We start from the raw sequence: 144179 nt of genomic DNA on the forward strand, positions 1-144179 counted from the left end.
CTAGATTGTAATGTCTCCTGGGTGGGCTTTATTTTGGTATCTGTTTGTGTGCAGCATCAAATACACTGTAAGCACTTAACAACCATCAACAACATTATTGGGCCACAACCATAAGTGAAAAATAAAGGAAACTATGAGAGATTGTTACAGCAGAATGAAAGACCCAAAAGACCAAAATGGTTTTGGCGCATGCAGTGTGCAAATTTAAATTCTGGTTCTAGCTACATTGGACTTATAGGGAAAGGTTTGTTCTTGTGTGTGAAGAAAATGGCTACTATCTAAGAGATTTCCACTGGAACTGGAAGTGGAATACACCAAAGAGGTGCATGGAATTACTTGAAATATTTTTATTTGAAGGTATGAGGGAGTGAGTTTATCTTGTGTGATGTTAGCAGTGACCTCAGTGTAAAGCAAAAGTCTTGCAGTTTTTGGGCCAGGTCCTCCGGGTTTACGCTATCCTTCTTGCAGCACACTCATGGCTACGTTGACACCCCAATGGGTCAGCACAGCAGCTGGGAGCAGTAGCCAGGTCTTTCTGCCAGTTCTACACAACCAGAGGGTTTCTCGACATTGGGGTGATCCTCCTGTGGCAAGCTACATGAACTTTAGGTCCAGAATCCACCAGCCGTGGAGTGCAAAGTGGCAAGCCAAAGCCCTGACCATAATGCCTGGGGACTTCAGTGAGCATTGACTTGGATAACAGAAGTCTTTCTATTGACTTCAGTGGACACTGAATGCATAGGATTAGGCCCATAATGTATACGAATATTATGGCATGGTTTCTAGCTATTTTTTCATCATGTGATCAAGCCACCAGATTCTTTCCCCTTCACTAATGTTGAAATCATAGAATCACAGCAAGTGTCATCTAGTCTAATCCCCTGCCAAGATGCTCAATAGTTGAACAAGAAGCTGAACAGAAAATAAAAAGCTTTTTAGATCACAAATAAAAAGGGACAAATCCAATCATAAACCAGCCTTTATACATCTGCAGCCAAACAAAGACACTGTACTTTATTATGGTTCTATCTTTATTTTATTACTTAAATTTGCAGTGTCAGCCCTTACGCAATGTGTTTAACTTTTTATTTTTACAATGGGGATTGTGTGTCTAGTGGGTAGTTGAAATGTATAAAATTATTGTGAAATCTTATTCAAGCATTGATTGAATTTAGTGACAAACAGATACATTCATTTAGTCTGTATTTTATCTACTATGTTTTACTTTAAAAATGAAAAAAAAAAAAGAAAAGAAAAAAGACAAACATACCTATAATAGAAATAATATCATTTCAGGTTTTCATAAAAGACAATGCAATCTATTCCCCAAATTATGTCAGATTTTTTTTTTATTTGTACTATACAGATCAGATCTTATATGATTTGGATTCAGTATAGCTGCTGTCAGTTTTGTTATTGTAAAGATCTCTAGTCATTCTTAGCCTGTGTATTGTGATCTTCTGACCATATACTCCGGGGTGGCCAAGCTGTGGCTCGGGAGCCACATGCGGCTCTTCAGAAGGGAATATGCGGCTCCTAGTGTAGGCACCAACTCCAGGGCTGGAGCTACAGGTGCCAACTTCCCAATGTGCCGGGGGCTGCTCACTGCTGAACCGCTAGGTCTGCCACAGGCCCTGCCCCCACTCCACCTCTTCCCACCCCCTCCCCTGAGCCTGCCGTGCCCTCATTCCTCCCCTGACCCGAGCCTCCTGCGCGCCATGAAACAGCTGATTGGGAAGTAGAGGGAGGGAGCGGGAGGCACTGATTGGTGGGGCTGCCATTAGGCGGAAGGGAGCGGGGTGGCGGGGAGCTGATGGGAGTGGGGTGTGGGGGGAGCTGATGTGGGGGCTGCTGACGTATTACTTTGGCTCTTTGGCAATGTACATTGGTCAATTCTGGCTCCTTCTCACACTCAGGTTGGCCATCCCGATATACTCTATGCTCATGCCCTCCCCCCAGTCCTTGGAGTCATCACTAGTATAGTTCAGGATGTGTATGTACAATGCTGTATCATAGGTAGGTTTGGAAGGAATAGTGGTAGATGTCAATTTCACTGTATACACAAACTGATGGAAAAATATTTCCATCGATGATTAAAAAAAATGTACATATAGGTAATGTAATGTAACAGGCTGCTTGAGATCTTACTAGAGTTTAAGGATATTTACTTTATATATGTTGACAATTTGTGTTTCAAAGGTTATAAAACTATAATGTCTCCTGTTATTAAACAGTTACTGTCTGACACCCCCCAACCTCATAATTTCCTGTGAAAATCCTGTGGAAGCTGTGAAAATGTAAATTGATATATAGAAAAAATGCCTAAAATGCATAATTTATCACAACTGAAATTTTAAATAGTTAAAAATTGAAAAAAAAGTGCTTAAAAATTAACGTTGATAATATCTGTTGAAATTACATAACAAAACTTGAATTCTCCCAAGCCCAATCATAGGTCATTAATTCCTTGGCTGAGTGAAGAGAAACACTTTAAGTTTGGGACCAACTGGCTCTGTAGTTCTGTCAAAGCACTCAACTGCTGTCAGCTCTTGTTTCTTTCACGTAGCTGTTATGTCTGCAGCCTTTTTGGATGCTACATCTGCTGTTTGTGGCATTGCAGTAAGTATAAGGAGGACAGCCAGAATTCAGAGTTGAGGAAAATAATAATGGCATCATCATCAAAAGAAATCTCCAAGTATGGTATCTCAAATGGGAGATCAGGCAGCGGCATGATAGGAGAGACCATGGGTTAAGTACTGCAAGAGGGAGGGGAGGAATGAAAGCATAGCTTCTGGGAAAGAGTTGGGTCGGGTAACAATTGAGGCAGTGGGAACAGACAGAGAAAATAGATGCAAGGGAGAAAACAGGCCTGCAGGCCATATCCTTGTGAACCTGATCCAACTCCCATAAGAATTAAGAAGGAGGCTTCCACTGACTTCAGTTTTAGTTGGACAGGGCCTTTCATGAGGAAAGTTGGGTGTGAGTCATAGAGCAGAGTAGGAGGCATTTTCCTTTGTAGGTGTAGGCTTGGAGTGAAGTAATCAGGGTGGTAGATTTTGAAGTATGTATTTTGTGGGAAGATAGGTGGTGGACTGAGAGTGGGATGGGGAGCAAATCTGAAGTCTTCTAGTAACCACTCTCCCTCCATGACAACTTTATCATCATAATAAATGCACTTAGTCATGATACGCAGGGTATCATAAATGTGAGGTCATGCTGGTATGAAGAAGGGTAAGAGCAACTCTAATATAATTTCCTTTGACTGAAAGACCCAAAGTATTTGCTCAAATAAGTATAAATTATTTTTTCATAGGTTTTTATTTCAGTTGTATTCATTGTTTCCAAGTAAATTAGGTTATTTAACTGTGAGATTGCAGACATTTAAGACATGGTTTTTAAAATTGTTTTCTGCATACATAATGAGTTTTACATCTTTATTTTAAGAGTGAGGCAACACACTGTAGGCCTGGTTCTCAGTGCAAAGTTTGGAAAACATTTAGCTCACCTGACGGTGGGAGGGAGGGAATCATAAGAAAGGAGCAGGGCTAAATAGTTATAGGTATAGATAACTGTGAAGAATGTGGGGCTGATTGCTCAGGGGTTTTCAAGGTTTATTGGATGTGTAATATGTCATCATTTAAATTGGATTATGATTTCATTCTGTTAAAGGGTCCACTCACTGTAGGTGTGCCTCCTTGTGGCTGGATCTGGGAATTAGCTCTCACCTAGTCTGATGCCCCCTTCCATTGGCTGCTCGCACTGTGCCTCCTCCCCGTGACTCAGAGAAGCTTCCTCTTTGTGACTCAGACCTTGGGCAAGGTCACAATATAGACCCCCCCGTCATGGGGTGTATGGACCCCATCTGGCATGGTGACTAATGAATTACTGCAGCAACCATCAGCCAGTGCTGATTGGCAGGCTCACAGCAGTTGGGAGAATAAAAGAGCTGAGAAGCAGAGGGACAGGGTGGCTGCCAGAGGAACAAGAAGGCTGGAGAAGGACAGTCCTGCCAGCTAGCTGATAAAAAGCCACCCAGAGACAACATGCTAGAGAAGGGATGACTGGACCTACACAACTAAGGGAGGTAGGAAGGAGCTTAGAGCACAGAAGGAGGAGGTGTTGAAGCTTGATTCTTCCTGTCTGGTTTAAGGGCCCCAAGCTGGAAACCAGTGGACTGCTTCGGCCTGGGGTCCCTTACCGACCCCTCAGATTCTTAAGAACCAAAGGGGTTTCTAGACCCGTGAGGATCAGGACTAAGATAACCTCACCAAGTATAAGGGGAAACCATATATCTCAATGAGACTGTGGCTAGCACCTTTCATAGCCCAGAATGGGACTATCATAGGGGCTCAGGCAGGAGGAGCTGACTGACTGCCCCGCCAGACCAAGTAGACTCTGTGCAATGCTGTGCCTAACCAGAAGGGAAATTGTCACGTTAGCACATCTGCTCACACCCCCCTTCCTGGGTAACAAAGTCCCACTGGACAAGATGTCCAGATGCTACATAAGAATGACCATACTGGGTCAGACCAAAGGTCCATCCAGCCCAGTATCCTGTCTACCGACAGTGGCCAATGTCAGGTACCCCAGAGGGAGTGAACCTAACAGGGAATGATCAAGTGATCTCCTGCCATCCATCTCCACTCTCTGACAAACAGAGGCTAGGGACACCATTCCTTACCCATCCTGGCTAATAGCCATTAATGGACTTAACCTCCATGAATTTATCCAGTTCTCTTTTAAACCCTGTTATATATAGTCTTAGCCTTCACAACCTCCTCAGGCAAGGAGTTCCACAGGGTGACTGTGCACTGTCTGAAGAAGAACTTCCTTTTATTTGTTTTAAACCTGCTGCTCATTAATTTCATTTGGTGGCACCTAGTTCTTATATTATGGGAACAAGTAAATAACTTTTCCTTATTCATTTTCTCCACACCACTCATGATTTTATATACCTCTATCATATCCCCCCTTCGTGTCCTTTTTTCCAATACGAAAAGTCCTAGCCTCTTTAATCTCTCCTCATATGGGACCCATTCCAAACCCCTAATCATTTTAGTTGCCCTTCTCTGAACCTTTTCTAATGCCAGTATATCTTTTTTGAGATGAGGAGACCACATCTGTATGCAGTAATCAAGATGTGATATAAACCATAGATTTATATAAGGGCAATAATATATTCTCCGTCTTATTCTCTATCCCTTTTTTAATGATTCCTAACATCCTGTTAGCTTTTTTGACTGCCATTGCGCACTGCGTGGATGTTTTCAGAGAATTATCCATGATAACTCCAAGATATCTTTCCCGATTAGTTGTAGATAAATTAGCCCCCATCATATTGTATGTATAGTTCGGTTTATTTTTTCCAATGTGCATTACTTTACATTTATCCACATTAAATTTCATTTGCCATTTTGTTGCCCAATCACTTAGTTTTGTGAGATCTTTTTTAGTTCTTCACAGTCTGCTTTGGTCTTGACTATCTTGAGCAGTTTAGTATCATCTGCAAACTTTGCCACCTCACTATTTACCCCTTTCTCCAGATCATTTATGAATAAATTGAATAGGATTGGGCCTAGGACTGACCCTTGGGGAATACCACTCAGTTACCCCTCTCCATTCTGAAAATTTACCATTTACCAACCCTTTGTTCACTGTCTTTTAACCAGTTCTCAATCCATGAAAGGATCTTCCCTCTTACCCCATTACAACTTAATTCACATAAGAGCCTTTGGTGAGGGACCCTGCCAAAGGCTTTCTGGAAATCTAAGTACACTATGTCCACTGGATCCCCCTTGTCCACATGTTTGTTGATCCCATCAAAGAACTCTAATAGATTAGTAAGACTCAGATGGTCTTCCATTCCAAGTATCTTGGTCTTGTCCCACTTTCCCAGTGGCTGGTGGGGGAACACAGGCCCTGCCTCTATACTGGGTTCCAGCCCAGGGGCCCTATAACCAGCAGCCAAGGTCTGCACAGTCCCATTCCTTGCTGCTGTTTCCCTGGTCATCTTCCTATCCAGCTATTCTCAGCCTTTCTTCCCTGTAACTTCCATAGGTTCACTCTTCTTTCAGGGCTAGGGCTAGCACTTATTCTGTTTCTTCAGTGTCCTCCTCATCACCTTTCTGTGAGTCCCTCCCTTCACTCTCTTCTGCTGTCAACTTCCTGGTTTTATACTAACCAGCCTGCTCCTGCCCCACTGGGACTCATGATCAACTAAGCCTGGCCCTCCCTTCAAGTGCAGTCCAAGTACCATAACTGGGCTCTCAGGCCCATATTAACCCCTTCAGGGCCTCTGTGGGGTACATACCCCATCACACATTAATATCAAATGCTATTTTATCAGAGAAGAACACAGCTGATTCTGCAAGATGACTGGATGGGACTGCACTAATGGCATTGTCTCAATACATCTTTTTAATATTTATTATATAATTGTCTGGAATATTTCACTGTACATCTAGAGCACTAAGAATACCATACAGTAGATGTACAGTAAGAGTAACATTGCACTAATGATCTGATCACCCTTATTGTTCTTATTACTGTACAATTAAAATATAGCTGTCAGTACCAAACCTTAGCAATTGTCTTTGGCAGTACTTTCCCTTTACTGGGAAGACTGCTCCACTTTTGCTGAGGGAATATACTGAACCCACCAGAAAGATATGAGTGATTTTTATTTTAAGTACATGTTAATGGTTTAATGAAATATATTTGCATTCATACAATTCTCTTGGACAGCCTCATACTTCAGTGCTACTTTTGTATCAAAGAGGGGTGGGATTCCTTAGCCCAGCCCTCACCACTGGCTGTGGGAGAAATGGAGCCCACATATTTGCATTGAGCTCAGTCCACTGTTGCCAATAGTTTGAAAAACTCAAGGGAACCTGGGTCGTTGAGGCTTAAACTCTATGTGCTGTGTGAAGTCTGGTGAATTGTTATATAACATTTCAATCAATGTTTGTAATCATCACATTTCTGCCTGGGGGTTAATTGAGTGTTACCCTCATTTTGCAGATGGGAAACTGAGGCAGAAAGGTAGTCCGAGGGAGAATCAGACCTCCTGCTACCTTTGACTGAGAATTATGCAAATAAGTAAAACAGTAAATGAATATTGATATACAATAATATTTTAAAAAATTCCTAGCTGAACTACAGTTGTTGAAATAAAACTATTGTAACTACATGTTTTAACAGTGTACTAATATAGTACACTCTGTATCTCTACCTGAGTGCCTATATTAGCTATCTTATTATCATGGATACAGTTAGATTCACCTGAATATTCATCTACCTAGTGCAATTTAATTTATTATTTCTACAGAGTGTCCTTCATACATTCCATCTCAACACATGGTAAGGGAGTTAAAAAATAGTGAGATGATATCTCTCAAATTGGAGAATCCCTGTCAGAAGAGGGAGAGAGATTGAATCAGTGCTTTTTCTCACCAGCCTGGCTCCATCCCTTTCTGAGACAGACCTCCTCACTTGGGCAGTTTGTTCCTCCAAAGGAGCAGGGATTGAAGGTGGTTTGCAACTCTGTGCCACCATTCCAGGATCACCTTCCATCACTGCAGCCTGCATATGAATTAAAGAGCAAACTTTCTTAGGAGGAGGAGGAGGAGCGGATTTAGCAAGATGTCAAAAAGTTGAAATTTAAAGCAATCAAGACATTAACATTTTGGCAGGGACATAGCAATGTCTTAAAATCTCCTTCTAGAAATAAAACATTATCATGAAGGTGGAGAGTTACAGTGAGTTTTTCCATTTCTTTGATCTGATGCACTGTGACCTGTTTATTTGTAGGCTTGTCTTATTTTAGCTAGAAAGATGTTCTATATTTCTAGGCTGCTATCCATAATAATGTCAGGAGTGAGCATTCTTTTACTGTCCAGTTTTCTCATGGTTCTTTTTCCAGTGACTCAGAAAGTGAAAGGTAATTTTTGGTTAAAATTTTTTTTACTTGTGCACTCTAATGAAATAGTGTTCAAAAATGTTGTTACAAGACAGAGCCAGAAAGCATGTGAATGTTTCCTTATCACAACTCCCTTTCCAGCAATTCAGAGAACTAGATATTTTTATCTCATATTGAATATTTGGAGTCTTAAAGAAATACAAGATGACTTTCCTCTGAAATTCCCTCCAAGAAGAATAATATTGTGTATTTTAATGAGAACATTTGGACAGCATTCCTTTATCTTCTTATACGTGTCTGACATTCTTGTACCCATTTATGAAGGAATATAAACAGAGTGACCTTATTTTATCTCTCAATAAATTGTGTGTATTTGTGTGTCTATTTCTCTCCCCCTTTTTTAAATGACTCTTTTGGACTCTTATTCCCTCTTTATTTTGAAGAAAAAAACCCTCCTTTTGTGTTTTCTCATGTAGGTCCCCAACTGATATAAGGTAAAAGGTGGCTATGCTGCAAATATAGCTAAAACATTTGATCACGTTAAGTTGAATTCTATTCCAGCTTTGTCAGATGATTTCAAAGAAAAACAATTGTTGAACACAATTTAATCCTCTTCCTAGAAAATTTCCTACCAGGCAAACACACAAATTTATATAAGAGCATTCTGAAATCACAACAGACAAATGGAAAAATGTAATTCTATAAGAATAACTTGACAGTATTATGTATTATCATCATATTCTGACATACAAAATACTAATTTTAAAAGCCTACATGCTGCATTACTTTCCCTTATGTCCTTCAGCTGTACTTCATCCTACACTTCTAAACAAAAAGTACCCCATGGTGCTTCTGCTTTCAGTGGTATTCACTGACTATGCTTGCTCTTAACCTATCTCATAGCTTTCAAACTAGGGTGTCTAAATCTGTGTTTAAGCACTTACATCTAGATGTAAATGTCTAGCTTTAGGCACTAATGTTGAAAGTTGTGTTTTTTTTTAAATATATGTTTAAAAAGCTAAATTGGGAGCTTTTACTATGTTTTGTTTTAGCTAAAAATGATCAATTAAAATGTCATCTGCTACCTTTAAATGTCTATTAAAATATGTACCTTATTATGCAGAGATCTGAAGACAGACATGCATAAAAATATTTTTGATTGACATGTTTATTATGCATGGATTTGACATTTCATGTATGTATAATAGTCACACCCTAACTTGATGGTTTAGTATCAGTAACTTTATATTTTTTTATTTAAAGAATAAATATTCAACAGCAGAGTATTGTGCTCCTGTCTGGTGTCACTTGTTTCACATGCCGGTCACTGTAGAACTTAACAAAGCTATGCGTATTGTTACTGGGACTTTATGTGCAACTCTGTTTCCAGAGCTGCCAATACATAGTAACATAGCATTGCCCCATATTTGCTGTGAGAAGGCCCCTGTCATACTGCTGGCCAAGACCCATGTGACCAGTGACTTGGCTTTGTACACAGACATCTTCAACCACCTGTCATCTCATCAGTCTTCTAGACACCCTTTGCGGTCATTTATGCTACCACGAGATGGTGGAAGCTGCTTAGCGCAGCAAGTGGTCAGTGACCACAGTTGTTAATCACTCTCTTGTCACTGATCCAGCCATTTGTCCACCAGGTTTTGATCTGTCAAAGCACCTGTGGTCTTCTCTGAACTGGTATCGAGCAGGACAGGGCAACTATACAACCAATCAGGTTTTTCTAATGATCCACTGACTTATCATTGAATCATAGAATATCAGGGTTGGAAGGACCCTCAGGAGATCATCTAGTCCACCCACCTGCTCAAAGCAGGACCAATCCCCAACTAAATCATCCCAGCCAGGGCTTTGTCAAGCCTGACCTTAAAAACCTCAAAGGAAGGAGATTCCACCACCTCCTTAGGTAATGCATTCCAGTGCTTCACCACCCTCCTAGTGAAAAAGTTTTTCCTAATATCCAACCTAAACCTCCCCCACTGCAACTTGAGACCATTACTCCTTGTTCTGTCATCTGTTACCACTGAGAACAATCTAGTGCCATCCTCTTTGGAACCTCTTTTCAGGTAGTTGAAAGCAGCGATCAAATCCCCCCTCCTTCTCTTCTGCAGATTAAACAATCCCAGTTCCCTCAGCCTCTCCTCATAAGTCATGTGCTCCAGTCCCCTAATCATTTTTGTTGCCCTCTGTTGGATGCTTTACAATTTTTCTACATCCTTCTTGTGGTGTGGGGCCCCAAATGGGACACAATACTTCAGATGAGGCCTCACCAATGTCGAATAGAGGGGAATGATCACATCCCTCAATCTGCTGGCAATACCCCTACTTATACATCCCAAAATGCCATTGGCCTTCTTGTCAACAAGGGCACACTGTTGACTCATATCCAGCTTCTTGTCCACTGTAACCCCTGCTGCTGAGCCATTCGGTCCCTAGTCTGTATCAGTGCATGGGATTCTTCCGTCCTAAGTGCAGGACTCTGCACTTGTCTTTGTTGAACCTCATCAGATTTCTATTGGCCCAATACTTTAATTTGTCTAGGTCCCTCTGTATCCTATTCCTACCCTCCAGCATATCTACCACTCCTCCTAGTTTAGTGTCATCTACAAACTTGCTGAGAGTGTAGTCCACGCCATCCTCCAGATCATTAATGAAGATATCGAACAAAACTGGCCCCAGGACCAACCCTTGGAGTACTCTGCTTGATACCGGCTGCCAACTAGACATGGAGCCATTGATCACTACCCATTGAGCCCGATGATCTAGCCAGCTTTCTATCCACCTTATAGTTCATTAATCCAGGCCATGCTTCTTTAACTTGCTGGCAAGAATACTGTGGGAGACCGTGTCAAAAGCTTTGCTAAAGTCAAGGAATAACACATCCACAGCTGTTCCCTCATCCACAGAGCCAGTTGTCTCGTCATAGAAGGCAATTAGATTAGTCAGGCATGACTTGCCCTTGGTGAATCCATGCTGACTGTTCCTGATCACTTTCCTCCTCTCTAAGTGCTTCAGAATTGATTCCTTGAGGATCTGCTCCATGATTTTTCCAGGGACTGAGGTGAGGCTGACTGGCCTGTAGTCCCAGGATCCTCCTCCTTCACTTTTTTAAAGATGGGCACTACATTAGTCTTTTTCCAGTCGTCAGGGTGATTGAAGACTCCCATGAGAACCTGGGCCTGCAATCTAGTAACTTCCGTTAGTTGCCGGAAGAAAGCTTCATCCACCTCATCCTCCTGGTCTGGTGATCTATAGCAGACTCCCACCACAACATCACCCTTGTTGCTCACACTTCTAAACTTAATCCAGAGACACTCAGATTTTTCTGCAGTTTCATACTTGAGCTTTGAGCAGTCATACTACTCCCCTACATACAATGCAACTCCCTCACCTTTTCTGCCCTGCCTGTCCTTCCTGAACAGTTTATATCCATCCATGACAGTACTCCAGTCATGTGAGTTATCCCACCAAGTCTCTGTTGTTCCAATCACAACATAATTCCTTGACTGTGCCAGGACTTTCAGTTCTCCCTGCTTGTTTCCCAGGCTTCTTGCATTTGTGTATAGGCACTTGAGGTAACTCGCTGATCATCCTTCTTTCTCAATATGAGGCAGGAGCCCTCCCCTCTCACACGCTCCTGCTTTCTTCCAGTATCCCACTTCCCCATTTACCTCAGGGAGTTAGCCTCCTTTCCCCTTGTTTAAAGCTGTCCTCACTAGGTTAGCCAGCCTGTTTGTGAAGATGCTCTTCCCTCTCTTAGTTAGGTGTATCCCGTCTCTGCCTAGCACTCGTTCTTCTTGGAACACCATCCCATGGTCAAAGAATCCAAAGCCTTCTCTCCAACACCACTTATGTAGCCATTCATTGAGTTCCACGATTAGATGGTCTCTACCCGGGCCTTTTTCTTCTACAGGGAGGATGGACGAGACCACTGCTTGCACCTCAAACTTCTTTATCTTTCTTTCCAGAGCCACGTAGTCTGCAGTGATCTGCTCAAGGTCATTCTTGGCAGTATCATTGGTGCCCACATAGAGAAGCAGGAAGGGGTAGCGATCCGAGGGCTTGATGAGTCTTGGCAGTCTCTCCATCACATCGTGAATCCTAGCTCCTGGCAAGCAGCAGACTTCTTGGTTTTCCTGGCTGGGGCGGCAGAGAGATGACTCAGTCCCCGTGAGGAGGGAGTCCCCAACCACCACCACCCGCCTCCTTCTCTTGGGAGCGGTGGTTGTGGAATCCCCATCCCTAGGACAGTATCTCATGCCTTCCAATCGTCGGAGTTTCCTTTTGCTCCCTTCCCTCAGATGTATCATCTAGTTCACTCTCTGCATTAGTACCTGTGGAGAGAACATGAAAACGGTTGCTTACCTGTATCTGCATTGCTAGTGTATGGACGCTCTCCTTTCTTCTTCTGGAGGTCACAAGCTGCCAAATTTCTTCACCGTCCTCCTGTCCCCGCTGCGCAGCCTGCTCTGAATCTTCAGATGTTGTGTCTGTAGAAGCATATCCTGACGTCTGTCCAGGAAATCTTCAGTTTCCTCTTATGCAACGCAGGGTAGATACTTGTCTCTCCAGACCTTGAACCTTCTCTTCCAATATGGAGACCAGTTTGCACTTTGTGCAGACAAAGTCGCTTCTGTCCTGTGGAAGAAAGACAAACATGGCACATCCTGTCCAGGTCACAACAGCTGAACGCTCACCATCCATATTACCTTAATTCTAAGAGTTTCCTTAGGTGTTGTAGTAACTACTCAGAGAAGCCTTCAAGATGAAAGCTGCAGTGGGCTCTCCCCAGGCGAGCTCCCAGGCAAACTCCCTCGGTTAGCCTCTCCGCTGTTTGCAGCTGACTGGCTTTTTATAACAGTCAGGCCAACTCAAGGCTCACCTGGAACAAAGCACTCCCAATTCACACTTTTCAAACAATCAAGCACGTGGTCAAACTGACAAACTGTCCCCACAACAGATACTCACCAACACAGCCCCCTTTATTTTGACTTATTTTGATTGCAGACTGTCGGCTCTCTATCTGGCTGACGATGACACCATCAAATGGTTGGGTACATTGCGCGTACGCTGAGAGAGATTTAAACAATACTGGCTATGAATGATTTTTTTCTGTTTTACATAATAGAATATAGATAGTTCAGTGCTACTGTTTTTCCACTTTCCCTTTCCCATTGTCAGAGTTATATGTATACAATTCTAAGTAAGCCACTGTCCCAGGGCGCTCCCTCAGCTACTCTGTACGATGTGCTGCTTTGCCTGATCTGTGCCTCATGGTCATAAACACACCCAGGCTGGTTTCCTTTAGTAACATGTACCTTTTATTCCATAGTTCTTTTACAAACAGAAGAGTATACAGACATATTGCAACAGGAGCTTTCCACATACCTTCTATCCTTCACACAGCCCACCCCCTGAGCTCCTCCCCCACACTTCCTGTTCCTCCCACTTATATCCCCCCAATCACTGCTAATTGCATGACTAGTCTAGTAAATACCACCAGGTGCTCATCATCCCCTGTGATGGGTTTTGGACTCACCACCGATTGCGCCTCCCACTGACAAGTCTGGGAATTAGCTCTGTCCAGTGCAGAGCGCCTTCTGCTGGTGGTGGCCCATCCATCTCTCGCCCTGCTGGTGTCTTGATCCGGGTTGCTCCTCGCTCGGCGTCTTCAGGACGCTGCCCTCTGGCTATGCCCACTGCTCCAGATTAGCCTCCTTCCGGGGGTTTCGTGTTATCAGCAGTCCATGATCTGCACCTGCTGTAGTGGCCAGCTGCAGCCACAGAGTCTAGCCCCCTTGTTGCAGGGACCAGCCACAGCCTGGATGAGGCCACGCTCCTCTTCAGCCAGGTGTAGTACAAGGGAGAAGGGGGGGACCCAGGCCCACTCACTACTCTGGGTCCTGACCCAGGGACCCTCTAGGATGGCCTCTATGCCCTCCTTCACTCCCCTCATCTGTCCATCCTTCCTGGGTCACTTCCCCCCTGACCCCTTGCACCCTCTAGACCCTTTCCTCAGGGCCCGCAGCGCTGCTCTGCTCTGCTCTGCTCTGCTGAGCCTGCCCTGCCCTGCCCTGCCCAGCACTGCCCTGCCCTGCCCTGCCCTGCCCTGCAGAGTCCAAGGTGCTGGTCTCCTTAGCTTAGGAGACCAACCTTCTCCCTTGAAGGTCTGGGAGAGACTGCCTGCTCCTTTCCTGACAGCCTTCATATAGGGCTGAGCCTGATCCTGATCGGCTGCCCTCTGCTCGGCACTAATTGGCTCTCCCACAGGCCTCTTGTGGCCCAATATTGCCTGGGGGTGGAGCACAGCCCCACCACAACCCCCAGTAGAAAAGTGGTTAACTTTCAGCAAAGCCTGCAGCCTTTTCTGTGCAGCAGCCACATCAGTAAACGGGGTGCTGTTGCTAGCACTCTATCACAGCCACACTTAGGACATTATTATTTGCATCACTAGATTCATTAGCACTTTCCAGATACTTTGTGCTACTCCAGTGATGTACAACAGCTACAAATCCAGCTTTACCCACCCTTGGTTGTCTGAAATGGAGAGACAAATGCTCAAGATTGTGCTTTTTGGCCCCTTGCAATCTGTCAAAAAGGCCTCCTATTATATCATACAAGAAGTATATAAAGCTTGAGACAATGAGTCAGATTCTGTTTCCCTTTATGCTGGTGTATATCTGGTGTACATCTGGATATCTGGTGTATATCTGACTTTAGTTGAATTACTCTGGCTTTACACCAAGTTCACTAAGAGGAGATCATGTGCCAGCCATGGATACACGTGTACTAAGTCTAGTTATTCTGCACCAACAGTTAATAACACCTCACAAACATCACGCCACTATTTCCTTAGGTTTTGTGATGGGATCACCTACAGTGTGCTATTACAGCTTTGTATGATAGCATTTGACAAAGAAGTAGGAAACTGCTAAACACAACTACTTCAAACTTTATGCTTCCAACCTTGCTTGGGCCTTTCATTGTGTCATACGTCCACCTTCCCTCCAAGACCTCTTTTTTGTAACAAAATGCATACTTCATAAAGTATATAATTACTTGATTACAAGACAGGAACCAAATTACTTTGCCTGAAGACTGCCACCATGGTTCTGGGCCTCACACTGCCACTCACTTTTATCTAATGATACAGTTAGCTCTTGTCAATCAGCTGCTAAAATGACAATGTCCTTGCTGCTGCAACTACAATTACTACCCCTAATTAGAATTGTAAGTAGGATTTAGAGGGGGAAATGACTAATGTGATATCCTTTATTATGTACCACTTCTTCTTCAATATTCTTTCCTGGATTCAGATTTTATTTAGCCCTCTGCTAACACTGCCATTTAGTTTAGATGTAAAGGAATGTGAACATTACCTGTATTTGAGTATTCATATTGCTTCTTCCATAGAACCCTGTGAATTACCACTTTGGAAACTTTCTTGCTTGGCTACTTTCTGCGTTTTATAGGACAGTAGAGGAAATTACTTTGAGTTGTAGCAAACACAAAAGCTACAAGTCCAGAGAAAACTGTATAAAAACCTATTCTTACTAAGAAACCTCTTGTCTCAAATGTACTGAGTACAATTCTGCTCCATCTGTATTAGCAGACTACCTTTGATAAGAAGCCAAATTTTGTTGGTACTTTGAAGATCACACACTATGTCTGCAGTTGGAGCTGGTGATGTGATTTCCCACTCATGTAGACATACCTGCGCTAGCTCTAATTGAGCTAGCATACTAAAAATAGCAGCGTAGTTGTGGTAGCATGGGCAGTGATAAGCTGGCCACTCCAAGCACATACCCATGGGTCTCCAGGCAGCTTTGTACTCAGGGCAGCTAGTCCATGCCCTGCTCACCGCTGCCTGTGCTCCGGTGGCTACACTAATATTTTTATCATGCTAGTTCTCATCAAGGTGTTGTGAGTATATCTACGCAAGCTGGGAATCACACCCCTAGCTCCAAGTGTAAACATAGCCTAAGTTGTCACTGTATTCAGTAAGAGAACCAAGGCAGCTCAAAAAGAAAGGAAATAAATACAATTACAGTGATTCATTTGGTTTCTCCATAAATCAGAATACCTTCATAACCTGATAAACTATTTAGCTTATTATTTCTGGACATATGGGTTTAGTTAAGCAGACAGCTGAGTTCTTATACTCACTAAGTATCACCTTTTACTATCAATTTTAATGAAGAAGGTAGAACCTGTGAAGGTCAAGATAGATTCACCCATGGAAGAAATATTAATATTCGTGTAGTGTGATGAGTGGCCCAAGGTGGCCCAATTACAGAAATAGCCCATTTCTGAACTCCCCGAGAATTCTGCCTTTCCTGTCCATGCATTTGAAGAGCAATTACATATGAAAGGTCTTAGTTAAAACCAAACAAGGGCTTGTGATTAGCCCTGCTTTTACAGTAATACAATAAAATAATGAAAGAAAACATTGGAAGAAAATGACAGACGCAAACAACATATGTTATATAAATGATACAGCAGTTCTATTTCCTATCTAATCTTGACAGCCACATGTACAAAGGTTGCAATTACAAGCATGGAATTATCTGTCCTCTGTGAGAGGAGATAGAACTGATCATTCTTTCATGGAAAAGGAATTTTCTTTCCTTTATTACGGGTCATCACCTGATTTTCCTTATATCATTGTAAAAATTGCATTCCATCAAATAAAGATAACAATCTCCTATAAGCCTTAGCAACTAGTGTTACACACTTTTTATTATTGGCATCCCCACATATTGTCCCCTCACAGTGGTTTTTGTAGGTGAAATTCTGAATTTGCGATACTTCATTGGTTTTAAAGGACTCATATATTATCTTCTTTTAAAAAATCATAATTCCAAAGACTTAGTTCAGACACTTTGTTGTCTCCCTCTCTATCTGTGCAGCAACATATATCAAGCTTCTTTTCTAATTGTTTCCTCTTTCCTGTCATCCTCTTTTTTGTGCTCAGTTCCATTATTTTCCCAATCCCATATTCTTCAAATCACTATCTAAGTGGCCTATATTAAATAGGGAACTACATTTCCCCCAGTTTCTAGTAAACATATTGCAGCTTAAGAAATGTAAAAGAAATGGTCTTTTAGGCTAGAGCCTCAGTTAGTATAATTTGGCTGCAGCTCCTTCAGAGTCAATGGAGAGCCTCACCTACTGAAGTCAATGGAGCTAAACCAATTTACACCAGCAGAGGATTTGTCTCTTTAACCCAGTATTTCATTTTATTTTTGTTACTCTGCAATGTAGATTCCAAGGTCAGAAGGGACCACTGTGATCATGTAGTCTGACCTTCTGTATAACTCAGGCCATAGAACTTCTCCATAATAATTCACAGAGCATAGCTTTTAGACAAACATCCAATCTTGATTTAAAAAATGACAGTTATGGAGACTCTACCACTCATCCTTGGTAAATTGATGCCGCCATGGTTAATTAACCTCATTGTTAAAAAATTATGCCTTATTTCCAATCTGAAATTGTCGAGCTTCAACTTTCAGCCACTGGATTGCATTATACCTTTCTCTGCTAGATTGAAGAGCCCTTATCAAATATTTGCTCTGCATGTAGAAACTTATTGACTGTGAGATCAAGTCACCTCTTAACCTTATCTTACTTAAGTGAAATAGAATGAGTTTCTACAGTCTGTTACTATAAAACATGTTTTCTAATCCATTAAATTCTACCTTCCAGCTGATTTGGATCATAATTGTTTTCAGCTTGTGAAATTGGCCTTTTAAATCATTACGTATTTATATTACTTGTCTATACTATATTCTGTTTGAACATTATAAATGTGATCAAGTAATGATCACTTGTACCTAAGTGGCCATGAATTTTTAGTTCTGTGATTAGTTCCTCTTTATCCGTCGAGACGAGGTCTAACATAGCATTCCCCTGTGTTTAGATGCAACGCTTTTTGAGATAGGAAATCATCATCTAGTATAATTAAAAATTCCAAGGATGTTTTAGTACTGTCAGCATCAGACCTCCACCATGTCACTCAAATTGAGATTCGCCATGATCACACAGCTTTCCCCCACAGATAACATAGATAGGAAGAAATCCCTACTTCTGTTCTCATAATTATATCAGTTCTGGCATTTGGAAGGCCCAGAAAGCTCCCTAATTTTAACATCAACTATCTTCTAGAATTCAGCACCACAGAGCATCAGCATATGCATTTAGCGGTAAAGGTCCAGATTTAGCCTGACTCGCATTGGGTAGTACATTTTGATGTAGTACATTATAGTTTTACTGATTTCTACAGATACATGAGTAACCATGTCAGAACCTGACCCAAAGGTTTTAATAGCAGGTTCAATTTGCCTACCTCCTGATCTGTAGAAAAAAACTCATAATACCTATAAAGGACTGTAGATGCCTGTGTTTTTTCATAGCCTAATTTGCTTATTCCATCCTTAATTGGGTAATGGTAGAATAATTCAGCTCTATTACCTCCTAAGTCTATTACCTAAGTATTGGTTGTATGTACCATTAGGTTCTAATCCTTGCATGTTAATGGATGCCTGTGAGAGTCTATGATAACAAGAGCACAGGGTAAAAAAAACATACTGTTTGGCCCTTTTGTAGAGCAAGTTGTGTTGCAAGAATAAAGATGGATATCAAAGAGCTGCCACATTTCAGTCACAGACTGGAGAGAGACTGCACAGAACTAGATGGACATTTGGATTTTGCTTTGCTTCCTCCTCCATTCCTGCCCATTTCTCTAGTTTTGACCTTGCCAATGACATGAGTGCTTACTGCTATTACTCTCTTCTCCCTCAGTCAATCTAATAAGAACTCCCTGTCTGTCTGGCACATAACCAGGTTGGAGAGATGAGCAGAGGAGTGGTTATGTGTTAAACTCAACCCTCCTCTGATCATCACAGTAATCCCTTGGCCCATCCAATCACTCTGTAAGAGGTAAAGATATGAAATTAATAACTTCCTTGAAGTATCTGATATGGAAACTCTCAGAAGGGGCTGACAGTCACTGTAGATTAGTACCGTTCAACTGATATTTGCCAAATAATTTAGATGATACATTTCATAATATTTTTTCTAATAAATTATTGAATCTATATATGTTTTCACTCTTCATCCAGCAGTATGATGAAACTTGTCAAATAAATTTTATGATGAACACTTTTTTCTTATTTGGTGGAGCAGGGATTGTCTTTCTACAGTTTGTACAGTACATATCAGCAGAATATTGCAGCGTACCTCCATGAAAGTTTCAACTAGATCTCTCAGAATGATTCAAGGGACATCCTTCTATATGAATAAACAAACTGCTCAGCATGCCCCCCCCCAACTCTAGGGGAATGAAAAGCACAGAGCAACTCTAACTTTCTTCCTTTTATCACAACCTCTTCTAGGACAAGCAAATTAATGAAAAGTCAAAAGCTGTGTCCTCCTATTTCCATCCCTGTAATGGAAAATGTATGACACAATTACCCATGATTCCTTCCCTTGCATCAGGCTTGCCCGTGATTGACTGCCAGGCCTGGCTAGATTGTGATGGAGTCAAAAACAGGTCGTGGCATGCTGCACGCCAGGATCCCCTGGTTGCCTGTCCTGCATACTCCTCCTCTTCCTCCTTGCTGTTCATGGCTGGGACCTGTAACTTGGGCTCCTCAGAGGTATCAATGGTGTTGTGTGGGGTGGTAGTGGGTCTCCACTGAGTATGACGTCATTGTAAAAGCGATAGGTCTGTGGCTTGACACCAGATCAATTGTTGGCTTCTCTGGCCTTCTGGTATTCCTGCTGCAGCTCTTTGGTTTTCATGTGGCACTGCTCCTGGTCCTTGTCATACCCCTTCTCCTGCATCCCCCATGCAATCTGTGCAAGATGTTGATGTTTCTGTGGTTGGTTGGGATCTGTGCCTGCACAGCCTCTTCTCCCTATTGGCCCAGGAGATCTAATATCTCTTGTCTACTCCAGGCAGGAGCACATCTGTAGCTGACATGGTCACCTGGGCAGTTGCACTCAACAATGGAGAGCCTGCTACAGGTGATTGCCAATCCGGGCAGTCAGGAAAGGGAATTTTAAATATTCATGGGGCTTTAAAGGGAAGGGGGTCTTCTGGTCTCTATGACTGCTGGGCAATGGAGTTCACAATGTGACCAGAGCAGAAAAATTGTGGGAGAGCTGCTGGAGGACTGGTAGGGTTGACATAGGCAATGCAGTGTCGATCTCCATACATCGACTTTGGCTCAATGCTGCTCAGGGAGGTGGTGTTACTATCTTGGTGTAAAGGTCAACTTACATCAATGGGAGACAAAATTAAGTGTAGACACCTGCACAACTAGGTCAATGCAAGGCAGCTTACATTGACATAACTTTGTAATGTAGACCAGGCCTAAGTCATTTCTTTTCCCTTACCCCTGTCCCATTCCCCTCACCCTCTTTTCCATTCCATCCCCCTTACTTCCCCACTGTCCTCTGCAGGCACTCACTTTTGTACAGGAGACAGGATGGTGGCCATGCAGGGTACCCAGCACATGCAGAAGGCAACAATGATGGGCACTAGGGGACCCAGGACCCACTAGAACCCAGCTGCCGAGGCAGTGAGCCAGCGCGGCCAACCTCACCCGGCAGCAGAAGCAGCTCCGTTCTGGCCCCACTGCTGCCTGACTAGGCCTGGCTGCTGCTGAGATGGGCTGAGTGAGCTAGAAACCAGCCGGGGGTGGGCTCCACTGGGAAAGACAGAGTCCCCCTCCCCTCCCAGTGAGTGGGGGGAGGAAAGGAGACCGAGGCAGTGGCATGTGACCCTGTGTGCCTCTGATGCCTTGCAATGACCCCCTACCCCTCCCAAACTACACCCATGACCATTGCTGCAGTTAAGCCACCTCCCAGAGAGGCAATAGGTAGGCTGATGGAAGAATTCTTCTGATGACTTAGTGCTGTCTATGCTGGGGATTAGTTTGACATAGCTAGGAGACTTAGGGGTGTGGGTTTTTCACACTCCTGAGAGACATAACTATTGCAATATAAGTTTTCGTTATAGACGAGCCTTTCGTTAGATTGGTGCAACTTTGCTAATGTACAGAAGCCCTTAGAATTGGGAGGTTTTACAAAGTCTTTGGGGGAAACAGCAGCTGCTGGTACACAGTCTGACTGAAGAACTTGAACCCAAAGCGTTGCTTGGTTTCTGAAAGGGATGCTACCTACATCTGTCAGTTACAAGCTGAACTTTGTTCTGCCAGAGAATACCTATATTGTAAATAGATTACACTAGGAGCTCAAGATCCTGTGTCTATGGACTTGCTGATATGAAAAGTTGTAGTTTAAGTAAGATGTGATTCGAAATAGGTGCAAAAGGCTGAGTAGATACCCTTACATTGATAAAATACACTTAATCCCAACTACAAGTGTCTACACAGGAGTTTGATTGGTTTAACTAAAACATTTTTAAAAAGATTAAGCTAAATTGGCACAATTTCTGTGTATATACAAGGCTTGTGTTATCACATTATTTTTCCTAAGCAAAGGAATAACCCACAATTGGAGTTCAATATTTTCTGAGAGCTCAGACGCCATGGCAACAGCAAAATGTTGACTCTTTTTGATTGACACAACTGAGTGTTTCTGTTTAAAAGATCCGTTCACAGTGTGAGTCATTATGTTTTTGCTGTGTTTTTATTATCATGTTACAAGTATTTACTTGACAGCATTCAGCTCTAGTGCCAAATTAATGCAATTTATTTCAGTGCACCAATTTCACAGTTCATGAATTTGTGGTTATTATTACTAACTTTTCAGCGTAAGTGTGCTTTGAAAATTAACAGGCAGTATAATATCCAACAAAAATTATGTAGCAATAGAAAACCTAATAATCTGGATACAGGGGTGCCTGTTCTTAGAAGAAATCACACCGGTTTTGCGCACCACAGCAAGCTGCAAGTTCACAAGGTGATAAATGCTTCTCAGGTTGTAGATCATGAAATACATTTGCAAATAAAGGACAAGATTTGTTGTGCTGCAGTCCCTTGGCATGGCTTAAATGGTGTAAAGGAGGTTGGATTAGTGCTATGAGAGACCAGCAAAGATTTTCCAGTTTTTATAAAGACAGTGAATCAGGCTCCTGCATCAGCCATGCCTCACTCCAGCAGAGGCTAAATGGGGAGTAGGGTCTGTCAGGATTGGTACAGGAAGGTGACAGTGTTATGCTGTGCTGATCCGCCGTTAGCATTAGAAGCTGCTGTAACTCATGCTGGGCCAGCACGGAATTGGACAGCCATAATTAACTCGCCGATGCCCACACTAAACAATCTTGAATGCAGTGGAGAATTGAGTCCAAAGGGACTTTTTAACATTAGAATTGGCATTTCTGAATTTATGCAGTGTTGCTGGAGCCACGTCTGTCCCAGGATATGAGAGAGGCAAGGTGGGTGAGGTAATATCTTTTACTGGACCAATTTCTGTTGGTGAGAGAGACAAGCTTTTGCGCTTACACAGAGCTCTTCTTCCCAGACCTGAAGAAGAGATCGGTGTAAGCTCGAAAGCACGTCTTTCTCTCACCAACTGAAGTTGGTCCAATAAAGGATATTGCCTGACCCATCTTGTCATTTCTGAATCTGAATCATTTCAGCCATTTTGCTGCAAAGTGAGTATTTTTGATGCCAGTGGCATGAAATTTAATGTCAGCTTTTCAAAGCACTTGGCATCCTGCAACATTGTTTCTTCAACTTCAGAAGAGCTTTTACCCAAAATTTTCAAACTTAGGTGCTTAGAGTTAGGCATGTATGCCACAATGAAATATACCCATATTCAAAAGGTGGATTTGGGGGTTAGGTTACTGTTGTCTGTTTCAATGTCACAATATGCCATTTTACTCTTGATTGCATTTGTTGATACTTAAGGGCCAAGTCATCCAACACACAGAAACAAAATTACCCACGCAATAATAGAATTCTTAAAAAAGGAAAAAAAAAAAGGATAGAGATTGTACTATGGCTTCCAATAACACAAGCTGTGTAAGTGTAAGTGCTAGAGAAAGCCACAGATAGGGCATTTTGAAGTAATTTATTATTTATTTTATTTATTAATCCTGTTTACAGAAGTGACTAAGAACCAACCAAGATCAAGGCCCCATTGTTTGACCTACTGTTAAATTCAAATACCTATTTAAGTCCACCACTTTCATTAGTAAAAGTATTGAGAAGAGAATTAATTTTCACTGTTTTTGTAGGACATGCACAATAACAATGTGTGTGCTCTTGATCTTTTCCTGACAAGAGCAGCTAACAAATGAACCCTATTTCAGAGCTTTATTGATATAAATCAGGGTTTCCTTCAGCTCCCATTGGCTGGGAACCACGAATGGCGGCCGCTGGGAGCTGCAAGTGGCCGTACCTGCGGATGCTCAGGTAAACAAAGCGTCACACGGCCCGCCAGGGGCTTACCGTGAACAAGCCGTGAACCAAGTTTGGGAATCCCTGATATAAATAATTATTGAAAAAACAGAGGTCAGAAGAAGAGAAAATGTTGTATGTAATAAAACTGAAAAGGACAAATTAGATAAAGGAAAATATTCCTTTTCTATTCATCTACCAAAGAAAATTTGAGGAGAAGCAAATGTTATTGTTGTGTTCATTATATTTTATTTTTAAAATGATCTAAATGTACATGCAAATTAAGGGCAGTCCTCGGTCTTCTAGCAAGTTGCTAATGCAGCTCTCAATGCTGAAAAGTTTTGGGCACTCCAGAATTAAAACAACATTCTTGACAGTGTTAAGTTAAAATGCAGTGTCAAAAAGTATGTAACAAGAAAGTTGAGCCCGCAGGCATTTTGTGCCCTGGCAGTCACATGAAAGACAGTGACAATGACAGCAAAACCAGGACACTTCTGCTTCTCATTTCTGCAAACTCAGGCAAAAAGGAGTGAATATGACACAGCTCATTACACAATGTTGGCGGGCAACGATGCTTAACCCAACTTATCAACAACATGGTCTCTCGTGAATATGTTACCTAGTCTATATTATTACAAACAACATGACATGACTCAGGGTGAGATTTTCCTGAGTACTCCATAGTGATCTAACTCTGCTTCCCATTGAAGTCTATGGGAAAATGCCATTGACTTCAATGAGAGCAGACTTAGACCAACTGTGTGTGTTTTGGAAACTCCAACCTTGATGTGTGTCTTGTGCCAGAGATACTACGGTATGGCCTACACTCAGCTTTTGTATAAGTGTACCTATTTCAGATATGTTGTGACTTTTTACATTTCTACTTGTACAATGCACTGATACTTGTATAAAATGCATTTTACTGGTATAGCTTATTTCCTTTCTCTGGTAGCAGTAGTTTTAAACCTGTGGTCTGTGTACCCCTGGGGGGTGCACAGAACGTGTCTAAAATTAAAGGGGTCCACACCTCCATCTGAAGTATTTTAGGGGTCTGCAAATGAAAAATGGTTGAAAAACTGCTTTACACCTTGGGCTAAAAGTGAGATCAATATATGCAGCATCCTACAAGCATTTTATGAAGTCTAAACACTAAACACATTCTTATCAATGTAACATCTAATATCAATTTTGATAATACTAACATACAGATAAGCAAGTTTGGTTTTCAGCATTTGTAAGTGTTCAGTGTGGCCTGTGGCCTTGGCATGAGCTGGCACCTGGTCTGCCAGTGTCACAAGTTTATTATCCTCATTTTACAGATAAAGGACTGAGTTACAGAAAGAATAAATGGCTTCTACAAGGTCACACAGGAAGTCTGTGTCAGAACCAGAAATATAACCCAGATCTTCCAAGTCCCAGTCCAGTGCCTTGACCATAAGACCATCTTTTCTCTACCAACAACAGACTTGAATGTCTGGTTAACACTATAACCTCATTCCCAGAAGTACCATCTGCTAGAGGCAGAGCCGTCCCTCGGGTAGGGCTAATCGGGGTGACTGCTCCAGGCCCTGCGTTTTGGGGGGCCCCGCGCTTCGACATCACCGTGTTAGATGGGGTGAGGACAGCTGCTGTCTGCCTTGAGCAGAGCAGGCAGAGGCAGCCAATGAGCAGGAGGCAGTGTGGTGTGTCTGGCCCCGCCTCCTCCCAGCGGCTCATACCATTTGGCGTAGCTGCGGGGGTGAGTGGGCTCGGCAGGCCTGGGTCAGGGGTTTCTGGCTGCTGTGCGTGCAGCCGGGGTCCCCAATGGCACCTGTGAACAAACTACACATCCTCCTTGAGCTCTTGGGCCCCTGCCAGGCCTGAGGCAGCACTATCAGAGGGGTGCTGCAAATGCAGCTCCCCCGCCCCGTGCGCCCACCCCGGCCCCACCATTATTTGAAGGCAGAGGCTGGGGAGTGTGGGGGACCCAGCCCAGGCTGGGCAGGAGCCAGCACCGGCACTCAGCAGACAGGCACCTGCAACCACCAATGGGTGCGCCTTGCTCCAGGTAAGCCTCCTCGTCCGACGCCCTGCGAAACAGCTGGGGCCCCATCCCCCCCACCAGCACCCCCGGCGGAGACCCAGCGCGCCCCCTGCCTCATGAAGGGTCCATACAGGCTAATTTGTCCTGGGCCCCGCATCCCCTAGGGACAGCCCTGGCTAGAAGCAATACTTTCTGTAATTGTTGATACATAATAATATTAGGCTCCCTATTACAAAGGCAAACCAACATGGGAGTAGAGTATTTAAGGACTATCCACAGACATAAAATTGAATCAATATTTTAATTGCCAGTCCACCTCTATTTAATAGTTCTACAGAACAAATTTATGAACTTGATGAACGAGACCCTTTTGTTTGTAATATTTTTAGTATAGCCCAATCCCTAAAATTTCAAGTGTTAGCTGATGTTTCTGCTAACTTTACATGTTTAGTGCATCTTCATCATGTATGTGAATTTGTTCAGATGTAAATTTCCAGATGTTGCAGGAGGAAGAGTAAGTGTGATCTAGGGATTAAAGTACAAAAATGAAAATAAAAAACCCTACATTTTATTCCTGCCCCAGTTTCCCAATCTGTAAAGTGGGAATAATACTTTCCCACCATGAGGGAATGTTGCGAGGACAAATATATTAATTTTTGTAAAGGATTTTGAGATCCTGGAATAAAGGTCCATAAATAAGTGAAAATATTGTTAGAAATTTTCTTCATTTGACTCAGAAAATTGCAAAGCTGCGGAACTAAACCACCTTTAGAAGCACCTGCAGCTGCTTATCATCCCCAATCTGAACAAATGACTAAGTGACATGAAATGCAGACAACTGTAGTTTTGAGTAATTCCCCACCTAAAAATGAGTAATTCAGTATCCCTGAATGTTTTTTGGGAAAATAATCTTGATAATATACCAGAAAGTTGTTTGAGCCATTGGTTGACCTATAGGCTTGAGTTAAAACAGCTCCTTGAATAGACGAAAAAGGGACTTAAACTTTAAATCTCATTCCTAATCATTGTAACTAACACTGAGCTCTGCTGGTATTACAGTCCTTTCTAGCTCTATCATTCACTGTCTTAAAGGACGAGGCCATGTATCACAGCACTAAAATGGGTAGGCTCTTTAACCTTAATATTAACTTGGTGACAGTAGCTTTGCAGCCTTTACATTTATCAAATGGGCTAGTGCTGCAACATGTTAAGAATGTATATCAGAGTGTTAGATTTGATTTCTTTTTCAATTAAAAAAAACCTTTGTATGTTTTTATTTGTGTCACTTCAGTGATACATTAGAAAAATAGCACCATTCCGACAGTTCACTTTGCCAAATATACCACTTTTTATGCCCAAACATCCTGCTAGTAGTCTTTTTTAGATCCTTATTTCAAATCCTAACCATTTCAAATTCATTTCTGAGTACCTCTAGCTTTAATTTGTAACAGACAGCTTCATCTTCATTATAGGAACAGCAGAGACACCTAGTTTATGGAGAGTTTTCTTTTTAACAGTGAGTGCATTTTACACTTTATATTTTACTTGCCTTTCATACTGGTACAATGTGACAGTTATAGGCCCTACCTGGTATTAACAAGTTTCTATAGTCTCAGCCAGAGATTCTCTTATCACAGTCTATACAGTGTATTCACTATTCAAAGCATGATGAATATAGAACCTACCAATCAGCAACACAGAATATTCTAAACTATACACAGAGGTGAGATGGGGGAAAAAAATTCAGTCCTCTTGGCTGTAATATCACCTGTCAAAAAACACTATGCTGCGGCTAGCATATATCTACCTTTTCAACATTAATGATGCTTGTAGAGATGAGCACAGCATGAGCTGCATTGGCAGAAGATGCTGCATTTTCATGTGGTTTTAGTGGACATAGACACTACTGCTGACATATGATAAGTGACTGTTTAAATTTCGAATCTGAAGAGGCATTTAATTAAGATTTATAAAGACAGATGCTATAAGTCAGATATCAAATGATGGCTAGAAGCACTATAAAATGGAGCCATATTAGTCCTAGTCCCCTATAATTAACCTTTCCCCTAACTTAAAACACAAAGACTTTTGCAGCTGTGGTCCTGCAAGATGAACTGGAAAAACTCTAGCTCAGCTCATTCCAAAACCAATTGAAGTCAATAGTTTAGGGGGGAAGGATAGCTCAGTGGTTTGAGCATTGGCCTGCTAAACCCAGGGCTGTGAGTTCAATCCTTGAGGGGGCCATTTAGGGATGTGAGGAAAAAATTGGGAATTGGTCCTGCTTTGAGCAGGGGGTTGGACTAGATGACCTCCAGAGGTCCCTTCCAACCCTGATATTCTATGATACAGTAGGACCCTTTCCACTGATTACAAATGGGCTTTGGATTAGGTTCTAAGAAATTATCAAAAGCCTACAGATATCAATGGAATGACTGTATTGACTTCAGTGGGCTCCAGATCAAGCCTTCAGTGTACATCCTACCAGTTCCTGACAATCACAAGCTATAATTTTCAGAACCAACAATGCCCAGCAAAGCTTTTGGCGGTATCCTAACAATAAGAATAATAATAGCTCTTGTATACAACTTTTCATCAGTAGATCTCTTAGCACTTACCAAGTAGGGCAGTACTCTTACCACATAACGCAGAACTTGCTGCATTATACACACACCATTCTCCCCCCACAACCGTTGATCAGAGTAAAAAATTATTTAGTTTTCTATAATGTTCACATTCTCTGAATGCTTATAAGTAACTGAGACCCACGACACAAGTAAGGTCCTATCTAAACTAGGAAAATGGGTCATGCTTAAAAATGTACTAGCTAGAACATTTTAAAATATGCTTTTTCACCTAGTCTAGATATGGTTTAACACTTGTGACACAGAGGCCCTTTAGCAAAGGATGCCCTGTTTTTTGCAAACAACTCTCGTCCCAGATCTGACAAACTCACTACGCCAAATTCATTGCTTACAGGGTATTGGTCCATAAAAGGTAACATGTAAGCTCGCAAATGATCGATTTTCATAATCATGGTGTGATGTGTGTATGGGTAATGTGTAAGGAATAATATAACTATATTGAAGTTTATGCCTTTATAGTCTTAAGGTTAAAATGCATCAACAGGGAGAAATATTACTTGGTGACAACCTGTTCATGCAGGAGGGAGTTACCTCCCTTCCCTGGTCAACCAGAGAGGTATTGCAAGGTTTCTATTGCCAAAGTAATACTGAGTATTTGCATTGTAAATGTATGTAATTGTATAACTCACCAGACAGAAGGTATTAAGGTAAAGGGCTAGTCCTGCATACAAGATGGTCCATTGAAAGCAAATGGGGTGTTGTGTAGCATCAAAGGAGAATGGCCCTGTTGACTGCATTTCTAACTCCTGCCATGAAGGAGAGACCTACACGTTAACTCATTCCATCAGTTTGGACTCTGGAGTGGAGGGGATAAAAATCCATGACCAGGAGAAGCTGAATCTCTCTTTGCTGTTTGGACCCCTCGAGCTAAGAAACAAAAAAGCAGAGAGTCCCCAGGGTCAACCTGGTTTAACCTTAAAAGACATGCAGTGGACAGATTATTACATCTCTGTCACCTTTTGCAACCATAGACTGTGACTCATTTGTGCTTGTGTGTTGCCTGCTTTAACCTGTAAATAACTCTCTCATTTCATTTTCCTAGTTAATAAATCTTTAGTTTACTATAGGATTGTACCTACCAGTGTTGTCTTTGGTGTGAGATCTAAGGTACAATCGACCTTGGGTAAGTGACTGGTCTCTTGGGACTGGGATCAACCTGAATATTTTGTGATTTTTAGTGTAAGTGACCATTTGTCACTAAGGCCAGCTTGCCTGGGTGGCAAGATAGACTGGAGTGCCCCAGGGGACTGTCTTTGACTCCATGGTAAGACTGCTACAGTGACCCCGGAGTTCACATTTGTTACAGGGTTGGTGAAATATAATTATAGAACATATCACCAGTTTAGGGTCTGTCCTGAGGTTGGTAATCATGGTCGTGAACCACTCCAGACATTCAATACTCCACTCCAGATGTGCAATACTCCACTCCAAGCGTGCAATACTCCCTTAGAGGGGTGCTGTGATAAATTCATTAATGCTTCTAAAGTACTGATCTTGGTGATATTCCACAATTGTGGAATGGGGATGGGACAAGGAAAGGATACACTTCTGGGTTATCACTTAAATTCCTCCAGGTCTATTCCTCTGAAGACTGTTTGGTGGTGGTTGTAAAATTTTATTTGTTTGTCAATCCTGTACCTAAAGAGAAAGCTGTTCACAACACAGACACACACAGACTCTCTCTCTGTCTCTCATATCACAATTGGCACTAATTCATACCCTGGCTGGAAGTTTCAGCTGAGAGACCAATGATCTGAATGGACTTGGAAAATGTCTCACTCTCATCCCAAGAAATGATCGTCCAGTTTTGAGTCACATTCGTGGAGCAATGTATGTGAGTGGAATCTTGCACTGGTGCTGTACGGTGCTGAACATGTTCTGTAGGTAGGAAAATTACTTTAGTCTCTAAGGTAGTTAGTCCAGAGCTCTTCATAGTTGCTAAATGTAGCTTTCATGGATGTTAAAAGAAAGGAATTGTATAATGCCATAAAGCAGATATTGCAGTTTCAGTCTTTTCAACTGAATTCTCAGTCAGTATCTTAAGCATCAAATTTTGTTTTCCTTGTGTAAGAGTTTAAGGATCTAATACTTTGAATCTAATGCTCCATCAGGCTAACTTATGTAATAAATCATAAGCAATTTGTGAAATTATCTGAAGTCTTAAGAGCGGCAGCCCTCTGAGTATAGGGAAGGCAATTTTGGAAAACTGAAACTCTAGTGAGTGATGTTTTTAGTGGTTTAGGGAAAGTGCTCACATTTATGTAGTGTACTGCTGGCAGAAAGCTATTACTTTGTCAGTAGCTTTTACAGTTTTCTGCATGAGGACTTGCTTTAGAGACCTGTGTATGAGGCATGGGAATATATTGCAAATGGCCTGCTATGATCTAGAGAAGACAAGAGTGGGTCAGTAGTTACAAGGTATTTGAGTCTTTCAAGTGCTTTTTGGTAGTTGCCGCTCTTATACAAAAGTACTTAAATGTTGTAAAAAAGATCATGAAAGGTTGAGAAGTAGGAGATAAATCTTCTATTGCAGCTTAAGAATCATGGGAGTGGGTGATCATAATTTAAGACTCTAACATGGAGAATTCAGTATTAGCTGTCAGTGTAAGGCAAGACTTTGACTTATATTTCTCAGAAAAGATAACCACCATTTTACAGAAATTAGTTATCTCAGTTGTTATGTAAACATTTGTCAACGTCTGCAACATAGCTTCGGCTCTGTTAAATGCTGTCTAAATATAGGTGAAGCTAAAAAGATATTGAAGTACACTGTATATTGACAGTAAATTGAATACCAATAATTATGAAGTACTGAAAGATAGCAGGAGTGTTAACAGTACCTAACTGCAATATATACAATTGAATAAACTTACCATCTGAACTAAATACAGTTTGTTTGTTTTTTACATTGATTACTCTTACAATACCTGTCCTTGTACAAAAGTTCAAGTGGTGATGCATTTAGTTTGGAATAAGATATCTTGAGACATATTAATTCAGCCCAAAACATAACTGTCAGGGTTCCTTCCCCACTCTGAACTCTAGGGTACAGATTTGGGGACCTGCATGAAAGACCCCCTAAGCTTATTCTTACCAGCTTAGGTTAAAAACTTCCCCAAGGTACAAACTTTGCTTTGTCCTTGAGCAGTATGCTGCCACCACCAAGCGTTTTAAACAAAGAACAGGGAAAGAGACCACTTGGAGACGTCTTCCCCCAAAATATCCCCCCAAACCTTACACCCCCTTTCCTGGGGAAGTCTTGATAATAGTCCTCACCAATTTGTACAGGTGAACACAGACCCAAACCCTTGGATCTTAAGAACAATGAAAAATCAATCAGGTTCTTAAAAGAAGAATTTTAATTAAAGGAAAGATAAAAGAATCACCTCTGTAAAATCAGGATGGAAAATACTGTACAGGGTATTCAGATTCAAACACAGAGGATCCCCCTCTGGGCAAAACCTTAAAGTTACAGAAAACATGAATAAACCTCCCTCTTAACACAGGGAAGATTCACATAAAACAAAAGATAAACTAATCCGCCTTGCCTGGCTTACCTATACTGGTTGCAATATTGGAGACTTGGATCAGGATGGGTTGGAGAAGATGGATTTCTGTCTGGCCTCTCTCAGTCCCAAGAGAGAACAAACTTGTAAACAAAGCACACAAACAGAAGCCCCCACCCCAAGATTTGAAAGTATCTTGTCTCCTTATTGATCCTTTGGGTCAGGTCACAGCCAGGTTAGCTGAGCTTCTTAACCCTTTGCAGGTAACAGGATGTTGCCTCTGGCCAGGAGGGATTTTATAGCACTGTATACAGAAAGGTGGTTACCCTTCCCTTTATATTTATGACAATAACCATCTTAAAGTAATACCAGTTATTTTTCTGCTGAACATATAGTGCATGTAACTGTTTCAGTCTTGAAGAAAAAGTAGACAAGATCTATAGTATGATACCTTTTATTGTGCCAACACAATAATATATAGTGCACACATTTGGTGGGAAAATAAGTCCCTTAAATATACCATTTCATCTAAAGAAATGAACAATATGCCATTTTAGGTGTCCAGTTCTACTATTTTTCTTGTTTAGCTTATGTTTCTGATGCAAATTGTATCTCATTTTTGGGCCTTGGGAATGTGAGAGATATACCTTCACTTTCAGAGTAACAACACTCCATTGGTTAATAGGGTTACCTATTGATATTAGTTCAGGCATGTAGTAGAAAAGAACTGAACTCTGTGTTGAAAAATGTATCTGAAAAGCTGGCTTAAGTATAACTGCTATATCTACAAAGTGATTAAGGCCTCTAACTTCCAGTTCAGGTACCTCACTCAAAAATGTTGATCCTCAAAACACCCGTTCAGCTGCCACCTAACCCCATAGGCGCCTAAGTTTTGACTGATTAAAATGCTCTAGACACCTACACATCTGCCAGTGGGCATGTGCACAGCCTAATACCCAGCACTCAGTTCATGCTGAAGCTCCTCTGGGATCCTCAAACTAAGAATTCCCTGCCTATCTTGCCAATGGGACACAATCTGGTAGACATGCTGCCAGGCTCTCTTAGGACATGTGTACCAGATCAGTTCCCTCCTTCTTTTACTCAATAGCCTAGTGCTTAGAGCACTTTTGGGAGACCTGGATTCAAATCCTCACTGAGGCTGAGAGAAGCAGAAATTTGAACCAAGATGTTCTCTAGGATAGTTAGGGGCAGATTTCTGTCAATCTTGAAATTGTTCCACTTTGCATAACATACTTAAAAATTCATAGGAGGAGGGACTGGAACCTGACACTTCAGGGGAGTGTCCTAACCAGTGAACTGTAGAGTCAATCTCACTTGCTCTCTGGTCCAATGAATATTTAATATGCAAAGAGGCCTTCAACAGAAGGGGCTTGTGAGAGCTTTGCCTCAGGATAGCCCAGTGGTTAAGGCACTAATCTAGGAGAAAGGAGAGCTAGCTTCAAGTCCCTGCTCCAACTCAAACTCTGATCACCCACATTCTGGATGAGTGCTTTGGGTAAAAATGCACCATCACTCACATGTCTTCCTTTTTAGTTTTTGCAAGAAGGGCAGACCTGCCTTAGGTGTCTAACTCTAGGAGTGAATTCATTGCTGAGAATTGCTGAGAATCCCAAACTGGGATAGGTGCCACCCTCTGACCTGGAGCTAGGTGCCTGAATCCCTTTGAAGGGTGGGGCTTAGGCTACACACGCCTTTCCTTGGCATTTCCTATTGGCTAGTTGTAGTGGCTCCTGTTCAGCATGTTGGGTTTTGTTAACCTCATTCTTAGGGGCCTAACTGTGCCCATGGATTGTATATGGTGCCTAAGTCCTAATTTAGAGTTGTAGGTTCTATTTTGTGGCAGGCCACCTAAAATTAGGCATTGCAATGCTTAGCCTAAATCCTCTTTGTGGATCTAGCCACAGGTGTAACTATTCAGATGCTATCTGTTATCCTAAAATATATGGAAACCTCAGAGTTTATCTTGTGATGAATCTTTCAAACATAAACCTTCAAAGACTCTCATTTTGTAGAGCATTTGAGTCCATGCTTAAGTGCTTTCCCAAATAGGGATGCATTCCTGAATTGAGGCCAAAGTGCTTTATAGATATTAACCAGTTAAACCTCCCAATATTTGGATGAGGTAGGTAAGTAAGTAATGTTAGCACCATTTTATAGGTATGAAAACTGACACCGAAAGGATAGGGACCAGATTTTAAAAGAGCTCAGCTCCCCACAATTGGGGCCAGATTTACAAAATTACTCCTCTGTTACTCCAGCCCGTAAATGAAATGGGCAGATTTTCAAAACTGCTAACATTTATGCAGGTTGTGAAAACTCTGGGTACTAAGCTGTTGTAAAACTCTAGCAACGTAGTTGCTTTAAGTTAGACCCATAAATCAATGTATTTAAACACTTAAATATAAATAGCTTGATTTTCAAAACTATTAAGTGGGACAGTTATGGAAGTTTCCTGAAACATCCTGGACAACCTTATTGAATTAAATTAAGTCTTACAGAATAAGGGCTTGTCTTCACTACAGTCAATGTAAGTCACGCTGCTGTAACCTACACCGACTTACTGCGGTGTCTACACTGCACTATGGGACCATCCATATGCCATACCTCCATCAACATAGCTTCCACCTCTCATTGAGGTGAATTACAGAAGTGGATGGGAGAGCGCTCTCCCGTCAATTTAGCATGTCTTAACCAGAGTTGCTAAATTGACGCTCCTGCTAAATTGATTGCTGCATCAATTTAGCCTGTAGTAAAAACAAGCCCTAATTTTATGTATTTTAGGAGTTCATGGTATTAAAAATGAAAATGTTTATGTATTATTGAGGGGTTCTATTTAATTTCCTGGGGGTAGGGAGGCCAGAACCATCCAGGAACTAAGAACAGTGGTTATGTAAATTCACTTACATTGTAACACCCCCAGACAGCTATCACCCCCTGAAAAGAGGTTCATATATACTAGTTCAAACTAGATTCTCCAGGGACAAACAGACAAAGAAAGGATTTGTGGTTAAATAGCCAGAGTTAAAATTCGCTCAGGGCCTTCTTACTGATCCAACAAATGGACACGACCTCCAGTGGAAGGGGTCCCCAATTCTTAGGGAATGGTTGACAGGGCTTTGGTCTACTGAGGTACCACAAGACTGAGAGCTGGCTCTGAACTGAAGCTGTGATAAACTTGTGACCACAGGAAAATCCCTGTGTGGGGTTTGATGAACTAATCACTAACCAGAGCCCATGTTGGAGTTGAGGTGATCTCTGGTCAGCTTATTAACATGTGTGTAGGTTCTTTTATTGTTTTTAATATGTTTTCTCTGTAGTGCTTTCACCTTAAGAATAAATGTGCTTCTGTTGAGCCTTTGGTAGTGAAAATGTAGTTAATACATAGTAATTAGTAGTTGGCTGTACAAATGCTGTAGGTACAGAAATATTGCAGTGCCCAGTAGCATACTTAATTTTGCTTTCTGAGTACTGAATATCTTATTTCTGTATCATTTAAAGTTTATGAGAGAAATACACCTGTAGTTTCTTTGTTACTGCTGTTATTATCTATCGCCTTAATTTCAACAACAACTCTATATTCAAATATATCTGTAGGGAATATCGAATTCACTTAGGAATGGATTTAGTAGGATAGCTTGCTTGACAAGCTGGAAACTTTTTTGGAAAACATCATCCCTTTTGTATATTAAATGTTTGTAGGGCTGCTAACTTGGTGGCAAAGTGCTCCCATAAACCTGAGAATTAGGGTAGTTTAAATTATCATCTGGTACAGGTGCTTTCACAATAGCTTTCAGTAAATCAGGTTTCAGTGTGATTCACCCTGAAGTGATAGTATGGCCCTACAAGAAGTATGTGATGGATTGTACACTGAATCAGATGTTTTTTTTCAGAGACCATGATGTTTTATATCTGCAGCGGCTTTCTTAAAATTACATTGTATTCTTCCTGTGTCACTCCACATAGAAAAAAGATATTCCTAATAATAGTATACTCCTAAACTTGCCTTTAAAATTTCCCTGCACAAATGGGAATAATTTGTCAAGTTCGTAATGAAATTTGAAAACCCTCAAATTTCTAGATGTTTTGCATTTTTATAACAATGCCTCTAATCTGCACCTAAACTGTGTCATTTTGATATTTTAAATTAAAATTCGGAAAAAGAGTTGCTTTCCCATGGGATTTCCAACATTTCTTATTCTCTTGCTCAAAAATACTGTGGTGAACAACTTCTATTTTTGTATGTAAAGAGGAACAATGAGGTTGTGGTTAAGGCAGTGGACTGGAGCTCAGGAGACCTGTGTTCAATTCTAAGCTCTGTGTGTCCTTCTAGAATGTCACTTAGGACATGTCTACACTACAAATATTGGTTGACACAATCAGCATGCAGCCACCAAAGTTAGTATATTGTTTGTGCAGGTGCATATTTGGCTGCTTGCATTGACACTACATATACTCACCAAGTGTGCTTGTGTAAATGCAAAGTGCAGTGCAACATAGATAGGTGTGCCATGCACCACGCTGGCACAATGCCAGTTGGGAAATTTTTGCAATGTGTTATGGGATAGAAATAAGTCACCCAGGGGTGATTAGGTCACTAGGGGTCAAGTTCCCAACATGCAATTTTCTCCATCCCATAATGCCATCCATATCCCATAATTTTTGCACCTTTTTTTTAATCCCACAAATCCGCATGGCATTTTTCGATATCCGCTATTTCTGAGTGAAGCATGGAGCCTACAGAACTCTGCAGGGTTCTTTTGAAAGTTGCAGATGCAATGTTGCAAATACAGGAGGCATGATCATTCTGTATTTGCAGACCTGAAGGACATACTGCAACACTGGGGGACATGACAGTTCTTTTGAGGACAGTTTGCTAGAGGATGATGTGAAAAACAATTCAAAGTATTGGTGGTATTGATGGAGCTGTTGCAGATGGTGGAGCTCTGGGCCCGAGAAATGAGCCCTGACTGGTGGGAGGGCATAATAATGCAGTATTGGGACAATGAACAGTGTCTTCAGAATTTGTGGATGTGAAAGGCCACATTCCTGGATCTGTGTGCAAAGCTTGTCCCACCCATCTAGAGCAGAGACACCAAAATGAGATCTGCATCGACAGTAGAGAAGTGAGTGGCAATCCTGCTCTGGAGGCTTGTAATACTGGATTGCTACTGGTCAGCGGTAAACCATTCTGGAGCTGGAAAATCGGGCCAGTGGGGGGCCATAATTATCCAGATATACAGTGCCATTAATAGTCTTCTGCGATGCAGGACAATGACTGTTGGCAACGTGCAGGACGTAGTGGATGGCTTTGCAGCAATGGGGTTCCCGAACAGTGGTGGAGCAACAGACAGCACGTATATCCCTATTTTGGCACCAGTCCACCTTGCCAGAGAATACATCAGTAGAAAGGGCTACTTTTCTATGGTTATACAAGTGTTGGTGGATCACTGGGATGCTTCACCAACATCAATTTGGCTGGTCAGGGAAGGTGCATGACTCGTGCATCTTTAAGAACACAGGACTGTTCAGAAAACTTCTAGCAGGGACATTCTTTCACTAGCAGTGGATTACCATAGGCAATATGGAAATGCCCATAGGGATTCTGGGCAACACAGACTACCTCTTGATCCCCTGGCTCATGAAGCTGTACACTAGCCACCTTGACAGCACCAAGGAAAGATTCAACTACAAGTGCAGGATGACAGTTGAATATTCTTTTGGTAGATAAAAAGGGCACTGGCAGTGTTTATTCACAAGATTGGATTTCAGTGAGAAGGTGAGGTGGAGCAGCTGTGTGCTGACTTTGAACAGCCAGATACAAGGGACAGTACAAGAGTCCCATTTGGAGCTATGTGGTTGAGAAGGATTTTGGAAGAGCAGTATTGTGCTGTGCTGAACTGTTCTCTGGTTGTGGAGCTTTGGGCGCTGCTTGGAATTGAACAGTGCTTGCCATTTATAAATATTAAACTGTGTTTTACCGATGCTATGAATTATGCCATGCTTTCTTTGTATTCTACATATGTAACCCACACACCTTCGGGGTGTGGTGTTCTGTCCCATCTAGTGACACCAAGACCGCTGAGAGAGAGCTAAATAAGTCTGCTCTACAGCCTTAGTTAAAAAGGAGTTGGCTTTTAGCTCATGCGGTAGAGGCTTATGCACTGCGCTCCAGAGGTCCCAGGTTCAATTCCACCCGCCAATGACCGCGGTCTGTCGGCATTACAAGTGGAGCCAGTTGGCTCTAAGTCGTCTTGGTGCCACTCGATGGGACAGAACACCACACCCAGAAGGTGTGTGGGTTACACATATAGTGTGTGTTTTCTTGAACCTAAGGGTTCTATGATGCTTTACACATTTACAAGTACTGGGTGCTGTGAGTTGCACTGTGCATTCTGCAATGTGTGTTGTGAACTAATAAAGATAATTTCATTTTTAGAAAATAGAAATTTAGTGAGTGTGAACAACAATGCAGAAATACAATGTGCAAAAAAGAAGCAATGCGATACAAAGTTTTAACATAAATCAACAGAACAAAACTTTAAAATTGGAAAGGCAGCAAACATTTCTGTTGCTTTCAGTGCACAAATGTAGTCCATTTTGGTTACTCATAAACCAACTGTGGTTCTTACAGGTCAGTGAAGCTGTGGTTTTCCTTGATGTCCCCTGGAGTGGAGCAGTAGGGGTAAGGATATGGCCTGTGATGTCACGTGTTATTCTGGGGCGGGGGTGCAAGGAGCTGCTAACATGGAGATCTCTAAGGACTGCAAAGGATGGGGGGTCTGGGAATTTTGGGCCTGTAGGCCAACAAGGGTCTGCAGCATTTGGGTTTTCTGCTTGAGAAGACCCCTTACGTACTGATGCATCTCACTGTCCTTTTCCTGGGCCTCTCTCCTGTCTGCTCTGTTCTTCTCCATGCTGTCTGCCATGTTGGTTCTCCTTGCTCTTTGTTCGCAGTCCGAGGCAACACTGGTTTGCAAGATCTCACTGAACATATCTTCCCTAGTCCTCTTCTTTCTCCTCCTCATCAGTATCAGGTGTTCTGCAGATGTCGAGGGGGCAAACCTCAAGGCTGCAATGCCAACAGTGGCTGAAAAAAAACAGACAGACACATCTCTATATTTTCAGTCACAACAGAAAAGGAAAAATAGTTTCAGAACCCCCTTCCTTTATTCCCATATAAACTTTTAATAAGACATGCTTACTGACATGTCAGTTTTGGAGCACCTCTGCACAGCATTGCTTCTCAGCCCCAGCCACAGTGAGTATGGTCTGCCCAGGGCCTGGGTGGGAGGGAGACAAAGGAATTTTGATTGCATGAAACAATACAATTTTGATTTCCTTTTTCATGGGTATGAGTATAGGGCAGTGTGTAAGGGACCAGGACTTGGGTAGTCTGACCTAGTGGTCAGAGCAGGAGTCTGTGCTGGGAAATGGAGTCAAGGGTCCGAACCATAGTCAGAGACTGAATGCCAGGGCCAAGGGTCAGAGCTAGAATCAGATTCAGAGAGTTGAGTCAAGAGTCAGAGCCAGAGTTGGAATCAGAGAACAGGCCCAGAAAGCAGACATCAGGAAAAAAGGCAGGGAAGCAGGGCTCAGGAGTCAGACAAGACAGCAGGGTCCAATGCATGAGCCCAGTTGCCCAGACAACTTCCTGTGCCTCTTTCTGGTTTAGCTGGCCCAATCAATGGGGCAGGGTGCTCCTCCAATCAGGACTCATGGGGGGTGGTGCCTCTGGTGGGGCTAGGGAGCGTGGAACTGTGGCCAATGGGAGCTGTGGGGGTGGTGCCTGCAGGCAGGGGCAGCGTGCAGAGCTGCCCGGCCACCCCTGAGCCTAGGAGCAGCTGTTGGATGTGCTGCTGCTTCTGGGAGCCACCTATAAGCGGGGGAATAGTCCCACTATTGTGGGGAACTTTCCTGGCTTCTGCACTACGCCAGTGAAGTGGGCTAACGAAAGGATCTGAGTCCTCGCTCCCATTTCCTTTACCCAGTGGCCTCCGTGCCCTTGAGGACTCCCCTTCCACTCTCCTGTCTGGCAGAGTCCTTGTAACCCCAACAAGGCTGGGCCCAGGATTCCTGGGGGCTCGACCCCCAACCCTACTGTGGTCACCTAGGACAGGGGCTAGGGTGTCCCCACTCCGGGGTACTCTCTCTGCACTGGGCCCTTCTCTGACCCACTGACCATTACATACAATTTAAAGCAAATGCAAGCTATTTAATCAACAATTAATTTTAAAAAGAATAAGGGAAAATGGGAAAGGTTAAAGGAAACACATCAACCTGCTCTGTGGCAGGGAACATCATAAACAGTGTCTCTGGAACGTCAGGGCAGTTCACAGTCTGTTCCTTGTAAGTCCCAGGCCTTCTTCTCAGGCCCTGGCTGTGCTGCAGGGATGCTGTGGGTTGGACACTTGCTCTAAGTGGTAGGACCCTTCTGCCCAGTGTCGCCCCCGCCCTGTCGGGGTTATGATCCAAGCCTGGCCTGCAGAGCCCCTTGGCTGAGGCGTCTCCCTGTGCTGGGCCTGCTGCCCAGGGTTCCCCTCGGTCTTCCCAGCTGCTCAACACATCCAGCTCCAGACTGCTCCAGCCCCAGTTGCACCACTCTGTCTCTGCACTGCTGCGGCTGCTGCTCTGCCTCCAGCTCCCTGGGCTGCTTCTTTGGCCCCTCTGGCTCTGGTTGCTGCAGCTCTGCTCCCAGGACAGGTCTGCTCTCTCTGGGCTGCTTTTCTGATCCCTCTGGATCTGGCCCAGCTCCGCTCCCCAGCTTAGCTTGGGCTCCTGCTTTCTCCTTATCTCGGCACCACACTGTCTGACCCAGGCAAATTCAGCTCACACAGAGGACGGGACCTTCCTGGCCTCCTGACTCCCTGATTAGCCTGCCTGCCCTGTCATTCAGGCTAACCTGGAGCATTGGGCTCTCCCCATTGTACCTGGGGGCTGTCAATCGCAGGGTCCTGGTTTCCCATAGACCTTTCCCTTTTAGTACTGGGAGCTAGCCAACCAAAACACCCCCACTGAATGTTAGTAAGGGAGCAACAGTCCCCTTACACACCCAAGGTAAGCGTTGCCCAGCTGCACCCTGAACCCCCTCTCGCACTCCAACCCCCTGCCCCAGCCCCTCCTGCACCCGAACTCCTTCAGAGAGCCCTCACCTCTGCCCACACCCCAATCCCCTGCCCCAGGCTCAGCCCAGAGCCCCCTCCTGCACCGAAACCCCCTCCCACACCTCAACCCCCTGCCCCATTCTGCACCCAAACTCTCTCCCAGTGACCAAACCCCCTCCCTCACCCCAAACCCCTGCCCCAGACTCAGCCCAGAGTCCCCTCCCACATTCTGAACCCCTCGGCCCCACCTGATATCCCTTCCCCTCATCATGCTTCTCCATTCTCTGCTGGTGGGACTAGCTAGATTGTGATGGAGTCTTGAACTAGTCCTGGCTTGTGGCATGGCTGTGTCCACCATGGCCTCATCGGCCCACTCCTTGCTGTTCATAGCAGCAGTCTCTGTCTCAGGCTCATCTGAAGGACTCATGGCGGTCTGGGGGCACAATGAGGGGTCTCTACCAAGTATATCATGCGGCTCATTGTAAAAATGGCAGGTCTTCAGCTCAGTTCCTTCATTTTCATGACGCACTGCTGCTGAGCCCTGTGGTACTCCTTTGGCTGCATCTCCTGTCAAATCTTTTTGTTTCTCTGGCTAGCCCATAGATGTGCCTTCACAGCCTCTTTTCCCCACAGGCGTAGGAGATCCATACCTCCTACTTACTCCAGACAGGAGTGCATCTACAGCGTGGAGTCGGTATGATCGGCTGTGGAGTTGCATGCAACATAAGAGAACTGCTAGGTGTGCTCGCCAAGCTGGGCAATCAGAAAAAGGTTTCTCTGACTCCTGAGCAGTGGAGTTCATAACTGTGACCAGAGCGGTCACTGTTGCGGGAAAGTGGGCATTTTGGGAAAGCTGCTGGAGGACTGTTAGGGCCAATTTGTAAATTACACTTTCACAAAAAAGTATCAGAGGGGTAGACGCGTAAAAACAATGAGGAATCTGGTGGCAACTTAAAGACTGTGACAGGGTCGGACCAGGTGGCTACAGGAGAGTAATAGAAGGCAGATTATTAGCCCCGGGTTAAGTAGGTCCCTTTTCCCTGGGTAAGGTAACAGGGAAGTTCCAGAACAATCAGGAACCTTCTGGAGACAAGACAGGCTGATTAGAACACCTGTAGCCAATCAAGAAGCTGCTAGAATCAATTAATGCAGGCTAATCAGGGTACCTGGGTTTAAAAAGGAGCTCACTTCAGTTTGTAGTGAACGTGTAAGGAGCTGGGAGCAAGAGGCACAAGAAGCTGAGAGTCAGAACGCGGACTGTTGGAGGACTGAGGAGTACAAGCATTATCAGACACCAGGAGGAAGGTCCTATGGTGAGGATAAAGAAGGTGTTGGGAGGAGGCCATGGGGAAGTAGCCCAGGGAGTTGTAGCTGTTGCACAGCTGTTCCAGGAGGCACTCTAGACAGCTGCCTTCCACAGGGCCCTGGGCTGCAACTGGGAGTAGAGGGCGGGCCCAGGTTCCCCCCAAACCTCCCAACTCCTGGTCAGACACAGGAGGAGTTGGCCTGGACTGTGGGTTCACGAAAATGGCCAAACTGAGGGCTGCCGTGAAGCTCCAAGGTGAGCAAATCCGCCAATAAGCGCAAGACCCACCAAGGTAGAGGAAGAACTTTGTCACAAGACTAACAAATTTCTTTGGGCATAAGCTTGCATCTGAAGAAGTGGGGTTTTTACACATGAAAACTTATGCCCAAATAAATCTGTTAGTCTTTAAGGTGCCACCAGACTCCTCGTTGTTTTCATGATAAAGAGATTGCACTACAGTATTTGTATGAGGAGAACTGAAAAATACTATTTCTTTTGTTTATCATTTTTACAGTGCAAATATTTGTAATAAAAATAATAATATAAAGTGAACACTGTACACTTCTTATTAACATAAGAATGGCCATACTGGTTCAGACCAAAGGTCCATCTAGCCCAGTATCATGTCTTCCAACAGTGGCCAATGCCAGGTTCCCCAGAAGGAATGAACAGAACACGTAATCATCAAGTGATCCATCCCCTGTCACCCATTCCCAGCTTCTGGAAAACAGAGGCTAGAGATACCATTCCTGTTCATCCTGGCTAATAGCCATTGATGGACCTATCCTCCATGAACTTATCTAGTTCTTTTTTGAAGCCTGTTATAATCTTGGCCTTCACAACATCTTCTGGCAAAGAGTTCCACATGTTGACTGTGCATTGTGTGAAAAAATACTTCCTTTTGTTTGTTGTAAACCTGCTGTCTATTAATTTCCTCTGGTGACCCCTAGTTTTTGTCTTATATGTGGGATAAATATTCCCTCATATTCACCTTCTCCATACCATTCATGATTTTATAGACCTCTATCATCTTGTCTCTTAATCATCTCTTTTCTAAGATGAACAGTCCCAGTCTTTTCAATCCTCATATAGAAGCTGTTCCATACCCCTAATAATTTTTGTTGCCTTTGTCTCATCTTTTCTAATTCTAATATATCTTTTTTGAGATGGGGCGACCAGAACTGCATGCAATATTCAAGATATGGGTGTACCATGTATTTATATAGTGGCATTATGATATTTTCTATTTTATTATTTATCTCTTTCCTGGTGGTTCCTAACATTCTGATTGATTTTATGACTGCCACTGCACATTGAGCAGATGTTTTCAGAGAACTATCCACAATGACTTGAAGATCTCTTTCTTAAGCTGATTTAGACCCTATCACTTTTTATGTATAGTTGGGATTATGTTTTCCAATGTGCATTAATATGCCTTTATCAACATTGAATTTCATCTGCCATTTTGTTGCCCAGTTACCCAGTTTAGTGAGATCCCTTTGTAACCCTTCACAGTCAGCTTTGGACTTAACTATCTTGAGTAATTTTGTATCATCTGCAAATTTTGCTACTTCACTGTTTACCCCTTTTCCCAGATTATTATTGAATATGTTGAATAGGACTGGTCCCAGTACAGACCCTTGGGGAACACCACTATTTATCTCTCTCATTTTGAAAACTGAACATTTAGTCATACAGTTTGTTTCCTATCTTTTAACTGGTTACCAGTCTATAAGAGGACCTTTCCTGTTATCTCATGTCAGCTTACTTTGCTTAAGAGCCTTTGGTGAGGGGGGACCTTGTCAAAGGTTTTCTGAAAATCTAAGTACACTATGTCCACTGGATCCCCCTTGTCGACCCCATCAAAGAATTCTAGTAGATTGGTGAGGCATGATTTCCCTTTACAAAAAAACATGTTGACTCTTCCCAAACAAATTATGTTCATCTATGAGTCTGACAATTTTGTTCTTTACTATAGTTTCAACCAGTTTGACCGGTAGTGAAATCAGGTTTACTGGCTTGTAATTGCTGGGATCACTTCTGAAGTCCTTTTTAAAAATTGGCATCATATTAGCTATCCTCCAGTCATTTGGTACAGAAACTGATTTAAATGATAGGTTACAGACTAAAGTTAGTTGTTCTGCAATTTCACATTTGAGTTCCTTCAGATGGTGAATACCATCTGGTCCTGGTGACTTATTACTTTTTAGTTTATCAGTTTGTTCCAAATATCCTCAATCTGGGACAGTTCCTCAGATTTGTCACCTAAAAAGAATGGCTCAGGTTTGGGAAGCTACCTCACATCCTCAGCCATGAAGACCAATGCAAAGAACTAATTTAGTTTCTCCGCAGTGGCTTTATCATCTCTGAGTTCTCCTTAGCATCTTGATCGTCCAGTGGCCCCACTGGTTGTTTAGCAGGCTTCCTGCTTCTGATGTACTTGAAAAAATTGCTATTACTTTTTGAGTCTTTGGCTAGCTCGTCTTCAAACTCTTTTTTGGCCTTCCTAATTATATGTTTACACTTCATTTGCCAGAGTTTATGCGCCTTTCTATTTCCCTCACTAGGATATAACTTCCACTTTTTAAAGGATGCCTTTTTGCCCTTCACTGCTTCTTTTACTTTGTTGTTTAGTCACTGTGGCACTTTTTTGGATCTCTTACTATGCTTTTTAATTTTGGATATACATTTAAGTTGAGCCTCTATTCTGGTGTCATTAAAAAGTTTCCATGCAGCTTGCAGGGATTTCACTTTTGGTGCTGTACCTTTTAATTGCTGTTTAACTAACTTCCTCATTTTTGTGTAGTTCTCCTTTCTGAAATTAAATGCTACAGTGTTGGGCTGCTCTGTTTTCCCTGCCACAGTGATGTTAAATTTAATTATATTATGGTCACTATTACTAAGTGGTCCAACTATATTAATCTCTTGGACCTGATCCTGTGCTCCACTTAGGACTAAATCAAGAATTGCCTCTCTTCTTGTGGGTTCCAGGACTAGCTGCTCCAAGAAGCAGTCATTTAAGGTCTCAAGAAACTTTATCTCTGCATCCTGTCGTGAGGTGATATATGCCTAGTCTATATGGGGATAGTTGAAATCCCTCATTATTACTGAGGTTTTTTATTTTTAATAGCCTCTCTAATCTCCCTGAGCATTTTACAGTCACTCTCACCATCCTGGTCAGGTGGTCAGTAATATACCCCTCCTGCTATATTCTTATTATTAGAGCATGGAATTACTATCCATAGAGATTCTAGGGTACAGTGTGGTTCATTTAAGGTTTTTACTTCATTTGATTCTACTCTTTCTTTCACATATAATGCCACTGCCCCACCAGCACAACCTGTTCTATCCTTCCGATATATTTTGTACCCTGGTATTACTGTGTCCCATTGATTATCCTCATTCCACTAAGTTTCTGTGATGCCTATTTTATCAATATCCTCATTTAATACGAGGCACTCTAGTTCACACATCTTATTACTTTGACTTCTAGCATTGGTATACAAGCACCTTAAAAACTTGTCACGTTTTAGCTGTCTGCCATTACATGATGTAATTGAATGGGACTTTTTTCCATTTGACTGTTTCTCATCAGATACTTCCTGTATTTTATTATCTCACATCCTTTACTCTTTACTAGGACATATAGAATCTCCATTAATAGATCCTTCCCTAAGTGATGTCTCTATTTGAACCACATGCTCCTCCATACCGGTTGGCTTCCTCCCCAGCCCTTAGTTTAGAAACTACTCTATTCTGTGTTGTAATAGAAATCAATATATTTGAAAATGTAGAAAAACATCCACAAATATTTAATGAATTTCAATTGCTATTCTATTGTTTAACAGTGCGATTAATCACAATTAATTTTTTTAATCACAATTAATTTTTGAGTTAATTGCGTGAGTTAACTGAGATTAATCGACAGCCCTAGTTTTAATAACACTTTATTAAAAAAAGCGTAGTGTGCAATTACATCTTTGGATGCAATTATCACAATTCCATGTACAAATTGTTACATTTTTTGCATGTGTAAATGGCCAGTTAGACGCACAGCTGAGCATTTGCACACACAATTGCAGTAACTATATGAAAAATGGGACATTTATTGCACATTTATTTTTGTGTACACCTGGCTTTTTGAAAATACTCGGTAGTTGGTTTATACACTATATATTAAAGTAAATGCTGTGTAAATACACTATTGCTGTACATGCAGTGAATGCCCAGTAGTTAAATTAGTTGCACAGTAACAACTAATTGGTACACCTGAAAGTACAAACTGTAACACCTTTAAAGTTGAATATTATTATTCCATTTTAAATATGAGGTATTTTGCTGTTGTGTACATTGAGCTATTTTAGGGATATTTTGTAAATAAAAATGTGTTAAAGAAATAATATAATTATCTATTAAAGTTTTTATAGTTTTTAGGGTATTTTTTATAGAATCCTACTGGCTTCATCCTTATTAGATTCTATATGAGTTCACACTAATGTAAATACACTGAACATTATTATAAACAAATGAAATACTTGCTGAATTTTAGCTAGCTCATAGGTAGATTGAAATGATTTTCATATGGCATATGTTTGCTAACAATCTGTACCCAAAGTAAACTTGTATGGAGAAAGGTAATTCTATTTCAGAAGTTTTCAATATATAAAAAATTGGTTTTGTTTCTATTAGGAACAAACCCCCAAATTACAAAATTCATGATGAAAGGGAAAACCCTGGGGTCAGTAGCTCTGGGACAGTCCACCTGGTTAATGTTGACTTCTTTGGAGCCACACCTTCTGGAAGACCAAGGGTCCTTGACTCAGGGCCAGTCCACCTGGTTCACTGTTCTAGAGTCACAGACTCTGGAAGACCTGGGGTCTGTGATATCCGGGCAGCCTCTCTGGCTGGTTGTCCTGGAACTGCAGTCCCTGGAAGTCTGGACTCTCCAGAAGCCCAGCAAATGGACTTTTGAGGAACCAGGCAAGTGAGCTGGTACAACACCAGACAGTTTTAGAAAGTTGCCCAGCAAATGGGGTCCTGCCGTGTTTCTGGAGGAACTTCACTGAAATCAAAATGTCTTTACAGACTGTTTCCATTTCAGTGAATTGGTTAATTCTGACAAAATAAAAACAAAACAAAACCCTTTTGTCTGTATTTTTCAACCAGCTTTACTCTGAAATATGCTATATATGCGGGGACAGACTGCTCAATTTATTTCCCCTCTCCTATTCTGTCCAAATTAATCTAGAGAAAATTTACCAGACAAACAAAAACATCCCAACTCATTAACCAAATGATGCAATGAAACTCCATGAAAGAGATTTGGATACTAACTCTTTAAAAAGAAACTCACTGAGAACCTGACCCAATTCTCATTGAGGTCAATTAGTGTCTTTCCATTGACTTTAATAGGAGCTAGATTGAAACCTTAAAGGGCACCAGATACACATGTGTTTATTGAACCGTTATTGAATTTCACTAAATAGACCTTTAAATAGTTTATTGGGATTAAAATGTAACAAACATAAGGGCTAGATTTTACCTGCAAAGACATCCATGCATGGAATTTCCATTAAGTTCCCCATGAAGTTCCTTGAGAATTTACAGGATAAGGCCTTAACTCCTTAGGTAACTATATACTGAGGAAAACATATCCTGATTATTCATAAAATATTCATTTAGAATTAACATAATGTAACCAATTTTTATCATGGGGGGTTTAATGTTGAATAAGGTAGTCATTGATATTTATTGTTTATAAAATGCCATAGCTTTTCCTTTAGGAGTAAATAAGTGCCAATTTGGGAACTGTATTTGAAAGCTTGACTTTGTTTTAGACATTTGATATTCCCTCTTGTATTGCCAGTCTTAAGGACAATTTCTCCAAAATATAAACATCTGGAAAAAATTCAACATTTAGCACTAAACACTAAGCACTTTACCGCACAATGACTATCAACACTGTATAATAAAATCTGACAAATAAGCCATTACTGTCGGAGGGAAAGCTTTTAAATCAGACCTTAACTACTTTTATTAAGGGCTTGAAGGTAATCAGTGAAATTATATTTTTCCCCCCTGTGTATTTATGCCTCTGTCTGCCAGTTACAATTTATCCACTACCTGTTATGAAATACAGGTAACCAGATAATACAAGCAATTAGCAAGCATTTCTCACTGCTGAAAAAAGTGTTATTTCCTCAGATGTATGTTCCCCAAGGGAGACAACAGTATGGAGGTGACATTTTGTTCCCATCTTTTCCCAAAAGATACTTTGTTGTTTCCTTCTTATCCCAATTGATCAGTAACTTTCAGTGAATGCTGAAATGTTCTGTTGCACTGAAATACCATTAAAACTCAAGTTCCCAGACAACACCTATTCCAGGCTTCTATATGGGCATCAACATGAAATATTTTAAATGGGTTTCTTGATTATATTACCCTTTGTTCCCTTTTATATTCTCCCTCCCCCGGGCACTTCCATTGTCTATTATACTACCTATTAATGTGGGACTTGATGCTCTCCTCAGTAGGTACCTTGAGTGAAACAGAGCAGGTGGGACTGGGGCATAGAAGAGGTTGGTATTGCTACAGGTTGTCATGTTTTGAACCTCCACAGCAATTCCATGTGGTGGAGGCACTCCACAGTGAACATGGGGAGGGATTTCAGGGTAAAATGGGAAGGAATCAAATTGTTGCAACTCTCTGTGTCATGTTTCCAAAGGTACCCAGAAAATTTCATCTGAGAAAGTCCCATATCATGTGCAGCTACTCCTTTCTATGCCCGCCACATTTATTGAATAGGGTAGTAGAGAGCAGCCTTGGAAGACTGCATCAATGGCCATATAGCTCCTAAGGGAGCCTTGCTGCAATGTGGGAGGATTTCCTGCTGTAAGTGTGGGGGAGCAGATCATCACAAGGTATGGCCTAGGAGCAGCATGGTTTCACTCTGCTTATCTCAGAGGTCCTCAGGGGCTGGCAGAGACTCCTCTCTTGCTTATGTTTCTTTTTGCTGTTGGAGGAAAGCATTGGATCCTTAATTTGTTTGGTTATTGGGGCATAAATTATGGTCCTTCTTCTCTAATCTGACCAAGAAGTTGATGGGTTCAAGGTGAGGGAGTGGGTAGCGGTGGTGGCAAATGTGGATCCTTGTAGAGATGTATTTGAAAACTGGTGCTGGAACTAATGGACTTGAGAAATTCATGTAACATCTGCATTGAAACAAGAAGTTAAGGAAACTTCAAGAAATGAGAGACTTATATATTTGACTTACGAAGTAGAGTATACTAGAAACACTAATCAGGGCTAGTTTCTAGGGAAACACCCAAGAAGCTGTCATTTAATTAAGGATAGTCAGTACTATTTCACAAAAAGGAGGTTGTAGCCACCATTTGATTTATTTTAAAGAAGTAACAGAAAGCTGAAGAAGGAAAGATAGGGATATAATTTGCCTGTACATTAACTTTCTTATGCATTTTCTATTCAGTACACAGGCTGTTAGCTACACAGTTCCTATTAGAGAAGTAAATTGTGTAGATGAAACCGTGCTCTGAAAATGTAGGGTCTGCAAGGACAGCAGATACACTGTAGAGGTGATCTACTTGCTTGCACTGGCTTGGAACTCAAAGACAGAGGGTAATTGCTAAATATTTAGAGAGAGGAAGGGAGTGCTCCACGATCAGTATTAGAAACAGTTCTGTTCACTTTGCATAGCAATAACCTGGAGGTAGAAATGTGCAATAAAGAGATAAAATGTCCTGAAACAGGTCTAGTAGTCTCTGACAAAAGAGGGCAATATAATTCAAAATTACTTGAATAGACTAGAAGCCTGGGCAGATAAATGGCTTATGCACGTCAGCACTGAGAAATGTAAGGTACTGTAGATTGGGGCAATATGATATTAAAAATATTCAAAGGAAAATAGTCAGATTACATAATTCTTTGGGGGAATATCTGAGTGTAGCAAAGGATAAAAGTCTGAAATAGTAAATAACAAAGCAATAAATAAATGCAACACTCATTTATTATTAATATTTTTATATGCCATCATTTGTGTCATGCATAACATGGTCCATGTATCAAGGAACTTACAAGCAAGGATACTGGTCTTACTCTCCTTGAAGTCTCATTGTTTTCCATGGAAGCAGGATTTGGCTCTAGGTTCAAAAAGACATTAGATCCTTTCAAAAATAAATGCCTGATTTAGGTTTCATTAGGTCTACATGGGAATGTTGGATCTTTATTGCCAAGATTGTGAAAAGGAGTGGATTTAGTAAGAGGAAGTGGTATGCAGAGAAACAAAAAAAAGATTGGTCCAGATCCTCATGTGGAGTAAAATGACACCACTCCACTGACTTCATTGGAGCTGCAGCAATTTACACCTCTGAAAATCTAGCCCCTTTAATATAAGCCTGAGAAAATAATTCTATCACCATATCAGATAGTACAGCAAAGCCACATTTAGAATGTTATAGTTGTTTGTGTATATTCATAGATTTTGAGGCCAGAAAGGGCCATCACAAAAAGTTCCTCTTACAGTGTAGAAGACAACTTCATTTTTCATCACGAGCTGGAGGAGACGACATGCTGGATCTACTTCTGATAGGGAAAAATTATTGAGAATTTCAGGACAATGTCTGACCTCCTGTATAACACAGGGCATAAAACCTTATCCAGGAATTTCTGCTGATAGCTTCTGTTTTGAGCTATAGTCTATCTTTTAGAAAGATGTCCAGTCTTCATTTAAAGACTTCAAGTAATGTACTCCACCATATCCCTAGGTAAGTTGTTCCAAAGTTTAATTGCCCTCATTGTCTAAAATGTGTATCTTATTTTTAGTCTGAATTTGTCTACTTTCTGCTTCCAATCATTGAATCTCATTATGTCTTTTTCTTCTAAAAAGCCACCCACTATCAGAAATGGCTTCCCTGTGTAATTACTTGTAGACCATGAACATGTCACCTCTTCACCTTTTTTTTTTATTTTGGCTAAATTAAGTAGACTGAGATTTTATTTGATTTTATTTGTGGTGGTGGGGAGTCTCTTTTTCTTTCTTGCCACTTCCCTGTTCAGGGTTGGTGACTTTTATAGCCTGTCACGGTTCAGTTCAGGACAACTGCATCTGTATTGCCCTCTGTGGTCCAGCAAGGAAACCCACTTTAGGCTTCTGGCTCCTTAGATGTTGCTCTCTTGGGTAGAGACATATGGCTCTCTCCTTGCTGACTGGAATATTTCCAGGCTGCACAGTTCCCTGAGTATACTGGGATAAACCCAGCAAAAGACAGACTTCCAGAACAGGCCTGCTTCACTTCTCTCCTCAGAAAGAGTCCACAGCGTAATTGCCACAGTTAAGTTATCACATAGACTTTTCTAAGCAAGCACATTTATTCTTAGGGTGAAAGCATTACGGAGAAAATATATTAAAAACAATAAAATAATCTACACACATTCTAATAAGCTGACCAGAGATCACCCCTACTCCAACCTGGTCTCTGTGATTTGTACTTCAAACCCCACACAGGGATTCTTCCGGTGGTCTCAAGTTCATCACAGTTTCAGCTCAGAACCAGCACCCTAAAAGGGTCACTCTTTTATCCCATTTAGGTCTTTGAAGACACTGTGAATAGGTAATCAGCCAGACAAAGCTTCAAAAGGCTAAATCCTTGCATAAACGGAGGAGGTTCATTTGCATATCTCTCCCTAGAGATTTCATGGGAAGCCTGCTTAACTATTAAAGTTCATTATTATCTTAGCCTATTATTTAAAAGATTTCTTTGAAGCTCACACCATTTCCCAAGTTTACATTAGTCAGGTCTCCTAGACAAGTTACATACAATCCCCAAATAATCCGTAAATACTTAAACCCACAGAAACATTTGTATTTTAATACGAGGAGCCCCTACAATATTTGAACTTAATTCTCAAGTATCAGAGGGGGATCCATGTTAGTCTGTGTCCACAAAAACAATGAGGCGTCCAGTGGCACCTTAAACACTAGCAGATTTATTTGGGCATAAGCTTTCATGGGTAAAAAACCCACTTCTTCAGATATATGGAGTGAAAATTACAGATGCAGGCATAAATATACTGACACATGAAGAGAAAGGAGTTACTTTACAAGTGGAGAATCAGTGCTGACAGGGCCAATTCAATCAGGGTGGATGTGGTCCACTCCCAATAATTGATGAGGAGGTGTCAATAACAAAGAGGTCTGTTGATATCTGGCCCACATACCCAGTCTTTAGCCTCCCCCTAGGTCATCTTCTGTCCATCATTGCAAGGGTCATCCTACTGATATAACTGTTGGGTCTCTGCTGTACATGTCAATATCAACGTAGCCTAGCCTCCTTCAACTTGTCTTCAATTGGGACAACCTGTATTAGGTCTCTCACAACCTCATTTTGTTTCCTATTATGTGCGTGGGGGGAAAGCTATTAATTATTATTATTTTTGTTGTTATTTTGAAACTTTTTTATTAAGCCAAGTTACAACAGAATGTTAATATACTGCATCGTACATCACTTATTACTTATTCAGGATCAGGTAAATATTCAAAGAATCTGGTGAAAGATTCTGACTTGCTGGCTGGGGAGCCCTCCACCTCTGAATATGATAAAAGGGTGACCACATTTCTAAATATATAATCCTCTTTTTGGTATTTCTTTTGTGCATGTGATTGGTGTGAAAGCTTTTCCATAACGAAGATAGCCCATATTTTACTATATCACAATTCCATAGGCAGAGTCACATTTTTCCAATGATGTGCAATACAAAATCTGGCTGCTAACAATAAAAAATACATTAATTTGTCAATCAGTTTAAAATGTAGATTCTTTTATGGAGCATTAAGTAAACAGGTAAAGGGCTCTCTAGGAAGCTGTCATTTTGTAAAAAGATGAATCTCTAAAATTTCATCCCAAAACTGTCTAGAGTTTCTTCTTTTTGCAGGAGAATTCTTTGTTGAAGCATTGCCAGCCCTGGACACAACATCCACATGTGCAGATATATTCTTCTTTTCTTGCAACTCCTCCAACAGAGCACCTCCCTAGTAGCAAAAATATGGTGGATCTTAACTGGAGTCGAATGCCATCTATACAGTAATTTATAAAAAATTTCTTCATGAGCTACACAAATTGAAGATGTGTATCCCCTTTCTCATATAAAGACCCATTCATCTGGATCAGTTTCTTTGTCAACTCACTCTCCTATCTTTTCATCTGGGTTGTTTACTTATCAACATCTTTTTCAGTCAAAATTGTATAAAGAATTAAATCTTTTGTTCCAGCTTGCACCTGGGTCAACTCCTCAAATGTGGTTAAAGGAAGGTCCAGATAAAGCCTTCTAGTATCCAGATTTCACAATAACATGTTTGACTTGTAAATATTGAAACTATAGGATCTTCATATTATTTACATTATTTCATACCTCTTGGTATGATTTCAAATCAGTAGCCAGGAACAGCTGCCTGAATTCAGTAATCTCAGCTCTTTACCCACAAAAATAGTCACTTTGATATTTCCTAGGGGTAAATTCCTGATTTGTAATTAAAGTAATTAAGGGAGATGGCCCCAGCGACAGGAATCTAGAAAATTTGTTCAAAGCTGCAAAGATGGTCTGGATGAAACCGTGACTTTTTATATTTTTATTTTTTTAGATTGAGCTTTCTAAGTCTCTCACTGTAAGGCAGGGTTGTTGGAATACAAATCATTCTTGTAGCTCTTGTCTGAACTCTTTCTGCTTTTAGAAGTGTGGACACCAGAAATGGACTCCGTATTCCAATAATAGACTCACCAATGTTGTATTCAGAGGTAGTATCACATCGCCAGAACTACTTATTATTGCCCTGCTTATGTATCCAAAGATTGCGTTCACCCTCTTAGATTCAACATCACACGCGGAGCTCATGTTCAGTTGGGTATCTATTATTACCCTTTTCAGTGTCACTGTCTTCCAGCATCTCCATCTGAAAAAATGTGACCTATGTTTTTTTATTCCTAGATGTAGACTTTGTATTTGATTGTACTAAAATGCATGTTGTTCTAATGAGCTCCCCTTAACTAGTGATCCAGATCAATCTGTATAACTGACCTGCCCCCATCATTATTTATCACTGTGTCATCTACCAATTTTACAGCAATGATTTTATATTTTCTTCCAGATCATGGATAAAAATATTGAATAGCATTGACTATTTTGGTAATCTTATTTTAAGAAATATGGATCAGTGGTTATGTCGTGTTCCCCATCAGTACCCAGCCCTGGCTGGGGAAACTAACGATCCAACCAGTGGACCAAATTGGGTGATGAATCCTGGTCAGGTGCCACCAGAGGCACGTTGCGCATACACAAAGAAGAAGAAATATACTGTAGAATTGGAGCAGATTCAACACATGACAATCAGAATGTTACAGGGACTTGAGAAACTGAGGGCCTGAGTCTGAGCATACAGAGCAGCCATTGCAATAAATCAGTTGATCGTACTACTACATAAAAGGAGATGTTCAAGCATCCTGTATGATTGGGCCAGAGCATCTGTATCACTATTGCTTCATAAATGAAACCAGCTGAGGTATTCAGTTCTCAAGGTAACAGAGAGATGAATGCTGAGAGTCTGTTTGGACTAACAGTAATGGCAAACACATGAACAAAAGGGATGAATGGGAATGAACACACTTGAATTTAAAGGTGAACTGCAGAGGAATAAACCTCTTTACTGCCCATTTGTGATGTATGAAGACAGACTCAGAAGGTTTTCCTGCTTATTTTTTTTCATTAGAAATATGAGGAATACTGCATCTTGATTTTCTAACTTTCTTCTTTTTGCAGGAGGATTCTTTGTTGAAGCATTGCCAGCCTACAGTTGCAAGAGAAGAAGGCAACTGCTAAAGATTTTTAAATGTAAGTTCGTTGTAAAAAATATTTTATCTCAAAAGAGGGGTGACCTATGGAAAATGTACTTCCTTCTGTTCTAAAAATGTCTCCAACACTGACAAAGTTTCAGGATCAATTTGAAACTATTGCAATATTAAGCCTAGCATGCCATAATATTTACTATGGTATGCAACATTATATATTTCCTCATATATATTGTGACATGGTCAGGCCAGATGGCTACAGGAGAGTAACAGAAGGCAGATATATTAGCCCCAGGTTAAGTAGATCCCTTTTCCCTGGGTAAGGTAACGGAAGGTTCCAGAACAATCAGGAACCTTCTGGAGACAATTAAGACAGACAGGCTGTTAGAACACCTGCAGCCAATCAAGAAGCTGCTAGAATCAATTAAGGCAGGCTAATTGGGGCACCTGGGTTTAAAAAGGAGCTCACTTCAGTTTGTGGTGCACATTTAAGGAGCTGGGAGCAAGAGGCACTAGGAGCTGAGAGTGAGAATGTGGACTGTTGGAGGACTGAGGAGTACAAGCATTATCAGACACCAGGAGGAAGGTCCTATGGTGAGGATAAAGAAGGTGTTGGGAGGAGGCCATGGGGAAGTAGCCCAGGGAGTTGTAGCTGTCGCACAGCTGTTCCAGGAGGCACTCTAGACAGCTGCCTTCCACAGGGCCCTGGGCTGCAACTGGGAGTAGAGGGCGGGCCCGGGTTCCTCCCAACTCCTGGTCAGACACAGGAGGAGTTGACCTGCACTGTGGGTCCACGAAAATGGCCAAACTGAGGGCTACCGTGAAGATCCAAGGCGAGCAAATCCAGCAATAAGCGCAAGACCCACCAAGGTAGAGGAGGAACTTTGTCACAATATGTAACAGGACCCAGCATCAGACCCCATGTCTGCCTCAGTTTCCCAACTCAGTTTACCAATGGATGCATTTACTGTTCAAACACTCGGCCTAAGGGAATTTTACCCTTCAATCTGAGGGGGTGATTCCTAGATCAAGGAGACATATCTATGCAACATCTGATTGAGCGAGCACACTTAAAATGGAGTGTAGCCATGGTGGTGTTAGTGCCAGGAGGGGCTAGCCATCAGACATGCCAAACTTATGAGGAAAAAAAAGCAGAAATTGGGCTTGTTTTTGGCTTAATTGGCTTGTGAGTTGCTTGTTGGTTAGTTTATGGCTTATAGCTTGTTGCTTGTTTGGCTTGTAGCTTGTTGCTTCTTTTTTTTGATTGGCTCCTGGCAAACATGGGCAAGTGGGGGAGAGAGTCAGAGATGCACAGAGGGCCCATCACAGTCCCAGACTACACGCAGGGAGGATCCAGTCACATAGAGTGTCGGGGTTCTTAGGGATTGGCCTTTTTTTTGGCTTTGTTTTGAAATGGGATTAGCTTGATTTTTGACTTATTGTGAAAGTTGGGGTGCTTATTTACCGCATGAAAGTTGGCAACTGTGCTAGCCACCCTGAGAACATGGATAGATAGATATTCAAGGCAGCTAGCCTCTCCCACCATTTTCACTGGTACAGCTACACTCTATTTTTAGTACGCTAGTTCTATCAGAACTAGCATGGATAGGTCTCCTTGAGCTGGGAATTATACCCCCATCTTGAAGTGAAGATATACCTTTTCTAAACAGCAGGGATCCTCAGCCAGGTCTTTCACCTAGCTGGAGTGGAAAGTCCCGTTTCAGGTCCTTTCCCTAACCCAGTGTCGCCTACAGTTCTCACCCTTGGGTGAACTACTTGTTGACCTTTATATCCCCAGGTGGGAGGCAGCTGAATAGTCACAGGTGAAGACTAAGCCCAGCTCCCTTAAAGGGTCATCCCAGCAGGATAAAGAACATGGGTATTAAAATGGTATAGAAATAAGTAAGCTCACACACCCAGTAGTTATTTTTCAAAAGAAAATGTCTTGGTGGTTTCAAAACATTTTTGCATTCAAAAACAGAGGAAGTTCTCAGATGAGAACCAGGCATTGTCTATTTTTGTTCTGAACCAGGTGAATTATGAGCATTTCCTGCTGCTGTAAATTGGCCATGGATGCAATTTTTACATGTCTATTTCATCTACCTACTTTCAGATGTCACCAGCCTTCACTGATGAAAACATTTCAAACAAACCATTCTGTGCCACAATTTTAACACACTATCTGTGGGGAGAAAATTACCATCTTTGGCTTCAAAGTTGGCCAAAAAAAAGGGAAGCCTGAAACCCAGTGATTTCCCCCTTCCTCCTCTTACCTCTTTCCTCATTCTCTCATGCAAAAGCAGCAATTTGGCATCATAAGGGTGTTACCAAGAAAATCTGATATGCATGTAAATATAGTATTTTTTCACCTACACCATACTTTTCCTTCCATTATCCCCAAGTGAATCAAAAGGTGGGAAAACTTTATTGTTGTCATTTTACAGATGGGGAAACCGAGTGAAAGCAATTGTAAGTGACTTGTTCAGCCACACAGAAAGTCAGGGAAAAATCAGGAATAGAACCAAGATCTCCTGACTCCCAGCCTTGAGCTTATTACTTGTGACCCCAATTATATAGTTCTCTCGGGGAAAACGGGGGGAGGGAGGGGCTCAACTGAAATGTGTAACATCTTTGGTATTACTTAATGATGTAGTTCCACGTCTTGCATGCAGTTTGTCTTCTTGAGTAGCATATTGTCATTACCATGTGCTGAATGATTGTAGAATCGGTGCTATTTAATTGTGCTCTTCCTGAATAAACAAGAATGTGGGTTATTGTTCTTTTCTAAGTAAATTTCCTATGGCACTATAAAAGCTTTTAAGCAAAGAGTTGGGGTGTGTATGTGTACTGCAGGGATTACAAAAGTAACCCTGTGAACTTCTGCCCTATTTCTATAATGTTTTGACAGATTCAGTGAATAAAGGTGGGGAAGGGGGGAAAAGGTATGACTTGTACATAATAGATCATAGAAGTCAGAGATGGTAAAGACCGATCAGATCATCCAGTCCATTTGATCATCCAGTACCCTTGCCAGTGCAAGATACAGTGACAGTCCCCTGAGAGAGGATGAATCAGACATTAAAATAATAAGAACGGATTTAGTAAAGGAAACAGAAAAAAGAACAAGAGATTCAGGAAATAAGATATAAGTTTAGAAGACTAAATAAAAAAAGAAGCTAGAAATGTAAATAACAATGTCTTGTAGGGAGTAGGCTGAGGCTCCCAAACTCAATTTTTAGTTGTGGTTTACCTGTATGTAAAAATTGAACTTAAGAACAGCCATATTGGGTCAGAACGATGGCCCAGCTAGCCCAGAATCCTGTCTTCTGACAGGTTTCAGAGTGGTAGTCATGTTAGTCTGTATCAGCAAAAACAAGGAGGAGTCCTTGCGGCACTTTAGAGACTAACAAATTTAGTTGGGTATAATGAAAGCTTAAGCTCAAATAATTTTGATAGTTTCTAAAGTGCCACAAGGACTCCTCCTTGTTTTTGTCTTCTGTCAGTGGCCAGTGTCAGATACTTTGGGGGATTGAACGGAACAGGGCAATTTCAATTTCATCCAATCCCAGCTTCTGGAAGCTGGAGATTTAGGGACACCCAGAGCATGGGGTTATGGCTATTAATGGGCCTACTTTTGCAGCACTCTGAAAAATACATGTGTATTTATATACATCACAAAACTGTCACACAATGCTGACAGAAGTGGCTGTCTCTCTGACTACAAGGGCTAACAGTTAAAATATCCCACCCAATGATTTTCCTGCCATTTCAGGGGCCTTGGACATTAATGTACCTTGGTTCTTCCTATTTTTTGCCTGTGGCATACAATAGTTTATTATATTGAGGACTGTAGTTCTTTAGTCTAATCCAGGTTATTTGGCTCTATACGGGGGGTAAATGGATGGGGGTTAGTGATCTGTGGTGAACTTTGGAAAATGCTTTGAGATCTTGGGATGAAAAGTACAAAGTGCTATTTTTTGTTTTAGAGTTTGTCATAGGTTCTGTATTCGAGCTGAGTGAAAAAATGATGTTTTTCCCTTGTGGAGAATTTTGACAAAAATGAAAAATAAAATGGGACCTTCTGGTGAAAAATTGAAAAGTGAAATAATTGAATTTGAAAACACCACCAAAATCAAAACCCAAGGGGTATGGAGCCAAAACTCTTGTATCTGAACCCCCAAATGCTGAAAGAAGTATGATGAGGTAGGCTAGAAAAATGGCTCCAATTGTGTCTATTTTCTGTGCTTATAACTAGGGTTTACACAATTCATTTGAAAAATACTAAACATAATAAATTACACTATAAGGACTAGATTGTGGCTATCCCTGTGCAGAGGGAGAGGTTGTGAGGAACTCTCCTCCCTTTTCATTTCCACACAACAGACAGCCACAATATTGATTCTTGTGCTTGTAGCATCTAAAGACCCAAGGATGTTCAGTGTGAAGTGATTATAGAGTTCCTGGGTTTTCACTGTTATTAGAAAGGACCAGGATATGTTGTAGCAGGGAACTTAATAATAAACAAAGGAAGTTCTTGGTTAGGAGAGTTCTCTAGTTGCTACTTAAAGCAAGGCTCTTTGTGTTTACGTTCTCACACTACATGGTGTTAGCAGTAGGATATATGCTTCTCTCTAAAAAAAGAAAGAAAGGAAAGAGACATCCACCCCACCCATACTGCCAAAGTAGTGAATGAGTGGGGAAAATGGAAAAGCAGGGAAGAGGCTTGGGCAAAGATCAGCCAGAAGGAGACCAGAGACCTGTGAGAGTCATATCCAGAATCCTCACAAAAACCGAGCAGCGATATGTTCAAGTGGAAGAGGAAGCTCTAGTATTCATTTGGACGTGTGAATGGCTCTGTGCACATCTGTTTGGTTTGAATTTTAACACAGAAGCATACCACACGCTCTTAGTGGCATTGGGTTCAAAACCATGGAATGGCCTTTCACCTAAGATTCAAAGATTTTGTCTATGGCTGATGTGATTTTCTTTTAACTTTGAACACATACAAGGGAAAGCACTCAGAGCAGCAGATACTCTATCGAGAGCCACAATTGAGTAGCCCCCCAATGGAAGAAGAAAAGGCTTTAGAGAAAGATGTAAAAGTCTACATTGACCTTCTTCTGGCAGCAGTTCCATCATCTGCCAGCCAACTTCAGCAGATTAGAGATGAACAATGAAAGGATGAGATTGCCAGAAACTGACTTAACTGTGGCAAAGATAGTGGGATCAAAGAAGTCAACTTCCAACAAACCTACTACCATATTGCCAGGACCAAAATGACCTTCACATGGCTGATGGCCTGCTTCTGAAAGGATGGAACATTTTTATCCCTCTGGGACTCCAGAAAGAGATGCTTTCTGAAATCTCTGAGGGACACCCAGGTACAAACAAGTGCAAGGCATGAGCACAACAATCTGGTGGCCCGGTCTGAGTAGGCAAATTCAGACTTTAGTAGAGGGCTGCAAGATGTGTAACAAATTTTTAAAAAACAATTCCCAGAACCATTACTCTCTACAAAGCTACCTGATTGACCTTGGCAGTGCGCAGGCACAGATTTGTTTTTCTGGAAAGGACACATACGTCATTGTAGTCAATTACTTATTGACTTGGCTATACTTACAATGACTTCATTGGCACAGGTCATCCGGATACTAAAGTCAATATTTGCAAGACATGGAGCTCCTGAAGTCCTCAGTTTAGCTCTGAAACATTCTTAGCATTTGCACAGGACTTTGATTTTTGAACATCAAACTAGTTGTCCACATTACCCCCAAAGCAACGAGGAGGTGGAGAGAGCAGTGAAGGCCTTAAAAGACTTCTGCAAATATCAGTGGACCCATATAAAGTACTCCTGGCATGTCGATCAACGCTGCTTGCATGTGGACAGTCTTCAGCAGAACTTTTGATGGGAACAAAGTTTGGCTCCAAAGCTCTCAGATATTTGGAACTGTTCAGAATTTGTCAGGAACTTCCAGATCCTCCTAGAGAAGACTCCCAAAGGACTATTCTGGATGAATCAGGTTCATCTTCAATATTTCCACAATGAAGAGAAGATCTGGAACCTGCAGTTACTCTCTCAGGGAGTCCCTTCTGCAGGGATCCCCATGCACAAACTCAACAGAATTGAGAACAGTCTGGAAGACTGGTCCTCCCCGGTTACCAGAGAGGACCAGGATGCATGTTGCAGCATAGAAAGTCCTTTGTTAGGGGAGTTCTCTAGTTGCTGTTTACAGCATGACTCTTTGTGTTTATGTCCTCACACTACATACAGTAACAAAAGAGTAGTAGACACCCCATAGGTTATTCCCTATTCATAGCGGGTGCAGAAACTTAACCCCCTGTTGACAGAGTACCTGTTGCATCTTTTCAAACTGTGGTGTGGTCCAGGTGGAATTCAGGCTCACTCAGCTGGAAAGTTTCCAAGGATTCCTGCTGGGACAGAATGAGTCTACATCGTGATTTTGGCTTAGGCTGTAAAAGCCAAAATAGAGCACTAAATGTTGTACCGTATGCTGGAAGTTCTAACTCTTAGCTTCAGTATTTGACACTAAACTATGAGCATCTATAACATACCACTTAAATAGCCTATTTTTATGAAATAGTTTGTGCACTTCAAGAAAAGGTAGAGAAAATAGTCTTTTACTCTTAATGCGGACAATCCAAGGCTAGAGGTTAGGTAGTTATTAATTTATAGAGCTTATAGCTTTTAGTAACTTGTAGCTTCATTTTATTCTCATTTTGGTCACTGTAAGTGTGCATTTTTTTGTCATTAAAAACATTACAGATTTAAAAATAAAATAAAACCCTCTCTGGACTGCATTTTTTTTTTTTTTATTCCCAGATATTGCTTGATTTTGATTCTGGGTGACATGAGTTAATACCAAGTCAATGGTAAATTCAGCTGTATTAAATGTCTTCAGAAGGGAGATGACTGGATTACTTTGACTGAGCCTGCTGGTAAAAATATCCAAAGATGACAAAGAAAAGGAGGTCAGTGGCAAAATAATTAAATGAAGGCAGAGGAAAGGAGATGGTGGAAAGATACCGAGAATCATTTAATCCAAATAGACGTAACATAGAAAGCAAAAGTCAAAGAATCTTGCAGGCAGTGGGGCACCTCAGAGAGCACCTATGCTATTCACAAAAAACAAAAGGAGGACTTGTGGCACCTTAGAGACTAACAAATTTATTTGAGCATAAGCTTTTGTGAGCTACAGCTCACTTCAGCTACTGCATGCATCCGATAAAGTGAGCTGTAGCTCATGAAAGCTTATGCTCAAATAAATGTGTTAGTCTCTAAGGAGCCACAAGTCCTCCTTTTCTTTTTGCGGATACAGACTAACACGGCTGCTACTCTGAAACCTGTCACTAAGCTATTCAGTAGCTCCCCTATGTCTTTTGTGGTGGGAATATCAATCCCTGGCCTTAGGCAAGTATCTGCTTTGGGCATTGCTCTTTGTGGGTGTCCAGCACCTGTGCAAATTCTGCAGCTCACAGGATCACTTCTCCAACTCCATTTTCTCTATTGAGCCTCTACGTCTAAGTATTGCAGGTCCAATGATATATATTATGACACTTTCTTTATAGGTATGAATGCTTCCTCATATCTGTAGGTCCAGTGATCGACTGAGCTTTCAAAGAGACTTGTTAACCTTTTCGGGAAAAGATGGTTTTACACATTGCAAAATAAGATGGAAGGATGGAGACACAGAGAAAAGTCTGCTGCCTCCTTAACAAACATACTGATTTTTTTCCACTGCTATATTTGCATTACCTGAAGCCTGCTTGCTTTTAATGTAGACCTGCTGTCCAGTCAGCCGGGTGTTGCTTTACTTTGCTTTTTGATGGTCACAGTCTGACTTCAGAAAGAACGCTGTCTTCTTGCCAAGATACCAAGACGTATATTGTAAGTTATGCCTTCTATATCCAGGACCAAATTATGCCCTGACTTGCAATCCTAAAAATAAAATTGTGGAATCTCTTATTTTGATTGTTTGATAGTCTTTTCCATAGCGTATTTTAAAGGCTGCCATTTGCAGGAGAAGGGGTCATATGTGAGATTTATCAACCTTGAGAGTATCCCTTTAAAAACAACTTTCCATTTTTTGGATATCTGGTGCACATTTTCCCATATCAATGTTGATATACACTGGAAAATTATGGGATGTGTGTGTTCAGCTGGCTCTCAGTCTAGCCCCCATTTTTATGGACACAAATATTAGCAGCTGTGGGCCTGGTTTTATGAGGGGTTATGGGCTTCTTGTGAAGGCAGTGAACACACCAGGGTTATAACGTTACAATATAAAAAATGATTAGAAATCATTGCATTGCTCCAAAGACAATTAATTGTGTTTTAGGGGTAAAATCAAAGGCTGGGGAAGCAAAACCTATTCTGTGTGTATGGGCCCATTGGAGTGGAATCTACAGGCAACATCAGAGAAAGTGTGTACCCTTTGCCTTCTTGCAAAAGACACCCTGAAATTAGCCTCAGAATGATGGATTAGAGGAAATGTATCTTGATATTCAGTTCACAGGGAATTCTGGACAGTTATATCACCTGGTATTCCAAGGGGAAAGTCCAGGAGACTATAATAAGAAATTTGAGCTATTTAAAAGATGTCAGCAATATGTAATAGGAAAATACCAAAAGAACTAGAAGGAATATTGGAATGAAACAATCGTGTTAATTGTTTGCACTTATATCATGCCTTTCATTCAGTGATCTCAAAACACTTTCGTATCAGAATATTGAGTGTTATTTAATTAAATGGGTTTGGTAATAGATTTGTTATACTCTGAATATGAAGGAGAGCTGGAAGGAATAAAAAGCACAGAAACACTTGCCCAATAAGATGAATAGAATTTTATTGCAAGAAGAAGAATATAGTCACAGTATCTTCTCCTGTTGGTGGCTCCTCATCCTCCCTGGGCAGGACTCTGGCACAGAGGTCTTTAATACCTTGGCTTGCTATCTTTGGATTTCTTTGTTTGCCCAATAAGTGGGAAAGGTCTCCCAGTCATTCTGAAGCACCCAGCTCTTCCCTCCTGCAACCTGTGCTTCTCCCTTCAAGTTCCATACAGGTAGAGCTTCTTCAGCCAGTTTTTCCTACTCCCACATATCCTTATATCTGCCAGTGTGGCACTGAAGGTTTCCCAAATCAGAGCCACAATGAGCAGCTCTCCTAGTGGTCCAGTTTGGAATAATTTAATTAATTTTAAATTTTCCTTTCAACCAAACACTCAGTTTAACACTATTTTAAACATGCTTTTAGGATACAAATTCCACTCTGCACAAACAAACGGCAATAGCAAAAATCTCTTCCACAGCCCCCCTAACATTTAATAGCACTTATTCACACATAGCTTCCAGTTTATTAAGATAAAATCAACAAAGAAATTGTTGCCTTATCTTCAGTTCCCTTTATATGTGCATTTTAGCTTGATTAGAAGTAAAAGAAATCCAGCCATGTGAGGCTGCCTTTACAATGCTAACCTCTTGGGTCCATTTACAGTGCTATTATTGTGTCTCTCATTATTGCTAGTATATGACATTTAGTCACATGTAAACTGTAGGGATTTGGAGAGGAGTTGAAGAGAAAAGGAAAAATTTGCTGGATGAACACAACAAATTTGGTAGGCAGGTCAGATATTTTGAGGGTGCACTTAAGAACTGTCACACTTTCAAAGAGGTTCCAGAGGGTAGCACTTATCTACAGAATCATTTGAAACAGGAGTCAGTCGCATTCAGTTCAGCACAACAAAGCAAAGTGATGTGGTCATTGTCAGTTCAGTTTCTTGCCACATCTCTGGGGCATAATTTAACTACTTGAGTCAGCCACACACGAAGTGAACTCTGGAGATTGAAAGTCAGTGTCACCCTTAGATTACCCTTTTATCCTGATTCTGTGGAATACGGTAGATAATTTCCAAAGAAAATATGCCAGTACAGCAGTTACCCTGTTGATAACTTGCCTTTCATCTGTGAAATCGCTTTTACACTTGGTATCTGCCTTGAACATGAGCATTACATCTTTACTACGCTGTTGGGTTCATTTGAAAGGTATCCTGCTGCTGCAGCTTGGAAGGGGTGCGTTTTTAGGGGCTTGTTTGGATTCACGGAATGATAAGCCCATATAAGCAGCAATGACAGGATATTTGGATAATAGTTCTCAGAAATAATAGTAGAGGAAAACCTTGTGAAATTGTGGATACAAGGAACCTTTCTAGCACTATTCTATTTTAAGTACCATTTAGTATTCATCCGTTTCTGCTGTAGTGTCTATGCTAATGATACCTTCCCTGATTCTGATGTTCTCTTTAGAAACATGTTCAGCTCATATCTCCAAAGTAAGCAGATATTCATCCCACTCAACACAGTCATTTACAGAGAGAGGTACGTGGTGAAACAAGAATTCAGATCTCTGTGCTTCCTGGGTATATGGCTACAGGGCTTGATTGTTTGAATGAAAGAAGCAGCTCCAATATCTCAAGCCAGAAAATGTGCTTTCAGATTTTACGTACTCTTCCTTTCATTATTCTGGTGGTGATGTTTGTCTCTAAAGAACCACACAGTCTTAGTGACAAGAAACAACTATTGCTTCCTTAATACTGTACTCAAATCTTTAATTCATTAATGTTGTTTCCAGGTGTGAGCTCTGATAAGGAGATGTCAATAATATCGTGAGGAACTGAATCATGATTAAAATATACAAGTGATGAGCAACATCCTGTTTAAATGAAACAGGACACATTCTGCACAATTTTATTGAAGCCATTATTTCTGGTATTGTCTATGACTTTTATAAGAGCATTCTGAAAGGCAGGTTTCTTTAAAATATTGATTTTTGTCATTTAATCTCTATTGTTTATAATAACTAAAATATAAATTTTCTCTCCCTGTTTTCCCCTTTTTACACTTGGCAAGCACAGGATCTTCCTCCTTGTACATTTTCTGTAGTATGAACCAAAACAGACAGAGCCACATTAACTCCTCATTTTTTGTGCCCTGAAGATGTAAGCACAGCTCATTGCTATATTCTCAGAAGCCTACAGAGGAAGGGAAGTACTGGAGTTCAGTGAGACAGCATTCATGCAGACCTCAGTTTTGTAGCCTAGGGAACCGGCTAGCTCACTAGGCAAATATCCATTTTCCCAGACAGCTAGTCTAGGCCTGGCACAGCAGGCGAAATAATGTTTGTCAGTTATTTTTGTGCATGATCTCCTTGTACAAAATACAATGAACTCAATCTGGAGTTGCTGGTGTGACTGTGCATCTCCCTGAGCCAATGGGGTCTACTCCACCATAGGGTAGAGGTGAGGACAAACCATGTGGTAGGAAAGGTGGTGGTTGCATTGCTGCCCCCCCATCTCCCCCAGGTTTCTAACAGAGAAGAGTGGCAGTAAACAGTAGTTGGAGTGTGCTGATAGAAATTGTATTGGGGATACGTTAATTCAGTGCCTCCTTTTGTTGTCTGAACCATGCTCCTTCCCCAGTCAATACTTCTCATTTTTTGGGCAGCACTGAATAGCTGCAAGCCCCTAGTGGAGGGGCACTGTTGGTGCCTTGTGTCAATGCAAACCACACATCAGGTGCATTTTCTGCTGCCAAGGGCCCCCCACCCTGTTTGGAATATAGCCCCATATATTGTTGGACTCACCTAGGCAGTAGCTATTGTACGTGTGTTTTTGTTCTGGTTTGTTAATTCCTTGGTAACAGGAAATTACTTAGTAGGGTTTTTCCCTTTTATCTGTAATAATTTACTCTCTTTGGGCTTTCTGAAGTTTCCATCATTCTGAAAAGAGACTTGCTGCTCAGGTCATTTTGCTCTGGGAGACGTAGTGATTCACTGTGGAGGTGGCAGCACTGCAGTATTCACTGTATGGACATGCTAGCAAAGGTCTGGCAGGATTTCCCTGTCCAGCGCAGGCAGAGCTTTTTGTCAGAGAAACATGTCAAAGCACGAGCATTGCCAGCTCCAAGTCTTCAGGAATCAAGTCAGGGCGCCCAAAATCAAGAGACTGGCTTAAAAATATGAGATTAAAACAACTGCAGTCTAGCTATTGGCCTTCTGGATTTAGCCTTTATGGATCACATTTTCAAACTTTTCTCTGCAACCACGATGGCTAGAAACTTTCTTTTTCAAATGAAAGCTGAGTCTCTGACTTCATCACAGTACTCCAAGAGCTGGGGCTTTAAGAAAACATATCCCAAGACTCACAATAAAATCATGAGAACTGGCAACACTGTCAGGTGTCATCTACAATATGAATTGGATAGCAGGGATTCTTCCATAGTGAATTTGATTGTGGTGTGAGTATGACCAAAACATGAATATGTTGTTCCAAATGGAAATTTCAATACACTAAACCCGCCACAACAAGCATTACAACAGAAATTCAATCTTACTCTCCTAATTGACTTGTGTGTTGCATAACAGTTACAGAGCAGAGTCGTGTGTAAACATCTCCATATGTTATGCCGGCATGAATTACTATTGATACAGTGGCTTGCTTTTCTTCTGCATTGGTGCTATTTTGATGAGGCTATGCTTTATGAGAAAGAGTGTCAGTGTGTTCCCTATAAGTCCTGGGTATCTAATATCTCTGGTGTAATTAGTATTGTGTGCTCCTAACACAGAAAAGTGGAGCTGCTTGAAGAAGCATTTAAAAATTCAAGTGGTGGAATAATTTGATGTAGCCTCTGTACCATACACTGGAAGAGCTATAGATTTTTTTTCCTGCAGTGAGAGCTGTGATATTCTCTGGTAGATTGTTTTTTGAGACGAAGACCAACTCAGAGGTTCTCAAACTGTAGTCCATGGATCATTGCTGGTCTGCACTGAGCTTGCTGGTGACATGCAGCTGCCTCTCCTTCTTACCTACAGCTGCATTAAAAGAAGTTAAAACCCCCCAAACCTTAAATACTTCTCCAGGATCACTTTACTAGGGCTACGTTTACACTACAGAACTTACAGTGGCACAGCTGTACTGCTGCAGCTGCACCTCTGTAAGGTCTCTGCTGTAGCCACTCTGTGCCAACAGGAGAGATCTCTCCCGTCAGCATAATTAAACCACCCCCAACAAGCTATGTTGGCAGGAAAGTATCTCCCACTGACTGGCACTTTTGTCACTGAAACATGTCTGTCAGGGGTGTGTTTTTTCACACCTGTGACTGACAAAAGTTTTACCGACAAAAGTGCGAGTGCAGATATAACCTACACACCTTCTGGGTGTGGTGTTCTTTCCTGTCTAGTGGCTCCGAGAGCACTTACAGAGAGATATAAAATGAGTCTGCTCTACAGCCTTAGCGAAAAACTAGTTAGCTTTTAGCTCATGTGGTAGAGGCTCATGCACTAAGCTCCAAAGATCCTAGGTTCAATCCTGCCCGCTGACCACTGGGGTTTGTAGGCGTTACAAGTGGGGGCTTGTCCTGGATTTCAACTGGGAAGTATCTGAAGCTTGGGACACGCTTTCTCTGCTAGGGGAAGTATGTAACCCACACACCTCCTGGGTGTGGTGTTCTGTCCCATCTAGTGGCACCAAGACCACTTAGAGAGAGAAATAAAATGAGTCTGCTCTACAGCTTTAGCTATGAGCCAGTTGGCTTTTAGCTCATGTGGTAGAGACTCATGCACTAAGCTCTAGAGGTCCCAGGTTCAATCCTGTCTGCCAATGACTAGGGTTTGTCGGCATTACACAGACATAGCCTAGGTTAGCAACTGCTGTGGTTCCCACAGCGATGCTAATGGTTGTTAATGGGAAGGGAGATTTCCGCACACTTGCAAATGAGAGGGCAGGTGTGCCACAAGACAATATTTGGATTAAAAGGTACTCTGCATGTGAAAAAAAGTTTGAGAATTCCTGATTTTGCTCAGCCTTATAAGTCTACCTATTTATTTCTGTTATCACTGAATTCTGGCAGATACATGGTAGCTGTAATAAGTTGAATTAGATAGAATGTCATACATTTCAGTATTTCTGCTTTTGCATGGATCCGTCTAGTTTTTTATAGCCCAGTTGTTGCATCTACAGTGTTTTCATTTATGTTTACACCTCTCCTAAAGCAGTTTCTTACTATATGCTTTGGTATAATGTTACATGCAAAATAAAATTGAAAAACATTGTGGGGAATATTCAAGTGGGAAACGTCCTTCCGACTTGTGTCTACTGCTATTTAATGGCTTAAGTATTTCCAGCTCTTTTGATAACATAAGTATAATAAGGCATATTGAGTCAAGTGTTGTTTGTGAGGGAACTCTCACTAGAGGCAATGACTCAGATTCTTTGTACTGAGTGAAGATGGTTTACTCCCAGGACTGTATTGATTACAGGAATCCCTGTGTCTCTTACTTAGTGGATTTAAAACTTCATAGTTTTGTGTTCTTAAAAATCTCCCTTTATCTCTGACTGAATTCAAAGAGAAGACATTTTAAATAAAAATGATTTTCAATATCCTTCAAGCTGTTCTCAGCCGTCATGTGTTTAATTTTTTTTAAATAAAAAAAAGTCAGCCATGGAACAGAGAAGCTGTTTGTGCTTGTTAAAATTCAGTTTTCATGTTTACATTTGAGGAGTTTCTATGGGACTTGACTTCCCTCCTCCTCAGGCTAATGATGATTTTATAACTTCAAATTGCTTGACACCGTCTCTGCACAATACAGCTTTTTGTTCGGGGTGGGGGGCTCAACATCTTCCTGCCTGGAGGAAGAAACTGTGATGGTTTCCCCTAAAGGCCTGTACAGTATACTGTATGAATAGCTTTCTAGCATTAAACATTAATCAGAGAGTTTTATTTCTCTGTGTTCAGATGTTTTTTCTTGTCTTGCTTTAAAATCTGAAATGTTCTCAAGAGATCCTAGATGGTAAACATTTAACAGAAACTTCCTTTGCCTTCTGTTCTCTCTCTCAAGATAGCTCCTTTAATGCAAGTTTTTTAAACATGGAATTTCATTCCTCCTCAATTTGGGGCCTGATTAACAATTTGAGCTGATTTAATACTAGACTAAAGTAGTTATCTGGTTAAATTTAATGACATTTTCTGAATAAATTATTATTTAAACATTTTTTAAAAAAATATTTGCTCAGTTTATAGAGCTAAGCCTCAAAATGTGCTTCCTCACATGACTCAGATCTGAGTGCCTTAATCACAAGAACATTCTGTCTTTTGCTCTGATTTGGTTGTCTCTGCAGGCAGATTTGAGACAGATGGGCTGGGAGGAAGGGTGAGTTGAGAGAAAATATTCTTTGGCCACCCTCTTTTACAGAAACTTTGTACCCAAGGCAAATGTGGCATATAGCTAGTTCAAATCCTTATTTAGAATGTGGAGGTATCTGCAGAAGCGTCATTTCTGTAGTGAAAATGAGAATAGTCATCATGTGAACCCTGGAGCTCAGCACCTTCCGATAGATGTCATCGGAGTATTTTATCCGGAACAATTAATTATTTAATGTAAGTGCATTATCAATTTGTGCAATGTGTTGGTGCAATATTGGTGAAAAGTTAATCAGTGCAATATGTCAGTTCACATTTCTTCTATGTTACCAATGGAATGCACCTTTTTAGACAGCAAAAACTGGGCCACATCCTCAGCTAGTGTAAATCAGAGTAGCCTGGTGACTTCAGTGGAGGTATGCTAATTTACACTGTCTGAAGATCTAGGCCTTTAACCCTAACGGTTGAAAATGTTGGTTAAATTTAGTTAATCCCTGTATTGAGCTTCATGGATGGGTAACCAAGTCAGGAAAATGAAAAATGATCTAGAACAATGGTGTGATGAAGAAATTTTGTTTCTTTGTGGAAGCTTCTGGTGCCAAGTACACTAATGTTCAAAGCATCGCTTTTCTCCCCGCCTTACGGGTAAGATTTCCAATGCACATAGAACAGAACAATCTTTGTTGTAGGATGTTACTCTTTAGAACAGGTTAGTGCAGGTAATATTTCCAGTAAGTAGTTAATTCCTTATCTTCAAGCATTGTGAATCCAAGACTTTAGTATCTGACAGCTCTGTTTGTGCAAACTGAAATAAGATTGATTGATTAGTTCCTCTTCTGCTGATCCACCTTTTCAATTCACATTATCTAAGCTTAGGTGGTTCCTCAAAACAATATGCAACCTCAGCCTCCCATTAAATGTGCTTGGACTGCATGACCTAACTACTCTTCACTTAGAGCTGTGAAGTGTGCAAGAGAAGTGACATTTAGTATCAGGCTGATATGAACATTCATTCAAAAAGCTTTTAACTTCAATTGGAATGACAATGGCATCAATTTGTGCCCTTTCCATAGCTTGGTGTGCTCCTAAAAACAAGGTATTTCAAGTGCCCTCTCTGGCTACAAGAAATTATGAAGAAGAGATACAGGACTATCTGACATCTAGATCTGTGAGGGCGGGGCCTCTGCATTTCACTGAATGAGCAACTCATGCATTACACAGGAGCTAAGAAAGGAGCTGTGGACATTTAATACATTCACTCACTAGTATGCAAGTAGGATCACTTTAATCTCTGTTAGAACCTGAAACGCAGTGTTAACCACTGGTATTGTTCTATGAATTAAAAGTCAAATGCATGTTCATCCTTGGATTTGTTCTTATTAGGTGAACTGAGTGTAACATTGTGAATGCAAAAAAATTTAGCGGTAGCTGGAACAGGGTAACTACTGTTATATTCAATGTAGTAGGAGGTGACTAAATATTTGATTGATGGAAGAGGCTCATTTTTATGAAAAACGTGGTGGGGTACTGCTGCTCTAATACTATATTTGTTTTTTAAGCTGGTAAAATCAGTCTTTACATCCTGGGTGAGAGAAGTACAAAGACCATCTAATCTCACTGTATCAGAGGGGTAGCCATGTTAGTCTGGATCTGTAAAAGCGGCAAAGAGTCCTGTGGCACCTTATAGACTAACAGACGTATTGGAGCATAAGCTTTCATGGGTGAATACCGACTTCATCAGATATTCACCCACCAAAGCTTATGCTCCAATACGTCTGTTAGTCTATAAGGTGCCACAGGACTCTTTGCCACTAATCTCACTGTGACAGGGCTTGGGTGGCTGGGTGGACTAGTGGTTAGATCGCCTAGCTCTCAGCTCCTTGCTGGCTGAGTGGCCTCAGTCTTTAAGGTTGAGGGGGTTAGAGGGACCTGGGGCCTCCCTCTCCACAGGGTTCCAGCCTAGGGCCCTGTTTATGTTAACCTCCTCCCCAGCAGGGAGTCAGAATCCGCTGCTCTGGGCTACTGCCTACCAGTCTGTTAGTCTGTTCAGTTTGGGACGTGGCCTCTCAAGTCCAATCTACTGGGCGGCGGGCTTCATTTCTTCTTGGATCCAAATGGTGTCTTACTGTGGTCCCAGGCTTCTACGGGAGGGGCAGCCACAAACTGGTGAGGGTCAGCCCCACAATGTCTCTGGGGTTTGCTCAGTCAGTTAGCTCTAGTGCTGGCGGTTCCTCAGCAGTATTCTTTGGCTGGGGAACCAGTGCTTAGTTCCAGGTGGCTCCCCTGGGTGGCAGGCCAGTGCTCTGTCCCTTTAGGCAGGGAGTGCTACTTCCTGCCTCTTAACCAGTCAGCCCTGAATTGAGACAGACCTTTTTCTTTCTCCCCGCCCCCATCAGGCCTGGCATTGGCTGCAGGTATAACGGAACGGACTAGCTGGGTCCAAAGCCTCTCCTTAACCCCTTCTGTGTGGTAGGTGGTTCCCCTGTTTCACCACACTCACTTTATTAGAAATTGCCCAGTCTAGAAATTGCTGGGAATGTAAACTATAAGAGTTGGGGTAGAAAAGTTTGGATATGAAAGAGCATGGGGATATCTGGTAGGTGACTATTTACTTTACTAGGTCATGAAATATATGAAATTAAGGAGAAAAATGCTTACATATCACTAAAAATATGTTGTGTCCCAGACACCATTTTATGCTAATTGTTGGCAAGTGCTAACTTTTTAATGGTGACCTTTGTAATTAAATATATAATAGATTTAGATTGTTCAAAGATGTGCAAAGGAGTTGTAAAATGATCTCGTATTTTCTTTATGGCCTCCATCATTTAAAATGGGCTTCAATAATATGACCCTAAGCCTGGGATTCAGTTTATTATGGCAAAATCCTTCTTTCAGCCTCATCTAATGCATTCTGACTCCCATACCGAACTGAAATAGGTCAGGTGGACCTGAGATGAGGATTTCCTCCTAACTAGACTGGTAGTAAATGCATTGTCTTTCAATCAGGACTACTTATGAGTTGCATCCTAGGAAGCCAGCATGAATAACAATCTAGAACAGTGGTTCCCCAACTTGTTCCGCCGCTTGTGCAGGGAAAGCCCCTGGCGGGCCAGGTCAGTTTGTTTACCTGCCGCATCTGCAGGTTTGGCCAGTCGCAGCTCCCAGTGGCCGCGGTTCGCTGCTCCAGACCAATGGGAGACGCTGGAAGTGGTGGCCAGTACGTCCCTCGGCCCGCGCCACTTCCAGCAGCTCCCATTGGCCTGGAGCAGTGAACCGCAGCCACTGGGATCCGTAATTGACCGAACCTGCGGACGCGGCAGGTAAACAAACTGGCCTGGCCCGCCAGGGGCTTTCCCCACACAAGTGGCGGAACAAGTTTGGGAACCACTGACCTAGAAGAATAGGCCACAATATAAGCAACAAGCTCCACAATATGTATTCCAGACTAATCATAGACTCATATCACTTTGGGGCAGATTCACCAGTATATCTGGATTGGTTTGTTGTGCTCTAGTGGCAAAAAGCTGCACTAAATCTGATTTAACCAGCCATTTCAACTGTATTTTCTTTACTGTCTCTTTGCACATCACCAGAAGAACACAGCAACTAGAAAGTGATTATGAGTGCTGGCTCCTTATCTCCACTTCACCAATCCTCATTCTAGAGTTTACTCCTAAATTAAGACCTAGCAGAAATAAAAAAAATTGGGTGTCACTGTAGTACAAATAATTAGTATAATAAAAATATTTCAGGTTCATTCCTCAATTTGTCAACAATTTCCTTTTCAAACTGGGCTATAGATGAAGAACTGCCAATTTGTTATTGTGCTAAATGGATAATGAACACAAGAGTTACATGACCTCATTTTGTAATTAAATTAAAGTATCTCACATTTAATCAATATATAACAATTTAAACCCAAAGTATCTCAGTGTGGTTCCTTTCCCTAATCCCAGCCTTCACTGCTAACTTCATCATCTGTTTGCAGGTGCATCTATCACCAAAGATAGTGCTTGGGTAGAGAAGCCTGTAGCCTTGATAGAATTCCTTGTTTTTTAATGATACACTATGCATACTTGGACGGCAATTCCTCCCAGTTTTTCCCCACCTATCAAAGATTACTCTTGCCTAAGAGCACACATTAGCCATTCAGTAGGAATATTCTTGACCTTCCCTCTTTTATCTATGAAGTTTAAGATAAGGTGTCCTCCTTCCATTGAACTAGTAGAGAATGTCATGATCCTTGGGTACGCTACTCCTTCTGAGATCCTTTTCCAGTTTCCAAGGTGAACTCCTGTTACTTGACAGGCCCAACGCTCCACTTCTTTCTGGGGTGGTACCCCACAATCCAGCTACTCTCCAACTGGGTCTCCAGGTTACACTTCCCTGATTGCCATCCCTGATACCTCGCACACCCCCACACCTTTTGGGAGCCTGTAGACAATAATAATATTCAGTGACACAGAAGCAGCTTCTTCAAAACAAAGTATAGTTTTATTTTTTAAAGGATGCACAGTACTCAGAAAAATATATTTAAAAGAACACCTATGCTTGGCAGCATTTCCTTCTAGCTCCTAGGTAGACATGACTTAGCTTGGGTGCCCCCATTCCCTTGGAGACCAAGTTACAGTGTACTGGTTGCAGACTCTGACTCTCCATCATCCTGTGTCAACTTGCAGCAGATGACAGCTTCCCTCCTCCCTTTCTGCAGAGTGGATCTTTTAACTTCTCAGTATCTTTTGATCTCCAGGTTCTCAGCCTTGGCAAAACAGCTGTGTTACCAAGGTTGGGGTCCAGGAGTCACCTTTGCACTGGCTATTAACCTGGCTATTGTGACTACATGTTTGCTGGGATGCTCCTTATCTAGGCCATTGTTTTGCCTTTCCTGCTTGATTCCTCTGACAGCCCCATTTCTAACTCCATGGCACGTAACCCATTTTAAATAACTATTCAATGATCTGTATAACATCCACAAAAAATACAAATATTTCCCAGTTGTTCTTCAAGCGATTGAATGCCCATTCCACTGTAGCTGTTTGTACCCGTCAGGGTAGCAAAAGCGCCTTCTACTGCCTCATATACCATACACAGGCATAAATGGCTGAGCTGCCATAGATCCCTCTCAGTTCCTTCCTACCACCCCTGACAGTTGCTGAAGCTCCCTTCCTTGCCTGTAAATAGTACCCAGTGTATAGTCAGTGTAGTCTTATAGTTAGTTTGTTGGTTAGTAAACAAAAAGTTGCTTTGTGTGGCTCTGGGTACAGGCCCGGGTATCAGACATATGTTATGCTCAGCAGGTTTCAAGCCCTGCTGCTCTTCTGGTAAGACAACGCCTAATAGTGACCTTTACCCCAACTGCCTTATTTACTTGGGGGAGGCTAATGTGGGTGACAAGTGTAATATTTGTAAGGGCTTTAAACCTTGCTCTAAAAAAGATAGGGCACCTAGATTGAAATATCTGCTGCTGAAATCCTCCATCTGAGCCATCTATTTCAGTCTGGATTCTGAGCACCTTGATGTTGGTCAGTAGTGCATGGTCGGTGCTACCAGTACTGAGAGGCAGATCGGCATTGCTGGTACCAAAGAAGAGGCTTCAGAACTCGGACTTGGTACCGGGATCATCGAAAGATGCAAAGAGGTTGAGTTCTTCTAAAGATTCGGGAGGGTGTCAAAGAAGAGGCACTGCTCAGAGCACACGTCTACACAGGGGAGTTTGTTGGCTACAGCGCCCAGTATGGGCCTGTCGAGACCGGCTTCTGAAGCGCCTTCATTGACATCACCTCATGCCCCAGTATTGCAGAATGTCTTCCCAGTACCATTTACTCCTGAGGCATTTGAGGCTGAGAGAGTAGTAAACATCTTGGTGTTGCTGTCACCAGCAGCTCAACAGACTCACCTGGCACCGACACTCAAGGTACCAACATCAGTGCTTTCACGTCCACATTGGGCAGTTCCTTTTGATTCAGGCATCAGGGTACTAATTAGGGAAAAGCCACGGATGATGTCGTCAGCTCCTCTTTCTTCAGAGTTTTAACCTTCGTCAGTACCAATGGGTACACTACCACCATGATCATAAGAGTTGGCTTTTTCTTCATCAGACTCTGAAGTGGTATCCTATGTGATCCAGTGTTTCTGGTCCCATTATCAGGAGTATGTCACCTGCTCACTCTGGATTCAGCCTAAGCACCAGCAAGGGACTTATAGAAGGGATACTAGGGCTATGCCCAGTTTGGGACTAGGGATATACCAGTGGTCCTTTTGAAGCCCAGAGTTTCCCCCCCTCAACTGAGAGCATCCCTGCAGCCACGTCAGCAAGCTCCATCTAAAGGTCATCAGGAACATTGCCGCCACAGATACCATAGCATCAGTACTGAGCCCAGCACCGGGATCCCTCTCATGAGTGCACACAAGAGGAGCAGGAATTGGACCAGTGTTGTAGTAATCCTCTTCCTCTTCAAGAAATTGTGGTGGAGCCTATTTTTCCATCTCTTGATGATTTTAAGACTCATCAGCAGTTACTGAGGAGGATGGCCATGGCACTGGACATCTACCTGGAGGAGATCTAGGAAAAATCCCACAAGCTGGTGGACATTTTTGACATCTGTGGCACTTGCTAGAATAGCTTTCCCTATAAATGAGGCTATCTTAAAGCTTAATAAATTCCTGTGGCAGACCCCAGCTTTCCTGCCTCCGACTGCAAAAAGGGTGGAGAGGAGGTACTATGTCCCCTCTCAGGGGGTTGAGCACATATATAATCATCCTGCTCTGGGCTCCCTTGTACTGGTGGCAGCCAATGAGAGAGAACGACGGGTCACCAGGTGCCAACCACCAAAAATAAAGAGGAGAAAAAGCTGGATTTATTTGCAAAAAGAAAAGGAGTACTTGTGGCACCTTAGAGACTAACCAATTTATTTGAGCATGAGCTTTCGTGAGCTACAGCTCAATTCATCGGATGAAGTGAGCTGTAGCTCACGAAAGCTTATGCTCAAATAAATTGGTTCGTCTCTAAGGTGCCACAAGTACTCCTTTTCTTTTTGCGAATACAGACTAACACGGCTATTACTCTGAAACCTGGATTTATTTGAGAAGAAGCTTTATTCCACAGGTGTATTACAGCTTGTATTCAAACCAGCAACTTTTGCTGGGGAGCTATGATTTCACCCTTGGGGATACAGTTTCAAAGTTCAAGGACAAGCTTCCAGAGGAGGTGAAACGGGAGTTCCAGACTCTAATAGAGGAGGGAAAGTTGGTCACTACAACAGCTCTTCAGGTGTTCTGGGGGCTGCAGATTCTGCAGCTCACAACATGGCCTGTGCTATGATAATGAAGTGCTTGTCCTGGTTACACTCTTCTGGCCTCCCGCCAGAGATGCAACAAACAATCCAGGACCTACCTTTCGAAGGGCCATCACTCTTCTCAGAAAAGATGGATGAGATGCTGCATAATCTCAAAGACTCTAAAGCAACCCTGAAATCCCTGGGCATTTTTACCCCAGCAGTGAAGCCAAAGGTGTTCCATCCTCATCAGTCATAGCACTTTCAGGGGTTTGCCTCTGGAGTCCAAGCCTTGCCAAGAAGAAGCAGAATTTACAAAAGAAGTCCACCATGCCTCTCTGCTTCAGCAGGTGCCAGTTCATGCAGGTGGCATTTTCCAAGAGCTCATTTTGATGGGCAGCTCGAGAGCAGTGCAGCAGTTCTAGGAATGCCATATTTGTCTTTTCCAGTTTTTGAAGACTACCTGTCTCACTTCTGTCATGCTCGGGACCATATCACAACAGACCTGTGAGTTTTAAGCACAGTGGAAGTGGGATACACACTCAGTTCATTCTATTCCCCTCCTATCCCCATTCCTTGTCCCTCTTCAGGGACTTCTCTCACGAGGCAGCAAGAGATATAATTGCTTCTCCCTGTAAGAGCTATAGAAGAGGTCCCTCCTTCATTCAGGGGAAAGGGGTTTTACTCCTGATACTTCCTGATCCTGAAGGCAAAAGTGTGTTCAGGGCTATTTTAGATCTAAGGCAGTTAAACAAGTTCCTAAAAAAATATCAAAATCCCAGATCAGTGGTTCTCAACTCTGGTTCAACCGCTTGTTCAGGGAAAGCCCCTGGCACGCCGGGCTGGTTTTTTACCTGCCGCGTCCACAGGTTCGGCCGATCATGGCCCCCACTGGCCGTGGTTCGCTGCTCCAGGCCAATGGGGGCTGCAGAAAGCGGCGTGGGCTGAGGGACGTGCTGGCCGCCCTTCCCACAGCCCCCATTGGCCTGGAGCGGCGAACTGTAGCTAGTGGGAGCCGCGATTGGCCAAACCTGTGGACGCGGCAAGTAAACAAACTGGCCTGGTGCGCCAGGGACTTTCCCTGAACAAGCTGTGGACCAGAGTTGAGAACCACTGTCCCAGATGGTCATTCTAGCTTCTATTACTCCTTGCCTGGAACCAGGGAACCGGTATGCTGCTCTTGACTTAAAGGATGCCTACTTTCACATGCAATTCCTCAGGGCCACAGACAACTTCTGAGATTTACTGTCAGCGGTCACCATTATCAGTTCACAGTGTTCCCCTTTGATCTCTTGGCTGCCCCAGTGGTTTTTACAAGGTAGCAGCCTTCCTCTAGAGATCAGAGGTCTGTGTCTTCCCTTACCTGGATTACTGGCTGGTAAGAGGTTGATCCAAGTTGTCCAGCGTAAGTATAATCCAATGCCCCGTCAATGCGCTCAGCCTGTTAATTAACACAGACAAGTCAGTCCTGTCTTCAGTTCAGAAAAGAGAGTTTGTTTGAACGGTCCTAGATTTGACAATGGCCAGGGCCTTCTTACTGCAGGCAAGGTTTCATGCAATGCAAAACCTCATTCTAGATTTAAAGGCTTAATCCCAACACCACACTGAGAGATTGTTTAAGTGCCTACTGGGGCACTTGGCAGTGGGCACTTGCATAGTGCAATGTGCCAGACAGTGCTTCAGACTCCTTCAAGGTTGAGGTGAATTTGCTAAGGAGGTACCACATAGACATGTTAGTGCATGAACCAAAATGGATGTTGTCCTCCCTTGACTGGTGGAAAGACTCTACTAATGTCTGCAAGGGAGTCCTCTTTGTCTCGCCTAAACTGTTTTTTACCTTAGTCATGGATGCCTTGGACCTGGGTTGTCGGGCTCACTTGGGACCCCTGCAGATGCAAGGTCTGTGGTCTACTCAAGATCTCAGTCTACACATAAACATCAGGAAGTTGTAAACCATCCAATTAGCTTGCATGGCATTCCTTCCTCACATCAGGGGAAGGGGCATGTTCGTGCTGAGTGACAATTCGAAGACCATGTTTTATGCATACAAATGGAGGGAAGGGGGTGGGTCCAGGCCTTGTTACTCTGCTGGGAAGCAATCCTAGTCTGGGACTTCTGCGTCAGCAACTCTATACTTCTGAAAGCAGCCTACCCCTAGGTGCTCAGAATATGCTGGCAAATTGCCTGAGCAGATGGTTTATCAATCACCATGAGTGGTCCCTTTGCCCAGACATAGCAAGGTCCATTTTCCAGCTCTAGTGAACTCCATAGGTGGATCTGTTTGTGACAAAAGACAACAGAAAATGTCAGTTTTGCTTCTAGGAGGAACACAGTCTGATTTAATTAATGGACACTTTTCTACTGCTGTGGTCAGAGGGTCTGCTGTACACTCTCCTCCCCCCCGGCCAATCCCTTTTCTGTCCAAGGTTCTCTGCAAGATCAAGCAGGACAAGGCCTGTATGATGTGGTGTCCACCCCACACAAGGTAAAACAGGTTAAATTAGGTCAATTAACCTTATATGCTGCACTTGGCGGAGAGCCAGACACTGATAAAGACTAATTGATGATGAAGTTAGTTGGGAAGAAGCTGGTTGGGCTTGTGTTAAGGGTTGAAGCTGAGAATAGAAGGGGACTTCAGGGGAAGTAGTGTGCAGTCAGTCCCTGGAAAAAGGGAGGTTTGTTTGTGGCTACGGAGTTTGGCAAGAAGTCAATGAGGGAAAGCAGTCTACAATTACTCCCTGGAAGAAGGAAATTTGGGCAAGTAAACCCAGAGGAGGTGGGGCAGAAGGTAGAGAGTAGGAAGGAATCCACGGAAATAGCCACAAAGTCTGGGAGCAAGCAAACCATAGTTGCTGGACATAGGGTTCCTGGCTGGAACTTGGAGTAGTGGCTTTCCCCTACCAGCCTCTAGGAAGTGGCATGGGACCTGGCCTTGAACTGGAACCAGTCTGGAACGGCATGTGGACAGCTGATCCAGTGAGACTTTGATACTGTCACAAAGGGAGGACTGTCTGGAGGGCTGAATCATGAAGAAGGAGCTCTGTGAGTCCTGGGAGAAGTGGGGGTGTGTGTGTGGTGTGAACATCTGTCAGAATGAAGGTGTCAGAACTGAGCTAAATCCCAAACACAGCCACAAGTTGATGCCCCAAAGGTGAGTAAACCTCATGACAGCCTATCTTGTACTGATCACCCTGGCATGGCCCCATCAACCCTAGTTTTCACAGCTGTTTCATGTCTCAATGTTTCATGTCCTCACTGTCAATCCCACTTCTTTCAGACTTGATTTAACTGAATTGTGGACACCTCCTCCATCCCAGTCTTCAGGCCCTTCACCTGATGGCCTTGAGGCTTCATGGTTAAAATCAGGACAGGAGATCTGCTGTAGAGAAGTCCAGGAGGTCCTGATCAATAGTAGAAAACCATCAACTAGGACTGCTTACTTTGCTAAATGGAAGAAGTTTTCATACTGAATGGCCATAAGATATTTAAAAGGTTTGGACAGGCTGTTTCCACATATTCGGAACTCTATTCCATCACACAGCTTGAATCTCAGCTTAACAAAGTTTATTGGCTCAAAGGCAGGGGGAACTCATTGTGATCCTCTCTCTTTTGCCCCTTTCCCTGAAGGTAATGTTTTTAGTATCCATTACATCAGCCAGGAGCGTGGAGGAGTTGAAGACACGAGTATCAGATCCTCTGTTAAGTGGAGCACACAAACACCTATAGTGGAATGGACCTGCGCAACACATTTCAAAGAACAACAGTTATGGAAAGGTTAATAACTGTTTAGCTCCACACAAGGTATAACAGCATCACTGGGTCCTCTCTTCCCCCTGACACTCTAGCCTTTACTGACCCAGGCAATGACAGATACAATTTCAGAATGAAAATAGATTGGCAGTATCATATAATAATCTGAGTAGGGACTGCAAGCAACACATTGTAATCCTGGTTTTGACACTGGTTTACTGTTTGGTTTCGGCTAAAGTTTTCATTTATCTGTGTCTGTGTTCCCATCAATAAAATGGGGTAATTATACCAATCTCATAGGCATGTTGTGAAGATTAATTCTTGTAAAGTGCTTTGGAGCTATGCCATAAAATGCTGTATAATGGCTAAATATTGTTAAGTTAGAGGGTAGCAGTATTGCTAGGCTGTAGCTTTGGCTATAGCTTTCTGACCTTAGTTAAAAGCTCCTAATGGCAGGAGTAGCACTTTAATGCAGGATTTTCAGGCGAATTCAGTGTTACCTACTGGAAACATTATTAGACAAATGTGTTTTAATGATGAAGTAAATTAGCAGTCGCTCTGGCAAGGGACTTGCTGTTATGTGATTTTGTGTGTGTGCAAGCACGTAATCTAAAACCTGTCCTGCCTTATTGTGTTTTACTGCTCTGCATGCCGTGACCTTCGAACGCTTCAGCCAAAAGCCTGACGTGGTAGTGGCAGTTAGGGTTGTTTCCATTGTTTCCCCCCTTCCAGCTGTCAAACTGTTTTATTTCATGCCACTACTCTAAGTTCAGGTGGGCAAGCTGAAAAGCAAGGGAAAGCTGCCAGCAGTTGTAACTGGATTTGAGCATTGAAGTCGAGTTTTCAAGGGAAATGATCTTATATCCTCAGCACCGATGATCTTTATTTTCTCATTAGAGCCTTCTGTAATGAAGCAGGTTCAAAAGTGTCCAGTGTGTTATCAGTATCGGGCTTGCTTTGAGTTTTTCCTTTTTCCCTCTCTTCCTTCACTCTCCCCAACTGGAGGTCTCCACCTTGTGTTTGTCTTACCTTTGTCGTTTTAGCTGTTCTCATTTATTGTGACCCCACACTGGGCCTGAAGGGGTTAAAGGACAGTACTGGACCCAGGTAGTTTCCCGCCCCCCGCCCACCTCTCCAGACCAGCAGCGCCTGCTCCAACTGGAGAAAGGGTTGAAAAGGGAGTAACCCAGCTCAGAAGGAGTAAGGCTGGGGAGGAGGACAGACCTACCCTGAAGGATCCTGGTACAGGTACTGGAGAAGCCTTCTTGAGGGAAGAAGACTGCATTTTGATCCCGATTGGGGATGATGATTTTATTTGCCTTTTCTTTGGGTTTTTTTTTTTTTGCCTTCTTCTGACTGGAGGCTGGAGGAGAAAGGTGGATGGTAGGAAGTGATCCATGGAGGATAGCTTGCAAGGCACCATCAGGAGCCAGACACAGTTGACTCTCCTAGGGCTCTGGGTTGGAGCCTGGTTAGTGGGCAGACCCAGGCTCCCCTACCAACTTCCCCTGCTACAGGAGGGACATAGATCTTCTGCCCACCTCAATACACCTCTGATTAAGAGAGTGACTGGACTGGAAACCCTATGCACATGAAGTGGATGAGGTGGATGAGGCTTTCTTCCGGCAACTCACAGAGGTTACTAGATCGCACGCCCTGGTTCTCATAGGAGACTTCAATCACACTGATATCTGCTGGGAGAGCAATACAGCAGTGCACAGACAATCCAGGAAGTTTTTGGAAAGTGTAGGGGACAATTTCCTGCTGCAAGTGCTGGAGGAACCAACTAGGGGCAGAGCTCTTCTTGACCTGCTGCTCACAAACCAGGAAGAATTAGTAAGGGAACCAAAAGTGGATGGGAACCTGGGAGGCAGCGATCATGAGATAGTTGAGTTCAGGATCCTGACACAAGGAAGAAAGGAAAGCAGCAGAATATGGACCCTGGACTTCAGAAAAGCAGACTTTGACTCCCTCAGGGAACTGATGGGCAAGATCCCCTGGGAGAATACCATGAGGGGGAAAGGAGTCCAGGAGAGCTGGATGTATTTTAAAGAGTCCTTATTGAGGTTACAGGGACAAACCATCCCGATGTGTAGAAAGAATAGTAAATATGGCAGGCGACCAGTTTGGCTTAACAGTGAAATCCTTGCTGATCAAAACACAAAAAAGAAGCCTACAAGAAGTGGAAGACTGGACAAATGACCAGGGATGAGTATAAAAATATTGCTTGGGGATGCAGGAGTGAAATCAGGAAGGCCAAATCACACCTGGAGTTGCAGCTAGCAAAAGATGTTAAGAGTAACAAGAAGGGTTTCTTCGGGTGTGTTAGCAACAAGAAGAAAGTCAAGGAAAGTGTGGGCCCCTTACTGAATGAGGAAGGCAACCTAGTGACAGAGGATGTGGAAAAAGCTAATGTACTCGATGCTTTTTTTGCCTCTGTCTTCATGAACAAGGTCAGCTCTCAGACTACTGCACTGGGCAGCACAGCATGGGGAGGAGGTGACCAGCCCTCTGTGAAGAAAGAAGTGGTTTGGGACTATTTAGAAAAGCTGGATGTGCACAAGTCCATGGGGCCAGATGAGTTGCACCTGAGAGTGCTAAAGGAGTTGGCGGATGTGATTGCAGAGCCATTGGCCATTATCTTTGAAAACTCATGGCGATCCGGGGAAGTCCTGGATGACTGGAAAAAGACTAATGTAGTGCCCATCTTTAAAAAAGGGAAGAAGGAGGATCCTGAGAACTGCAGGCCAGTCAGCCTCACCTCAGTCCCTGGAAAAATCATGGAGCAGGTCCTCAAGGAATCAATTCTGAAGCACTTAGAGGAGAGGAAAGTGATCAGGAACAGTCAGCATGGATTCACCAAGTGCAAGTCATGCCTGACTAATCTAATTGCCTTCTATGACGAGATAACTGGCTCTGTGGATGAAGGGAAAGCAGTGGACGTGTTGTTCCTTGAATTTAGCAAAGCTTTAGACATGGTCTCCCACAGTATTCTTGCCAGCACGTTAAAGAAGTATGGGCTGGATGAATGGACTATAAGGTGGATAGAAAGCTGGCTAGATTGTCGGGCTCAACAGGTAGTGATCAATGGCTCCATGTCTAGTTGGCAGCCGGTATCAAGTGGAGTGCCCCAAGGGTTGATCCTGGGGCCGGTTTTGCTCAATATCTTCATAAATGATCTGGAGGATGGTGTTGATTGCACCCTCAGCAAGTTTGCAGATGACACTAAACTGGAAGGAGAGGTAGATACGCTGTAGGGTAGGGATAGGATACAGAGGGACCTAGACAAATTGGAGGATTGGGCCAAAAGAAATCTGATGAGGTTCAACAAGGACAAGTGCAGAGTCCTGCACTTAGGACGGAAGAATCCCATGCACCGCTACAGATTAGGGACTGAATGGCTCGGCAGCAGTTCTGCAGAAAAGGACCTAGGGGTTACAGTGGACGAGAAGCTGGATATGAGTCAACGGTGTGCCCTTGTTGCCAAGAAAGCCAATGGCATTTTGGGATGTATAAGTAGGGGCATTGCCAGCAGATCGAGGGACGTGATCGTTCCCCTCTATTCAACACTGGTGAGGCCTCATCTGGAGTACTGTGTCCAGTTTTGGGCCCCACACTACAAGAAGGATGTGGAAAAATTGGAAAGAGTCCCAGCGGAGGGCAACAAAAATGATTAGGGGACTGGAACACATGAGTTATGAGGAGAGGCTGAGGGAACTGGGGATGTTTAGTCTATGGAAGAGAAGAATGATGGGGGATTTGATAGCTGCTTTCAACTACCTGAAAGGGGGTTCCAAAAAGGATGGATCTAGACTGTTCTCAGTGGTAGCAGATGACAGAACAAGGAGTAATAGTCTCAAGTTGCAGTGGGGGAGATTTAGGTTGGATATTAGGAAAAACTTTTTCACTAGGAGGGTGGTGAAACACTGGAATGTGTTACCTAGGGAGGTGGTAGAATCTCCTTCCTTGGAAGTTTTTAAGGTCAGGCTTGACAAAGCCCTGTCTGGGATGATTTAATTGGGGATCGGTCCTGCTTTGAGCAGGGAGTTGGACTAGATGACCTCCTGAGGTCCCTTCCAACCCTGATATTCTATGATTCTATGAAGGTGGCACTAAGGATGCTAACCAGTAGACCATCTGAGCCACAGGGGACCCTATCACAGATATACATAACAGCCTGGTTACAAAATATCATGGTCACCCTGAGGTGAAGCTGTTCTTTGTTGGACAGAAGTTGAGAAACACAGTAAATAAGGCTGCTTCTGTTGATGTTCTTGCACTGTACATCTGGCTCTTACATTTTTAGGACCTCTGGAGATGGGAGCACTGCTGACCCAGCAGACATTTCCTTGCTTTGTAATTCATCGTTTTTATTCATTCTCACCAAAGGAAGCATATGTTAATTTGGCTGCAAATACCATAAATTCTTAGGTAGCTGGAATAGGGGATCCACACTCGCTAGAGAGAGATATCAAGGAACATGGTTACTTAAAGCTGCAGTTAAAGAGCTAGAATTCTAAGATCCATAAGGATAAAAGCCAAAATGTTTATCATTATCATCTGTCTAAGTATTATACGAATTATTGGAGATGGCCCCACACCAAAATCCCAGATCCAAACACCACTAAAGTCTGGGCAGAGGATTTTGGAATCTGGAGATGGACTCTCACATCAGGCCAAACCGTAAATCCAAGGCAGCTGATAGATCTAAAAGAATCAGCATGGACATGCTTGTCTATAATCAGGACAATTGGCAGCAGCACAGTCTCTATGCTGTAACCATGCCTGACACCAGACTAACTAGGTTCAGGGTATTTGAAGACTACAGTTGCCATCAGAGTTGCTTCAATACCTGTTCTCCTTTTTCTCAATGACATTTCCCCCAAATTGTATATTAGTCCCTTACTGATCATTAGCAAGATTCTCAGTGTCAGTAGATAATTTCTTAAGCAGAGGCTTCACGGGTGCTTCCTTATTAACATCTGGCAACCTATTCTTCTGAAGCAGGGGTTGGCAACCTTCGGTTCACGGCTCATCAGGGTAATCCGCTGGTGGGCCGTAAGACATTTTGTTTACATTGACAGTCTATAGGCACAACCCCCCCCCCACAGCTCCCAGTGGCTGCGGTTCGCCATTCCCAACCACTGGGAGCTTCGGGGGGCCATGCCTGCAGACAGGCAACGTAAACAAAATGTCTTGTGGCCTGCCAGCAGATTATCCTGATGGGCCACATGTTGAAGGTTGCCGACCCTTGTTCTGAAGTAATTGACACTCTTCCCAAAAGCAGAATCAATAAATCTCCACTGACTCATTAGCTGAAGACGAAATGTGGTGAGGTCTCAGATTCTACCCTTGAATTCCCTCAGTGCATTCATTAATTCAGTATTCCACACCTCCCCACTCCACCCCAACCCAATGATCACTAAGCCAATCTCAAAACCAGTTTCAGAGTATGGCCAGATGTAGGATTTAAGCCAAAACCCAGAATAGTTAGTTTTATGGCTGTCATGGAGTCATGAAATCTTGAAGTGATAAGTATTGACATTAAAATCACCAAGTATAATCAATCTGAGCAATGTATAACAGAACCTTTGTGAGGAAACCAAAACTAGCATGTAGGCTGAAATATGTGATCCCCATCTGAAGAATCTTATAGAAAATGGACACACTCATTCAGTTCTAGCTGTAGATTGAGAACCCGCTGATGTTTCTGGAGATCTAGAAAACTGGTTATGGTTTTCAGACTGTACTGTAATTTCTCTTTCATGAGAGGTAGGACCTCTGCAGATTTGAAGATGGTTGACATCCTCTTCTTATTTGATGAAGTATCAATGGTACCTGTCAATAACACCACTGCAGCCTTTAGGTAAACCAGAAGGTGGAATCTAAGGAAACTGAAGGAAATACTTATGTGATGGACTCATTAAAGTGTTGGTGTATACACTATAATACATATTTCTCATTTGAAAGGGTCATCTCTTAATGCCACTGATCTTGAGCAACAAATCAGATGAAGATCATTGACTCACATAAAAATATGCTGTACATTTTTTTGGATAATAATTATAAACCAAATTCAACAGAAACAAGGAGAAGGGGAGGGGGAAATACTTTCTCATTCACTTAATTTCCCTTTGTTTAGATTAGAAATGTGACAATGAAGTTATCATTGCTAGCTGATGTGGATAGTTGAGAAACACAAAGTCATGCTGCAAATAATTTTATTTGGCTTCCAAGAATTTTGGAATGTCTCATGAACATGTTTTATAATCAGATCATCTCTCAGTGAACAATGAGAGGAACACTCCCCTCCCCACCCTTCTATCTATATGGAAAGTTGTCCTTCATCCAGATCCTCAGATGGTACAAAATGTCCTAGCTCCTTTGAAGTCCGGAGCTATGTTTATTTACAGCAGCTGAAGATCTTGCCCTTTATTTCTATAGTTGTGTACAATACTCTTGATGAAACTCACCTGAATTTCAGGCCAACTTCATTAGAAAATTCACAGACCTTTCAACTGAATCTGGACCCAGTTTGAAGCACACGTTGGGCCAGCTTTCCATCAAAATCATATGGATGTCGTTGTTTGCATTGTTTCAAGATAAAACCAACTTAAAACTCAGTGATTTCAACAGAGTTGTCTTTTGAGATGCCGAATTTATTAAAACCTGAAGCTTAAGTCAAACCTTGGGAGGTGCAAACCTCCTTGGACTGAAATCAAAGAAAATATTCTCAGAAAGTCTTGAAAGGTGAAACTGCCAAACTGTACGTGACTCTGCATATTTCTTTACTTCCTTCAGGGCAAATACTTGAGATTGTTATGGAAAAGCAAAACTTAAACAAGCCTCTGTTGCTATCAGATGTATCTTTAGTTTCCAGATCATTTGTTGTTTTTTTTAATTGTCCTTGAGAAGGTTCCCACACAAAAACCAGCCAGAGGATTGTTCAGTTCAATTGTCAACTGAGGCATTAAAATACAATAGTGAGTAATGATATTTCACATGGAACAGCTCATTAGCATTATTTATTTAATAGTTACTGAAAGACTCTTTTAGTCTCATTCATCTTCATTTCTAGGATTAAGCACTTAGAGGCATTGTAGTGGGGTGGGGCAATTTACTTGGGATTTGTAACTGATGCTCAACATCCTCTTTAAACAATGAAGCTCCCAAATGCCCAAACCCCTTTGGAGTTTCTTGAAGCACTGTGCAATTTTTTACTTTCTGTAATCTTTTTTTCCATTTTGTTTTAAGGCATATATCTATATCTAGATATATATATCTATCTAGATAGATAGATATATTCATCCAGCTGGTGTCTGGAGTCCATTGAAGACTTTTCTTTGTAGAGCAACAAAGTCACATCAGCTCCCTCTCATATCCCTCTGTGCCTCATTCATACAGTCAGGAACACAAGCTTGCCTTATGGCCTCACTCTGCCTTCGGCCTATTTTCAGCTGCATTACTTATCACAACAACATGAGAGATAGAGAAAATATAAAAATAAACAAGCCAAATACAAACCCCTGTTATACTGTTTATCATGTGCTTTTTTTGACCTTTTTCTTTGTTCTGCTTGCATAAATGGGTACAATTGTTAAGAGGGGAAAAAAAGACTGTATTAATAACAAAAGAATCTCAAAGGTATCCTTATTCATATCTGGTAAACAGACTGCTGACCAAAGAAAAATAAAGCAAGAATATGAAGACTGCAATAAACAGTGGCAAGTAGTGAGATGAGGTGTAATTGGACGTAGATCACTTACTTTACATTTTATCTGTTTGTTACCAGATTGTCTAAATCAGGAGTCGGCAACCTTCTGCATGCCCATCAGGGTGATCTGCTGGGGGGCTGCGAGACATTTTGTTTATGTTGACCATCCGCAGGCATGGCCCCCCGCAGCTCCCAGTGGCCGGGAATGGTGAACCGCGGCCACTGGGAGCTCTGGGGGGTTGTGCCTGTAGACTGTCAACGTAAACAAAATGTCTTGTGGACCGCCAGCGGATTATCCTGATGGGCCGCATGCAGAAGGTTGCCGACCCCTGGTTTAAGTTATTATAAATCAAACATGAGAGAAGTGTTTTAAATGGTTTCCTTTTTCACTTTTCTCATTTCCTGACACGGTTTTAGAAACAAGATAATTAGAGACTACGTAGTAGTTATTATGCTTTTTTATGGTCAATTTTTTACTGACTTCAAAAGCAAACTGCTATTAGAAAGAGAGAGAGAGAGAGATTTCACAAATGTTCGATATATAATGATTTAGACCATATGGTTTTCTTCTATGGTGAATCTGGAGTTTAACTTTATTTGTTTTTGTAATTTATAGTTCGGGCCCTACCAAATTCATGGTCCATTTTGGTCAATTTCACGGTCATGGGATTTTAAAAATCATAAATTCCATGATTTCAGCTATTTAAATCTGAAATGTCACGGTGGTGTAATTGTAGGGGTCCTGACCCAAAAAAAAGAGTTAAGGGGGGAGTTGCAAGGTTATTATAGGGGGGATTGCAGTACTGCTACCCTTACTTCTGTGATCCTGCTGGCGCCGGTGCTGTCTTCAGAGCTGGGCCTCTGGAAAGCGGCAGCTGCTGGCCAGAAGCCCAGCTCTGAAGGCAGAGTCACTACCAGCAGCAGCGCAGCAGTAAGGATGGCATGGTATCGTATTGCCACCTTTACCTCTGTGCTGGGATCAGGACCCTCAATATGAGAAACGCTGGTCTCCCCCATGAAATCTGTATAGGATAGAGGCACACAAAAAATGAGATTTCCGTGAGGTGTGTTTCATGGCTGTGAATTTGGTAAGGCCCTATTTATAGTAGGGGTGGCCTGGGGCCTTAGCTAGGTGCTGCTTTTTATTTTTTGTATAAATATCAATACATAAATATATATAATTTAGATTCATAAAATCATATACATGTAAGGCCAGAAGGGACCTCAAGAAGTCATCAAGACCAGCCCTTTGTGTGGACGCTTTCACGGATTTCAAGACCAGAAGGGATCATCATAATTATGTATTCTAACCTCCTGTGTAACACAGGCCAGAGAATTTTGCCCAGTAATTACTGTATCAAGTCCATGGCTTCTGGCTGAGTTAAAGCATATCTTTTAGAAAGATACCCAGCCTTGAGTTAAAGATTTCAGGTGACAGAGAAGCCACCACATCCCTATGTTAGCTGTTCCAATAGTTAATGACCATCACTGTTAAAAATGTGCACCTTATTTCTAGTGTGAATTTGTCTAGCTTCATATTTCAGCCAGTGGATCTTTTCATGCCTTTGTTTGTTAACTGAAGAGCTCTCTACCATAAGAACTCTTTTCACTTTGTATGTACTCATACACCATGATGAAATCACCTCTAAACTTTCAATTGACTAAACTAAATAGATTCATCTTCTTTATTCTCTCACTGTAAGGCAGGTTGTTCAAATCTTGAATCCTTCTTGTAGCTCTTTTCTGAATGCTTTCCTACTTGACAAATCATTTTTAAATTGGAGTCCCCAGAAGTGAACACAGTATTCCACTATTGCTATGTATAGTGCTAATACCACCCCCTACTTCTATTCAATATTCCTGTATTTATACATTCCAGGTTTGTATTATCCTCTTTGCTACAGCACTGCAGTGGGAGCTCATGTTCAGTTGGGCATATGCCATGTGCCCTAAGTCCATTTCAGAGCCACTGCTTTCCAAAATACAATCGCCTGTTCTGTGACTGTGACCTACATTATTTGTTCTTATTATATGACCTTGAATTTCATTGTATTTAAAACACAAGCTATTCAAGTGAGCCCTGCTTACTCAGTGATCCAGATTGCTATATTGCCCTGCCTTGCCCTTATCAAATTTAACACTCCACCAATTTTTGTATCATTGCAAACTTTATCAGAGTTTCCCAGTAATCCCAAGAAAAGTCACCATCCAAAATTTTTGATCTGTATATCTATTTCTATATCTCAAGTCTCTGTGTAATACTGAAGTATAGTATCTGCATATCATAAGATAGCACAGATACTTAATACAATGAAAAGTACGGTGTGAACTAGCATTATAGTTTTAAAAACAAAATTGGGATGTGCATAAAGGAATGTTCAGGCATTTGCAAATGAATTCAACATGTTCTTAATGATAAAAGTCAACATCTAGCTGAATGGTTTCAGAGTAGCAGCCGTGTTAGTCTGTATTCGCAAAAAGAAAAGGAGTACTTGTGGCACCTTAGAGACTAACCAATTTATTGGAGCATAAGCTTTCGTGAGCTACAGCTCACTTCATTGGATGCATAATCAGATTCATTCTAGCTGAATGTTGCAGGTGATCAAAAACACTTTTGTGGAAACATTGACATGTTTGGACAGAGACACCATAAGTTACATGCAAAGTGAAAGATAGTTGGATTCTATCAAACACTGAGAGCAATGGAAAGGTTTAATAAGACCCTATTGCTCCATCATTCAAGACGTGTGAACCAGCCCTGCATTAAGTATTTTACTTAAATAATGTCAGCTGTTAGGGGGAAGAAGTGGCTGCCAGCTAGTATCCAAACACTAAAGTGAGGCTTAACTAATTAGGCGTCCCTGCCATGCAAACTTAACCTTTAAAATCTGATTCATTACAATAGTAGTGGATTTAGTTAAAGATGCATTGAATGTTGCATTCTGCATTTTTATAGTGGTGTAAATGCATACTGATGCAAAACCAATTTTTATGAACCATAAAAACTGTACCATAGTTTCATTCTGCGCAAGGGATTAAGGACTATTTGAAGACTTGAGGAAGTTGAAAATATTATATGTATTGCTATCATATTTGTTATCCTTATTTTAATAAATTTGTTATTGCACTGGTGCTATTTATTTGATCAATATTTTCTAGGTTTTCTATGAAAATTTTGTTCCCAGGCAATACATTCTGTTTTTCTTTGGTATTTTGCTTTCAATTTAAAAGTTTTCCTTACCTTAATTCCAAGGAATTTCTGACATTTGTGTGTGATTTTAATGTATTGTTATAGTCATATTAATCTTTCTCTGAGTGGGCACATGCTCTCATCCAAGTCATGTTGGCTGTTGGTGTGAAAGCATAAAGAAGTCATTCCACAGACATGAAAGCTGGCAAGCAGAAAGCAAAAGGCAAACACAACTAGGAATAATAAACAGCTTTTCCTGAAGGCCTTAGGACTTTAAAAAGGTCCTCACTGAAGAAAGTGGAGCACAGCTTTTCATTTTTTTTCTCTTCTGTATTATTTAGCTTTCACTTTAGGATTAAGGATGTTAACTTTAAGAGGCAGCACCATGTCAAAAACAATACATGATGATCCAAAAGGAAATTGGCTGATGATATAGTCAGTGTGTTCCCAAAAGCATCAGCTCCTTCAGTATTCTGCACCCACTGCTTTATGGCTGAGAGATAATGCCATTTGTTTCTTTAAAAATCTTTGCTAATCTGATTTTATGGTTTTGTGATGAGTACATATGTGACTTAGCTTGACATTGACACTAAATATTTTCTCTTTAGATTTCTAGAAAGTGAATTTTGTGTCATGTTTGTCTTTGTAACATTATTAAAAATGTGTAAAATAGGCCAGACCCCTTTACAGCCTTTGATGGATGTTTGAAACTGGGAAGTCTGATATGAGCTAGATGATATGGAATGGAATTGAATATAGTCAAATGAGCAGCACATACCTATTTGTAAGAAGCCTAACAAACATTTATTCCATTTTGTATATAGGACCAGATCCTCAACTGAAGTCAATAGAGGTATGACAACTTACACCAGCTAAGGATCCAGCCCTAAGAATCCCACTTTTAAATAACTTTAATCCCTTAAATGTTTCAGGCTCATGGCAAGCATTTAGAGAAATAGATAACAATAACTGATAGTCATGCCCCACTCTATGTACTATGTATCAGCAAAAATATTTTGAGCCATATATGTTATGTGTGTTGTTCCTTATATATTGGTACAAATCCAGAATAATGCCATTAATTCAAATGGAGTTCAATGCAAATTGAACTACTCTGACTTTATATCTGAGAGTCAAATTTGGCCCATATTGCATAAGAGTCTCAATGACTCTTTGGTGCTTGGACTCTCTGCTGACACTGCCAATAAGGGAGCTAATTTTTGCCAGATGCCACTATGAGTTTTGGTGGGATGTGGATATTTGTCCACTGGCCCCTGACACAAACCCACTGACTCATTTCGTAGAGGCCACTCACCAGCTGACCTTTGCCACATTTGAACAGAGATAGTAACCTATAACTAAAATGTTCCATATTCCATTACAATCCCCTAAGCCATCCAGGTCCCTCACAGCCTAATATTGGAAACAAATATTTGGTCAAATTGTCAAAGTGTCAGGGACCCGACTGGGACATGAGCAGTTAGGCCTAATGCCTGGAGCCATGAGGATAGCCAAGATGGAGGTTAGAGTGGAGTCAAGATCAGAACCCTGTAATACCTGGGACATAGCTGAGAGCAGAGGAAGGATCCAGGTCCCTCACAGCCTAATATTGGAAACAAATATTTGGTCAAATTGTCAAAGTGTCAGGGACCCGACTGGGACATGAGCAGTTAGGCCTAATGCCTGGAGCCATGAGGATAGCCAAGATGGAGGTTAGAGTGGAGTCAAGATCAGAACCCTGGAATACCTGGGACATAGCTGAGAGCAGAGGAAGGATCAAATGCCAAAGACAATTGGGAGCCATGAATATGGTCAGCAAGTGGAGCCATGGAGAAGCCAAATGCCAGAGCCACTGGATGAGACATAGATGTAGTGGGGAAGCAGATCTAGGGATCAGAGCCAGGGATCAGACACTGAATACCAGAACTAATGGGTGAGATGGAGACATGGTCGGGAAGCAGAGCCAAGGTCAGAGCCAGGGGTGTCAAAGATGGAGAACGGCAGGGGCTGAAGCAGGCACAAAAAGCAATGGGGCAGGAGCAGGCATAGGCGGCAGGAAGCAGAAAGCAGAACCAAACACAGCTCCAGGCATGGAACGTGTTGACAAGCCAGCAAGCTCTCGCTGTTGCTGGGTCAAGTAGTAGCTAGCCCCACCCCTCCTCCAATCAGAAAGTGAAATTAACCAAGCAATCCTTGCTAGGATTAGGTGTGTTGAGTGCGTTGCTGGGAGAGTGACCTTGCTCAGCTGGCTCCCTGACAGAACACCCCGCCACACACATAGAAGTGCTTTCTAGGGGCTTTAGGGCTTGATTTTGGTGAAATCGAATTGATTAGGGTTCTTCTGGTGAAAAATGAGTATGAACTGTGGAGCACAAACATTCCTTTCTGGTTCCCAAGACCATTCGTCTTCCAGATGCTCCATAAGTTCTTGGTGAACTTGATGAAGGTGGGTAACAAGGTCTGTCGCAGCAGAAACTTGCGAGTCTGTAGGTGGAACTAGATAGTGATGAGGGTGAAAACCGTAACTGGCATAAAATGGACTATGTCAGATGGAGGCATGGATGGAGTAATTGTAAGCAAACTCATCATATAGCAGGAGAGTGACCCGGTCATCTTGGGAATAATTAAGGAAGCATCAAAGGTATTGCTCTAAGATTTAATTTACCCACTCCATCTGTCCATTGGTCTGTGGGTGGTAGGCTGAGGAGGTGAAGAGTTCATTTCCTAGGGGTTTACAGAATCCATGCCAGAATTGGGAAGTGAATTGTGGGCCCTGTACAGACACTACTCCTAATGGAAATCCATGATGCTAAACAAAATGGTTTAGGAAAAAGTAGGCTGTATCCTGAGCAGTGGGGAGAGTGTGAAAAGAAATAAAATGTACCATATTAGTGAAAAAGATCAATAGCTACCAGGGTGATGGCACAATCATGGAAGCGAGGTAGTTCTACAATGACATCCAATGAGACCACACCCCAGGATAGAAGTGGGACGGGCAAAGGCAAGAATAGATCAAGCAGTTTAGTATGGTGGTCACTTGCTCCAACAGCACAGGCCACAGGAGATGACATATTTTTTCATGCCAGTATTTATCCCTGGCCACCAGAAACTTCTTACCACCAAGTCCTGAGTCTTATGATGGCCAAAATGGGTGGCCACCAGCATGTCATGGCACATTCTCAACACTTTATGTCTGTGCTGACCTTTTGGAATGTAAGGGCACTTCTCATGATACAGTAGACCATTGTGCAAATGGAAATCCAAGTGGACTAGAGTGTCAGAGGTATCAAACGTCTGACAGATTTTAGCCACTTGTGGGTCTTTTGGGAGTAGTGTCCAAATAAGGGACATAAAATCCAAGGTTGTGGTTTCCCAGATAAAGTTAGATGATTGTATCACAGCATCTTGGGGAGCTGTGGTGAGCTCGGTGTATTCATTCATGTGGGAATGGGTGTCTGTTTTCCTGTTTCGTGACCAAGGGTGGAAGGTATTGATGAATCTGGCAAAGAAAAGTGACCCCCCACCAATGGATCTGCTGTTGAGTAAGATTACAGGCCATCTGAAGATGTTATAAGTTCTTATGATTTGTGAGGACCTGACCTCGGAACTGAGCTCCTCCATAAGATGTCTTCAAGCTTCAAATGCTGTTTTGAGTGCGAGCAGCTCCTTGTACCAAATACCGTAGTTTTTCTCAGAAGGGGTTAGTTTACATGAATAATATACACAAGGGTGGAGTTGATTATGTGGGCCTGCATTTTGCAAAAGTGCCCTGATTGTGCAGTTAGAGCAGTGGTAATAGGTTTGCTCAGGTCTGGATGAACAAGAACAGGAGCTGAAGTGAAGGCTTTCTTTAGCTGATCAAAGGCAGACTGTACTTCCAATGACCAGACAAAACAAACCTTCTTTTTGGAAGATTGCAGTTATTGGTTTTATTTGCAGGGAGAATCCTTTAATGAAGCACTGATACAAATTGGCAAATCTGAGAAATTGCTGAAATCCCTTTGCATCTTATGGGGTGCGCCACCCAGTGATGGCAGACACTTTCCATGGATGCATTGGTAGACTCTAGAGAGAAATAATATAAACGAGGATCTCAATAATGTCCTTGTTGAATTCATATTTCTTTGGTTTGGTGTAAAGGCGATTCTGGGGAAGTCTGTCAAGGACAAGATGAACATGTTGCTCATGTAACTTCAGGTGTTTGGAAAAGACAAGAATATATTTAAATAACAAATCAATCTAACATGTCCCTGAAAATGCCATTCACTAAATCCTGACATGTAGCTGGAGCGATACATAGCCCAAATGGCATAACTAACTACTCAAAATGTCCTTATCGAGTGTGGAACTCTGTCTTCTACTCATCACTTTCCTTTATATGGACCAGATTGTAGGCTCTGTGTAGATCAAGTTTAGCAAAATCCCTGGCTGAGTGAAGTCTCTCAAAAAGTTCATTAATAATTGTCAAAGGGTAGCAATTTTTGAACCGTCACTCTATTCAGAGCCCAGTAACCAACACAGTAGCGCAGGGAGCCATCTTTTTGTGCGTGTCACAAACAAGTGTGGAACCCCTGGTGCAGAGTTAGAAGGAAAAATAAAACCCTTATCTAAATTCTCACAGAGGTATTCCTAGAGTGTCTGGAATTCTGGTTCTGAGAGGGAGTAAATACGGTCAAAGGGAACATCAGTCGTGGGCTATAGGTTGAAGGGGTAAACATAACTCTGAGATCATGGCAAGACATCTGCTGTCCTTTTGTCAAAGGCATCAGCGTAGTCTTGATATTTCTCTGGAATACCCAAAGTGGATGAAGGGGTGATGGAGAGGCCAGCATCTACCATTTAAGACCATCCTTCAGTCACTACATCATGAGGGGGTTTCGGTCTGACACCTGACCTTTGGAGACATGACTGGTGGCAGAATCTTGATGTAAAGCTCAATGTGCCTGTTCCCCACTGGATGGGCAGGTTGTGGTCGACCAGTCAAGGAATACCAAAGATGATGGGGAAGTGAGGGGTGTAGATTAGTCCAATCTGCAGAACCTTCCAGGGCCCTGGAGTGTGGTCACAGTCAGTAGTGTCATTTGATGAGTAACTGGGCCAGAGGAGAGGGGGGACCCATCCACTGATTCCACCAAATCTGGGATGGTCTTACACTGAATGGGAATGTTACGGGTCTGAGCAAAATCTGGTTCCATTTAGGTACTGGAAGCTCCTGAGTCCACAAGTGCCCTCAGCTTGACATCAGTAACGTCAGGATGTTGTAACCAAAGAGGAAATTGGAGGGTTGTTTGTTGCTGGCTAACTATGATGAGGGTACTGATTAACAAATTGGACTTTCCCAACTGGGGCAGTACACAAGTCCTTCTGGGGCCCTTCCCTAAAATGTAGGCAAAAGTCTCGAGCTCTTTGATGGCTCCTTTCTGTGTCATTAAGACAGGGTTGAATATAGCTGGCCAATTGGGGTTGAAATCTGGACTCCCCTTCTAGTTGACGTTCAGCCAGGTGATCATTGATGCTGATGCACAGCTTGACTAAGGCATCTAGGTTATGTGGTGGCTGTCCTGGTGGCAGCTCATCCTTAATTTCTTCATGTAAGCCAGGCTGGAAATGATAGCATTGTGCTGCCTCGTTCAATCTAGCGTTGGCTGCTAAGCACTGGAATTTTGTGGTGAACCTGATGACAGGTCTATTCCCCTCATGTAGGTTCCAAAGCACGCTCTTGGTGGAGTGGGTACAATCTGGGTCATTGACAAAATCATCATGGCTCAGATGAATTCCTCAAGCTGCCTCAGCAGGGGACTGGAAGTCTCTAGGATAGGGGATGCCCATACTGGGGCCTCCCTGATTAACAGGATGATAATGAGCTCCACTTGGGCCAGGTCAGTGAGAAATGACAGAAGTTGTGGCATGAACACGAGCCAACATTAATTCAGAAAGCCGCAAAATTCCGCCCCCCCTCCCCCCCCGTCACTGTCAAACTTGGCTGACAGCAGAATCTTCAGTTCCTGGTGGACCTCGGCCCCAGGTAGTAAGATCTGTACCTGCAGGGCCTGCAGCCTTTGCAAGGTGTCCATTACCTTTGTCAGGAAGAGGGAAGACTTAATGCGGGGGTCAGCCTTTCAGCCGAGCCTGGTCACAAGAACAAATGGATATAAACTGGCCATCAGGAAGCTTAGACTTGAAATTAGATGAAGGTTTCTAATAATCAGAGGAGTGAAGTTCTGGAACAGCCTTCCAAGGGAAGCAGTGGGGGCAAAAGACATATCTGGCTTCAAGACAAAGCTTGATAAGTTTATGGAGGAGATGATATAATGGGATAGCCTAATTTTGGCAATTAATTGATCTTCGACTACTAGCAGTAGATATGCTCAATGGCCTGTGATGGGATGTTAGATGGGGTGGGATCTGAGTTACTACAGAGAATTCTTTCCTGGGTGTCTGACTGGGGAGTCTTGCCCACATGCTCTGGGTTCTGCTGATTGCCATATTTGGGGTCGGGAAGGAATTTTCCCCCAGGGCAGATTGGCAGAGGCCCTGGGGTTTTTTTGCCTTCCTCTGAAGCATGGGGCATGGGTCACTTGCTAGAGGATTCTCTGCACCTTGAAGTCTTTAAACTACGATTTGAGGACTTCAGTAGCTCAGACATAAGTTGGGGTTTGTTACAGGAGTTGGTGGGTGAGATTCCATGGCCTGCGTTGTGCAGGAGGTCAGACTAGATTATCATAATGATCCCTTCTGACCTTAAAGTCTATGATTCTATGGTCTTTCTTTCTTGTGCTGCTCAACTGTCAGGGACATGACTGTAAAGTGGGCAATTGGGCCTAATGCTGGAGCTGTGGGAGTAGTCAGGCCTTAAGGTTAGAATGGAGTCAAAGATCAGGATCATGGATTTCACAGGGGTGTGATCGAGAGCCAAGCTGAGGGTCAGAGCCAGGAATCAGAAGCTGAATGACAAAGCCAATGGGTGACGCAGAGATATGGTCAGGAAATGGAGCCATGGTCAGAGCCAGGGGTGTCAAGGATGGAGAAGGGAAAGCACTGGAGCAGGCACAGGAAGCAGGACCAATCACAGCTACAGGCATGTAAAGTGTTCAGCAGCCAGTGAGCTCTGTCTGTTGCTGTGTCAAGTAATAGGTAGCTCCATGCCTCCACCAATCAGGAGGTACAATCAATCAGGCAGTCCTAGCTAGGATCAGCTGTATCCAGTGTGTTACTAGGAGACTGACCCTGCTGCAGCTGAGTCTCTGGCACAAAGCTTCATACTGTCAACTCAAGATGATTGCTTGATTCCAACACACTCTGAGTCAGATTCAGACCTTACACATAACTGGTTTTAAATCCAGTGGAGTGCTCCTGATTTACATCAAAGTGAGATTAAGAATCAGGTTTAGTGTTTCTACTGGATCTTTCTTTCTTTCTTGTATATTTTATAAGTGAATTTAGTCATTCAGGAAGATCCCAGATTGACAGCACTGGAAACTTCTGAATTTAGCCACAGAACAGATGTAGCTCTGGCAGCTGCAGCAGGATTGATACTAATACTTCAACTGATGTTCAAGTCCTTCTACTAGCATTAAGTTAATTAACCCTTTCTATGTCTGTGTCAGGTAGGTAAGTATTATTAGCCTCATTTTACAGGTAGGGTAGGCGAATAGAGGCTCCTAGAAATGAGATGACTTGCTCAAACTTCACTGTGGTGCTGTTAATCACCATGGTTGATAGTGCTCAGTGACTCTAATAATTGCAGAGCTGATGAGCAGGGATCCTAGAAATCCATTTGCCATGGTAAAATACATAATCTGTGTTTTTACAGAGAATCTTTAGTTATTACATTTTGTGAAAAAATAAAAATATATATTAACTATTAACTAAATTTTGCTGAAAGTAACAGTGTCGCTTATTCAATACATGCAACTTTCCCCTCTTGTGACTGGTTTTTGAATGGACTTTAAATTTACATAGCTAACCATACTCCAATAAATGGCTTCCAGTGTATATGTTACCCCAAGAACAGGCTCAGGGATCCCAGAGTAGCCCTCTTGTTGCTTACTTCCAGATTCCCAATCTGTTCCTGAAAGGTGAAAGGAGGGGCCCTGCCCTAGTAGCATTGCCAGGGTTTACCCAGGATTTCCCCGTGCCCTTCAGGAAATTCCCCCAGATCAAAGTAGATCTGTTCACCCCTGGGAGGACACGGATACAGCCTTCAACTCAAAGGATTGACACCCTGGCAGTACTTTTCCAAAGCAAAGTATGTTCTTTTTTTAGTGTAACCAATCTTTCCTAATACAATTAATCTAATCCTAAATTAAATCTTAAACATAAATCCTTTAGCACAGGTATATAAGTTAAAGTATCCAAGACTGTAATGTCATACAGTTGGAATGTATTAAGTGATGATGTTCCGCACGTGGTGATGCAGAACACTGACAGCGATCTTAATAAACCCTAAACTTTATACATAGTAACATAAACATACACACCACAGACACTCATCTTTATTATCCCAAGTTTACACATTAATTAATTTCTATTTCTATTCTATATCTTATACCAGGGATCGGCAACCTTTGGCATGTGGCCTGCCATGGTAAGCCCCCGGCAGGCTGGGCTGGTTTGTTTACTTGCTGCATCCGCAGGTTTGGCTGATTGCAGCTCCCACTGGCTGCGGTTCGCCGTCCCAGGCCAATCGGGGCTGTGGGAAGCGGCACGGGCTAAGGGATGTGCTGGCTGCCCTTCCCGCAGCCACCATTGGCCTGGGTCAGCGAACTGCGGCCTGTGGGAGCCGCAATCGGCCTAACCTGTGGATGTGGCAGGTAAACAAACCCAGCCCGGCCCGCAAGGGGGCTTACCCTGGCGGGCAGCGTGCCAAAGGTTGCTGATCCCTGTCCTATACTCTGGCTGGCATGCTTACTCTCTGTAGGCTTCTCTCCCTCTATTCTGTCCTGGTCATTCAGTTCTGTCCCAGCAAGACCATGGCGGTGGCTGCTGCTGCCATCCTGTGGTTGCTTCTGCTGTTTCTTCTGATTTCTTTGCTCTTTTAGGTTTCTTCTGATCTCTCCTGGTTCTCCTTCTCCTGCTCCTATCTTGACTGACTTTTGCCTGCTTGCTCTCTGCCTCATAGAGTGTTTGGCCTGTTCTGATTGACTTATTTTTCAATCCTAGCATTAGCATACCTATCCTCCAATTATCTTTATACACTTTCTGATTGGTCCATACTTATAGACCAATCACAACTGCTAAATATAACTGTCAATCAAAGCTGTTACACAATAAATTTTAGTTTTATGGGATGTTGATTATTATAGGATGGTGACCCTCACCTAGTTTTTGGACTGAGCATGTATGAATGACCCCCCCTTCCTTCAGTTTTGAGTGACCTTTACCTAACCTCAGTTCATACTGCCTACCAACACATTAGCCAATAGACTGAACTGCTTGAAACTGCCATCTCATTGTCTTTGGCTATGTGCCAACATTGTACCCACACTTAAATTACTAAAAGTTACTTAGTATATACTTAATTGTTAACTTAAGCACCTTAATGTTACCGTCTATCCCTGCCACGCCATTTCTTACCAATTCAATTAATTTTATTCATGTTTTCTTCTTCTTTTCAGTTAATGGCGACAGAGCAATGTTTTCCAGTGCTGTGCTTAAGAAACAAAATTGAGCAGCTCAAAACTCTTCATATCATATAGAGGTTACTGAACAGCATTTAGGGCTTTGTGTTTTAATGCATCTCAAATTCACTTCAGCCTCCAGACGTGAGTAATTAAAGTTATGAAAAGATGGTGAAAACTTTAAAAATCACCCCTAAAGACCATGTCACGGAGTCTGGCAAGGACAAATTTCATGTTGATGGTAATGTGCTGTTCTGTATCATTTGCAGCAAGGCTGTCAATTACATTAGAAGGCAGACAACTGCAGAACACATGGAAAGCGCTAAACATAAACTGAATGAAAAGAAACAAAAACAAGAGGCTGAAACAGCAGGGCCATTGACAACAGTAATGAAACAATGCACTGTGATTGGATCATTCTATTAATTTTATTTTATTACAATGATTGATGGCACTGGTTGGCTTCAAACTTGCTTACAATTATAAATATATCAATAAAACGTTGTGTTCAACTGATACCTATATATATTGTGGCTAGGGAAACTAAAGTTCAGTGTTTCATTTTAATCACAGAAAACCACAGATTTTTATGCTTTTTTATCAGAATTTTTTTTTATCATGGAAAAGTAGGATCCCTGATGATGAGTCTTCTGAATTGGCTCAGGAATTCATGGCCATTGTGAAAGCATGGGGTGATTGCAGGCTTAACTCATTTGATCTGCAAACATTCTGGATCTAGTTTTTGTTCTAGCATTAGGACATTATTTCCATGGCATGGCCTTATCACAGAATCATAGAACCATAGGGTTAGAAGGGACTGCAAGAATCATCTGCTTTAACCCACCACCTCTTGTGGGTAGTGGTTACAGCCAGTCTCTCCCATTGGGCAAGAGACCTTGTTTGAGAGTTCACCAGAGCAAGGCTATTTCTAAACTGCACATCGTACTTGTGAAGCTCTGGGGCTCCATTTTCCCTTTGGAAGGGGAGGAGATTCTGGGGTGAACGCTTATTACACTCCAGCCACTGTTGCTCCTCTCACTAAGTCAGTAGAGCTCTGCCAATTTAAGAAAGCTGAGGATCTGGCCTTTAAAGTTCATGGTGATATTATTAGTTCTACCAGCTGCTTTTGATACTGCTGATCACGAGGAGGGGTTGTTGTCTTTCAGAGAAAACACAGAGGATAGGGTTAGGCAATTACTTTTTGGCCTTCCAAACTCTGTCAGGTTCTACTCTGTCACTCCTCTTGTTAAACAAGTATAGGAGGCTGATAAGAGGTCTAGTGGGGAGAATTGGGTTTTCAGAATGCTCATGAAATCCACCTTTATGTCTCCATATGGGTGAATGTGGATGAATGAGATTGGAATAACTTGACTGAGGTTCAATTCGGATAAGATTGCGGTGTTGATAGAGAGAGCAATGTGAAGATATGGCAGAGTTTGTATTGGCTACTTGGAGAGTGTGTATCTGTCCGTTGTTAGTTAGATACACAACTTAGAGGTCTTGTTAGATTCCCAGCTGTTTTTAAATGATTGATTAGCAGAAGTGACCCAGAGGATTTTTGCAGGAGATAGCTGAAGGCCTATCTCTTTGGATATTGGGGAAAGGTGGTCTGCGAGATTGAAAGGGTTCTTGGGGAACTGAAGGGTTTGAGATTTTTGTCATGATCTGTGTGGAAAGTCTGGGGTCTGTTTTAGTTTTTCCTATTATTTTCAATTCTATTTTATTTTACTGTTGTGGATTAAAAATATTTTGGCAAGTTGCCTACAGCCTAGTATAGACAGCTTTTTGTATATCTTAACATGAAATAAATATTATTTCTCCTCATGTGCAACATGATCTAGGCTCAATGAGGTGAAGTAAGGGTGGTGTCGTAGTCCAATCCTTAACCCTATTTACTTTTATTAGTTTCAGTAACAACCATGTTTGATTAGTAATTGTTTTAAGGTAGTATAAAAATGACACCCTCCCCCACTTGCCCAGCCATATCATTTCTGATGTTTGGGCCTAATGCAGGATTCCTTCTGATGGTCAGGGTTTTGCATAATAATAATTCTATACATAATCAGTGTCTCCACTGTTTTCATTTGCTTCATATCAGAGCTGAAGGACTCGATGCAAAGTGAATGTTAATATGGTTCTTCAAAGCGAGTAATATGCTACTAATTGACATGTTACTCAGTACATCAGTTGGGATTTTATGTAGTAAAATGAGTGAGCAATGACACAATGCTTGCACTCACATTACATGAGGCTGCAGACTATATATGTTGGAAATTGATCTATTACAGTTCTCCCATTGACATGGTAATGATTCTTAGAAAGTCATTATGATTTCAGCCTTTTGCTGACATTTGTTGTAGTCTCAGTGACATGCTATTACCCTTGTCAGAATTTGGTGTAAAACATCCTTCATTGAAACACTGTTCCTTAGCCTGGGGCTAGACTGACACTTGGCCATACATGGCAGTAAAGGGGCAGGGGAAGGAGGTAAAATCTCAGTGAATTAGCTGTTCTCCATGTTGGAAGAACTGACATGAGGGATAATTTGGCTCTAAATAACTATAACATTTCAAAATTTTAAAATTAGATTTTATTTGGGATGCAGTATGCAAAGAGGCTAAAAATCTATCAAAAATTGCACGTTTGATATACTCCTGTTTTGCCCCAGAATTAGGATTTCTGTTAATTGATCAAGCAGCTCAATATCTAACTACCCACTTTGCCTGCACACATATTGCATTCACATGCTACCTAAACCTGCACTTTCAAAAACTTGCGTATGATTTTTGGATGAGCAATAGAGCTGGGCAAAATTTGTGGCAAATAATTTGTTCACTGAAAAATGAACCCAACATTTTTGGGGTTGACTGAAACTGTGAATTTGTGTTGAAAAAGGAAAAGAACTTTGGCAAAAAAAACAACAACAAAAACCCACCAATTAACCCTGAAAAAGTAGAAACATTTTGTTTCAGGATTTTGTAAATGAAATGCTTTGACTTTTTATTTTGAAAAAATATTTAATGTAGAAATTTAGATAGATTTAACAGAACTTCCCCCACCACAAAATAACACCTGAATATGAAACTAGATGCTTTGTTTCACATAGGACAAAATGTGTAAGACCCAAAACAATTATTGTTCTGATTTTTTGGTTTGGTCACTGAACTGAAAAAATCAATTATTAGACCAGCTTCAGTGAGCAAATTTAGTGGCTCTTTTAAAGTGTATCTCTTAGCGTACAAACTAAAGCCATGCTGTCATCTGCCTCTAACAGGAAAGCTATATAATAAAAATGCTTTTAACTTTGCTGCTGGTTTTGATTATTTCCTTGTTTGATTTTAGTTGATATAAGTGATAGCAAACTTCTCACTCTGATATACCAAGGGTTCAGAGTCCAGCCTTGCCTGTGGAGCGGTATAAACATCCTGGGCAGACAGGCCCAACTCTTAGCCCCTAATTTATGGTTTATTCCTTCTGTTCAGTATTGCAGATAGCTGAAATCTCTGATATGAAGTTGTCAGATGTCAAGGGAGCCCTTTTGCCCAAGGACATCCCTTCTCCTAGGGAAAAGGTGGAGAAGCAAGTATGAGCAGAACCACCAGAAACATTTCAAACCTCAACAGCACCTGGGCTTGGGGGCTCCTGCCAATTCCTGGCTCCCTCCCATGCATTGGCAAACCTCAGGAGCCATGTCTGGAGGATCAAAAAGGGTTCTGGATCTGCAGACTGCCTGTGGGGGAGAAAGGGGAAGTGCATGAACTTTCCATTCCCTTTTCAGTGTCAACTAGTTCTGTCTACTGAGTGTTTGCCCCAAATCCTGGCTGGCCTCAGGATAGGTCAGAGCTCTACTTTGTGAGAATAAGGATTCCTGCTCACATGTGGTTTCCCACTCATCGTCTAGTGTTGGATTGGGAAAGAATTATTGGCCATATTGTCAGAGCTCTTAGGGATTTTTCACCTTCCTCTAGAGCAATGATAAGAGATCATCAGGAAAAAATGTTGAGGCTTTAATAAAGCTGTTGAACATAAAGTGATTGGTGGAATTATTAAAAACTTGTGTGGAAGAAGGCTGGAGAATCCCAAACACCAGTCCAAATTTAAGGCAAAGCAGACTCAAATTCCTTTAAAGAAGAAAACTAGGAACAAAAAGTGGTTGGTGTGGTTTCATTCACCAGCTCAGAGTCTGCACTTTAAGTGGAATAGTAGAGAGGCAGCCCAAAACTATATAATCAGTTCAGATTTGCAGGACAATATAAGGGCAGCAAAAAACCAGGGCCATATAGTGCCTAGTCCTTATGCAGGTTCACAGCAGCGGGTGGAAGGAGACTTTGGGCAGCATGTGTCAGGTCCAGGCAGGATTGCAGCCCTGGCACCCTGAGGAAACCAGGGTTGCCCTTTTCCCTACTTCTTTCAGAGTGCATAGTACCATAAGTGGGAATGAGGCAGGGCCATGTTTCCAATCCCTCTATTTCTCAGGCAGTGGAGGATCAAGATATACTCATCAAGGTGGTATAGTAATAGCCTCACAGAGGATGCCTACCTAGAGGGACAAGAAACCACTTACTATGGGCTTCAGAGTAACAGCCGTGTTAGTCTGTATTCGCAAAAAGAAAAGGAGTACTTGTGGCACCTTAGAGACTAACCAATTTATTTGAGCATAAGCTTTCATGAGCTACAGCTCACGTCATCGGATGCATACTGTGGAAAATACAGAAGATATTTTTATACACACAAACCATGAAAAAAATGGGTGTTTATCACTACAAAAGGTTTTCTCTCCCCCCACCCTACTCTCCTGCTGGTAATAGCTTATCTAAAGTGATCACTCTCCTTACAATGTGTATGCTAATCAAGGTGGGCCATTTCCAGCACAAATCCAGGGTTTAACAAGAACGTCTGAGGAACAGTGCTGGAGGGGGCGGGGAAGGGGTTGGGGAAGGAATAAAGAAGGGGAAATAGGTTACTTTTTATAATGACTCAACCATTCCCAGTCTCTATTCAAGCCTAAGTTAATTGTATCCAATTTGCAAATTAATTCCAATTCAGCAGTCTCTTGTTGGAGTCTGTTTTCGAAGCTTTTCTGTTGTAATATCACAAGTTTCATGTCTGTAATCGCCTGACCAGAGAGATTGAAGTGTTCTCCGACTGGTTTATGAATGTTATAATTTTTGACGTCTGATTTGTGTCTATTTATTCTTTTACGTAGAGACTGTCCAGTTTGACCAATGTACATGGCAGAGGGGCATTGCTGGCACATGATGGCATATATCACATTGGTAGATATGCAGGTGAATGAGCCTCTGATAGTGTGGCTGATGTTATTAGGCCCTGTGATGGTGTCCCCTGAATAGATATGTGGGCACAGTTGGCAATGGACTTTGTTGCAAGGATAGGTTCCTGGGTTAGTGATTTCAACATGATTTCAACAATTTCCATCCCACTATCAACCTCAGCCTGGTCCAGTCCACACAAGAGATCCACTTCCTGGACACTACAGTGCTAATAAACGATGGTCACATAAACACCACCCTATACCGGAAACCTACTGACCGCTATTCCTACCTACATGCCTCCAGATTTCACCCTGACCACACCACACGATCCAGCATGGGCCATGGCTCTGAGGGCATTCGCTCTCTGAAGTGCTTGATTGGTTAGTTCTTGCTCAGGTGTTCTGGGTCTAACTGATGGCCATATGTGGAGTTGGAAAGGAATTTTCTGCAGGTCTGATTGGTAGTGACCTTGGGAGGTTTTTGCCTTCCATTGCAGTGTGTGGGTGGGGGTCACTTGCCAGTATTATCTCGATATTTCTCACTTAATCATCTTGCTGCCACTGTGGGGGCCATGGGTAGTGGTGCACCTTAATCCTTCCTATTCTCTGCCTGTGGCACATAATAGTCTGTCTCCTCTGGGCTGTAATACGGTGGTCTAATTTTGGTTGTTGGATTTAGTGTACAGGTGCTGGTGGCCTGTGGTATACAGGAGGTGAGACTGGAAGATCTGGTGCTCCCTTCTGGCCTTAAACTCTTTGAAAAGCCCAAATTGTCCCCCACTCAGATGCTAAAACTTCCAGCCTGCTCAACTGACAACTTCTGCAGCACTGTGATGCACTGTCAATACAATAATCTGTGGCACTTTGAAAAATGGAAAAATCAGAGCCAGAATAAAATAAGCTCAATTTCATATCAGAAACAGTAATGTAAGGCATGGTATATTGAGTGCATTATTTATTACCCTATTAAATTCACCTTTTGAATTTACCTGAACCTGCCACAACATTTTGAGTCTACCACACTGCTGTGTCACAGAAACCAGGAGGCCATGTTCCAGAATTGAGGTCCAGCAAAGAACACAAGACCTAAAGATGTATTATGAAAAATACATAAATAAGGAAAACCTCATTTTCTTACCTAGCATGTGTATTAGAAACAAAAGAGACACTCCAAACAATATGTGGGTATTATGACTATTCCTCATCCAGGTCTGAGCTTCAACTGCTACTACCATCTCAAAGTCCTCCCTTCACTTCCCTCAGAGAAAGGCTACCTCATGATACGGAAAGGTAAAGAGGTGGAGAGGAGAATCAGAAGTTGTGTTGCATCCCATCTGCCCTTTCATTTAACCCATGTCCACAGCCAAGGTGGAGAAAGAGCAAGACAGAGGTGGAGTCTTTACACCGTGACCCTTGGGGACACTTTTGTATGAGGATCCCAACTGTTGGGCTAGGGGGAAATGTGGATGGAAATCATCTTTCTGGAAACCTACTGTTGGGGAGGGGGAAATGCTGTCCCTCACCAGGACTGATCTGCCATCAGAGACAGGAGTGGGGAATAAAATGCTGCCCACTTTCCACTCACTTCAGAACTAATTGTTTGATGCTTCATGCACAGATATTTGTCCCTACTTTGAGACTAACAGAAAGCTTTGTGAATCTCATTCCTTGTACAGCACCTGGACAGGAAGAGCCCAAATCAAGAATGACACTTTGGAACTCTAGACCTTCAAGTTATTTAATGTAATATTTTGTATTTATATGAGATCTTTAGCAAGATATTAATAAGTGACAGAGAATAGTCCATGAAATGTACTAAATTCCTGGGAAATGTTAATCACATTAGGCTAGAATTTCATTTACACTAACCCCACTGTGTAATTTATGCCCACCTTAAGGCCTCTTTACATTGCCAGAATGGTGCAAAGGAATTTTAGTATGACTGAGAATTTGGCCCAGTCAGTATATATTATTATTATTATTTATTATTATTAAAAATATTGTTAGTACAGTGACACTGGCTAGACACTAAGAAAGATTCTAAGAAAAAATTCAATGAAAATGTAACCCTTTCGTAAATGCACTGGATTTGGAGAGAATCTGGGAACTTGTGGGGTTTTAGAAATGTGCTTAAGGACTTGTGACTGTAGCATTTCGCGAAGAATGAGTGATTAGAGAAATATTACTAGCCAACTTCCTCAGCACCAAAATTAAGGTGAGGACTGAAGTTTTTGTTCTAAGTCGATCTACATAGCCGAATCTAACATGTCAGGAGATCGTGTTGTATCACAGTGGATCAAAACAATATTATAACATGGTTGGAATATATGCGTGTGGATTGGAGCAAACTAATCCTGTTCTGGAACTCTAACTTCTCTAATCTACTCAAGTGAGAATCGGAGCTACAGAGAGTTTCACTGGCTGAAGAACCCAGAGACTCTGAAGACACACAGATCGCTTACTGGAATGACAAGGTGGGAAGTAGCCTGAGGGAGCGAAAGGGGGAGGACAAGCCATCGTCCTGAGGCTGGTCAGCGTGTTGCAGACAGATCCCTGCTGACCCAGTGGCAGACTCAGTCACCACTGCAAGGGCCCTGGGCTGGGATCCGGTGGAGCAGGGAGGGCCCGGATCACCCTACCTGGCCGCTTGACCATACAGCATTGTTCGGAGGGCAACTTTAGTGACTCTGGCTGCTGGGCCATACAGCCCTGCCCAGAGGGCTACCTGATTGAGTGGCCGCTAGGCTATGCAGCTGCGTCCAGAAGGTGACCCTGTGGACTCCAGTTGCTAGGCCATACAGCCTTGCCTGGAGGGCGACTTTATTGATTCTGGCTGCTAGGCAATACAGCACTGCCCAGAGGATTAGGGGTATGGAACAGCTGCCATATGAGGAGAGATTAAAAAGACTGGGACTTTTCAGCTTGGAAAAGAGACAACTAAGGGGAGATATGATAGAGGTCTATAAAATCATGACTGTTGTGGAGAAAGTAAAAAATGAAGTGTTGTTTACTCTTTCTCATAACACAAGAACTAGGGGCCACCAAATAGAATGAATAGGCAGCAGGTGTAAAACAAACAAAAGGAAGTATTTCTTCATACAATGCACAGTCAACCTGTGGAACTCTTTTCCAGAGGATGTTGTGAAGGCCAAGACTATAATAGGGTTAACAAAAGAACTAGATAAGTTCATGGAGGATGGGTCCATCACAGGCTATTAGCCATGATGGGCAGGGAGGGTGTCCCTAGCCTCTGTTTGCCAGAAACTGGGAATAGGTGACAGGGGATCGATTACTTGATGATAACCTGTTCTGTTCATTCCCCATGGAGCATCTGGCATTAGCCACTCTTGGAAGACAGGATACTGGGCTAGATGGACCTTTGGTCTGACACAGTATGGCCAATCTTATGGTTTTATGTTCTTATCTATTTTAACTCTGCATCAGTCCCTCCATGAAAAATGACTTTACTGAAAGATCCTTTTTGATTTATGATAGATATGTTATGCAACTACTGAAAAAGAGAAGGCTTTTAAAAAAATGGTTCTCATGTTACAAGGGATTCAAGCATTAAATATGACATTGCTCTACCACACTAAGTAATGAAAAGGTAAACACTCTTTTTGGAATTTCTTGTTCTGTAATTGAATAATTACATAAATGATTTTTACAGCAAACTTATCAGGGGTTCATTTGAACAATTAACATATTTCTGCCCTCAAGGTCCCAACATCATATTCTGAAATTTTGTTCACAATGATTGTTACTATGTTTACTCTTTGTGTTTTAATTAGTATTATTAGTTTTGCTTGGCAGATTAGTCCAAGGTATTTTTTTAAAAATATGAAAATATGCATCTGACATACAAAATACCAAATTGATCTAACTTTTTTAAATCTCATTTTTCACTTGAGTCCCTCTTATGACACAACAAGGCTTTCTTTGTTAGGAAGCTTTTTGAAATTCACAAGCGAGTGGCCTTGGAATTAGATTAGTTGGCTGAAATCATAAAATGAGGAGGTGTAAAACAATAGAAAAATACAAGGAAAAGTTAAGTAAACTTTTAGAAGCTCAACAAAAGAAAAGGACTCTTCTTAAATTGTAAACTCATTGGGACAGAGGCCATCTTTGTGCTGTGGGTGTGCAGCGCCTAGCACAATGGGATCCAGATCCATGACTAGGGCTTCTGGGCACTATAATAATACAAATAATAAATAGTAATAAGCTCATTTTTTGAGAGAGTGTAAGTGATATAGGAACCCAAATCCCACTGAACAAATAGTTTTTTTAAAAAGTCATGTGGTTTGGTGGATATGGCTGGCATGGAAGAATTGAGTTCTTGTTCCTGGCTTTGCACTGGCCATTTATGTGAGCTTGGACAAGTCATTTTGGGCTAGATCCAAAAAGGCACTTAGGCTTTGTGGGGAGGGGATTTGAACTTAGATTCTTTCCCAAGAAAAGTCTCCTAACCACTGGGATCTGGGTATTTTGGTTTCTCAATATTTCCTGTTGGAGCTGTTCACTGTGTATAAATAATTACTGGGCCAAAGAGAAAGTGAGTAACTCCCTAACTCAGTGGTTGGGGGTGGGGGGAATCATGATGACCCGCCTCATCCTCTGATTGTTTTGTGTGGATATAGGTGTATCCAGAGAATGCCTACTGGATCAGGTCTCACAGGTAAGATAGGCAGGGAAGCACATTGTCTGAAGATCCTGCTACAGCTTTGGCATTAGATAGGCTCCCAGGCATATAGGCAGAGGTGGCTGTGTGCATGCTCACTGGCAGATTTTTAGGTTCATGGGGGAATTTGTCAGCAGAAATTTAGGTGTCTAGGGACTTTAGGTGCCTATAGAGTTCTGCAGCTGCTGAGTCAGGGTTTTGAAGATGCCTAAATGTTGGATTTAAGTGCCTAAAGTGGCAGTTAGATACCTACGTCCTTTTGTGGGTCTGTGCCTTTCTTCCAAGTTACTTCCATCCAACCTTCATTTCTTGGTCTTTGTTTCACCTCTGTAAAATGGGGTAATGAAACTTATGCTCCTTTGAAAAGGGGCTATCCATATATGAAAAGGGCTAAGATTAATATGGGCAGTCTCTGACAGCCTTCAACCAGCTACATTCTTGGAATTATTATTGCACATCCTGGCACTGAGGAAAGACTTGGAAGAGAGGAGAGCGTCCCTGTGGTATGGGTTCAGGGAGAGCTTTCAATGCATAAGGAAGAAAGTAGAAGAAGGCTCAAAGAAGTGGATGAAACAATGGCCCAAGGTTGGCATCACTGACAGTGTAGAAGGGTTGACACAATAAGAGACAAAGGCAGACAAGTGAGAAGTTGCAGAATTGTGAAGGATATTTCAATCTTTTCTTGAGTTAGTGCATTTGGATGCCACACCGTCAGTCATGGATTATTTGATACTTTCTTTCAAACACCAAACAATTGTCAGAGATGGTTAGACTGGCTGTGAGACCAGTCCCACAGCAGGGTGGTGTACTCAGAGAGAGGGATCCAGACTGAATAAACAGCATAGCTTTGCCAATCTGTTTTTTACAAATCAGGCCAGTATTATTAATGGTTAGAGAGACTGTGTGTTAACATGACAAACTGCCAATTCAGGGCACCTTTTATGAAAGCTGGAGCTATTTTACTTTGTTTCTGTGATAGAAACTGTATCTTTTATTAATGTCTCATTTTTAATGAAGAAATCATGAAATTATTTATTCACAAAAGGGCAACACATCTCACACCTACATTGTAGCCAAATCTGTCCCTATCCCCGTTCGCCCCTTCCCCGGGAGTTGATCATGCTACAGGATGGGAGGGATGGGATTCTGAGAACCTATTAGTTATGTACACTCAATACATTGTGGAGAATACTGCATTGAGTCCCCATGGGAGGAAGGATGGGTAAGTAGCTAGTTTGGAGCTTGGAAGACTTGGGTTCAGTTCACTGCTCCACCTGGATTTTCTCTGTGGCGTGGGGCAACTCACTTACCTTTTCTGTACCTTGGCTTCTCGTCTGTAAAATAGGGATATTATCACTTTCCTGCTTCACAGGGGCAGTTGTGAGGATAAACCTGTTAAAGATGGCGAGCCCCACTGGCCATGTAAGTACCTGAAGATAGTATGCAGGAGGCTTTCGGTATGCTGGGGAGGAAGAGGCTCCAATAACAGGCAGCTTGTCTGGGGCACAGGCACAGCAGCAGTGTAAGCTGCTAATATAGACTGAAATAACTATCTTGGCACAGCTCCTCAAAGATACAAGCACCTAACTCCTATTGAAATCAATGGAAGTTAGGCACCCAAATGCCTGTGAGGATCTGGGCCCCTGATAAATGATCCAGTGGGAATGATACCTTCCCTCCTAAATCCTGCTGGATTGTTCCAGGCATAGCCTGCTTCCTCCGAAGGCTGTGCATTGATAAGATAAAAATAGCCTTCTGTGTATTTTAAAAGCACTGCAGAAATCCCCGATATTCAATTTAGTTTTGTTTGATACTTGAAACAATTAACTCTGGAATCAATCAATTTTAGGGAAAGTATTTCCAGCTGCAGCTGTGGGCACCTTTTCAATTTCAGATACAACAGCCACAGTTAATTATCCAGTCAACAATAATTCTATTTAGTCTGAGAAAAAAAATCTGGTTTTAATTTTCAAGCTTTAATTTAGCAATATTAGAATTTAATCAGTGATTGCCTAATGAGGAATTAGATAATGCTCTTGGAAAGTAGATTACTACACATCCAGCTCTAACATTTCAGTTCAAACTAAAAAGAGAAGGAGGACTTGTGGCACCTTAGAGGCTAACAAATTTATTTGAGCATGAGCTTTCGTGAGCTACAGCTCACTTCATTGGATGCATTCAGTGGAAAATACAGTCGGGAGATTTATATACACAGAGAACATGAAACAATGGGTGTTACCATACACACTGTAACAAGAATGATCAGGTAAGATGAGCTATTATCAGCAAGGGGGGGGCGGGGGGAGGAAACCTTTTGTAGTGATAATCAAGGTGGTCCATTTCCAGGAGTTGACAAGAACATCTGAGGAACAGCAAAGGTGGTGGGGGTGGGGGTGGAATAGACATGGGGAAATAGTTTTACTTTGTGTAATGACCCAATCCACTCCCAGTCTTTATTCAAGCCTAAATTAATTGTATCCAGTTTGCGAATTAATTCCAATTCAGCAGTCTCTCGTTGTAGTCTGTTTTTGAAGTTTTTTTGTTGAAGAATTGCCACTTTTAGGTCTGTAATTGAGTGACCAAAGAGATTGAAGTGTTCTCCGACTGGTTTTTGAATGTTATAATTCTTGACATCTGATTTGTGTCCATTTATTCTTTTACATAGAGACTGTCCAGTTTGGCCAGAGGGGCAGTGTGTATGGTAACTCGTTACAGTGTGTATGATAACACCCATTGTTTCATGTTCTCTGTGTATATAAATCTCCCCACTGTATTTTCCACTGACTGCATCCGATGAAGTGAGCTGCAGCTCACAAAAGCTTATGCTCAAATAAATTTGATAGTCTCTAAGGTGCCACAAGTCCTCCTTTTCTTTTTGTGGATACAGACTAACATGGCTGCTACTCTGAAACAGTTCAAACTAAATTTATCATAAAGTAACCAAATTATGTATTCAGTAGCTACAAAGAAACTGCCTATGAAGCTAGATCGGGAAAGCACATAGTTGTATATACTTGTCATGGAAACACAGTGAGGAATTTAAAGTAAGGAAAATAGACATTAAACAAAATGGGGCAGATTATTGGCACCATCTTGTTTCATTCTAAATTATTTCCTACTTTAAATAGGAAAAACTAAAGTTTTTCAAGATTTCTGTTGGGAATTCTTTTTATTTCTTTATTTCTTTTTAATTAATTTTGGATCAGTAGGCATTACTAGAAAATATTGGGGTGTTTCAAACAGGATCTCAGATGTCATGGAGATGAGCCTGGTATACAAACAATAATAGAATAGAAATATAGGGAGAAGAAAATATTTGTTTTCCTAATCTCCTCTGGATGTGGTTTGGCTAACAGCATTGCTTTCAAATCCTGCTCATGAATGTATAAGGAATAGTAACTTCACCAGTTTGATATATAAACTATTTTATATAGGTTAGATTGTTTGGAGGAACAGGTTTAGAAGGTCAAGGCAATAAAGAGCCTTGACCTTTATTATATAGGAGAAGTGTTACTGAGGTGTGCCAGTACAAAGAGATTCCTATGCACCTCCTTTAGTGCTGAGTCAACTCTGTGACTTCAGTGGCAGGTCAGCATCTCCAGGAATTGGGCATTGTTCAGTCCCTTGCAGGATCAGGTCCAAGGTTCATAAACGGAATCATTCTGGCACTGATATTCTAATCCTCTCCTTCTCCTCCTCTGGAACACATTTTGTTTCTCTTATTGTCCCTCATGCTGCTTTCTCCATCAGCTTCTTCCCCCTAATGTGGTAACCTTTCCATCTGCTCTCTCTCACCCTCTTTATTCCCAGTGCTGCATGTGTGCTACCTTTCTGGCTCACCTTCTTGGCAATGGGGACTCCTTTGCACACACTCTACAGTATGCTGGTACAGGGGAATACCTACGCACTTCCTAAGGTGCATGAGCTGACCCTTCATTGCTTTGTTTTTCCAATCACCCCCTGCTCCTCCAGACCTTCCTTTACTGTTCCTGTGCTCCCTCTCTCTCCTCCCCATTTTCCTGGAGTGGAAAAGTCACAGATATTTCCCTCATTCCCTGCCTTTCAGAGCTACAATCATCATCAGCTTCCTTCTGCATCCCTCAAAATCCTATATCCACCTCTGACCTCTAGCTGCTTCTGTGCCCCACTAAGCTTGGCCATAACTGGCTAAAGAAACTGGGGCAAATGCTGCTGCTGTTCTGGGTGCATCTGTCTAGGAAGAATCTATGTCCTTTCCTTTCACTTGCACAGTGAGAGGAGGCCAGTAGTGGGGGAGCAAAATGGGTAACTACTACTGAGAAGAGGAGACTGCTAGAGGAGAAGTCAGCAGCACCTCTCTAAAGCAGACCTGAGTCTATCAACCTACTGATGTCATGTGACTGGTCCCGGGGCCACTGTGTGCAGCTGCACAACTGTAGGACCAGATCTGACCACAATGTAAGCCAGCATGCTGCTCCCTATGTGTTTATACAGTGCCTACCACAATGGGATCCTTACTATAGTCTCTGGACATTACTACATCTTCATTGTCATTGTCGATCCCTTGAGGATGAGAATGATCTCTTTCACGGGTTTTATTTTTATGGGTCCTTTGGTGACCGAGGAGTCTGATCCTTGAGCCACAGGCTTGTTGGCAGACTTTGCAGGTGGTAGTGGAAGTCAGGGTTCGGCCGTCATTGCTGCGTGACAGTTGGCTGTCCTTTCTTTTCTGGCATTTTTCTACAATCAGGGCAAGGCGATTTTCCTCAAAAGTGGACGTTCCTTCTCTGACAAGTCTTTGCCAGTTATCCCTATCCTGGGCTACTGTTTCCCAGTGTGTGGTGTCAATGCCACATCTCTTGCTAATGACTACAGTGCTAATAATAAATATCAAAGCTAACTACAGTTCAAACGATTAACATATATTTAATGTATGCAGTGTTCAAGAAGAGCTCTGTGTGTCTTGAAAGTTTGTCTTTCTCACCAAAAGAAGTTGGTCCAATAAAAGATATTACTGCATTCATTTTGTCTCCCCAACATATGTTTAAATCATGAAAAGACAGAGGGGTCTGTAGGTGCTAGAAATTGTTCCTTAATAACAAAGTCTTATGCGGGGAGAGCAGTAGAAGGGTTAAGTTTGTAGGATAAGTTTGGAATAAGGGCCTATAATGCATCAGAGAAACACAGGAACTTTAAAAACTATGATTTTTACTTACCTTGCCCATTGGGTATAATAAAAAACATATGTTTTGAAAGGGGAATAGCCTGCTGGTCATAGAAACTGAGGTTATGCTTGAGACACTGGGGAAATCTTACAAGAGCAGTTATCCAAGGTAAAATATTATTTCTGTAATGCTAGGAATGTGAGTGTCACTAGTTATTTGTTCAGTGCTGGGTTTACAAGTTAGACTTGCCAGAGGGTATTCTAACCTACATACCTGACATTTCAGAAAATGTTCTGATTCGTTCAGTCATTCCTGTATGTCAGTACCTGCTAGGGCTGCAGTTAAAATATTAGTTTGGTGGTTTCTTTTTCGGTGGTAGACTTTCATGAACTTCTGTAACTCAAAAGCAGCCTGCAAATACAGATATTAATCCATTATTTGGATTAGTGTGATGTCATTTGGAATTACAGAAAACTATCATCCTCTTTAAAAAAAAAGCTTTATAGATATAAACTAGCTGCTTTTAAAAAGAGATTTTTAATATACATACTTGTTGTGCATATATTGTATGTAAACCAGGAAGATAATATCTTTTAAACACATAGGCATCCATTGCCTTCATAGAGAGTAAAAGCTCCAAGTAAAAGAGCTATCATTTATTGTGCCAGTGATGTGTGGATTAAAGGCTCCCTAAGTATACGCTGACCTGATAAATCATAATGGCTCTGTTGGAGTCAGTACAGGCTATCATGACAATGAACTGTGGATTACAGACCATTTAGAGTTGTTACGATCTCAATGGAGCAGACATAATGATTTTGCTGACTGTCTCCAAAGTGTTCTCAATTACAGATTTTATTTTCTATTTATTAAAAATATATCAAAGCGATGCCAATTTATCTACCTAGATGGAAGGTAGATTAATAGATTCCAAGCACAGAAGGCATTATTCCATTAAGCTAGTCTGACCTTCTGTATCACACAGGCCATAAAATTTTCCTAGAATAATTCTTACAACATATCTTTTAGAAAAAAACATCCAACCTTGATATAAAAATTGCCAATGATGGAGAATCCACCATGAGCCTTGGTAAATTGTGCCAATGGCTAATTACTCTGACTATTATGCAGTAGGAAGATATATATATATAGAGAGAGAGAACATGAATAAATGGGGGTTGCCATACCAACTCTAACGAGAGTAATCGATTAAGGTGGGCTATTATCAGCAGGAGAAAAAAAATGTCATGTTCTCTGTATATATATATATCTTCCTACTGTATTTTCCACTGCATGCATCTGATGAAGTGGGCTTTAGCCCACAAAAGCTTATGCTCAAATAAATTTTAGTCTCTAAGGTGCCACAAGTCCTCCTCATTCTTTTTTGGATTTAGAGGAACAGCTCAACTACATTTGGTTCTGAATGGCATGGGTTGGGATGCTGTGGCAAGAGCTCCACCCCACTAGTGACTGACTAAGGCAGGGGTGACGTATATTATCTCCTAATTCAGGAAAGCACTTTAGCATGTGCTTAAGTCTATTGAAATCAACCTGCTTCCCCTCCACATAACTTAAAGTTTCTAAAATGAATTAGAAGCTCCACAGACACTTCTTGTTTCATTCACTACACTAATATCAAAGGGTTTCCCTAATAAAAATGCAGTGCATGAACTATGTTAGAAATGAAAATACTACCTAATATGTGACCAATCAGATTTTGCATAAAAATTAGAAGCCTATTTGCTATCTCCAAAATTGTGCTAGAATGATTTGGTGCTGTCTGAAACAAGTCCTTGATTTATTTTTGCTTGTGGCTAATGGAGAAAAATTATAAATATGAGATTTGTGAATATTGGCTTGTGTGGTCAATCAAGGAGAAAGAAGACAGATTTTGTAAAACACAGACCATCTGTCTTCTTTTCCAACCTAATTAAGTATGGTACAATCTGTGGAAAAATGACAAACAATATGGCTATTTTAGCATGTGACTGTTAAAGAAATCTGATTTATACATTAGTAATTGGTTAATAATTCTTTCATGCTGTACACATTCAGTTTCGTTTCAGCTGCAATCTATTGCCCAAGGCTACGCTACTGAATCAAGGTAAAACAGCAAGTAAAGGCTCTTTTTGATTATGTCCGCAGTTGCAAGACTTTTCAAAATTATCTATCATTAACAAGACACACAACACAGTGGTAGATACGCTGGAGGGTAGGGATAGGATACAGAGGGACCTAGACAAATTAAAGTATTGGGCCAATAGAAATCTGATGAGGTTCAACAAAGATAAGTGCAGAATCCTGCACTTAGGACAGAAGAATCCCATGCACTGCTACAGACTAGGGACTGAATGGCTAGGCAGCAGTTCTACAGAAAAGGACCTAGGGGTTACAGTGGATGAGAAGCTGGATATAAATCAACAGTGTGCCCTTGTTGCCAAGAAGGCTAATGGCATTTTGGGCTGTATAAGTAGGGGCATTGCCAGCAGATCGAGGGACATGATCATTCTCCTCTATTGGACATTGGTGAGGCCTCATCTGGAGTACTGTGTCCAGTTTTGGGCCCCACACTACAAGAAGGATGTGGAAAAATTGGAAAGAGTCCAGCGGAGGGCAACAAAAATGATTAGGAGGCTGGAGCACATGACTTATGAGGAGAGGCTGGGGGAACTGGGATTGTTTAATCTGCAGAAGAGAAGAATGAGGGGGGATTTGAGAGCTGCTTTCAACTACCTGAAGGGGGGTTCCAAAGAGGATGGATCTAAACTGTTCTTAGTGGTACCAGATGACAGAACAAGGAGTAATGGTCTCAAGTTGCAGTGTGGGAGGTTTAGGTTGGATGTTAGGAAAAACATTTTCACTAGGAGGGTGGTGAAGCACTGGAAGGGGTTAGCTAGGGAGGTGTTGGAATCTCCTTCCTTCGAGGTTTTCAAGGTCAGGCTTGACAGAGCCCTGGCTGGGATGATTTAGTTGGGGATTGGTCCTGCTTTGAGCAGGGGGTTGGACTAGATGACCTCCTGAGGTCCCTCCCAACCCTGATATTCTATGATTCTATGAACACAACCGCCACAAAACTAACCCCCAGCCAAAAAAACTTCCAAATCCCACAACCTCCACTAAACAACACTTTTGCAAAACACAGATGAACACAAAAATTAACAAAATTTGATATTTTTTACTGTTTGGTTACAATTTCCTAAAATTTTTAGAACCGAGGAAACCAAATGAAGCAGGAAACTGTGACAATACAGTCTTCTTTGTCAGAGTATGACTATGATGGGGCATACAAACTGGAAGGGAAGGTGTTAAGGAGTTGCTCTGGGCCCAGGCAGCCCCATCCCACTGTACCTGAAAAGCCTGCACAGGCTTGAATAGGTGCACAAAAAGGGGAGCAGAGTAGCTCAGTAGCTGGCAGACAATGGAGGCAAGCTCACCTATACACTCAGCTCCTGGGAAGAAGTTCCACAGGAGTTCTTGCTGCCTGAGGCCTGGCAATAGTGACCTGACAGGCCTACAAAGAAGGGACCTGTGACTCTTTGAGGGTTTATCTTTGTGTTTATTTCTTTACTTTACCATGTAGGGAAAGAGGGGACTGGTGGGAAGTGATCCAGGGAGGCAGCAGCATAGCACCGCAGGTTGCAAGACTTGTTGCCTATCACTGGGCCCGGACTCCCCTACCAAACCCATAGGAGGGACAACTATGGAAGTTATCCCTCAGTGGGGAACCTATTTGGAGGAAGACCCCTGCAAATACAAGGTTCTGGACCCTGAGACTCTGATCCCAGGGCAAGCTCTGAATCCCTTGATTAATCCTGAAGACTTACCTGTTACTGAACTTTTTATACATCCCCTGAAAGGAGTGGACTTGGTTGGAGGGCTGTGGTGTTTAGCTGTTGCTTGTAATTATTAGAATTGGGAGCACTGGCTGTTGGGAGTCTGAAAGGACAGGAAACAGGAAGGAGCAGGGAGGAGTTGAAGAGGCTGAGGGAGAGCTATTGAGGGTGCAGCAGGAGCTTGGAAAAGAGGTTTCCACTTTAAAAAATAAAGTCCTGTTGAAGTTTGTTAGTACCTTGCCTGGCTACTACAACATTTTGGCAACAAGGATGGATCTTCTGCCTCAGAACCCACCTGTACCCTTTCTACAAAGCCTAGGGTGAGCCTCCAATTGCTTTTACTGCCTGGATCCATATGTCTGAGACTTATCTGCTTGCAATCAGTGCTACAGAGATTTCTGAAGTAAGAAAGTGTGCTCTGCTAATCCACTGCCTTGGAGCAGAAGGGCAGCGTATATTTTACACTTTTCCCCTTGCAGACTATAAATATGAGACTGCACTCACTGCATTAAAGACATTTTTTGTACCAAGCGTGAATGTAGTAGCTAATAGCTACAGATTTCGCCAGTGTGAGCAGAAACCAGAGGAGACTATAATGCAGTATATTTCTTCCCTGAGGAGTCTGATTGTAACTTGTGACTCGGAATATGGCAGATGAGATGATTAGAGACCAGCTCATTGACAAAAACAACCATGCTTTGTGTAAGAGAATGTTTACTTCTAGAACCACAGCTTACACTAGAAAAAGCAATAACCATTGCTACCCAGATTGAGTCAGCTACAGCTGAAGCCAAAATAATGAGCATGGATACAGGAGGCACAGTCCAGGCTGTGACTCCTTTGCAGAAAAGTTCACTATCGCTGCAGACAAACAATTACAAGAGAAAAACAGTTGAACAGAACCAAGCAAAATAAGTCTTTCACAGACAAGCGGCAGGGTGTTAAGGAACCAAAGTTTCAGTGTGGTTCCTTCGTTAGAATATGAAAACCTGGAATTTTACGCAAAGGGGACCATAAATTCACAGCTCCTCTTAAAATCATAGAGAAGATGGGACCTTACACCTATCTACTTTGTGATGGGCGGGTATGGAATGCTTCTTATCTTGCACCTGCCTATGCACCAAGAGGAGATTATGCCAACACCCAGATGACTTCACCGTAGTATCAACACAACTGGAACCGGGGCTTCAGAGACGGCCTGTCAGACCCAGAGGACCACCTGTCTGGACTAGAGACTATGTTATGTAGTATCTATAGTGTTTTTAGTGTAATATTTCTGTCAACAGTATAGTGCCTTGTTTCCTATTTGTTCCTGTGGTTAGAACAACAGTGTTTATTGTAATTAGGAGAGTTTCTTAAGAGAGGAGGGAATGTGATGTTTAGATGTTGCTTGTAATTATTAGAATTGGGAGCACTGGCTGTTGGGAGGGGACAGGACAGGAAACAGGAAGGAGCGGGGAGGAGTTGAAGAGGTTGAGGGAGAACTACTGAGGGTGCAGCAGAAGCTTGGAATAGGGGCTTCCACTTTAAAAAATAAAGTCCTGTTGAAGTTTGTTAGTACCTTGCCTGGCTACTACATCGAGGGCTGAGTCCCTAAAGCACAGATCATAGCAGGGTGGAGAGGGAGTAAGAAAGAAGAACTACCGGGACAAAGTCAACCTGCCACATCCCTGCCCAACTGGCAGCACAATGACACAGACACACAAACTTAAACCCTGAGGATTGTCCTGACCACTGCATTGAACCATAGTCCTCACTGCTGAAAGGTTAATGCTCATGAACCTTTTGGACCTCTTGTGCCATTCTTTAAGGTTCGATTCTGCAAAGTGCTTAGCAATTTCTGGAGGTGCTGAGCATCCTCAAGAACCTTGCAGGGTCAAGCCTTTAGTGCCTAATTCATAATTCCCAAGAAAGAGTCTCAGCCTTTCAATTACTTTTATATTTATGAAAAAATAAAATTGGCCTTGTCATAAATATAAAGGGAAGGGTAAACCCCTTTGAAATTCCTCCTGGCCAGGGGAAAACTCCTCTCACCTGTAAAGGGTTAAGAAGCTAAAGGTAACCTCGCTGGCACCTGACCAAAATGACCAATGAGGAGACAAGATACTTTCAAAAGCTGGGAGGAGGGAGAGAAACAAAGGGTCTGTCTTATGCTGGTTTCTGCCGGGGATAGACCAGGAATGGAGTCTTAGAACTTTTAGTAAGTAATCTAGCTAGGTATGTGTTAGATTATGATTTCTTTAAATGGCTGAGAAAAGAATTGTGCTGAATAGAATAACTATTTCTGTCTGTGTATCTTTTTTGTAACTTAAGGTTTTGCCTTGAGGGGTTCTCTATGTTTTTGAGACTAATTACCCTGTAAGATATCTACCATCCTGATTTTACAGGGGGGATTTCTTTACTTCTATTTACTTTATTTCTATTAAAAGTCTTCTTGTAAGAAAACTGAATGCTTTTTCATTGTTCTCAGATCCAAGGGTTTGGGTCTGTAGTCACCTAGGCAAATTGGTGAGGCTTTTTACCAAACCTTGTCCAGGAAGTGGGGTGCAAGGTTTTGGGAAGTATTTGCGGGGGGAAGACGTTTCCAAACAGCTCTTCCCCAGTAACCAGTATTAGTTTGGTGGTGGTAGCGGCCAGTCCAAGGACAAAGGGTGGAATATTTTGTACCTTGGGGAAGTTTTGACCTAAGCTGGTAAAGATAAGTTTAGGAGGTTTTTCATGCAAGTCCCCACATCTGTACCCTAGCTTTCAGAGTGGGGAAGGAACCTTGACAGGCCTTCTGGTATTAAAGAGATAATTCCTGCTGCTGTAGCTTGAATTTTGTATTCTGCTTTTAAAAGAGAGAATTCAAAGTATCAAGCTAGCTGAAAATCACACATAACACTTAAAAACACCAGTCAACAATTTAAATGAAGGAGAATGTATTAAAGACTGAACAGAAAAGGAAACTAGGATGTAGGATCTGCAGAACCTGGGTACAGTAAATGCACTTAGCTTTATGAATCATCCCAGTAAAGTGTAAGGTGTCAAAGAAATGCAATTAAACTTGAAGTACAAAGTTAGATATGTGCTCAGTCAGTATTTACAGTCAATTAGTTTTTCCACAGAGTGTCAGTAGTATTCCTAAAAATCATTTGATTTTCTACTTAAACGTTCAGGTGACAGAGAAGTTCAAGGTGACTTGGATGATTGACCTTCATTGATGGAATACTTTTCCATGCTTCCTCTGGCATTAGCTATACAAGTAGTGAGCTGGGACCTGTATTTTTCTACTAAACTCTGTTCATTTTCTTATTTTCTTCTCTACCCCATCCCCCTCCATCTTTTTTTGTCTATTTCTGTGCTCTCAGACATTTAGCTCTTTGGGGCAGGATTTTTTTTTTTCTACTTGTGCCTACAATGCATAGCACGAGGGGGCCCGATCCTTGACTGGGGTGCACAGGCACTAGTGTAATATAAATAATAACAACAATTTGACATTTGTCTTTTTTATAAAAACCCAAGAAATCTGAAAACCTGGAACTGACTTATGTTTGCAGGAGCCACGTGAGGCCTGTGTGGTTGCAATAGAGGAAAGTGCTTTATTGGTAATAACCTGCAAGTGACCCAGATAATCAAGTATTTCCTCTGAGTGTAGTCAGACATACAATATTAACTTTTTAAGTCTTTTCTGCCCAAGGGCTGGCACAGCAGCTCTGGATGGAGGCCGAAAGCACCCCAAATACAGAATACTAATTAATTTCATGTTCTTCACTGATGTCTTGTAAGTTGTAGCCTTTTCACTTGGTTCTTATTCTTGTAATGTGGTGTTTTAGGCTTCTGTGATGGGGTTGTTCTACTCATCACTGGACAGTGCCACCACCTGGGAGTTCTGGGGATTAGCTCTGTCAGGCTGACACTTCTCCCAGCCGTTACACCGTATCAGTTTCTCTTCTACAGCCCTTCTCTCACTCCAGGAACTACAGTGTCCTCTTTGTGACTCAGCCGTTCTTGGTTTCCCCTTCTGGCAATCTTCCTCTTTGCTCTTTCACAGTGCCACACCAACAGTAGCTGGCAGGGGAACCTGGGCCCACTCAAGATTCTGGCTCAGAGACCCTCTACACACAGCAGCCAAGGTCTGTTTCCTGCACATTACTGCCTTTCCCTGAACTGCTTCCTTATCTCCTACCCCTCCCCACTCTTTTGGCTTTACCAGTCTCTTCATTCCCTCCTTCCAGGGAGTAACTTTAGGCAACCTCTCAACACTCCTCCCTTCTCTCACTGAGTGACTGCAGACTTTTCCTTGCCACTCCTGTTGCTTCCAATTTCCTGTCTTTTGTAGAAACCCCACCTGCCCCTCACAGGTAAGCTTCTCTCTAATTAGCTGCCTCCAGCCTAAAGCTCCCCTGTTTGCAACCTGATTAGCTGATTGTGCCCACCTGGCCCAATTCAGCTCTTGCCGGGCCACTGTGGGGAGCAAACCCCATCACAGCTTCTGTTCCTGTTTGTAGAAGAGCTGACAACTGCTACAGTAAACAAACAGACTCTTCATTGGTTCATCTACAACAGTCTCTGAAATAAGTAAATTCTTAGGATATGAGCATAAGAACTTAAACTCCAGATAAGACCAGTGATCCATCCATCAAAGTGTCCTGATTCTGATAGCGACTACTACCAGATGGTTTAGACCAGGGATTGGCAACCTTTGGCATGTGGCCCATCAGGGAAATCCACTGGCGGGCCAGGATGGTTTGTTTACCTGCAGCATCCGCAGGTTTGGCCGATTGCAGCTCCCACTGTCCGTGGTTCACTACTCCAGGCTAATAGGGGGTGCGGGAAGTGGCATGGGCCAAGGGATGTGCTGGGCAATTATGGAATGATCTGTCCACAGGGAAAGTTGTTTCCTTACCTCCAACAGTCAGTGGTTAACAAGAGTCTCTGGGATTCAATACTCTACAGTTCAGCCTCTGGAATTGGCAAGCAGGCCAGTAAGCTTTTATGTTATATTACTACAATGACCAAATCATGTGTAATTGCATAGTTTTATAGGGCAATGCAATTTGCAAGTATGGTCACTTCCTCTTTAGATCTGTTCCACTTGAAAAATTATAAAATATGCACTGTTTTTTGGCAGGCAGCTGAGAGTGGTATACTTTCCAGAAAGCTTTGCAAAGTCCAGATAAGTCTGTAGTTTTCTCATGTGTAACTTTGCTGAATTGGAATATCTCAACAAGAGGATTGTTTAATGACAGGAGACCAATATTTCCCATGTAGCACACTATAGAAGATTACTGAAGAGTTAATTATGAAGCATGCTAAAAGCTTAACACACTAAGGACATGTTGGTTCTGTTTTTTTTAAAGAATAAGATATATCGTCCCAGACTTATTAAAGTTTTGTCTTTTCCCCAAATGGCCTTTTTTTGACTTAAACAATCCTTTGTACTTTCCTAGCATGAAATTAAATAAAAGACAGAGTCTCACAGATGTCTAAAATGACCTTGAAATGAAAAGAGAAAATGACTCAAGCAATGTTTCAAAAGTGAATATATATCACTCATCACAGAAAAAAGGAATTGACTTTGTATTCCTTAGTCTTTGAAATAATCTTATACTAAACAGACAACCGACTTCCAGCTCTTTCAAAGACCAAGTTTTAATCTTACATGAAGATTTTTTTTTGCCTGTATGTCAAGCTTCTGTTTAGATTTCACCCCCTCAAACAATTGGTGGCAGAACAGGAGGATGAGGGGCCGAAAAGCACTAGCATTCCTGGTGTGGCCACCACACCTCAAATTTCAGAAGCACCATCACCACATGCACCATTTAGCATCCTTATTGGCAGCAGCAAGGCCAGATTGAACGCCCACATAGACAAACATTACCCCGGTACACTTCCCACATATAGTAATTAATACCTTCCAAATGCCGTACCTCAACTAATGGACCTTCATGTGTGAAGGAAGTAGAATGGGTGCACTTAGCATTTGGCTTGGGTGAGAGAGATGATCTAGATCTGTCTCTACTTCTGTGTGTGTATATTATTATTATTTGTGTTATGGCAACACTGGGGGGCACCATTGTGCTAGACACTGTACAAATACATAACAAAAAGACAGGCCCTGCCCCAAAGAGCTAGCAATATAAGGCAGGAGACAACAGGTGGATACCACAAACAGATGAGGGGGGCCTGAAAGGAAACAGTGAGGCAATACTGTGCAATGTGTACCTATTTATGTAAATAAACAGGGGATAGAGCTAGAAATGGTAGAAACTTTCAGAATGGAAGAGGCTGTTAAGCAGTCCCATTGTAGGTGAGATAAATTTCATTTTACAATGAGGAAACTGATCAACAGAGTGCTTAAAGGGTAGAGTGGAACCCAAAACCTCACTCTTTGGAAAAAAGTGAAGATGAATAATGATAATTTGGGGTCCAAATTCTGTGATGTGATACAGAATATGCAACCAAAGAGAAGTGGAGGAAGGTGATTTGATGGATGATGCAGGATGAAACGGGCCCCAGTGCAAGTTAGAACAACCTTGAGGACTGCACTTCAGCCCATAAAGGCATGTAGACTGAGTGCTACTCCTGAAGTGCCCCAGCCTTCACCCCAAGTGCATTCCCTATGCCAGGGATTGCAAGTAGAGGTGGGGGGAAGACAGTGTAGAAGTACTTAGGGTGGCCCTGTACCAGTGGAATTCTCAGTTACGGTTCCCACGCACCACTGGAGTAAACACCTGAGACCAACAATTTTACACTTTCGGTGGCATGTACAAAGTGGTAATAATCTGGAAGTCAGAGGCCAGCCACAGTCAATTGGGCACTTAGCACATCATATTGGAATGATTACTGGCCCAAAAAGTATCTGCTATTGTTAGTGTCCTCTGGAGAGGACATGGGGCTGTAGAAGAGAGGATGTGATTTGATGTGACTTTGTGTTGCAATTTGGATAAGGGGAATAAAGTCAAATGTTAATTTGTTTAGTTTAACTTAAAGTAACTGCAACAAACATTTTAAAACGTATTCTAGTGAAGATGCCCAAAAAGAAAAAGGCATGACAGCAAAACAACCAAACACAGTGAGTTAAGGGAAAAGATTCCACAGCACACTGGAAAGTAGGTGGAATGGAGTAGAGAAGAAGGGAACAAGAAACAGACTCTCAATCTCCACTGCCTTACACCTGTTGCTATTTACAACCGTGTAAAGGGAGTGTAATATGTACAAAATCAGAATTGTCGTTTTACACCCAGTTTTCATACGTTTAAAGGACTACTCTGTGTTAAAGACAGTGGAGAATCTGGCCCACATAGAATAAAATACTAGAACTCTCCCTTTTCCACAAGTGATGCTTCATGGTTCTGTCTTTTCATTATTAGAAGAAATCAATACATAAAATATCAGATGCTGTTCAGTCAGTGTTAGCTGCTTTAGGTGCTACCTTTGATGAATGGCTGAATCATGTTTCAACATTTAGAACGGAGTTGGATGCACTCAAGACCATTCAGGAAAACATGAAAAAGTACGTGGAGAAAAAAATCAATGGATCATCTGAGTTTTGTAATCACTTTAATCCAATGGCGCAGGGCTTTTGCCTTATCACTAACTAAAAGTCAAGTGAGTGAGCCCATGATGTCAGGAACAACAGACAGAGGAGGGGAAGATTAATTTCCTAGTGGCTCTTGTTGGTTTGGGATTTTTTATTTTATTTTATTTTTTTAGAAAGTTAAAATCTTTGCTCAACAAAAAATACATCCAATATGATGTAAATGCTGTTTCTCAAAAGTGAGCATTGATACAGAGAACCAGAGCTGGAGTCACCATAATACTAACAGTCTCTGATCCCGAAGTCTTGGATACTTGGCTGGTGTGAAAAAGCATAGTTGTGATATAAGATAGTTGGCTCCATTTCCCCCTGCCCATATGCCTCCAGTGCGCACAGTCCTGGAGACACATATTCAAAAGAGCGTTTCCTGAAAAGCAATATTGCAGCAAATACCCTGAACCTACCCAGAATGAAAGGACAGTATTGAAGGGGGAAGCTGTATCTTTGAAAACTCATTCAGCAGAGGGTCTTGGACAAATGCGATATTGGAGAAGCATCTACCAGAGAACATGAGTGCTGACTGCGAAGGGGACAATACCTGAACTAAAGGACTGATATTTTTCAATAGGAAGGGCTTCTCTTTTCCTTTTCACTGTGATTGTTTGTATTGTAGCAATTCCATGAAAACTAAGACAATGGTGAAATGTACAATATTCTGCTGATAAATGAGCATCTTGATCTGACCACTACAGAAAATGCCTTACAGATATTAATTCTTTGATACAACGTTTTCTTTTAGAATGCTTTTGGGAAATACGGAAGTTCATTGGTGGCGGAATTGTTGGCTCTAGGAGGACAAAGCTGCAGTCTGGAGATTAGTTTTCTCTCTCTTGTGAAGAGTCTAATAATGGTAGAGGCAGATACTTAAGGTTCTGAATTATTATATTGAAAAGTTTAATTTTTGTAATTGTGTGTTTAAATGATGTGAGGTTCTTCCTAGGCTTGTCTGCTAAATCGAAAAAAAATTATAAATGCACACAGCAATATTTTATTACCTTTATGTGCAGAGTAAGGTCCTACTCACCAGGAGTAAGTGTGGCAGAAAATGAGTCCACTACGCTTCCCATCTATCAGCATACAGCATAGAAAGCCAAGGGATACAGCCACATGATGTCCCAGTATAACTCATGGGATAGGGTTCTCTACTACTTAACAAGAGTAAGGGTGATAGAACTAGGCCCTCAATCATATTATTAGCTACATTATAAAAATCAATTAAAAATAAAGGCCTTTTTTAAAAAAAGGCAAAATAACCTTTTAAGGAACAAGAGAATCTCTTTACCTCTGAAGAAGCGCTCTGTGCAAGCTTGAAAGGTTGTCTCTCTCACCAACAGAAATTGGTCTAATAAAAGCTGTTACCTCGTCAACTTCTCTCTCCACTAACCTGTTATGTTAAGTAGAAATTTTAAACCACTTCTGGTTTAGGTTGTTACTTTTTAAACTGTAAATATTTATTTTTTTCCTTTCCAGCAATTAATTTTGCTGACTAGGAGATCTTTTAATAGCCCCGACACATTTTCTAGTAAAAGTTTTTTTTTAAAAAAGTTTTAAGCGGTTTTTTGTATGTTCTTTATTAGAGTTTCCAAACAACTTCTTTAGCATTACTTCAGATAGGTTAACTTATTTTAATGAAGTTAAAATTAATTTTTAAAACAAGTTTCACAGCATATTCTTTATATTTATCTACAGTCCTATATTTTGTTCTAGGACAGCCTTGGAAGGAAAGTCCTGAATATTGTTAAAAGGTTAAATATAGGAATTTGTATTCAGCTGTCTTGCAGAAGTACTATGCTGTAGAATGATGTGTTGTACTGTACGATGGAGGCCAGTGGGCAAGCGCTAACTGTGAACTGTGATCATTTATCTATCTTTGCCAGCTTTGTGCCACTTCAGTTAGTTGATTAAATAAATCACTCAGAAGGGCTTGGACGCTGATGCATATTTTATTAATCTTGGCAAACTGGCTGCTAAAACGTCTTCTTTCGTTTTGCAGTCATTATTTTTTTCTTCTTCAGAGGATTTCAACTGCTAGAGATATGCTCGTACAATGGTAAGCATAGCCATACTTCAAACCGTACCTCCCATACAAGGACCTAATGCAGTTGAACAACAATTGTCATATTTTAATCAGGCACCAAAAATTCACACACAGATGCCCAAGCTGAGTGTGCAAAATATAAATTCCGAGACACAAACAGGTAACTCTGAGTGCACATTATGTACCACATGGGTAAGTGTCATCACTGAATTGAACTGGGACTCTTCTGAGCCAAAGTGATGATCCTCTGCAGCTTGAACTAAAATGCTAAGTGTAACAGTCCTGTAATATCCTGGACAAAATTTGACCAATGTAATTACCAGTAGCTAGATTCCTATTTACTTGTTTGTGCATATAAATCAGGCAGTTAAACATTAAGCAACTAATATTTCTGTTCACAGTGAGTTGCACATGGGGAAAAATGGCACAATGTTGCATGAACAGGCTGGATTGACACCCTGTTAAAAATGTGACACTTAATACTGGATTTATAGTACCTTTTAACATGATTAATACCCTGTTCTTGGAATGAGTAGTAGAGGCACATTGGATACGTACATCCCCCAAAATGACAACTGGATCACACCTTTCTGTTCCCTGATGGTTGATTACCCTGGTAACAATAATCTCAGTTTGATGATTAAGCATAAGTACGTGGGAAAAAAAAACAAACAGGTTCCTGAAAGGGTTAAATCACAGTGCAAGATACAGTTATGTCCACAGTCGTCATTATCTCCAAGCCTTCTGCAGACAGTGCATTGAACAAAGCAAAACAGCATTATCTAGTAGGGAAATAGACTGATTACCAATTAATCTCGTCTGCGCTCCATGCACTCTTCAATCTGTTCAATGCAGTGTCTGCAGAAAATCTCTATCATGCAACACTTTAATAACAAACATTTTGCAATATTGACTCTCTTTTAATTTGTTTTTCTTTACTTCTTTATGTATCTCTTCTTTGGCATTTTAACTCCCTGGTCTAAATTCTTACCTGGCTTGTGTGGGTTCGCTAGTAGTGGGAGCAGAAAGCCTCTTTCCTCATACAATATCACAACCACACAGGAGCCATGCACCATGCTACAGCACTCTTTGAACTGAACTGTTTGCTGCAGGTTCACCTAATGCGGGTCCACCTGATGATGGCATTCTACAGTATGAGGGACTATAGTAGTCAGCTGGGTAGAAGAAATGACTGTGCACCGATCTGGAAACTGAGCACTGGGATAATGCTTGCTGCCCATTTTACAAACATCAGTAAGGGCTGCAGCTGAGAGAGACTGTTTTTAGCCTTTCTGTTCCTTTCTGCCTGAATGTGCCTTGCATAGGCAAAGTGACTTGGGAAACCTGGGCCATTCCAGCTTTAACCCCCACATTAAACTCTCTCTCTCCCCACCACAGGAAAAGTTGTAATTTGGTTCTTTGTATTTTTCTGCATATTTTTTTTAAAAAATTCTTTCTCTCTCTCTCTCTCTCTTTGTTAATGTTTGGTATATTAGACAAAACATAAAATATCCAGTGGATAATGATTCTCAACATTATGAAGAACAAAACAAATAGCTAAAGGATAACCCCATGCACGTGTCCCCCAAACAGGCAGCTCCTGCATGTGGGCAAAACATTAATATAAACTCATTCTGGCCAGTAACAGCATCCAATGTGGAACCAAATACAAAGTACATACTTGGATCTGTGTGTTTAGTGTCACTGATGGATCAGGAGACGCATATGCTTAACTATGTGATCCCAGAGTAAATACCCATTCCCTATCTCTGTATATAGTATGCAGAAAGGTCTCTCTCTAAAAATTCTGCTGGAGCCATGATGACAGAACAACTTTCATTCCCACCGTTCTACTAATTTTGATGGATGCAGTGTTTCTGGCTTGCTAGGTTTGCATCACCTTGCCACTGTTTGTTCCAAGGGATATATACTATATAAAAAAAATCCAGTTGAAAGTCCAACAAAGTTCAAAGTTTTAGGTAGAAGAAGGGATATAAAAACAATCCAAGAGATATAAAATGTATATTGCTAAATTACCAGGGTGAGATGAAACAGACCACAGTTAATCATAAATTATTAGGATAGTGGCATAGAGAGTACACTTACAAAGTCTGCAGATAATACCAGCCTGGGAAGGGTTGCAGGTGCTTTGTAGGATAGGATAAAAATTAAAAATGATCTGGAGAAATGGCCTGAAGTAAATAAGATGAAATTCAATAAGGAGAAATCCAAAATATCCCACTTGAATTTGCACACGCACAAAATGGGAAATGACTGCCTAGGAAGGAGTGCTGTGTAAAGGAATCTGGGGGGTTAGAATTCAGAAACTGAATATGAGTCAACAATGTAATACTGTTGCAAACAAAGTAAACATCAGTCTGTGATGTATTAGCAGGAGTGTTCTAAGCAAGACATGGTGAAGTCATACTTCCGCTCTACTCCACTCTGATAAGGCCTCAGCTGGAGTATTTTGTCCAGTTCTGAGCACCACATTTCAGGAAAAATGTGAACAAATTGGAGAAAGTACAGAAAAGATCAACAAAAATGGTTAAAGGTCTAGAAAACATGACCTATGAGGAAAAAATGGCAAAAATTGGGTTTGTTTAGTCTGGAAAAGAGAAAACTGAGGGGGGAGATGATATCAGTTTTCAAATACATAAAATATTGTTACAAGGAGGAGGGTGAAAAATTGTTCTCAACCTCTGAGGATATGACAAGAAGCAACGGGCTTAAACTGCAGCAAGGGAAGTTTAGGTTGGACATTAAGAAAAATGTCCTAACTGTCAGAGTAGTTAAGTACTAGAACAAATTTACTAGGGAGGTTATGGAATCTTCATAATTGGAGGTTTTTAAGACAAGCGTAGACAAACACCTGTCAGGAATGTTCTAGTTATTACATAATCCTGCCTTCAGTGCAGGAGACTGGACTGGATGACCTATTGAGATCCCTTCCAGTCCTGCACATCTATGATTCTACTTCCACCAAAGAATGGTAGTAAGCTAGATAAGTACTTTTAACTCATGTTTGTTTACCAAGAGGACTCAATTTCCAGCACAACATAAGAGATCTATCTATCTATCTATCTATCGAAGAGCAAAATGGCAGTGAACAGATAGTTTTTTCAGAATCGCCATCATGGAATGTATTGCCCTTTCTTCCTTATCAGAAAGTTCAGAGGATTCCATACCTATTTTTTTGGTAGCATTATGGATATTCAATCGACCTCAATATTTAATTCCTCCTGAAAGAACTCTCTCTTTTTATAGGATATTTATTAGCTCTGCTCCTATTTGAGAAAACTCAGATGTCAAGGACACAAATCTTTGCTATTTTGGTTGTGTGGGCAGAACGATGCCAGGTTTATACCATTTGACCAAGATACAACACTATTTTTTACTGCCACAAATTGGTCAATACTGGATTAAATATTAAAACAAAAAATGAATAGAAAAAGGTAATTTTCAGAAGCAAATGTCCTTAAACTGTCTGAAAAATATTCCTACAAAACATATTCACAGGAGTTAAAAGGTGATGCAAAAGTCACAAGATTTCTAAATATTTGAATGATGTTCATTATTTGGTCAGCGAATTTTAGCATTTTTGCTATTTCATGCTTTTGTTGGATCCTGAGGAGCATTCTTAAGTGCATTTAAAGATTTTTTAAAATTTGTTTTGAGTCATAGACTCCTAGGGCTCCAAGGGTCATCTGGTCTAACCCTCTGCCAAGATGCAGGATTTGTTGTGTCTAAACCATCCAAGACAGATGGCTATCCAGCCTCGTTTTGAAAACAGCCAGTGAAGAAGCTTCCACAACCTCCCGAGGCAGTCTGGAAGCTTCTTCACTGGAGGTTATCCAGTGAAGTCCAAAAAGAAAGATCTAACGTTATCTAGAAATAGGAGTTTTATTAATTCTTTTGCCACTTCACTGCCTTTTACTAGACTTGTGAGCTTAGGAAGTTTTTAAAAAATAAAATAATGTTTTTGTTTACCAGTTATGTTTTTCTATTGTTTACAGCTATGAGGCCAAACCTTGTCCTCCATTACTGCCAGGCAATCCCAATGGAGTTATTTAAATTAATAAGAGTATATGGGTATATAGAGAGCAGAGTTTGATGTTTAAACCACTAAATTTTTTAGAAGAGTGATTAAGGTCTTCATTCTACATAACCACATGCAGATCCTTAACTTTAAGTACTGAGTGGTCCCATGGAATTCCCAAGGAATTGCTCACATGCTTAAAAACAAGCACATATGCAAATATTCAAAGGATCAGGGCCTAACCCCCTACCTCTGCTACCCTTTCTCAGCTACCCTTACTAATGTTGAATAGTACCTTAATTGTGAGTTGGCCCATTGATTACAACAGGACATCTTGGGGATTATGTTCCTACTCAATATGAGCTAGGATGACAGAATGTAAGCCTGTATTCGGACTATTTTGCAGGCAATACAAACATTACCATATGGTGAGATTAAGGGCATGATTTTCAGCTTTTAGTTTCCTGTGGTACCTATGCATTTTTGTGTGCAAACTCTTGCATACCAGGTTGACAGAATCTAACACCTCCATTCCCCCTGTCTCAATGTGCATGCAGGCAGAACCCTCACTGTTGCCTCAGTGAAAATGGGGCGATAAAGTTTGACTCTCACATTTGCTCAGGGTGTTGTTTTTGTGTGTGCTGCATATTAGTATATTCTGGAGTTGGAAGGTGGGTAGGTGAGTCACTCTACTGCTGCTCTCATTTACTTTCATATTCCAATTATATTTTTCAGACAGCCATAGAAATTAGTAAGTAGCTTGTAATGAGGTCTTGGATTGTGGTCCCCAGAGTAGTTTTGGTCAAAGGAAATACTGATGTTGTTTTTTCCTTTGGTGTGAATGTAAAGGAGGGGTGGATTTGCATTATGTAGTGAGATGATTTCTATGCCAAACATGGATCTTGCAAGAGCTACACTTTCAATTATTTAGTCACATTCCCAAACCCAGGGTGATGATCATCTTAAAAAGATGAGACAACTTGGGAAAACATTTATTGTGCTTGCCAAAGAGAAACCTCTGTAGTGATCACATTTAGGAAAGTATTAAAAGGCTTAGTATTAAATGGTTATATCATATGTTTATTTACAGAATGGGCTAAATTGCTGATGCAAGTGCATTCCATTGATTTGAAACAAGTGTTCCAGGTCATTTATATTAACCAAGAGGAATCAATCTCCAAACATGATAGAGTAGTTTTTAATAATACAAATATTTATTATATGAACCTAACTTCTATTGACCCATCAGTCTCAACCCTCTGTCATGATCCTATGAAGAGTTCAGTGATGGGTAGTGGGAATTTGACAGAGCTAGCTCAGTCTATCGCTGTACAGTATAGATAGCTCGAGTTCATTCAAAATGCATTCTTACTGGTCTTAAATTTTATGCAAAGTATGATTCAATATTTTTGGATAACATCCACATCTATACAACAACATATGACTCATGGAAACTGAGTTAAAACTTTAGGAGTAATTAGCTGCACAAACATATTGTTGGACAGAAAGTGGGCATTTTTCTAATCTACAGGATTTCATTAACACACAATAGCTTAGTTTTACGTATTGAATTTATTTTCACTTATTTGGGGATTACTTGTCACACCACACTTAGGGCATCAATGTTTTGCATGTGTGTATCCTATATAACTGTATATATCCTCTCTCTCAAAATCTCATTTTCTTTCCAGTCCACCCACTTATCTAATCTGACTAATTTTATGTGTCTATATTCTGATGAACTTGTTTGTTTTATGAGTGGCTTGTGCATAGTGGTAGTTTTCTTGTAAATACTCATAAATATTTCACATTAAATGATTTACATCATCCTTCGGTAGCACAGCATATTCTGGAAATAACTTTCTTGCACATGGTAACTGGCAGTAGAAGAAAGGAAAAAGATTGAAAAAAAACTAAGCAGTGAGAGAAAAAGAGAGCCCAATGAATATGAATTAATTAAGACAACAACCTTTCATAAATATGCCAGTTTGCACTTGATGGCTCTTAAAAAAACCCATTTATTTCTGAACTGTTACTGATTAAGACTTTCTGTGTAATCCTGTCTTTCTCTTCTGAAGCATGAAGCAAATATTATTCCACACGATAATTTGTTGACTGAAGACCTAGAATTTTAGATTGGCTTTACCAAAGAAACATCTAGTAATATTTTTATACCATTTTGACAGACAGTTCTCATTCCTCTTTGTTATGCCGCCAATCCAGAAAACATAAGACAATTGTAAAGTGTCAGTGAGATTGAGAAGCAAGATAGATTCCTTTGTACAGTTTGAAAGGTCTTTCTTTCTTTCTTTCTTTCTTTCTTTCTTTCTTTTCTTTTCTTAACCTGTGTGAAATTTTATGCATTTTGTAGTTTGAAAATTGTAAACATGAAATGTTTTTGTGCTAAAAAATTCAAGGAAAACACTGAAGTCAATAACTGACAACATAAACTAGCTACTTTAGGTGCTAATTAAGTAGTGTTTGTCTTTTCATTCTATCAGATAAAGGGGTTCTTTTTGAAGCGTATTTTTAATAGGGTTTAAGAGGCTAGAGAAATAACACAGTTTAGAATCTGGATGATGTTTTTCAACATAAAGTACAACCCTTCATTTTCCTTAAAAAGCATCCATTATGGATAAGGGAGTTGCACAGGCAAAATAAAAGATAAGTAATGAGAATTTTTATTAGAAGCCAGACTTGAATTTGTATAACTTATTTTTATACCCAATAACAACTAGAATTGCTTTTTCAAACAGCATCATTTGGAAACTCCCATAATTGTCTTTTTCTTTACTCTAGTGAAAATATAACATAACATTTGTGTTTGTTTATTAAATTGTTTGAAAACCCTTCTAAAATCTCCCATTGACTTCCAAGGAAAGAGATTCTGAATTTCAATACTCTGAAGGTATGACCAGGTCTTTAGGGGTATTTCCTTAAGTTTCCCCTACCCTAGGCTGTTGAATGGTGTTATTGTGCTTGGTTAGAGCCTGATCCAAAAGTCATAGGATCAGCTCCAATCCTGCTGTCATTGAAGTCAATGAGTATGGCCATTGAGTTGAATGGAAGCAAGGGGGGAGGGTATTGATATTTTTCTGTAAATATTGGCTGAAACTAATTAATTTATTTAAAAAATTGAGCAATTTGCCCTTACTGTTCCCACTTTAAGCGCTTTGCAGTTTTCTCTGTCATAACACATGATTTATTCAGTAAGGGAATTATTGTTGAGCTTAACTACAGTTAGTATCCACTTGCTTAAGAGAAAAATTCTGAGAGAATATTTTTCCATGCCTCAGACCATTCTGACCAAATTGAGTAGAATGGTGCCCATTTAATACCAAGTGATATTGAATAATTTACCTCTTTAATGTCAATTGTAAATCAGTGTGTTGGGGCTGGGATGGTGATACAGAAGCAGCTGAGCCCTACTTCTGTGTAGGAGATGGGGGAACCAGTATTCCAAAGTTTCTCTTCTTTCACAGATCTAGAGTCTCTTTTTGCAAATAACAGCATATGACTACAAAAGGCAAGTTGATAGTCCAATCGTTTTCCCTATATTCCGTACAAATGCCCCACAACTTCAGTGTCAGTTGGGACTGTAAGGTTGGACGAAAGCTGTGATTGCTGCTGACACTATGTCATGTAACCATAGTCAAGAACACAATATAATGAATGCCGACTTAAGCAACTTTCCAAGGGACCAATGAAAATTCATTTCTAGTAGAGGTGGGATTTTAACTACAAGTCAAACAGAAATGTGTGTAGGAAACACTTTAAAATGGTCTGTTATGATCGGAGGTTGGTTACTGGAGGTAGTCTTTATTGCAGTTTCACTGCGTGTGTTTTGTTAAACAGCTTTTTCTATTTTCTGAATTAGATGTTGCCATTGCAGAAGTTATGGATACATTATGTGTTAGAATGTATCCTAATTTCAGAATGTATGACTGCTGAAAACAGCACCAGGTACAGTACCAGTAATTTTCCATTCCATAATATTCAGAACATGCAACATCAAAAGGTTATCTCAAAGACACTGAAAATTTAACTGCATCATTCAAAGTGTCTAGCAACCAAAAGCTCACCAATAATTTAACCATAGTATTCAGAGCAGTTGGGAAATGGGAACTTCAGTAATTTAATTGCAGCCATCGCTAGGTAAGTCAGCACTTAAAGAGACACATGAGCCTTGAAGGCAAAAATAACTCTTTGATTTAACCTTTGCTGTCTGAAAAGATGATGTCTTGGATGGATGGATGGAGGGCAGGATACTAATTGTCCTGTGGTGACTGGCAAGACAGGCAAGTTGGCTTTCGTGGGTCTGATTTGGAAGTGAGTTCTGTTACTAGACTGGCAATCCAACTGTCTTGCATCTTGATATGAGTGCAGAGGAATCTGGGGGAAAAATGAAGGAATAAATATCTATTTTCATTTTAGCCAGTCCCTTGTGTTTCTTACTCCTTTATTGTTTGCAGTGTTGTTGTAGCTGTGTTATTTCCAGGATATTAGAAAGATAAAGTGGGTGGGGTAATATCTTTTATTGGGCCAACTTTTGTTGGCGAAAGAGACAAGCTTTTGAGTGACATAGTTCTTCTGAGGTCTGGAAAAGGTACTCAGAGTGTTACAGGTAAATCCAAATTGGAACAGATTGTTGAGTGTAAGTAGTTAATACATATTGTAAGAGACCATTCAAGGTGAAATGGCCAGTTAACACCTCTGCAGTCATCCCCCTTTTTTGTTCTATGACCAAAAAAAAAAAAAATGAGTATATAGAGAGCAGAGTTTGATGCTCACAGCAGCTCATTAACCCTGTCTGCCATCACATCTACTCTTTCCCTTTCTCTTGCTTTCATATCAGTATTAAGTTTGGCTTCTTTCTTCGGAACAATAGAACATAAGAATGGCCATATTGGATCACACCAATGGTGCATCCAGCCCAATATCCTGTCTTCTAATAGTGGCCAGCACCAGGTGCTTCAGAGGGAATGAACAGAACAGGTAAACATCAAGTGATCCATCCAATATAAACTTCCATCATAGTCTACTGAACAGAAGACCTAAACAAGCTCCCAAACTTCAGACATTTCTAGCATGAAATTATTAAGAAAGTGACTTAAATTCTGGGTTTTTTCTTGCCTGAGTCATTGGTCAAAGTATAAATTTGTGTGTGTGTGTCTCTGACTTTCATTGGCTCAAGGAAATTTATGACTGGAAGGGACCTTGATAGGTCATCTAGTTCAGTCTCTTGCACTGAGGCAGGACTAAGTATTATCTAGACTATCCCAGACAGTGTCTAACCTGTTCTTCAAAACCTCCAATGATTAAGATCTCACAATCTCCCTGGGTAATTTGTTCCAGTGCTTAACTACCCTTATAATTAGGAAGTTTTTCCTAATGTCTAACCTACATTTCCCTTGCTGCAATTTAAACCTGTTACTTCTTGTCCTGTTCTCAGTGGATAAGGAGAACAGTTTATCACCATCCTCTTTATAACAACCTGTTATTACTTGAAAACTGTATTGTGTCCCTTTTACTCTTCTCTTCTCCAGACTAAACAAACCCAGTTTTTTCAATCTTTACTACTAGGTCATGTTTTCTAGCCCTTTAAACATTTTTGTTGCTCTTCTCTGGACTTTTTCCCCTTCGTCCACATCTTTCCCCAAGTGTGGTGCCCAGAACTCCAGTTGAGGCCATACCTGTGCTGAGTTGAGTGCAAGAATTTCTTCTAATGTCTTCCCTAAAACACTCCTGTGCTAATACATCCCAGAATGATATTTGCTTTGTTTGCAACAGTATTACGTTGTTGACTCATATTTAGTTTGTGATCTATTCTAAACCCCAGATCCCTTTCTGCAGTACTTCTTCCTAGGCACTCATTTTCCATTTTGTGTGTGTGCAACTGATTGTTCCTTCCTAAGTGGAGTACTTTGCATGTATCATTCTTGAATTTCATCCTGTTTATTTCAGACCATTTCTTCAGTTTGTCAAGATCATTTTGAATTCTAATCCTGTCCTCCAAAGTGCTTGCAACCTGTCCCAGCTTGGAATTGTCTACAAACTTTATAAGTATCCCCTCTATGCCATTAACAAAATTATTTATGAAGATATTGAATAGAACTGAACCCAGGAGAGATCCTTGTGGGCCCCACTCAACATTCTCTTTGTTTCCTTGAAGGTAGGTTTTTGTTTTAGAGATTTGTTTGGATTTTGAACAGCTATATTTTAATGATTCCATTGCTGACATTCTGGAATTTAGTGGTTAATTACCACAGCATATTGTAAAGCAAAAATGGAAAATATATTTATTCTTTTTACAGCCATTTTGTAATTTTGTAGTGATTTTGTTGAAATTCTGATAATATCAGAGAAAGCTGTGACAGAAAGCACGTTTGTGAGCATCATTGTAATGTGCCTGTCTCTGCAAAGTCCCACAGCGCAGAGCTTGTACATCAGCAGCAGTATAATAACATTCTGAGGTGGCCTCTAACAGTTTGCAGACAGGTCTTAGAACAGTGATACATAATTTATAAATAGGGGGAGAAAAGAGTGAAATTTGAGCTTCTTATTGAACAGCCAGAGCTCTAATACTCATAATTTGCCAGTTTACATAGACAATGCCTTTGTTATACAAACTCTACAGCTACATCAGCAATAGCATCCTATTGATCACATCCAAAACGTTAGTACTGTGATATCATAGAATATCAGGGTTGGAAGGGACCTCAGGAGGTCATCTAGTCCAATCCCCTGCTCAAAGCAGGAACAATCCCCAATTTTTGCCCCAGTTCCCTAAATGGCCACCTCAAGGATTGAACTCACAACCTTGGGTTTAAGCAGGCCAATGCTCAAACCACTGAGCTATCCCTTCCCTCTGTCCAATCAGGCTCCTCTATCACTTGTAACATAATCACAACATTATATCTATGACGGCTAAATAGTAGGGAAGAAAAGACAGGTTTGGATGAAATAAGAAGGTCAGTGCTGCAGCTGATGTAAAATAATGGCGCTCCACTGATCTCTCACTCCAAATGTATATATTACATACAGTGAAGTCAATAGCCTTATGCCAATTAAATTAACAGCAACTAAGGCCAGGGTTACACTACACCTATTTCGGTAAACTACGTCACCCAGGGGTTCGAAAAATCCACACCTCCGAGCAATGTAGTTATAATGACCTAACCTCACCCCGGATACACAGCACTATGTGATGGGAGAACTTCTCCCATCAGTGTAGCTACCGTATCTTGGGGAGATGGAATAATTATGCAGCTGGGAGAAGCTCTCCTATTGGCCTAGTCGTGTCTTCACTAAAGCTGTAGTGTTGTATGAGAAGACTAGCTCTATGAATCGGATCCAGAGTTAAACCTTTTTGGTCTTTGCCATCACTGGAAATAGAAATAGTGTAATACCAAAGCTGCAAATGGAAGACTATAGCACAGTGATGTACATGCCAATAAGAAATTTGCGGAGACCAAACCAGGAAGTATAGGAACTCTCTGGAGCTTGGCTGTTTTGAGACTTGAAGCCCAACTGCAATCAAACATATTCATAGATTTTTAGGGCCAAAAGTGAAAATTATGACCATCTACTCCGACTTCCTGCATAGCACAAGCCATAGAATTTCACCCAGTGATTTCTGTATCAATGTGCATCCAAATTTTTGAAACCTGATTTGAAATGAACCAAACCATTTGAGGATTCTGCAGTTTACCAGTGAAATATACTATAAGTGCTTTCTCTATGAACTGACATTTTTATTTGGTATAATTTTTAATTACAGCTTGATTTTATGGTATCTTTGAAATAATTTAATTTAATCTGGAAGACACTAGCATAGAAGGACATTGTATATTTGAATTTCATCATTCTTCATAGCACACACAATTAAGATAAACACAGGTATAAACTCCCCAAACAATCTTTAATTACTACTGAATATAAATATCCATATATAGAAATCTCTCATAAACTTTGCATTTTATAACATTCTTTGCAGTAAAGGAATCTAACAAATAGCCATAAAATCTTGAACTACAAGGACACACAGTTTTCCTTTTGACGTACTTAATTAGGCAAATACAACAAGAGAGGGAGAGATCAAATGCAATCACACAGTCAATGAAATCAATAAAAATACAGTAAAATCTTAGTAACATATACCATGTGATCCACCCATAAAAAAGGCCTTTTCTCACCACTCAGAAAAGACTTAGTAGCAAAGTCTTGAACTTCATGATTTTTATGAAGTATTCTAGAGTATTTTTTCTAACACATCATAAAGTAGTTTCAGACATTGCTAAAACTGAAGTACAGTTTCCCAAATAATCGCAAAAACAACAACAGAGACAAAAAAACACCATTTGGAGAGATATTGTTGCTTTTTAAAAATACTTACTTGCTAATTCACAAAATTCAGTAATTTGCAGTGCTTCTTCCTGTTGTGGGTTCTAATCAGCAAGATATTCGTGTATACATTTTGTGACTTTTAAATTTATGGCAAACAATTATTATGGAAGTGTAGTATGGAATATAAAGGAAACCTTTTCTGTGTGTGTGTTTGATGGGGTAATGGTGGATCTTTACAAGCATTTTCAATCCTTTATGTGGGAATAACCTCATTGGAGGATGATTTGACTCTACATTTTAATTGAAGGGCCCAATTTCTCTCCTCAGCTATACCTGCACAATCTCAATAAATTAAGGCAGGCAGAATTTGAATAGAATGGGTTAACTGCAGCAGAATTTGACCTGCAGAATCTTCAATATTGGTTATGAATCATTAACTAGAAGAAAAACAGCCTGTCTCTCAGATCCCAAGATACATTTGAAGTTAGAAAAAATGTAATTAATAGTAAACTGAGCAATGGAGGTAAACAAAATCAGTATATGTGGATCCTCACAATGCCATTTTCTATCAGTCCTCAAAGTCCTTCTCCCAAAGTGAAGTAATTTTTTTCACATAATCATGAATATCTGAATCTCCATAATATTGTTTTCCTAGTCTATATTAAACAGCAAGCATGTTGCACAAACTATGGAATGAGCAATGCATGCCACAGTTGTTGTGAAAACAGGTCAGCACTGGTTCAGTTAATGAAGATGGAGGAAAACAAATGGAGATGGATGGATGCATGCTAAGATAATGTGGATAGATTTGGATATGAAAGAGTTATGTAGATGTAAAAAAATTGTGGGTAGGTTTGTTGGCTGATAGTCAATGTCTCTCTATTCTTTTAGAAACATCTTGAAGATTACACACACACACAACCCCAACCCTGCCCCCCAACTTCCTCAGTGGAAAAAAATGGAATAAACACATATCATTTCTGTCTTTAACTTTTGATTATTCAAAACAAGATTTTGGATTAGGTTAGGTCTGTAGGCCCTACATGGGCCCACAGAAGCATAGAGGGAATAAGATATCTCTCCTCCCCATACAACACCCCCCCCCCCCAACAAACAGGGACAGTAGAAGATTATTTTCCCCCTGGAGCAAAGGTGGATCAGGGAGATCAGACTAGATGACCATAATGTTCCTTACTGGACTTACAATCTATGGACTGTGACTCTTGGTTACAATTCCTGGCCTGAGTTCCTTCCACAACCCAAAACCAGGCACTGCCCCTTAGACAGAGCTGTGCCTATGGCACAATCGAATCCCATATTATTTGTAGCATTAACACCTCTGTTTTACTGTAGTTGATTATAGAACAAACAATTCAGCAAGTCTGCATGTAAATGTTTCTGTGGTCTCTACTCTCTTAAGATTTTATCCAAGACTTTTTGTTTGTTTCTTTCCCCATGAATACTCTGCTTACAGTCAGTGGAAGGCTAACACTGCCCTCTTTTTGAACTATGGTATCTTGGGGTTTGTCCCACAAAGTAAAAAAACCAACAACATAGGATACTATTTCCATAAAAAGTAAACCATTTGAAAATAAATGGTTTGATGGGTTTACGTGATCTGAGACACAACTCCGACATTTAACTAACCTTACCCTGGATGTTAGAGGACAAAAGATAAGCTCTTAATTCATCGCTACATAATGTAAACTAGATATTCAGTGGAGG

The sequence above is a fragment of the Lepidochelys olivacea genome (assembly GCF_965140295.1).
Source record: "Lepidochelys olivacea isolate rLepOli2 genome assembly, chromosome: 1".
In the NCBI taxonomy this organism is placed as follows: Eukaryota; Metazoa; Chordata; order Testudines; family Cheloniidae; genus Lepidochelys; species Lepidochelys olivacea.